Here is a 139,250-nt window from a genome sequence, read left to right on the forward strand (position 1 = left end):
GGGGAGCCTTGTCAGGAGCAGGTGCTGGAGCAGCGAGTGAGCTGGAGCCAGCAGTTGCCGGCCCACAGCTCCCAGGACGCTGTGCCGGCTGCGCCAGCTGGCAACAGCTCTTGCCTGGTGGCGGAGACGAGCCTCAAGACACCCAGGAGGTTCCTCCATCTCCAGGAAGCTGCTCCGAGACGGCCACCGACTACCAGGAAGGCCTTGCTGGTAGCAGGTGAGATCTGAGGAGCTCTTTGAGGCTCCCTTGGGGCTCTTGAGGGGCATCCGCAGGCCAGGCCAGGGCCCTTGAGAGCAGCCGAGTCCCTGGCTGTTTCCAGTGCTTCTGATGCCACAGCTTCAAAAAACCCCTCTCTGGTTTGCAGCTGCTCCTGACACCCCCCTGTGCGAGTCCTCGGGCTGTAGCCCCGGCAGTCCTCAAGAGCAGAGTCCAGCCCACGACGCCGGGGACAGCGACGGTGCCGCCCTGCCCCGCTGCCCTCCGGCTCCTGCAGCCGCCTCTGCGCGCTCCCCTGCCCCAGCTCTGGCGCTCGCCAGCCCGACGGCTGCAAGGCGGTGGCCGCTGCCCGGCGCGCAGCAGGAAGCAGGTCAGAGCAAGGTGGCCCGCGGTGGCTCGGCCCGCTTCACTCGCGGGCACTTGGCCGGGGGGGCCCTGGGCGCAAGGCTGATGGCTCGGTCTCGGTCGCAGGGCAAAAGAAGAAGCTGCAGGAGCTGTACCAGCTGGGCCCGCAGCTGGGCAGCGGTGGCTTCGGCACCGTTTTCTCGGGCATCCGCCTCTCGGACGGGAGCCCGGTAAGTGGCCGGGACGGCGGGGCGCGGGACGAGGGCCAGGGGCGGGGCAGGGCTTGAGCTCAGCCCCGTCTCTCGTGGGCTTGCAGGTGGCCATCAAACGCGTGGCCCGGGAGAGCGTGGTGCAGTGGTACGAGCTGGTGAGTGAGCGAGCGGGGCCACGGCGCCAGAGCGCCAGAGCGGGGCGTGGCGGGCAGGGATAAGGCCGGGCCCCGAGGGCGGGAGGCGGCGCAGGGCGGGGGGAGCGGGCGTGGGCTCAGCGTGCGAGCCGGAGCAGGGCGGGCCCGGGGATGCCAAACACCGGTGGTGGGGCCGGGCAGGGGGGCACCCCCCAAGCATCCCCTGGGCGGGAGGAAGCCCAAGCACCAGGGAGGCTGCCCAAGGGGGCACTGGGGCATCCCAGGCACGGGGCAGCACAGCAGCCCCAGGGCAGCATCAGGCCTGCTGGAGGCACTGTCTCCTCCCCACAGCCCGACGGCACCCGCGTTCCCATGGAGATTGTGCTCATGGAGAAGGTGGGCTCTGGCTGCCACAACATCATCCAGCTCCTCGACTGGTTTGAGCTGCCTGACAGCTTCCTGCTGGTCATGGAGCGTCCGGAGTCATCGCAGGATCTCCTGGACTTCCTGCTGGAGCAGGGCTTCCTGTGCGAGGAGATGGCGCGCTGGCTTTTCTGCCAGGTGCTGGAGGCCGTGCGGCACTGCACCGCCTGCGGCGTCCTGCACCGGGACATCAAGCCGGAGAACCTCCTCGTGGACCCGGAGAGTGGCGACCTGAAGCTCATCGACTTCGGTTGCGGCACCTTCCTCCAGGAGCAGGCCTTCACGCAATTTGCCGGTGAGCCCACAGGCCGGGCCCCGCTCCCAGTGCCAGGCACTGCACGGCCCCGTTCCCTCCTGGGCTGCGGGCTGCGGCATTCAGCCGGCTGCCGGCTGCCCTTTGGCACGGGCCAGATGCTGTGCCCCAGGAGCCGGCTGCCGGCCCTGCCCACAGAGGGGGGCTGCCAAAGCCAGGCCCCGGCCGCTCGGCTTGGCAGGCCCGCAAGGGCTTGGGCTGCTCCGCTGGCCTTGTCTGCCTTGCAGAACGGTTTCCTGGCTTTGGCCAATTGGCTGGGGGACGGCGGCTGGCCCCGGGGGGGAAGTTGTGGCCACTGGTGCAGCCCCTGCTTCTGCCAGGAGGCTGGCACCAGGCTCTGGAAGGCAGCAGCCTGCGCCTGGACAGCGCCGCCTGTGTCCCCTAGGAACACACCTGTACAGCCCACCCGAGTGGATCTGCCTTGGCTGCTACCACGGCCATTCGGCGACCATCTGGTCCCTGGGCGTGCTGCTGTACGTCATGGTCTGCGGGAACGAGCCCTTCCAGGACGACCATGGCATCGTGTCGGGGCAGCTCTTCTTCTGGCAGCAGGTCTCTCCAGGTTGGTGTCCGGCCTCAAGAAGGCAGGCTTTGGCAGATGGCACCGCGCAGCCCAGCGTGGCCCTCACGCAGCTCCGCGGGAGGTCGATCTGCCCTCAAGGGCTGGCCGCAGGCGGCGGCCCGTGACCACGGTGGGGTCGGTGTGGCCCGCTTGGCTGCAGGAGGTGGCGCGTGTCCTGCCGTGCCGCTGTCCCGCAAAGGGCAGAGTCAGCCGGGAGGCCGGCACAGCTCTGAGCACACGCAGCACGGCCCGGGCCCTGCGGGCGCCGGGAGCAGCTGGGCAGGAGCCTTCTGCAAGTGACCGGCGCTTTCTGGCTTCTCTCCCCAGAGTGCCAACATCTGATCCGCTGGTGTTTGTCCAAGCACCCCGCGGACAGGCCAGCGCTGGAGGAGATCTTGCGCCACCCTTGGCTGCGGGGCGGGCGTCTTTGATGCCTTGCCGGAGCCTCTGCAGCACCCGGTTGCCGAGTCCCACGCAGGAGTGAGGACTCGAGAAATAAAAGAACCACAAACCCATGCCGGGGTGTCAAGTCTGCTCCTGGTTAGCAACTTCAGCTAAAGAACCCTCTTGGGAAAAGGGGTGATCAGAGTGTTCCCTTCAGCCTTTGTCAAGCTTTTGATGCCTTTCCTCCAGGCATCATGGCACTTTTGTGTCTTCAAGCACAGGCTGTAGTCCAGGCAGGAGGGGCTGTAACAAGCCAAGAAATGCAACAGTGAAACAACAGCCGCCCTTTCAAACTGAGGCGGCCACTTGGCTTCACCTGAAGTGATACGTGGGCTCATGTGTGCATTCCAAGGGCCAGCGGGTGGCAGGGACAGAGATGCTGCTCCTCTCCAATGCTGGGAGAAGAATCAGAAATGGCAAAAGGTCATTTCAGGTTGAGCCCTGACAAAACTCTTCCTCTTTCTTCCCCTGAAATGGGAGGCAGGGCTGCGCCTTTGACCAGCTGGGTCTGCAGCCTCGTAAGCCATGGGCATGGAGCCCACAGGAAATGTTGAGATGCTGGAGTTGCTCCCATGGTGCTGGGCCCATTGCAGCCCTCAAAATACCTTTCTCTACCCTCAAAACAACTGGTAGAGATGGAAAGTGCAGTAACCAGTCTAGCCACAGGAAAGCACCCAGGTGCCTTCCCTGGCCCTGTGGGCAGGTGCCAGCTGCAAACCTGTGCCACCTTCTGTCTACTGCCCTGACCTACCACTACAGGCTTTGGGAAAAAAACATACTTCTTCAGAAATGAGGAAGGGGCAGTCAATAGCTAACTCATGGAAGCACGAGTTAACTATTGGGAGACAGCAAACGTTAGTTCAGACAGCAGACTGTAATTACAAAACCTAAGAAACCAAATTTGCCCTACTCTTGTCAAGATAGAGGGCACAAGGATCATCTCAGAGACCGCTGAAACATTCCTCAAAGGACTACGCATGCCCAGGGAGAAAGGTGAAAAAGTTCACTGAGAGGAAGACTACTGGCCTTCATCAGAAAAGACCCCCGAGGAAGAGGAGAGGCCTTCCTCAGCGCGGCCACCAGGACACACAGCGCATGCGTGGCCCATATGCTAATGACTTCTGAGAAATAATTTGTATAACCACACCTGTCCCAAGGAATGTGATGAATATTCCTAATTTAACCCATAATACTTGTGTTGTAGAGAGCACCAGGTGTGTGTTTGGAGGAGCGATCCCCACACACCCGGCGCGCCGAATAAAGCAAATACCCGCTTCTCTGACTCTGTCTCTGAAGTGTCTCCTGGCCCGGTTGCGGCATGATTCAATTCCAATTAAAAGAATCCTCTAAAAAAATGGGACATTTCAGTGCCCCACTTCAGTTTAAACACTTTAAACATGGCATGCCTGCATGTTTCTTCTTTTTTCTTTCCCCTGGATCCTGCATTAGCCTTAAAATCTGCCGGGTAGAGCCGGTAGGGCACTGCAGCAGTGTAGTGCTTCCAGTCCTTCCCATCTTTGCTGCAACAACCGTGCTCGTCCCGAATGCAGCGCTGGGTGAGCAGAGTGGTCATGTAAACGATGTAGAAGTAAGGCAGGATGTGCTCAAAGCCACAAGCCAGGCAATAGGCCAGCGAGCCCATCAGGTCTCCCGTGCAGTTGAAATGACGTGCCCAGCCCCAAAAGCCAGAGGTCATCAGCTTGCTGTAGTGCTTGGGCCCATCCACGGACACGTAGGAGCACTCGATGGACTCCGGCTTCTTCCCCCAGATCCTGCACTTGCCATTGGTACGACGGAAGAGGTCCTTCTGGTGGTTGGTCATTCTGAAGATGGAATAGCCCAGCAAGCCCAGCATCAAGACCCCTACGGCATGGGCTGTGCACAGCTGGACAGGCTGGTAAACCAAATACAGACCCTGGGGAGCACAAAAACAATCAGACATTTACTTCCAACAGAGGCTCAGCATGCCAGACCAATTCCTTGACTACAGTGGCCCACAACAGACCAGAAGAAAGAGTAGAAAAATCTACTGCAACAGTAAAACTGCAGAAAACTTTCAAAAAACTCTGCATCCAACAGTTTCCTTCTCTCTTTCTCTCTCCAAAATTGCACTTCTTCCTGAAACAAGAAGAGAGAAGTTGCAAGGATGCAAACCGGACAGAAGGAAAAAGCAAGGAACAAAACACAAACAAACCACCGCTAACCAAAAGACCCTCAACAAGCAGGAGTAAAAAAAAAAAGGAAACGGAAAGGATTTAGAAAAAAAGGAAACCAAAAGGATTCAGAAAAGTATACAGACACAACAGACAGTGACAGAAAGAGGCACAAAAGAAGGGCAGGAGAGGAAAAGATGTCCAATCTGGGCACGGACAGGAAGCCTTCCTACCCAGGAATTGTTACAAAGAATGTTGCAAGGATTTCTCAACAGTCAAACCGCCTAGAAACATTTAAGGTGCACATTAACCTGCTGAGAAGAATGTTTCTGCAAAGTTTCCTTCCTCTTAGCCCAAATCCACAGTGTCCACATTTTTACCTGCAAAGTAGAGAGGGAAGGCAACCAAACACAGTCTCCCCAGCCCAAATACCATCCCAAATGATCATGGCAGATAGCAATGGTTTTCAAGTACCAGGCTTCATTCCAAAAGAAGTCCAGAACAAAAATACCCTGCAACAGAATAATTTTACAGTAATAACAGAGCACTGTCACCAGTTACCCTGTCTAACAGCATCAGCCTAATGTCTGTGCTGCCTTGTGATGTGATCTCACAACTCATTGGTGTTTTTATGTTAGCACTTCAAAACCAGACGTTTCTGAACACAGTTAGGAAGAACTATCACATAAATACAAGCTATGTGGATACACAATATCTACCTACCTATCTATCTATCTACACAGATAAAGCAACAGTAGGATGACTAAGGCAAGTGTACAACTCAAGGACGAACGCTTGGGAAGTGAACTCACAGTTGATCAGCCCAATCTCTCTTCAGCTTAGAGTCACAGCGTTACAAAGAGGGCCGATAGAGCTCCTATTGAGCAGGCTTCCATTTCCACAGATCAGGCAATAAATCCAAAGAAGTCCCAGCACACCATCACTGAATGAGCTTGTTTCAGGCCAGGAAAAAACACTTCATTTTCATTTCCATAGAAGGACTTCTTTTCCTACTTTAATATTAGTTTACTTCCTAGCTGGTTTCCTAATTTCCTCCTTGGAATTTACCTGAAGGACATTGACAAGGATCATGGAGTTTGTCGCTTCGCCATACAGCTCCTCTTGTTTGGCAGCAAAGGAAAGGTTGATCAGAGTCCAGGCCACAATCCCAGGGCGCCCACTGAAGAAAGAGCTTGAAATCAAACCACTTCCCTATTCGAGGGTTAAATTCAATCCCCATCATGTAGTCGTAAAAGAAGTTTCCAGTGAATTTGCTGTAAAACATAAAAAAATTGGAAATGTACAGAGTTCTACACAAATACAGGTAATTACTGCTCTGACTACACAATTCAGATTAATTTGATGTAGTGATAATAAAAATCATCAAAGCATGTAACGCTGTGCAAGGTAACAGAAGCTGACCCAGCTGAAGTATTACATTAATAGACATAAGTTGTAGAGTTTCAGAAGTGCCCGAGTTTACTCTTGCTAACACTTCTGAACAGTCTCACTATTTCTAGGATGGGTGTATCTGTGACACTGAGGCTGCCAGTCCCATGGTGTGCAGCATGAAACACGGGGGATGGTGCTAGTGAAGCAAAGAACCACTGTCATACACTGGCTCAGCTCTCTCTGCCAGTGAAATATATTCTGTCATTCAATTGATAGACCCGGTTTTTATTTAACAGTTTTAATCTCGGATTACCTCGTCTTCTCTCATTACTAAAATTCACATACCACTCTTTGGCATTGGGAGGGAAAAAGTAGCCTTTAATCATTGCAAACGTGGACACTGCATATCCCAAGCTATTGGCACACCACAGGAGAGGAATCCACTTGTCAAAAATGATGGTAGGTGAGAAGAAGTGGAAGCAAGAAGCATTTGCAAACCAAAGCACATGGGTCATGATCCAGGCCTGAAGTCCATTGATTTTCATATTTATTCACGACACCTAAAAGATGAAGAAAAAAAATCGAGTGTTACTGACCCCGCATTACTGCAGCTTTTAATTCACATGGCTATGCACAGAATACACAGAAGCTCAATCAAGCGCTCATGAAACAACTTCTCTCTCCTCGTCCTCCCAATTCAATACCTTAAAGCACTTTTCTGAGTGTTCCATTAAACTCTGCTGTACCCATTAGGCTTTGTTAGGCTGAGTTTTTCTCCTCACAAAACTGAATTTAGGCTTTCCCCCAAAACTGACCAGAGTAACAAACCACTTCTCCTAACAGTTCACATCCCACATTTTGTTCAAGTCCCTTGGCTTCATGGAGCTTGAGCAGGTAAAACTATCTTGTCGAATACCAGCAATAGTCCTGGACAGCTACAGTCAACTGACAATTTCAAGTGCCAAAGTCATCAACCAGTACTTTTTCACTGCTGGTATGGTGCCTACCAGATCAACAGTTATACTAATTCTAAGAGATAGAAATGCTATCACTTCTTCTAAAAGATGACATCGATTGCTTTCTATTTTTGTTTGAACTGAACACGGGAGGAAGGTGAGAGCACTTCTGCCCACGTTTCCTCTGGCTACACATGGGCTATTAAACACTCTAGGTACAGAAATACTATCATTTCAGAAGATTGCACGGTGTCCGTGTATTCCAAGGAATACCTTACCAGCAGGGGTGACAGCACCTTCTTGTACACCTCCCACATATCCAGGGAGAACTTTATGGCAGAAGTCAGGGATGGACATGTACAAAACCACCTAGAAGAGAGAGGATGTATTCACAGTAAATACAGACGAGACAAAATCCCTCAAAACACTATTCCTTACATACACATACCAAATAGAATGTTTCTATTAAGTTTCTATTAAGTATTGGGTAAGCAAATATGGCAATATTTAGCTGTTGGGATTTTAGACTAGTAATACATCTAAGCTTTGAGACAGCTCAAAGATGTACTTCATGTAAGGCTGCCATCCTTTTTTGGTGGGGAGGCAGGACAGTTGGTAACTAGATTCAGGTCCTCGTCGTTTTATTTTTATCTATTTCTTGTGTATGAATTTAAAACCAACGGATACTGCTATAAAGTTGCTTTTTCTTCAAAACCTCATTAAGGCATATGTCACACAAGGAATATTTGCGTATATTCCCTACATGCTTCTTTTCCAAGTACATAAGCTTCCTTTGGATTCCAAAAAGCCCTGGAAAGTGGGAAACACCAAAGAGTAAATGCCAGTTCAACATTCCACTATCCTTTGTGCAAAAGGATTCATCCAACAGCCGTGTGAGAAACCAGACCCGGCATCCAGATCATAACTCAAGAATGTACCTGGAAAGTGACCCAAAGGGAATAGATGCCAGCAGCCCTATAGGTCAGTGTGGGAGTCCTGTTCCAGATGTCAGACAGATGTTTATTCCCTGTCAGCAAGTCCAGCAGTGGGTCAGTCAGAGAGCACTGGTACTGGTCACAGGACATGATGAAGTAATACACGATCGGCGGTGCAAACACGAGCAGGAAAAGGATGCTTGCCAAGGAAAACCAGTCCACCTCCCTGTAATCCAAAACAGAGCATTTTGTTTGCCCAGGTTTCAGAGAGATGAGTTACATCAAATAACTTTTTCAGTGGACCTTCTAGACTAACTGGATGAAAACTGAAAATGTCTTCAGGGCACAGACATGTCTGGTGGTCAAACAGCCATTAAAAAATCAGCACAGAACAGACTTTACCACAAACTCCTCTAAAACTACACTAGCTGATCAGAGCAAGAGATGAGAGAAAATCTCCCCTCCAAAAACCAGATTATTATTACAGACTTCACCTTTTTGATGGCAATCATGGCTCTAACTGGTAGAGTATTCGGTTGAAAGTGATAATGGAATCCCAAGAACATGATGCAAAGCTTGGAAACTTGCAAAAGACAGACCTTGGACAGCCATACATTGAACTTGCTGTGCCAGCCACTTTTGCTGTTCCCAGCTGCAGTCCAATGCCCTACTAATACCTACTCAGCTCTTGGAGAACTGGGAGATGCATCCTCAATCTTGCTACAGCGGGACTGATCAGCTGGGAATGCCACAGATGCTGGGATGCTTGTTTTCCAGATCTCATGAAATATTTCTTTCCTAGGAACTAGAAATGTTACCAATTTTTACTTCCCGGCCTTTCCTGGCCATCTGCATCCTCAGCCACAAGCAGGCTCTGCAGATCGACGTGGCTCTGGGGAAGCAGGGACTCCTGTCTGTGGGCAAAGAAAACAAAGACAACTTGTAAGAAGAGAACCTGGAGCTTCTAGTTAGAAGAGAAAGGACTGTTCAATCAAGGCAGGGGCGACGAAGGAAACTTTCTAAAATGGAACAAGCAGCAGAAGCACAGTAGTTTTGCAGAAGAAATTCTCCTTCCAGCACTTGGCTTAGGGAAAAAGCCTGATGTTGCTACGAGAGACACGAGTTCATGTCTAGTATTGGGTAGCAGACATCGGAGCATTTCGACTATTGGCTTTCCAGGCTCACGCTATTCGAACCTGAGAGTGAAACTCTTCTAAAAGCCAGAGGTGCTTGGAAGAAATGTTTCTGCTCACACCACGACTGGGGACCGTGCATCATTCATACCTTGCACCTGTCCAAAGGCCTTCCTCCGTCTGCGCTCCGGCAGCTCTCACCGAGGCTCTGGCAGGGACGGAGGCTCTTGCCAGAAGTATCGCAAGCGTGGAGATCTTCCTCATCCTGCTCCTCCACTGCTGACATCAGGGAATTCCCTGGAGCTGGGAACGTCTGCCTTTCCTGCTGGAGGATCTTGTTTGGCAGTTCTCTGACGTTCTTCACCTTTGGCAGTGCCGCAGCCATGGAGGTGTAGGACAGATGTTTCCCTCTCCCACTCCCCACTGCCACCAGCTCCCCCTGGGCAATGAGGGGGCTGCCGGCTGAGCGAGGGCAGCGCCAACGTGCAGCAGCTCAAGGATCCGCTCCCTGCGCGCTTCCCGGGATAGGGCTGCCCTGGGCCTTGGCATGGACAGAGGGTCCCCCTTCTCTGCTGGCCGTGACCCTCCTGCCCCAGCCTCGCTCAGGTCGATTCATGTGCCTCCCGTGAGGGACGCCCTCCACACAGATCCTGCTTCTGATTCCTTGGATCCACAGCACTGTTTCTCCTGGATTTTAGCCACGCCTTCCCCTCTGTAAAGCATAGGGATACATAGGAGGAGTGTGTTGGGCTCCCCTCCACCACTGTTAGTGGTTTCAGGCCCCCAGGAGCTCTTGTGTCTCCCTTTTTCCCAACGATATCCCCTCCGTCCCCTCCTTCCCGACGCTTCCCCTCAGCAGCACCGAGCCTTTTCCCGCCCTTTGCTCCCCTCAGCGCTGGCCCCGGCCCCGCTCAGACCACGGCCCCTCGCCGCCGCTGAGGCCCTGCCCACGCCCATCGTCCTGGCCACGCCCCCTCGGCTGGGAACGGCTCCCCGCCCTCCCCTCCCTAATTAGCGCCCTTCCTTCCTCCCTCCTTAATGCCTCACTAATTCGGCCCCCTGCGGCCAAGGGCAGGGCTTTCGAGGAGCTCTGTGCGGCAGCCTGGCTGCGTGCGGCAGGCCAGAGACGCCCAGTGTTGTCCCTCCGCTCAGGGCAGGGATCCGGGGCACCGCGGCCACCCGGGGAAGATGCTCCGTTGCCAGCCCACACCTCCACCAAAGGGAGAGGAGGAAAGCAGGCTGCCAGAGCCACAGAAGCCCTCAAGACTTCCCCAGCTGGCTCTTCTCCGCCCTGCCCCGCCCCGCCCCTTCCAGCTCCAAGGCCGTTTTTACAGGAGCTCCGAAAGAGGCAAAAAAAGACAAACGAGCTCCACAGCGAATTCCTGAAAGAAAAATCCAGCAATGGCCAGGAGGCTCCTGTGGCTCCTTCCTGAAAATCAGGGCTATGGGGAACAGGGTGCAGGGTGTCCCAGGACACAGAGCTGGACACTGATCCCTCCTGGATCTCCTTGGCACCCCTGTCCCAGGCAAGGATGGTCCTGAATATCCTCCTGGAGCTGTCCCAGGAAAGTCCCTGCTCCCTGGTGCGGGATGGGAGGGGTAGAGGTGGTCCTCTCACACTCATCCCACTCATTCTCCCCTGCACTGGCTTTGCCCCTGGGGTGTTGACCCCCCTTTTTAGGGTGTCCAGCCCTGTTCCCATGGGGAACCTTGGCAGCACCCATGGGCATAACCAACCTTTGTGGGAGGCTGGGAGCACTGGTGAGGGCGGGGGCTGTTCCTGGTGACCTGGAACTTGGCTCCTGCTGTGAGCCAGGGGCTTTCTGCCTGCTGGGCTGGGGGAACACCCTCACTGAGCTCTGGGACACCCCCAGCCCCACACCCACTCCTTGCCACAGCTCCTCCCAGACAGCATCCGCTACGCACACGTCCCCCGCTACCGTCCCTCGGCCAGGGGCCTTGTGGCTCATGCCAGACCCTTCTTCCTCCCCAGGGAGTCTCCTCCCAGGAAAGCGGGAAGCCCCCCGCAGCCCAGGACTCTCCAGCTCAGCCCCCCTGGAGCCAGGCCGCCCTCTGAGTCCCACGTGCCCTGAGCCAGGTGGGGACTGGCGGCCGTCTTGGCCACAGCGACCACAAATCAATCGAGTTTCAAACCTCTGACAAGAGGAAAAGGGCCAGCAAAACCTCAGCTCGGGCCATGAGGAGAGCAGACTTCAGACTGCTCAGGGAACTGCTAAGCAGGGTCTCCAGGGACAATGTTTTTGCAGGTGCTGGGGTCCATCCGTGCTGGTCAATTTTGAAACATCACCTCCTAAGGGCACAGCAGCAGGAGATTCCCAAATGTCGAAAGCCAAGCAGGCGAGGCAGAAGGCTTCTTCTCTGGCAAAGAGGATGGAAAAGGAAGCTGTGTGCCCAGTGGAAGCAAGGTCACAAGAAGAATACGGATGTCAGGAAAATTAGTCCTCAAACACCACAGCTGTACGTCCAAACAAGAGACAGAGCAGTCCTGTTACTTTGATCGAATAAAGGGAGAGGTCATGGGCATTTCCCACGGGATCTCTCAAGTTGATAGAGGACGCAGCTTCCTTTATCTCCTAATTTCCCAGCTGCATTTCCCTCTCTCTTTCCCCACTGGCTGAGCTACTTGAGAGGTACAGACTTCCCAAATGGCTTAATACAAACCCCCTTTCTAATGTCTACCCCCCTCCCCCCCCCCATTCTTTTGCTCCTGTCTCTGTTCTTTTTCTCTAAATCCAGGGATTAGCAGAGTCTTGAGTGAGTAACAGTCTGTGTCAATTAGTGGAATTCCTATGGAATTTAGGGTTCCTCCCTTTGCTGCTTCTTTCACCTATCAGTATCTGGCTTTATCTACCATCAGGCCCACAGATAGTTTGTAAAGACACCTCCTTCTCATTCCTTCCCCAGAGATGTTTCTCGCCACTGTACGGAGAACTTTGGTGCACTGAAAGCTCAGCTGGAGAGGAAGGTGGCCAGAAATGTGGGGCCCAATAAAAAGAGTGGTTTTAAATATATGCATGGAAAGAAACATTGTAGAAGTAACATTGTCCCCTTCCAGGATGTGGATGGTCACCTGACAAACAGGGCCAGGGACACAGCACAGGTGTTTAATGCATTCTTTGCCTCTGTCTTCAACACTCTTCCCTCCCTTCGCCGTGGAAAACGTGCACTGTACCAAGGGACACTGCAAAGTCCCTGAAGAGGGCAAGCCCTGCTCAGCAGAAAGCAAACCACCCCTGTTTGATCCACAGCATTCCCATGGTGCATCTGAACCCAGTGTGTGCCAGCAACTGGGAAAAAAGGAACCCTATGCCCGTCAAAACCAGAGCAGTGAGAGCACCATGAGCGCTCCTTGGGAAATCCTGACTTGTTTAGAACAGAGGCAACGCAGAAGTCGGTGAGCTGTTACAGAAAACTCTTCCTGCCCTCGACAGCCAGTTCAGGAGAGCTCCCCAGAGACACAGGAACTTCAACTCCCTTTGTCTCTGGAAGATCTTCGCAGGCACAGAGTAGTGGCTGTTGCCAGTTGGTACCGCTGCAGTGTCCTGGGAGCCATGGGCTTGACACTGGTGGCAGCAGCACTCTTCCTGATGTGCCACTTGCTGCAGGGAATGATTCACTGCAGCAGGCTGAGCTCCTGTTCTTGCTGCCAGGCTTTTTCTGGCCATGTGCATCCTTAGGCATGAGCTGGTTCTGCTGATCCCTGAGGTGGGCCCAGGACTATGACGGCACAAAGGGGCTGAGCGCTGGCGAGAGGCGGGGCTGGGATGTCACCCGGCTGTCCTGGCCCACAGCACTGTGACATCACCGCGCAGTCGCTATGTAACACGGGCCAGCACCTGCAGCTGCCAGTGCAGTCGCGATGGGACGTGCCGGAGCCATGTGTGACGGTGTTGTCCCAGTGATTGTGCTTGTCCTGCTGTTGGCCACTGTGGCTGTCTGGTGGGCCGTTGGCCACTGGCAACCACGGAGGCGGCAGACAAGGACAGCGAAGAGGCGCAAGCGCCCCGGGGTGCAGCCCAGAGGCTCACGGAGGAAGCGAGGAGCCTCTGCGGCTCCCAGGTCCTCCAGGCCTCGGGCCACCCCTCGCAAGCGGCCACGTGCTCCCGCGAGCCCCCTGGACAGCCCCTGCAGCTGCGGCCCCTGCGTGGCAGTGGCCCAGGAGCTGCAGGAACTGATGCTGCTGCTCTGGGCTCGCAATGGGACATGGGTGCCGCTCTACTCTGGGATGTGGCAGGCCTTGTGGAAAGAACTGGAGGAGCTGCTGAAGCGAGGCCACCTGCCCTGCTGTGGCTCGGCCAGCTCCTCCAGGAGCCTCCATCCCTTCAAGAGGCTGCTCCCAGCAAGATTCTCCATCCCTGGGAGAGCCTCAAGCCTTGCAAGGATGGCACACCATCAGAGAGCCGCCATCCAGGCAAGAAGCTCAGGCTGTCAGAGATCCTCCATCCCGCCAGGAGCGTCCGCTATCTCTGACAGCCTCCATCGCCCGCAGACGCTCCGTGAGACCTGCAGTCAGCCTGCAGAAAGTGCAGAGCCTGTGCACAGGTCTCCCAGCTCCCTTGGACTCATGGACTTCAACAACACGGGCACAACCCTGACAACTGACGTTGCCAGGGAAAGCCCAGAAGTCCAAGTGGGAGCCCAGCCCGATCCAGGGGAGCCTTGTCAGGAGCAGGTGCTGGAGCAGCGAGTGAGCTGGAGCCAGCAGTTGCCGGCCCACAGCTCCCAGGACGCTGTGCCGGCTGCGCCAGCTGGCAACAGCTCTTGCCTGGTGGCGGAGACGAGCCTCAAGACACCCAGGAGGTTCCTCCATCTCCAGGAAGCTGCTCCGAGACGGCCACCGACTACCAGGAAGGCCTTGCTGGTAGCAGGTGAGATCTGAGGAGCTCTCTGAGGCTCCCTTGGGGCTCTTGAGGGGCATCCGCAGGCCAGGCCAGGGCCCTTGAGAGCAGCCGAGTCCCTGGCTGTTTCCAGTGCTTCTGATGCCACAGCTTCAAAAAACCCCTCTCTGGTTTGCAGCTGCTCCTGACACCCCCCTGTGCGAGTCCTCGGGCTGTAGCCCCGGCAGTCCTCAAGAGCAGAGTCCAGCCCACGACGCCGGGGACAGCGACGGTGCCGCCCTGCCCCGCTGCCCTCCGGCTCCTGCAGCCGCCTCTGCGCGCTCCCCTGCCCCAGCTCTGGCGCTCGCCAGCCCGACGGCTGCAAGGCGGTGGCCGCTGCCCGGCGCGCAGCAGGAAGCAGGTCAGAGCAAGGTGGCCCGCGGTGGCTCGGCCCGCTTCACTCGCGGGCACTTGGCCGGGGGGGCCCTGGGCGCAAGGCTGATGGCTCGGTCTCGGTCGCAGGGCAAAAGAAGAAGCTGCAGGAGCTGTACCAGCTGGGCCCGCAGCTGGGCAGCGGTGGCTTCGGCACCGTTTTCTCGGGCATCCGCCTCTCGGACGGGAGCCCGGTAAGTGGCCGGGACGGCGGGGCGCGGGACGAGGGCCAGGGGCGGGGCAGGGCTTGAGCTCAGCCCCGTCTCTCGTGGGCTTGCAGGTGGCCATCAAACGCGTGGCCCGGGAGAGCGTGGTGCAGTGGTACGAGCTGGTGAGTGAGTGAGCGGGGCCACGGCGCCAGAGCGCCAGAGCGGGGCGTGGCGGGCAGGGATAAGGCCGGGCCCCGAGGGCGGGAGGCGGCGCAGGGCGGGGGGAGCGGGCGTGGGCTCAGCGTGCGAGCCGGAGCAGGGCGGGCCCGGGGATGCCAAACACCGGTGGTGGGGCCGGGCAGGGGGGCACCCCCCAAGCATCCCCTGGGCGGGAGGAAGCCCAAGCACCAGGGAGGCTGCCCAAGGGGGCACTGGGGCATCCCAGGCACGGGGCAGCACAGCAGCCCCAGGGCAGCATCAGGCCTGCTGGAGGCACTGTCTCCTCCCCACAGCCCGACGGCACCCGCGTTCCCATGGAGATTGTGCTCATGGAGAAGGTGGGCTCTGGCTGCCACAACATCATCCAGCTCCTCGACTGGTTTGAGCTGCCTGACAGCTTCCTGCTGGTCATGGAGCGTCCGGAGTCATCGCAGGATCTCCTGGACTTCCTGCTGGAGCAGGGCTTCCTGCGCGAGGAGATGGCGCGCTGGCTTTTCTGCCAGGTGCTGGAGGCCGTGCGGCACTGCACCGCCTGCGGCGTCCTGCACCGGGACATCAAGCCGGAGAACCTCCTCGTGGACCCGGAGAGTGGCGACCTGAAGCTCATCGACTTCGGTTGCGGCACCTTCCTCCAGGAGCAGGCCTTCACGCAATTTGCCGGTGAGCCCACAGGCCGGGCCCCGCTCCCAGTGCCAGGCACTGCACGGCCCCGTTCCCTCCTGGGCTGCGGGCTGCGGCATTCAGCCGGCTGCCGGCTGCCCTTTGGCACGGGCCAGATGCTGTGCCCCAGGAGCCGGCTGCCGGCCCTGCCCACAGAGGGGGGCTGCCAAAGCCAGGCCCCGGCCGCTCGGCTTGGCAGGCCCGCAAGGGCTTGGGCTGCTCCGCTGGCCTTGTCTGCCTTGCAGAACGGTTTCCTGGCTTTGGCCAATTGGCTGGGGGACGGCGGCTGGCCCCGGGGGGAAGTTGTGGCCACTGGTGCAGCCCCTGCTTCTGCCAGGAGGCTGGCACCAGGCTCTGGAAGGCAGCAGCCTGCGCCTGGACAGCGCCGCCTGTGTCCCCTAGGAACACACCTGTACAGCCCACCCGAGTGGATCTGCCTTGGCTGCTACCACGGCCATTCGGCGACCATCTGGTCCCTGGGCGTGCTGCTGTACGTCATGGTCTGCGGGAACGAGCCCTTCCAGGACGACCGTGGCATCGTGTCGGGGCAGCTCTTCTTCTGGCAGCAGGTCTCTCCAGGTTGGTGTCCGGCCTCAAGAAGGCAGGCTTTGGCAGATGGCACCGCGCAGCCCAGCGTGGCCCTCACGCAGCTCCGCGGGAGGTCGATCTGCCCTCAAGGGCTGGCCGCAGGCGGCGGCCCGTGACCACGGTGGGGTCGGTGTGGCCCGCTTGGCTGCAGGAGGTGGCGCGTGTCCTGCCGTGCCGCTGTCCCGCAAAGGGCAGAGTCAGCCGGGAGGCCGGCACAGCTCTGAGCACACGCAGCACGGCCCGGGCCCTGCGGGCGCCGGGAGCAGCTGGGCAGGAGCCTTCTGCAAGTGACCGGCGCTTTCTGGCTTCTCTCCCCAGAGTGCCAACATCTGATCCGCTGGTGTTTGTCCAAGCACCCCGCGGACAGGCCAGCGCTGGAGGAGATCTTGCGCCACCCTTGGCTGCGGGGCGGGCGTCTTTGATGCCTTGCCGGAGCCTCTGCAGCACCCGGTTGCCGAGTCCCACGCAGGAGTGAGGACTCGAGAAATAAAAGAACCACAAACCCATGCCGGGGTGTCAAGTCTGCTCCTGGTTAGCAACTTCAGCTAAAGAACCCTCTTGGGAAAAGGGGTGATCAGAGTGTTCCCTTCAGCCTTTGTCAAGCTTTTGATGCCTTTCCTCCAGGCATCATGGCACTTTTGTGTCTTCAAGCACAGGCTGTAGTCCAGGCAGGAGGGGCTGTAACAAGCCAAGAAATGCAACAGTGAAACAACAGCCGCCCTTTCAAACTGAGGCGGCCACTTGGCTTCACCTGAAGTGATACGTGGGCTCATGTGTGCATTCCAAGGGCCAGCGGGTGGCAGGGACAGAGATGCTGCTCCTCTCCAACGCTGGGAGAAGAATCAGAAATGGCAAAAGGTCATTTCAGGTTGAGCCCTGACAAAACTCTTCCTCTTTCTTCCCCTGAAATGGGAGGCAGGGCTGCGCCTTTGACCAGCTGGGTCTGCAGCCTCGTAAGCCATGGGCATGGAGCCCACAGGAAATGTTGAGATGCTGGAGTTGCTCCCATGGTGCTGGGCCCATTGCAGCCCTCAAAATACCTTTCTCTACCCTCAAAACAACTGGTAGAGATGGAAAGTGCAGTAACCAGTCTAGCCACAGGAAAGCACCCAGGTGCCTTCCCTGGCCCTGTGGGCAGGTGCCAGCTGCAAACCTGTGCCACCTTCTGTCTACTGCCCTGACCTACCACTACAGGCTTTGGGAAAAAAACATACTTCTTCAGAAATGAGGAAGGGGCAGTCAATAGCTAACTCATGGAAGCACGAGTTAACTATTGGGAGACAGCAAACGTTAGTTCAGACAGCAGACTGTAATTACAAAACCTAAGAAACCAAATTTGCCCTACTCTTGTCAAGATAGAGGGCACAAGGATCATCTCAGAGACCGCTGAAACATTCCTCAAAGGACTACGCATGCCCAGGGAGAAAGGTGAAAAAGTTCACTGAGAGGAAGACTACTGGCCTTCATCAGAAAAGACCCCCGAGGAAGAGGAGAGGCCTTCCTCAGCGCGGCCACCAGGACACACAGCGCATGCGTGGCCCATATGCTAATGACTTCCGAGAAATAATTTGTATAACCACACCTGTCCCAAGGAATGTGATGAATATTCCTAATTTAACCCATAATACTTGTGTTGTAGAGAGCACCAGGTGTGTGTTTGGAGGAGCGATCCCCACACACCCGGCGCGCCGAATAAAGCAAATACCCGCTTCTCTGACTCTGTCTCTGAAGTGTCTCCTGGCCCGGTTGCGGCATGATTCAATTCCAATTAAAAGAATCCTCTAAAAAAATGGGACATTTCAGTGCCCCACTTCAGTTTAAACACTTTAAACATGGCATGCCTGCATGTTTCTTCTTTTTTCTTTCCCCTGGATCCTGCATTAGCCTTAAAATCTGCCGGGTAGAGCCGGTAGGGCACTGCAGCAGTGTAGTGCTTCCAGTCCTTCCCATCTTTGCTGCAACAACCGTGCTCGTCCCGAATGCAGCGCTGGGTGAGCAGAGTGGTCATGTAAACGATGTAGAAGTAAGGCAGGATGTGCTCAAAGCCACAAGCCAGGCAATAGGCCAGCGAGCCCATCAGGTCTCCCGTGCAGTTGAAATGACGTGCCCAGCCCCAAAAGCCAGAGGTCATCAGCTTGCTGTAGTGCTTGGGCCCATCCACGGACACGTAGGAGCACTCGATGGACTCCGGCTTCTTCCCCCAGATCCTGCACTTGCCATTGGTACGACGGAAGAGGTCCTTCTGGTGGTTGGTCATTCTGAAGATGGAATAGCCCAGCAAGCCCAGCATCAAGACCCCTACGGCATGGGCTGTGCACAGCTGGACAGGCTGGTAAACCAAATACAGACCCTGGGGAGCACAAAAACAATCAGACATTTACTTCCAACAGAGGCTCAGCATGCCAGACCAATTCCTTGACTACAGTGGCCCACAACAGACCAGAAGAAAGAGTAGAAAAATCTACTGCAACAGTAAAACTGCAGAAAACTTTCAAAAAACTCTGCATCCAACAGTTTCCTTCTCTCTTTCTCTCTCCAAAATTGCACTTCTTCCTGAAACAAGAAGAGAGAAGTTGCAAGGATGCAAACCGGACAGAAGGAAAAAGCAAGGAACAAAACACAAACAAACCACCGCTAACCAAAAGACCCTCAACAAGCAGGAGTAAAAAAAAAAAGGAAACGGAAAGGATTTAGAAAAAAAGGAAACCAAAAGGATTCAGAAAAGTATACAGACACAACAGACAGTGACAGAAAGAGGCACAAAAGAAGGGCAGGAGAGGAAAAGATGTCCAATCTGGGCACGGACAGGAAGCCTTCCTACCCAGGAATTGTTACAAAGAATGTTGCAAGGATTTCTCAACAGTCAAACCGCCTAGAAACATTTAAGGTGCACATTAACCTGCTGAGAAGAATGTTTCTGCAAAGTTTCCTTCCTCTTAGCCCAAATCCACAGTGTCCACATTTTTACCTGCAAAGTAGAGAGGGAAGGCAACCAAACACAGTCTCCCCAGCCCAAATACCATCCCAAATGATCATGGCAGATAGCAATGGTTTTCAAGTACCAGGCTTCATTCCAAAAGAAGTCCAGAACAAAAATACCCTGCAACAGAATAATTTCACAGTAATAACAGAGCACTGTCACCAGTTACCCTGTTTAACAGCATCAGCCTAATGTCTGTGCTGCCTTGTGATGTGATCTCACAACTCATTGGTGTTTTTATGTTAGCACTTCAAAACCAGACGTTTCTGAACACAGTTAGGAAGAACTATCACATAAATACAAGCTATGTGGATACACAATATCTACCTACCTATCTATCTATCTACACAGATAAAGCAACAGTAGGATGACTAAGGCAAGTGTACAACTCAAGGACGAACGCTTGGGAAGTGAACTCACAGTTGATCAGCCCAATCTCTCTTCAGCTTAGAGTCACAGCGTTACAAAGAGGGCCGATAGAGCTCCTATTGAGCAGGCTTCCATTTCCACAGATCAGGCAATAAATCCAAAGAAGTCCCAGCACACCATCACTGAATGAGCTTGTTTCAGGCCAGGAAAAAACACTTCATTTTCATTTCCATAGAAGGACTTCTTTTCCTACTTTAATATTAGTTTACTTCCTAGCTGGTTTCCTAATTTCCTCCTTGGAATTTACCTGAAGGACATTGACAAGGATCATGGAGTTTGTCGCTTCGCCATACAGCTCCTCTTGTTTGGCAGCAAAGGAAAGGTTGATCAGAGTCCAGGCCACAATCCCAGGGCGCCCACTGAAGAAAGAGCTTGAAATCAAACCACTTCCCTATTCGAGGGTTAAATTCAATCCCCATCACGTAGTCGTAAAAGAAGTTTCCAGTGAATTTGCTGTAAAACATAAAAAAATTGGAAATGTACAGAGTTCTACACAAATACAGGTAATTACTGCTCTGACTACACAATTCAGATTAATTTGATGTAGTGATAATAAAAATCATCAAAGCATGTAACGCTGTGCAAGGTAACAGAAGCTGACCCAGCTGAAGTATTACATTAATAGACATAAGTTGTAGAGTTTCAGAAGTGCCCGAGTTTACTCTTGCTAACACTTCTGAACAGTCTCACTATTTCTAGGATGGGTGTATCTGTGACACTGAGGCTGCCAGTCCCATGGTGTGCAGCATGAAACACGGGGGATGGTGCTAGTGAAGCAAAGAACCACTGTCATACACTGGCTCAGCTCTCTCTGCCAGTGAAATATATTCTGTCATTCAATTGATAGACCCGGTTTTTATTTAACAGTTTTAATCTCGGATTACCTCGTCTTCTCTCATTACTAAAATTCACATACCACTCTTTGGCATTGGGAGGGAAAAAGTAGCCTTTAATCATTGCAAACGTGGACACTGCATATCCCAAGCTATTGGCACACCACAGGAGAGGAATCCACTTGTCAAAAATGATGGTAGGTGAGAAGAAGTGGAAGCAAGAAGCATTTGCAAACCAAAGCACATGGGTCATGATCCAGGCCTGAAGTCCATTGATTTTCATATTTATTCACGACACCTAAAAGATGAAGAAAAAAAATCGAGTGTTACTGACCCCGCATTACTGCAGCTTTTAATTCACATGGCTATGCACAGAATACACAGAAGCTCAATCAAGCGCTCATGAAACAACTTCTCTCTCCTCGTCCTCCCAATTCAATACCTTAAAGCACTTTTCTGAGTGTTCCATTAAACTCTGCTGTACCCATTAGGCTTTGTTAGGCTGAGTTTTTCTCCTCACAAAACTGAATTTAGGCTTTCCCCCAAAACTGACCAGAGTAACAAACCACTTCTCCTAACAGTTCACATCCCACATTTTGTTCAAGTCCCTTGGCTTCATGGAGCTTGAGCAGGTAAAACTATCTTGTCGAATACCAGCAATAGTCCTGGACAGCTACAGTCAACTGACAATTTCAAGTGCCAAAGTCATCAACCAGTACTTTTTCACTGCTGGTATGGTGCCTACCAGATCAACAGTTATACTAATTCTAAGAGATAGAAATGCTGTCACTTCTTCTAAAAGATGACATCGATTGCTTTCTATTTTTGTTTGAACTGAACACGGGAGGAAGGTGAGAGCACTTCTGCCTACGTTTCCTCTGGCTACACATGGGCTATTAAACACTCTAGGTACAGAAATACTATCATTTCAGAAGATTGCACGGTGTCCGTGTATTCCAAGGAATACCTTACCAGCAGGGGTGACAGCACCTTCTTGTACACCTCCCACATATCCAGGGAGAACTTTATGGCAGAAGTCAGGGATGGACATGTACAAAACCACCTAGAAGAGAGAGGATGTATTCACAGTAAATACAGACGAGACAAAATCCCTCAAAACACTATTCCTTACATACACATACCAAATAGAATGTTTCTATTAAGTTTCTATTAAGTATTGGGTAAGCAAATATGGCAATATTTAGCTGTTGGGATTTTAGACTAGTAATACATCTAAGCTTTGAGACAGCTCAAAGATGTACTTCATGTAAGGCTGCCATCCTTTTTTGGTGGGGAGGCAGGACAGTTGGTAACTAGATTCAGGTCCTCGTCGTTTTATTTTTATCTATTTCTTGTGTATGAATTTAAAACCAACAGATACTGCTATAAAGTTGCTTTTTCTTCAAAACCTCATTAAGGCATATGCCACACAAGGAATATTTGCGTATATTCCCTACATGCTTCTTTTCCAAGTACATAAGCTTCCTTTGGATTCCAAAAAGCCCTGGAAAGTGGGAAACACCAAAGAGTAAATGCCAGTTCAACATTCCACTATCCTTTGTGCAAAAGGATTCATCCAACAGCCGTGTGAGAAACCAGACCCGGCATCCAGATCATAACTCAAGAATGTACCTGGAAAGTGACCCAAAGGGAATAGATGCCAGCAGCCCTATAGGTCAGTGTGGGAGTCCTGTTCCAGATGTCAGACAGATGTTTATTCCCTGTCAGCAAGTCCAGCAGTGGGTCAGTCAGAGAGCACTGGTACTGGTCACAGGACATGATGAAGTAATACACGATCGGCGGTGCAAACACGAGCAGGAAAAGGATGCTTGCCAAGGAAAACCAGTCCACCTCCCTGTAATCCAAAACAGAGCATTTTGTTTGCCCAGGTTTCAGAGAGATGAGTTACATCAAATAACTTTTTCAGTGGACCTTCTAGACTAACTGGATGAAAACTGAAAATGTCTTCAGGGCACAGACATGTCTGGTGGTCAAACAGCCATTAAAAAATCAGCACAGAACAGACTTTACCACAAACTCCTCTAAAACTACACTAGCTGATCAGAGCAAGAGATGAGAGAAAATCTCCCCTCCAAAAACCAGATTATTATTACAGACTTCACCTTTTTGATGGCAATCATGGCTCTAACTGGTAGAGTATTCGGTTGAAAGTGATAATGGAATCCCAAGAACATGATGCAAAGCTTGGAAACTTGCAAAAGACAGACCTTGGACAGCCATACATTGAACTTGCTGTGCCAGCCACTTTTGCTGTTCCCAGCTGCAGTCCAATGCCCTACTAATACCTACTCAGCTCTTGGAGAACTGGGAGATGCATCCTCAATCTTGCTACAGCGGGACTGATCAGCTGGGAATGCCACAGATGCTGGGATGCTTGTTTTCCAGATCTCATGAAATATTTCTTTCCTAGGAACTAGAAATGTTACCAATTTTTACTTCCCGGCCTTTCCTGGCCATCTGCATCCTCAGCCACAAGCAGGCTCTGCAGATCGACGTGGCTCTGGGGAAGCAGGGACTCCTGTCTGTGGGCAAAGAAAACAAAGACAACTTGTAAGAAGAGAACCTGGAGCTTCTAGTTAGAAGAGAAAGGACTGTTCAATCAAGGCAGGGGCGACGAAGGAAACTTTCTAAAATGGAACAAGCAGCAGAAGCACAGTAGTTTTGCAGAAGAAATTCTCCTTCCAGCACTTGGCTTAGGGAAAAAGCCTGATGTTGCTACGAGAGACACGAGTTCATGTCTAGTATTGGGTAGCAGACATCGGAGCATTTCGACTATTGGCTTTCCAGGCTCACGCTATTCGAACCTGAGAGTGAAACTCTTCTAAAAGCCAGAGGTGCTTGGAAGAAATGTTTCTGCTCACACCACGACTGGGGACCGTGCATCATTCATACCTTGCACCTGTCCAAAGGCCTTCCTCCGTCTGCGCTCCGGCAGCTCTCACCGAGGCTCTGGCAGGGACGGAGGCTCTTGCCAGAAGTATCGCAAGCGTGGAGATCTTCCTCATCCTGCTCCTCCACTGCTGACATCAGGGAATTCCCTGGAGCTGGGAACGTCTGCCTTTCCTGCTGGAGGATCTTGTTTGGCAGTTCTCTGACGTTCTTCACCTTTGGCAGTGCCGCAGCCATGGAGGTGTAGGACAGATGTTTCCCTCTCCCACTCCCCACTGCCACCAGCTCCCCCTGGGCAATGAGGGGGCTGCCGGCTGAGCGAGGGCAGCGCCAACGTGCAGCAGCTCAAGGATCCGCTCCCTGCGCGCTTCCCGGGATAGGGCTGCCCTGGGCCTTGGCATGGACAGAGGGTCCCCCTTCTCTGCTGGCCGTGACCCTCCTGCCCCAGCCTCGCTCAGGTCGATTCATGTGCCTCCCGTGAGGGACGCCCTCCACACAGATCCTGCTTCTGATTCCTTGGATCCACAGCACTGTTTCTCCTGGATTTTAGCCACGCCTTCCCCTCTGTAAAGCATAGGGATACATAGGAGGAGTGTGTTGGGCTCCCCTCCACCACTGTTAGTGGTTTCAGGCCCCCAGGAGCTCTTGTGTCTCCCTTTTTCCCAACGATATCCCCTCCGTCCCCTCCTTCCCGACGCTTCCCCTCAGCAGCACCGAGCCTTTTCCCGCCCTTTGCTCCCCTCAGCGCTGGCCCCGGCCCCGCTCAGACCACGGCCCCTCGCCGCCGCTGAGGCCCTGCCCACGCCCATCGTCCTGGCCACGCCCCCTCGGCTGGGAACGGCTCCCCGCCCTCCCCTCCCTAATTAGCGCCCTTCCTTCCTCCCTCCTTAATGCCTCACTAATTCGGCCCCCTGCGGCCAAGGGCAGGGCTTTCGAGGAGCTCTGTGCGGCAGCCTGGCTGCGTGCGGCAGGCCAGAGACGCCCAGTGTTGTCCCTCCGCTCAGGGCAGGGATCCGGGGCACCGCGGCCACCCGGGGAAGATGCTCCGTTGCCAGCCCACACCTCCACCAAAGGGAGAGGAGGAAAGCAGGCTGCCAGAGCCACAGAAGCCCTCAAGACTTCCCCAGCTGGCTCTTCTCCGCCCTGCCCCGCCCCGCCCCGCCCCTTCCAGCTCCAAGGCCGTTTTTACAGGAGCTCCGAAAGAGGCAAAAAAAGACAAACGAGCTCCACAGCGAATTCCTGAAAGAAAAATCCAGCAATGGCCAGGAGGCTCCTGTGGCTCCTTCCTGAAAATCAGGGCTATGGGGAACAGGGTGCAGGGTGTCCCAGGACACAGAGCTGGACACTGATCCCTCCTGGATCTCCTTGGCACCCCTGTCCCAGGCAAGGATGGTCCTGAATATCCTCCTGGAGCTGTCCCAGGAAAGTCCCTGCTCCCTGGTGCGGGATGGGAGGGGTAGAGGTGGTCCTCTCACACTCATCCCACTCATTCTCCCCTGCACTGGCTTTGCCCCTGGGGTGTTGACCCCCCTTTTTAGGGTGTCCAGCCCTGTTCCCATGGGGAACCTTGGCAGCACCCATGGGCATAACCAACCTTTGTGGGAGGCTGGGAGCACTGGTGAGGGCGGGGGCTGTTCCTGGTGACCTGGAACTTGGCTCCTGCTGTGAGCCAGGGGCTTTCTGCCTGCTGGGCTGGGGGAACACCCTCACTGAGCTCTGGGACACCCCCAGCCCCACACCCACTCCTTGCCACAGCTCCTCCCAGACAGCATCCGCTACGCACACGTCCCCCGCTACCGTCCCTCGGCCAGGGGCCTTGTGGCTCATGCCAGACCCTTCTTCCTCCCCAGGGAGTCTCCTCCCAGGAAAGCGGGAAGCCCCCCGCAGCCCAGGACTCTCCAGCTCAGCCCCCCTGGAGCCAGGCCGCCCTCTGAGTCCCACGTGCCCTGAGCCAGGTGGGGACTGGCGGCCGTCTTGGCCACAGCGACCACAAATCAATCGAGTTTCAAACCTCTGACAAGAGGAAAAGGGCCAGCAAAACCTCAGCTCGGGCCATGAGGAGAGCAGACTTCAGACTGCTCAGGGAACTGCTAAGCAGGGTCTCCAGGGACAATGTTTTTGCAGGTGCTGGGGTCCATCCGTGCTGGTCAATTTTGAAACATCACCTCCTAAGGGCACAGCAGCAGGAGATTCCCAAATGTCGAAAGCCAAGCAGGCGAGGCAGAAGGCTTCTTCTCTGGCAAAGAGGATGGAAAAGGAAGCTGTGTGCCCAGTGGAAGCAAGGTCACAAGAAGAATACGGATGTCAGGAAAATTAGTCCTCAAACACCACAGCTGTACGTCCAAACAAGAGACAGAGCAGTCCTGTTACTTTGATCGAATAAAGGGAGAGGTCATGGGCATTTCCCACGGGATCTCTCAAGTTGATAGAGGACGCAGCTTCCTTTATCTCCTAATTTCCCAGCTGCATTTCCCTCTCTCTTTCCCCACTGGCTGAGCTACTTGAGAGGTACAGACTTCCCAAATGGCTTAATACAAACCCCCTTTCTAATGTCTACCCCCCTCCCCCCCCCCCATTCTTTTGCTCCTGTCTCTGTTCTTTTTCTCTAAATCCAGGGATTAGCAGAGTCTTGAGTGAGTAACAGTCTGTGTCAATTAGTGGAATTCCTATGGAATTTAGGGTTCCTCCCTTTGCTGCTTCTTTCACCTATCAGTATCTGGCTTTATCTACCATCAGGCCCACAGATAGTTTGTAAAGACACCTCCTTCTCATTCCTTCCCCAGAGATGTTTCTCGCCACTGTACGGAGAACTTTGGTGCACTGAAAGCTCAGCTGGAGAGGAAGGTGGCCAGAAATGTGGGGCCCAATAAAAAGAGTGGTTTTAAATATATGCATGGAAAGAAACATTGTAGAAGTAACATTGTCCCCTTCCAGGATGTGGATGGTCACCTGACAAACAGGGCCAGGGACACAGCACAGGTGTTTAATGCATTCTTTGCCTCTGTCTTCAACACTCCTCCCTCCCTTCGCCGTGGAAAACGTGCACTGTACCAAGGGACACTGCAAAGTCCCTGAAGAGGGCAAGCCCTGCTCAGCAGAAAGCAAACCACCCCTGTTTGATCCACAGCATTCCCATGGTGCATCTGAACCCAGTGTGTGCCAGCAACTGGGAAAAAAGGAACCCTATGCCCGTCAAAACCAGAGCAGTGAGAGCACCATGAGCGCTCCTTGGGAAATCCTGACTTGTTTAGAACAGAGGCAACGCAGAAGTCGGTGAGCTGTTACAGAAAACTCTTCCTGCCCTCGACAGCCAGTTCAGGAGAGCTCCCCAGAGACACAGGAACTTCAACTCCCTTTGTCTCTGGAAGATCTTCGCAGGCACAGAGTAGTGGCTGTTGCCAGTTGGTACCGCTGCAGTGTCCTGGGAGCCATGGGCTTGACACTGGTGGCAGCAGCACTCTTCCTGATGTGCCACTTGCTGCAGGGAATGATTCACTGCAGCAGGCTGAGCTCCTGTTCTTGCTGCCAGGCTTTTTCTGGCCATGTGCATCCTTAGGCATGAGCTGGTTCTGCTGATCCCTGAGGTGGGCCCAGGGCTATGACGGCACAAAGGGGCTGAGCGCTGGTGAGAGGCGGGGCTGGGATGTCACCCGGCTGTCCTGGCCCACAGCACTGTGACATCACCGCGCAGTCGCTATGTAACACGGGCCAGCACCTGCAGCTGCCAGTGCAGTCGCGATGGGACGTGCCGGAGCCATGTGTGACGGTGTTGTCCCAGTGATTGTGCTTGTCCTGCTGTTGGCCGCTGTGGCTGTCTGGTGGGCCGTTGGCCACTGGCAACCACGGAGGCGGCAGACAAGGACAGCGAAGAGGCGCAAGCGCCCCGGGGTGCAGCCCAGAGGCTCACGGAGGAAGCGAGGAGCCTCTGCGGCTCCCAGGTCCTCCAGGCCTCGGGCCACCCCTCGCAAGCGGCCACGTGCTCCCGCGAGCCCCCTGGACAGCCCCTGCAGCTGCGGCCCCTGCGTGGCAGTGGCCCAGGAGCTGCAGGAACTGATGCTGCTGCTCTGGGCTCGCAATGGGACATGGGTGCCGCTCTACTCTGGGATGTGGCAGGCCTTGTGGAAAGAACTGGAGGAGCTGCTGAAGCGAGGCCACCTGCCCTGCTGTGGCTCGGCCAGCTCCTCCAGGAGCCTCCATCCCTTCAAGAGGCTGCTCCCAGCAAGATTCTCCATCCCTGGGAGAGCCTCAAGCCTTGCAAGGATGGCACACCATCAGAGAGCCGCCATCCAGGCAAGAAGCTCAGGCTGTCAGAGATCCTCCATCCCGCCAGGAGCGTCCGCTATCTCTGACAGCCTCCATCGCCCGCAGACGCTCCGTGAGACCTGCAGTCAGCCTGCAGAAAGTGCAGAGCCTGTGCACAGGTCTCCCAGCTCCCTTGGACTCATGGACTTCAACAACACGGGCACAACCCTGACAACTGACGTTGCCAGGGAAAGCCCAGAAGTCCAAGTGGGAGCCCAGCCCGATCCAGGGGAGCCTTGTCAGGAGCAGGTGCTGGAGCAGCGAGTGAGCTGGAGCCAGCAGTTGCCGGCCCACAGCTCCCAGGACGCTGTGCCGGCTGCGCCAGCTGGCAACAGCTCTTGCCTGGTGGCGGAGACGAGCCTCAAGACACCCAGGAGGTTCCTCCATCTCCAGGAAGCTGCTCCGAGACGGCCACCGACTACCAGGAAGGCCTTGCTGGTAGCAGGTGAGATCTGAGGAGCTCTCTGAGGCTCCCTTGGGGCTCTTGAGGGGCATCCGCAGGCCAGGCCAGGGCCCTTGAGAGCAGCCGAGTCCCTGGCTGTTTCCAGTGCTTCTGATGCCACAGCTTCAAAAAACCCCTCTCTGGTTTGCAGCTGCTCCTGACACCCCCCTGTGCGAGTCCTCGGGCTGTAGCCCCGGCAGTCCTCAAGAGCAGAGTCCAGCCCACGACGCCGGGGACAGCGACGGTGCCGCCCTGCCCCGCTGCCCTCCGGCTCCTGCAGCCGCCTCTGCGCGCTCCCCTGCCCCAGCTCTGGCGCTCGCCAGCCCGACGGCTGCAAGGCGGTGGCCGCTGCCCGGCGCGCAGCAGGAAGCAGGTCAGAGCAAGGTGGCCCGCGGTGGCTCGGCCCGCTTCACTCGCGGGCACTTGGCCGGGGGGGCCCTGGGCGCAAGGCTGATGGCTCGGTCTCGGTCGCAGGGCAAAAGAAGAAGCTGCAGGAGCTGTACCAGCTGGGCCCGCAGCTGGGCAGCGGTGGCTTCGGCACCGTTTTCTCGGGCATCCGCCTCTCGGACGGGAGCCCGGTAAGTGGCCGGGACGGCGGGGCGCGGGACGAGGGCCAGGGGCGGGGCAGGGCTTGAGCTCAGCCCCGTCTCTCGTGGGCTTGCAGGTGGCCATCAAACGCGTGGCCCGGGAGAGCGTGGTGCAGTGGTACGAGCTGGTGAGTGAGCGAGCGGGGCCACGGCGCCAGAGCGGGGCGTGGCGGGCAGGGATAAGGCCGGGCCCCGAGGGCGGGAGGCGGCGCAGGGCGGGGGGAGCGGGCGTGGGCTCAGCGTGCGAGCCGGAGCAGGGCGGGCCCGGGGATGCCAAACACCGGTGGTGGGGCCGGGCAGGGGGGCACCCCCCAAGCATCCCCTGGGCGGGAGGAAGCCCAAGCACCAGGGAGGCTGCCCAAGGGGGCACTGGGGCATCCCAGGCACGGGGCAGCACAGCAGCCCCAGGGCAGCATCAGGCCTGCTGGAGGCACTGTCTCCTCCCCACAGCCCGACGGCACCCGCGTTCCCATGGAGATTGTGCTCATGGAGAAGGTGGGCTCTGGCTGCCACAACATCATCCAGCTCCTCGACTGGTTTGAGCTGCCTGACAGCTTCCTGCTGGTCATGGAGCGTCCGGAGTCATCGCAGGATCTCCTGGACTTCCTGCTGGAGCAGGGCTTCCTGTGCGAGGAGATGGCGCGCTGGCTTTTCTGCCAGGTGCTGGAGGCCGTGCGGCACTGCACCGCCTGCGGCGTCCTGCACCGGGACATCAAGCCGGAGAACCTCCTCGTGGACCCGGAGAGTGGCGACCTGAAGCTCATCGACTTCGGTTGCGGCACCTTCCTCCAGGAGCAGGCCTTCACGCAATTTGCCGGTGAGCCCACAGGCCGGGCCCCGCTCCCAGTGCCAGGCACTGCACGGCCCCGTTCCCTCCTGGGCTGCGGGCTGCGGCATTCAGCCGGCTGCCGGCTGCCCTTTGGCACGGGCCAGATGCTGTGCCCCAGGAGCCGGCTGCCGGCCCTGCCCACAGAGGGGGGCTGCCAAAGCCAGGCCCCGGCCGCTCGGCTTGGCAGGCCCGCAAGGGCTTGGGCTGCTCCGCTGGCCTTGTCTGCCTTGCAGAACGGTTTCCTGGCTTTGGCCAATTGGCTGGGGGACGGCGGCTGGCCCCGGGGGGGAAGTTGTGGCCACTGGTGCAGCCCCTGCTTCTGCCAGGAGGCTGGCACCAGGCTCTGGAAGGCAGCAGCCTGCGCCTGGACAGCGCCGCCTGTGTCCCCTAGGAACACACCTGTACAGCCCACCCGAGTGGATCTGCCTTGGCTGCTACCACGGCCATTCGGCGACCATCTGGTCCCTGGGCGTGCTGCTGTACGTCATGGTCTGCGGGAACGAGCCCTTCCAGGACGACCGTGGCATCGTGTCGGGGCAGCTCTTCTTCTGGCAGCAGGTCTCTCCAGGTTGGTGTCCGGCCTCAAGAAGGCAGGCTTTGGCAGATGGCACCGCGCAGCCCAGCGTGGCCCTCACGCAGCTCCGCGGGAGGTCGATCTGCCCTCAAGGGCTGGCCGCAGGCGGCGGCCCGTGACCACGGTGGGGTCGGTGTGGCCCGCTTGGCTGCAGGAGGTGGCGCGTGTCCTGCCGTGCCGCTGTCCCGCAAAGGGCAGAGTCAGCCGGGAGGCCGGCACAGCTCTGAGCACACGCAGCACGGCCCGGGCCCTGCGGGCGCCGGGAGCAGCTGGGCAGGAGCCTTCTGCAAGTGACCGGCGCTTTCTGGCTTCTCTCCCCAGAGTGCCAACATCTGATCCGCTGGTGTTTGTCCAAGCACCCCGCGGACAGGCCAGCGCTGGAGGAGATCTTGCGCCACCCTTGGCTGCGGGGCGGGCGTCTTTGATGCCTTGCCGGAGCCTCTGCAGCACCCGGTTGCCGAGTCCCACGCAGGAGTGAGGACTCGAGAAATAAAAGAACCACAAACCCATGCCGGGGTGTCAAGTCTGCTCCTGGTTAGCAACTTCAGCTAAAGAACCCTCTTGGGAAAAGGGGTGATCAGAGTGTTCCCTTCAGCCTTTGTCAAGCTTTTGATGCCTTTCCTCCAGGCATCATGGCACTTTTGTGTCTTCAAGCACAGGCTGTAGTCCAGGCAGGAGGGGCTGTAACAAGCCAAGAAATGCAACAGTGAAACAACAGCCGCCCTTTCAAACTGAGGCGGCCACTTGGCTTCACCTGAAGTGATACGTGGGCTCATGTGTGCATTCCAAGGGCCAGCGGGTGGCAGGGACAGAGATGCTGCTCCTCTCCAATGCTGGGAGAAGAATCAGAAATGGCAAAAGGTCATTTCAGGTTGAGCCCTGACAAAACTCTTCCTCTTTCTTCCCCTGAAATGGGAGGCAGGGCTGCGCCTTTGACCAGCTGGGTCTGCAGCCTCGTAAGCCATGGGCATGGAGCCCACAGGAAATGTTGAGATGCTGGAGTTGCTCCCATGGTGCTGGGCCCATTGCAGCCCTCAAAATACCTTTCTCTACCCTCAAAACAACTGGTAGAGATGGAAAGTGCAGTAACCAGTCTAGCCACAGGAAAGCACCCAGGTGCCTTCCCTGGCCCTGTGGGCAGGTGCCAGCTGCAAACCTGTGCCACCTTCTGTCTACTGCCCTGACCTACCACTACAGGCTTTGGGAAAAAAACATACTTCTTCAGAAATGAGGAAGGGGCAGTCAATAGCTAACTCATGGAAGCACGAGTTAACTATTGGGAGACAGCAAACGTTAGTTCAGACAGCAGACTGTAATTACAAAACCTAAGAAACCAAATTTGCCCTACTCTTGTCAAGATAGAGGGCACAAGGATCATCTCAGAGACCGCTGAAACATTCCTCAAAGGACTACGCATGCCCAGGGAGAAAGGTGAAAAAGTTCACTGAGAGGAAGACTACTGGCCTTCATCAGAAAAGACCCCCGAGGAAGAGGAGAGGCCTTCCTCAGCGCGGCCACCAGGACACACAGCGCATGCGTGGCCCATATGCTAATGACTTCTGAGAAATAATTTGTATAACCACACCTGTCCCAAGGAATGTGATGAATATTCCTAATTTAACCCATAATACTTGTGTTGTAGAGAGCACCAGGTGTGTGTTTGGAGGAGCGATCCCCACACACCCGGCGCGCCGAATAAAGCAAATACCCGCTTCTCTGACTCTGTCTCTGAAGTGTCTCCTGGCCCGGTTGCGGCATGATTCAATTCCAATTAAAAGAATCCTCTAAAAAAATGGGACATTTCAGTGCCCCACTTCAGTTTAAACACTTTAAACATGGCATGCCTGCATGTTTCTTCTTTTTTCTTTCCCCTGGATCCTGCATTAGCCTTAAAATCTGCCGGGTAGAGCCGGTAGGGCACTGCAGCAGTGTAGTGCTTCCAGTCCTTCCCATCTTTGCTGCAACAACCGTGCTCGTCCCGAATGCAGCGCTGGGTGAGCAGAGTGGTCATGTAAACGATGTAGAAGTAAGGCAGGATGTGCTCAAAGCCACAAGCCAGGCAATAGGCCAGCGAGCCCATCAGGTCTCCCGTGCAGTTGAAATGACGTGCCCAGCCCCAAAAGCCAGAGGTCATCAGCTTGCTGTAGTGCTTGGGCCCATCCACGGACACGTAGGAGCACTCGATGGACTCCGGCTTCTTCCCCCAGATCCTGCACTTGCCATTGGTACGACGGAAGAGGTCCTTCTGGTGGTTGGTCATTCTGAAGATGGAATAGCCCAGCAAGCCCAGCATCAAGACCCCTACGGCATGGGCTGTGCACAGCTGGACAGGCTGGTAAACCAAATACAGACCCTGGGGAGCACAAAAACAATCAGACATTTACTTCCAACAGAGGCTCAGCATGCCAGACCAATTCCTTGACTACAGTGGCCCACAACAGACCAGAAGAAAGAGTAGAAAAATCTACTGCAACAGTAAAACTGCAGAAAACTTTCAAAAAACTCTGCATCCAACAGTTTCCTTCTCTCTTTCTCTCTCCAAAATTGCACTTCTTCCTGAAACAAGAAGAGAGAAGTTGCAAGGATGCAAACCGGACAGAAGGAAAAAGCAAGGAACAAAACACAAACAAACCACCGCTAACCAAAAGACCCTCAACAAGCAGGAGTAAAAAAAAAAAGGAAACGGAAAGGATTTAGAAAAAAAGGAAACCAAAAGGATTCAGAAAAGTATACAGACACAACAGACAGTGACAGAAAGAGGCACAAAAGAAGGGCAGGAGAGGAAAAGATGTCCAATCTGGGCACGGACAGGAAGCCTTCCTACCCAGGAATTGTTACAAAGAATGTTGCAAGGATTTCTCAACAGTCAAACCGCCTAGAAACATTTAAGGTGCACATTAACCTGCTGAGAAGAATGTTTCTGCAAAGTTTCCTTCCTCTTAGCCCAAATCCACAGTGTCCACATTTTTACCTGCAAAGTAGAGAGGGAAGGCAACCAAACACAGTCTCCCCAGCCCAAATACCATCCCAAATGATCATGGCAGATAGCAATGGTTTTCAAGTACCAGGCTTCATTCCAAAAGAAGTCCAGAACAAAAATACCCTGCAACAGAATAATTTTACAGTAATAACAGAGCACTGTCACCAGTTACCCTGTCTAACAGCATCAGCCTAATGTCTGTGCTGCCTTGTGATGTGATCTCACAACTCATTGGTGTTTTTATGTTAGCACTTCAAAACCAGACGTTTCTGAACACAGTTAGGAAGAACTATCACATAAATACAAGCTATGTGGATACACAATATCTACCTACCTATCTATCTATCTACACAGATAAAGCAACAGTAGGATGACTAAGGCAAGTGTACAACTCAAGGACGAACGCTTGGGAAGTGAACTCACAGTTGATCAGCCCAATCTCTCTTCAGCTTAGAGTCACAGCGTTACAAAGAGGGCCGATAGAGCTCCTATTGAGCAGGCTTCCATTTCCACAGATCAGGCAATAAATCCAAAGAAGTCCCAGCACACCATCACTGAATGAGCTTGTTTCAGGCCAGGAAAAAACACTTCATTTTCATTTCCATAGAAGGACTTCTTTTCCTACTTTAATATTAGTTTACTTCCTAGCTGGTTTCCTAATTTCCTCCTTGGAATTTACCTGAAGGACATTGACAAGGATCATGGAGTTTGTCGCTTCGCCATACAGCTCCTCTTGTTTGGCAGCAAAGGAAAGGTTGATCAGAGTCCAGGCCACAATCCCAGGGCGCCCACTGAAGAAAGAGCTTGAAATCAAACCACTTCCCTATTCGAGGGTTAAATTCAATCCCCATCATGTAGTCGTAAAAGAAGTTTCCAGTGAATTTGCTGTAAAACATAAAAAAATTGGAAATGTACAGAGTTCTACACAAATACAGGTAATTACTGCTCTGACTACACAATTCAGATTAATTTGATGTAGTGATAATAAAAATCATCAAAACATGTAACGCTGTGCAAGGTAACAGAAGCTGACCCAGCTGAAGTATTACATTAATAGACATAAGTTGTAGAGTTTCAGAAGTGCCCGAGTTTACTCTTGCTAACACTTCTGAACAGTCTCACTATTTCTAGGATGGGTGTATCTGTGACACTGAGGCTGCCAGTCCCATGGTGTGCAGCATGAAACACGGGGGATGGTGCTAGTGAAGCAAAGAACCACTGTCATACACTGGCTCAGCTCTCTCTGCCAGTGAAATATATTCTGTCATTCAATTGATAGACCCGGTTTTTATTTAACAGTTTTAATCTCGGATTACCTCGTCTTCTCTCATTACTAAAATTCACATACCACTCTTTGGCATTGGGAGGGAAAAAGTAGCCTTTAATCATTGCAAACGTGGACACTGCATATCCCAAGCTATTGGCACACCACAGGAGAGGAATCCACTTGTCAAAAATGATGGTAGGTGAGAAGAAGTGGAAGCAAGAAGCATTTGCAAACCAAAGCACATGGGTCATGATCCAGGCCTGAAGTCCATTGATTTTCATATTTATTCACGACACCTAAAAGATGAAGAAAAAAAATCGAGTGTTACTGACCCCGCATTACTGCAGCTTTTAATTCACATGGCTATGCACAGAATACACAGAAGCTCAATCAAGCGCTCATGAAACAACTTCTCTCTCCTCGTCCTCCCAATTCAATACCTTAAAGCACTTTTCTGAGTGTTCCATTAAACTCTGCTGTACCCATTAGGCTTTGTTAGGCTGAGTTTTTCTCCTCACAAAACTGAATTTAGGCTTTCCCCCAAAACTGACCAGAGTAACAAACCACTTCTCCTAACAGTTCACATCCCACATTTTGTTCAAGTCCCTTGGCTTCATGGAGCTTGAGCAGGTAAAACTATCTTGTCGAATACCAGCAATAGTCCTGGACAGCTACAGTCAACTGACAATTTCAAGTGCCAAAGTCATCAACCAGTACTTTTTCACTGCTGGTATGGTGCCTACCAGATCAACAGTTATACTAATTCTAAGAGATAGAAATGCTATCACTTCTTCTAAAAGATGACATCGATTGCTTTCTATTTTTGTTTGAACTGAACACGGGAGGAAGGTGAGAGCACTTCTGCCCACGTTTCCTCTGGCTACACATGGGCTATTAAACACTCTAGGTACAGAAATACTATCATTTCAGAAGATTGCACGGTGTCCGTGTATTCCAAGGAATACCTTACCAGCAGGGGTGACAGCACCTTCTTGTACACCTCCCACATATCCAGGGAGAACTTTATGGCAGAAGTCAGGGATGGACATGTACAAAACCACCTAGAAGAGAGAGGATGTATTCACAGTAAATACAGACGAGACAAAATCCCTCAAAACACTATTCCTTACATACACATACCAAATAGAATGTTTCTATTAAGTTTCTATTAAGTATTGGGTAAGCAAATATGGCAATATTTAGCTGTTGGGATTTTAGACTAGTAATACATCTAAGCTTTGAGACAGCTCAAAGATGTACTTCATGTAAGGCTGCCATCCTTTTTTGGTGGGGAGGCAGGACAGTTGGTAACTAGATTCAGGTCCTCGTCGTTTTATTTTTATCTATTTCTTGTGTATGAATTTAAAACCAACGGATACTGCTATAAAGTTGCTTTTTCTTCAAAACCTCATTAAGGCATATGTCACACAAGGAATATTTGCGTATATTCCCTACATGCTTCTTTTCCAAGTACATAAGCTTCCTTTGGATTCCAAAAAGCCCTGGAAAGTGGGAAACACCAAAGAGTAAATGCCAGTTCAACATTCCACTATCCTTTGTGCAAAAGGATTCATCCAACAGCCGTGTGAGAAACCAGACCCGGCATCCAGATCATAACTCAAGAATGTACCTGGAAAGTGACCCAAAGGGAATAGATGCCAGCAGCCCTATAGGTCAGTGTGGGAGTCCTGTTCCAGATGTCAGACAGATGTTTATTCCCTGTCAGCAAGTCCAGCAGTGGGTCAGTCAGAGAGCACTGGTACTGGTCACAGGACATGATGAAGTAATACACGATCGGCGGTGCAAACACGAGCAGGAAAAGGATGCTTGCCAAGGAAAACCAGTCCACCTCCCTGTAATCCAAAACAGAGCATTTTGTTTGCCCAGGTTTCAGAGAGATGAGTTACATCAAATAACTTTTTCAGTGGACCTTCTAGACTAACTGGATGAAAACTGAAAATGTCTTCAGGGCACAGACATGTCTGGTGGTCAAACAGCCATTAAAAAATCAGCACAGAACAGACTTTACCACAAACTCCTCTAAAACTACACTAGCTGATCAGAGCAAGAGATGAGAGAAAATCTCCCCTCCAAAAACCAGATTATTATTACAGACTTCACCTTTTTGATGGCAATCATGGCTCTAACTGGTAGAGTATTCGGTTGAAAGTGATAATGGAATCCCAAGAACATGATGCAAAGCTTGGAAACTTGCAAAAGACAGACCTTGGACAGCCATACATTGAACTTGCTGTGCCAGCCACTTTTGCTGTTCCCAGCTGCAGTCCAATGCCCTACTAATACCTACTCAGCTCTTGGAGAACTGGGAGATGCATCCTCAATCTTGCTACAGCGGGACTGATCAGCTGGGAATGCCACAGATGCTGGGATGCTTGTTTTCCAGATCTCATGAAATATTTCTTTCCTAGGAACTAGAAATGTTACCAATTTTTACTTCCCGGCCTTTCCTGGCCATCTGCATCCTCAGCCACAAGCAGGCTCTGCAGATCGACGTGGCTCTGGGGAAGCAGGGACTCCTGTCTGTGGGCAAAGAAAACAAAGACAACTTGTAAGAAGAGAACCTGGAGCTTCTAGTTAGAAGAGAAAGGACTGTTCAATCAAGGCAGGGGCGACGAAGGAAACTTTCTAAAATGGAACAAGCAGCAGAAGCACAGTAGTTTTGCAGAAGAAATTCTCCTTCCAGCACTTGGCTTAGGGAAAAAGCCTGATGTTGCTACGAGAGACACGAGTTCATGTCTAGTATTGGGTAGCAGACATCGGAGCATTTCGACTATTGGCTTTCCAGGCTCACGCTATTCGAACCTGAGAGTGAAACTCTTCTAAAAGCCAGAGGTGCTTGGAAGAAATGTTTCTGCTCACACCACGACTGGGGACCGTGCATCATTCATACCTTGCACCTGTCCAAAGGCCTTCCTCCGTCTGCGCTCCGGCAGCTCTCACCGAGGCTCTGGCAGGGACGGAGGCTCTTGCCAGAAGTATCGCAAGCGTGGAGATCTTCCTCATCCTGCTCCTCCACTGCTGACATCAGGGAATTCCCTGGAGCTGGGAACGTCTGCCTTTCCTGCTGGAGGATCTTGTTTGGCAGTTCTCTGACGTTCTTCACCTTTGGCAGTGCCGCAGCCATGGAGGTGTAGGACAGATGTTTCCCTCTCCCACTCCCCACTGCCACCAGCTCCCCCTGGGCAATGAGGGGGCTGCCGGCTGAGCGAGGGCAGCGCCAACGTGCAGCAGCTCAAGGATCCGCTCCCTGCGCGCTTCCCGGGATAGGGCTGCCCTGGGCCTTGGCATGGACAGAGGGTCCCCCTTCTCTGCTGGCCGTGACCCTCCTGCCCCAGCCTCGCTCAGGTCGATTCATGTGCCTCCCGTGAGGGACGCCCTCCACACAGATCCTGCTTCTGATTCCTTGGATCCACAGCACTGTTTCTCCTGGATTTTAGCCACGCCTTCCCCTCTGTAAAGCATAGGGATACATAGGAGGAGTGTGTTGGGCTCCCCTCCACCACTGTTAGTGGTTTCAGGCCCCCAGGAGCTCTTGTGTCTCCCTTTTTCCCAACGATATCCCCTCCGTCCCCTCCTTCCCGACGCTTCCCCTCAGCAGCACCGAGCCTTTTCCCGCCCTTTGCTCCCCTCAGCGCTGGCCCCGGCCCCGCTCAGACCACGGCCCCTCGCCGCCGCTGAGGCCCTGCCCACGCCCATCGTCCTGGCCACGCCCCCTCGGCTGGGAACGGCTCCCCGCCCTCCCCTCCCTAATTAGCGCCCTTCCTTCCTCCCTCCTTAATGCCTCGCTAATTCGGCCCCCTGCGGCCAAGGGCAGGGCTTTCGAGGAGCTCTGTGCGGCAGCCTGGCTGCGTGCGGCAGGCCAGAGACGCCCAGTGTTGTCCCTCCGCTCAGGGCAGGGATCCGGGGCACCGCGGCCACCCGGGGAAGATGCTCCGTTGCCAGCCCACACCTCCACCAAAGGGAGAGGAGGAAAGCAGGCTGCCAGAGCCACAGAAGCCCTCAAGACTTCCCCAGCTGGCTCTTCTCCGCCCTGCCCCGCCCCGCCCCGCCCCGCCCCTTCCAGCTCCAAGGCCGTTTTTACAGGAGCTCCGAAAGAGGCAAAAAAAGACAAACGAGCTCCACAGCGAATTCCTGAAAGAAAAATCCAGCAATGGCCAGGAGGCTCCTGTGGCTCCTTCCTGAAAATCAGGGCTATGGGGAACAGGGTGCAGGGTGTCCCAGGACACAGAGCTGGACACTGATCCCTCCTGGATCTCCTTGGCACCCCTGTCCCAGGCAAGGATGGTCCTGAATATCCTCCTGGAGCTGTCCCAGGAAAGTCCCTGCTCCCTGGTGCGGGATGGGAGGGGTAGAGGTGGTCCTCTCACACTCATCCCACTCATTCTCCCCTGCACTGGCTTTGCCCCTGGGGTGTTGACCCCCCTTTTTAGGGTGTCCAGCCCTGTTCCCATGGGGAACCTTGGCAGCACCCATGGGCATAACCAACCTTTGTGGGAGGCTGGGAGCACTGGTGAGGGCGGGGGCTGTTCCTGGTGACCTGGAACTTGGCTCCTGCTGTGAGCCAGGGGCTTTCTGCCTGCTGGGCTGGGGGAACACCCTCACTGAGCTCTGGGACACCCCCAGCCCCACACCCACTCCTTGCCACAGCTCCTCCCAGACAGCATCCGCTACGCACACGTCCCCCGCTACCGTCCCTCGGCCAGGGGCCTTGTGGCTCATGCCAGACCCTTCTTCCTCCCCAGGGAGTCTCCTCCCAGGAAAGCGGGAAGCCCCCCGCAGCCCAGGACTCTCCAGCTCAGCCCCCCTGGAGCCAGGCCGCCCTCTGAGTCCCACGTGCCCTGAGCCAGGTGGGGACTGGCGGCCGTCTTGGCCACAGCGACCACAAATCAATCGAGTTTCAAACCTCTGACAAGAGGAAAAGGGCCAGCAAAACCTCAGCTCGGGCCATGAGGAGAGCAGACTTCAGACTGCTCAGGGAACTGCTAAGCAGGGTCTCCAGGGACAATGTTTTTGCAGGTGCTGGGGTCCATCCGTGCTGGTCAATTTTGAAACATCACCTCCTAAGGGCACAGCAGCAGGAGATTCCCAAATGTCGAAAGCCAAGCAGGCGAGGCAGAAGGCTTCTTCTCTGGCAAAGAGGATGGAAAAGGAAGCTGTGTGCCCAGTGGAAGCAAGGTCACAAGAAGAATACGGATGTCAGGAAAATTAGTCCTCAAACACCACAGCTGTACGTCCAAACAAGAGACAGAGCAGTCCTGTTACTTTGATCGAATAAAGGGAGAGGTCATGGGCATTTCCCACGGGATCTCTCAAGTTGATAGAGGACGCAGCTTCCTTTATCTCCTAATTTCCCAGCTGCATTTCCCTCTCTCTTTCCCCACTGGCTGAGCTACTTGAGAGGTACAGACTTCCCAAATGGCTTAATACAAACCCCCTTTCTAATGTCTACCCCCCTCCCCCCCCCCCCCATTCTTTTGCTCCTGTCTCTGTTCTTTTTCTCTAAATCCAGGGATTAGCAGAGTCTTGAGTGAGTAACAGTCTGTGTCAATTAGTGGAATTCCTATGGAATTTAGGGTTCCTCCCTTTGCTGCTTCTTTCACCTATCAGTATCTGGCTTTATCTACCATCAGGCCCACAGATAGTTTGTAAAGACACCTCCTTCTCATTCCTTCCCCAGAGATGTTTCTCGCCACTGTACGGAGAACTTTGGTGCACTGAAAGCTCAGCTGGAGAGGAAGGTGGCCAGAAATGTGGGGCCCAATAAAAAGAGTGGTTTTAAATATATGCATGGAAAGAAACATTGTAGAAGTAACATTGTCCCCTTCCAGGATGTGGATGGTCACCTGACAAACAGGGCCAGGGACACAGCACAGGTGTTTAATGCATTCTTTGCCTCTGTCTTCAACACTCTTCCCTCCCTTCGCCGTGGAAAACGTGCACTGTACCAAGGGACACTGCAAAGTCCCTGAAGAGGGCAAGCCCTGCTCAGCAGAAAGCAAACCACCCCTGTTTGATCCACAGCATTCCCATGGTGCATCTGAACCCAGTGTGTGCCAGCAACTGGGAAAAAAGGAACCCTATGCCCGTCAAAACCAGAGCAGTGAGAGCACCATGAGCGCTCCTTGGGAAATCCTGACTTGTTTAGAACAGAGGCAACGCAGAAGTCGGTGAGCTGTTACAGAAAACTCTTCCTGCCCTCGACAGCCAGTTCAGGAGAGCTCCCCAGAGACACAGGAACTTCAACTCCCTTTGTCTCTGGAAGATCTTCGCAGGCACAGAGTAGTGGCTGTTGCCAGTTGGTACCGCTGCAGTGTCCTGGGAGCCATGGGCTTGACACTGGTGGCAGCAGCACTCTTCCTGATGTGCCACTTGCTGCAGGGAATGATTCACTGCAGCAGGCTGAGCTCCTGTTCTTGCTGCCAGGCTTTTTCTGGCCATGTGCATCCTTAGGCATGAGCTGGTTCTGCTGATCCCTGAGGTGGGCCCAGGACTATGACGGCACAAAGGGGCTGAGCGCTGGTGAGAGGCGGGGCTGGGATGTCACCCGGCTGTCCTGGCCCACAGCACTGTGACATCACCGCGCAGTCGCTATGTAACACGGGCCAGCACCTGCAGCTGCCAGTGCAGTCGCGATGGGACGTGCCGGAGCCATGTGTGACGGTGTTGTCCCAGTGATTGTGCTTGTCCTGCTGTTGGCCGCTGTGGCTGTCTGGTGGGCCGTTGGCCACTGGCAACCACGGAGGCGGCAGACAAGGACAGCGAAGAGGCGCAAGCGCCCCGGGGTGCAGCCCAGAGGCTCACGGAGGAAGCGAGGAGCCTCTGCGGCTCCCAGGTCCTCCAGGCCTCGGGCCACCCCTCGCAAGCGGCCACGTGCTCCCGCGAGCCCCCTGGACAGCCCCTGCAGCTGCGGCCCCTGCGTGGCAGTGGCCCAGGAGCTGCAGGAACTGATGCTGCTGCTCTGGGCTCGCAATGGGACATGGGTGCCGCTCTACTCTGGGATGTGGCAGGCCTTGTGGAAAGAACTGGAGGAGCTGCTGAAGCGAGGCCACCTGCCCTGCTGTGGCTCGGCCAGCTCCTCCAGGAGCCTCCATCCCTTCAAGAGGCTGCTCCCAGCAAGATTCTCCATCCCTGGGAGAGCCTCAAGCCTTGCAAGGATGGCACACCATCAGAGAGCCGCCATCCAGGCAAGAAGCTCAGGCTGTCAGAGATCCTCCATCCCGCCAGGAGCGTCCGCTATCTCTGACAGCCTCCATCGCCCGCAGACGCTCCGTGAGACCTGCAGTCAGCCTGCAGAAAGTGCAGAGCCTGTGCACAGGTCTCCCAGCTCCCTTGGACTCATGGACTTCAACAACACGGGCACAACCCTGACAACTGACGTTGCCAGGGAAAGCCCAGAAGTCCAAGTGGGAGCCCAGCCCGATCCAGGGGAGCCTTGTCAGGAGCAGGTGCTGGAGCAGCGAGTGAGCTGGAGCCAGCAGTTGCCGGCCCACAGCTCCCAGGACGCTGTGCCGGCTGCGCCAGCTGGCAACAGCTCTTGCCTGGTGGCGGAGACGAGCCTCAAGACACCCAGGAGGTTCCTCCATCTCCAGGAAGCTGCTCCGAGACGGCCACCGACTACCAGGAAGGCCTTGCTGGTAGCAGGTGAGATCTGAGGAGCTCTCTGAGGCTCCCTTGGGGCTCTTGAGGGGCATCCGCAGGCCAGGCCAGGGCCCTTGAGAGCAGCCGAGTCCCTGGCTGTTTCCAGTGCTTCTGATGCCACAGCTTCAAAAAACCCCTCTCTGGTTTGCAGCTGCTCCTGACACCCCCCTGTGCGAGTCCTCGGGCTGTAGCCCCGGCAGTCCTCAAGAGCAGAGTCCAGCCCACGACGCCGGGGACAGCGACGGTGCCGCCCTGCCCCGCTGCCCTCCGGCTCCTGCAGCCGCCTCTGCGCGCTCCCCTGCCCCAGCTCTGGCGCTCGCCAGCCCGACGGCTGCAAGGCGGTGGCCGCTGCCCGGCGCGCAGCAGGAAGCAGGTCAGAGCAAGGTGGCCCGCGGTGGCTCGGCCCGCTTCACTCGCGGGCACTTGGCCGGGGGGGCCCTGGGCGCAAGGCTGATGGCTCGGTCTCGGTCGCAGGGCAAAAGAAGAAGCTGCAGGAGCTGTACCAGCTGGGCCCGCAGCTGGGCAGCGGTGGCTTCGGCACCGTTTTCTCGGGCATCCGCCTCTCGGACGGGAGCCCGGTAAGTGGCCGGGACGGCGGGGCGCGGGACGAGGGCCAGGGGCGGGGCAGGGCTTGAGCTCAGCCCCGTCTCTCGTGGGCTTGCAGGTGGCCATCAAACGCGTGGCCCGGGAGAGCGTGGTGCAGTGGTACGAGCTGGTGAGTGAGTGAGCGGGGCCACGGCGCCAGAGCGCCAGAGCGGGGCGTGGCGGGCAGGGATAAGGCCGGGCCCCGAGGGCGGGAGGCGGCGCAGGGCGGGGGGAGCGGGCGTGGGCTCAGCGTGCGAGCCGGAGCAGGGCGGGCCCGGGGATGCCAAACACCGGTGGTGGGGCCGGGCAGGGGGGCACCCCCCAAGCATCCCCTGGGCGGGAGGAAGCCCAAGCACCAGGGAGGCTGCCCAAGGGGGCACTGGGGCATCCCAGGCACGGGGCAGCACAGCAGCCCCAGGGCAGCATCAGGCCTGCTGGAGGCACTGTCTCCTCCCCACAGCCCGACGGCACCCGCGTTCCCATGGAGATTGTGCTCATGGAGAAGGTGGGCTCTGGCTGCCACAACATCATCCAGCTCCTCGACTGGTTTGAGCTGCCTGACAGCTTCCTGCTGGTCATGGAGCGTCCGGAGTCATCGCAGGATCTCCTGGACTTCCTGCTGGAGCAGGGCTTCCTGCGCGAGGAGATGGCGCGCTGGCTTTTCTGCCAGGTGCTGGAGGCCGTGCGGCACTGCACCGCCTGCGGCGTCCTGCACCGGGACATCAAGCCGGAGAACCTCCTCGTGGACCCGGAGAGTGGCGACCTGAAGCTCATCGACTTCGGTTGCGGCACCTTCCTCCAGGAGCAGGCCTTCACGCAATTTGCCGGTGAGCCCACAGGCCGGGCCCCGCTCCCAGTGCCAGGCACTGCACGGCCCCGTTCCCTCCTGGGCTGCGGGCTGCGGCATTCAGCCGGCTGCCGGCTGCCCTTTGGCACGGGCCAGATGCTGTGCCCCAGGAGCCGGCTGCCGGCCCTGCCCACAGAGGGGGGCTGCCAAAGCCAGGCCCCGGCCGCTCGGCTTGGCAGGCCCGCAAGGGCTTGGGCTGCTCCGCTGGCCTTGTCTGCCTTGCAGAACGGTTTCCTGGCTTTGGCCAATTGGCTGGGGGACGGCGGCTGGCCCCGGGGGGAAGTTGTGGCCACTGGTGCAGCCCCTGCTTCTGCCAGGAGGCTGGCACCAGGCTCTGGAAGGCAGCAGCCTGCGCCTGGACAGCGCCGCCTGTGTCCCCTAGGAACACACCTGTACAGCCCACCCGAGTGGATCTGCCTTGGCTGCTACCACGGCCATTCGGCGACCATCTGGTCCCTGGGCGTGCTGCTGTACGTCATGGTCTGCGGGAACGAGCCCTTCCAGGACGACCGTGGCATCGTGTCGGGGCAGCTCTTCTTCTGGCAGCAGGTCTCTCCAGGTTGGTGTCCGGCCTCAAGAAGGCAGGCTTTGGCAGATGGCACCGCGCAGCCCAGCGTGGCCCTCACGCAGCTCCGCGGGAGGTCGATCTGCCCTCAAGGGCTGGCCGCAGGCGGCGGCCCGTGACCACGGTGGGGTCGGTGTGGCCCGCTTGGCTGCAGGAGGTGGCGCGTGTCCTGCCGTGCCGCTGTCCCGCAAAGGGCAGAGTCAGCCGGGAGGCCGGCACAGCTCTGAGCACACGCAGCACGGCCCGGGCCCTGCGGGCGCCGGGAGCAGCTGGGCAGGAGCCTTCTGCAAGTGACCGGCGCTTTCTGGCTTCTCTCCCCAGAGTGCCAACATCTGATCCGCTGGTGTTTGTCCAAGCACCCCGCGGACAGGCCAGCGCTGGAGGAGATCTTGCGCCACCCTTGGCTGCGGGGCGGGCGTCTTTGATGCCTTGCCGGAGCCTCTGCAGCACCCGGTTGCCGAGTCCCACGCAGGAGTGAGGACTCGAGAAATAAAAGAACCACAAACCCATGCCGGGGTGTCAAGTCTGCTCCTGGTTAGCAACTTCAGCTAAAGAACCCTCTTGGGAAAAGGGGTGATCAGAGTGTTCCCTTCAGCCTTTGTCAAGCTTTTGATGCCTTTCCTCCAGGCATCATGGCACTTTTGTGTCTTCAAGCACAGGCTGTAGTCCAGGCAGGAGGGGCTGTAACAAGCCAAGAAATGCAACAGTGAAACAACAGCCGCCCTTTCAAACTGAGGCGGCCACTTGGCTTCACCTGAAGTGATACGTGGGCTCATGTGTGCATTCCAAGGGCCAGCGGGTGGCAGGGACAGAGATGCTGCTCCTCTCCAATGCTGGGAGAAGAATCAGAAATGGCAAAAGGTCATTTCAGGTTGAGCCCTGACAAAACTCTTCCTCTTTCTTCCCCTGAAATGGGAGGCAGGGCTGCGCCTTTGACCAGCTGGGTCTGCAGCCTCGTAAGCCATGGGCATGGAGCCCACAGGAAATGTTGAGATGCTGGAGTTGCTCCCATGGTGCTGGGCCCATTGCAGCCCTCAAAATACCTTTCTCTACCCTCAAAACAACTGGTAGAGATGGAAAGTGCAGTAACCAGTCTAGCCACAGGAAAGCACCCAGGTGCCTTCCCTGGCCCTGTGGGCAGGTGCCAGCTGCAAACCTGTGCCACCTTCTGTCTACTGCCCTGACCTACCACTACAGGCTTTGGGAAAAAAACATACTTCTTCAGAAATGAGGAAGGGGCAGTCAATAGCTAACTCATGGAAGCACGAGTTAACTATTGGGAGACAGCAAACGTTAGTTCAGACAGCAGACTGTAATTACAAAACCTAAGAAACCAAATTTGCCCTACTCTTGTCAAGATAGAGGGCACAAGGATCATCTCAGAGACCGCTGAAACATTCCTCAAAGGACTACGCATGCCCAGGGAGAAAGGTGAAAAAGTTCACTGAGAGGAAGACTACTGGCCTTCATCAGAAAAGACCCCCGAGGAAGAGGAGAGGCCTTCCTCAGCGCGGCCACCAGGACACACAGCGCATGCGTGGCCCATATGCTAATGACTTCCGAGAAATAATTTGTATAACCACACCTGTCCCAAGGAATGTGATGAATATTCCTAATTTAACCCATAATACTTGTGTTGTAGAGAGCACCAGGTGTGTGTTTGGAGGAGCGATCCCCACACACCCGGCGCGCCGAATAAAGCAAATACCCGCTTCTCTGACTCTGTCTCTGAAGTGTCTCCTGGCCCGGTTGCGGCATGATTCAATTCCAATTAAAAGAATCCTCTAAAAAAATGGGACATTTCAGTGCCCCACTTCAGTTTAAACACTTTAAACATGGCATGCCTGCATGTTTCTTCTTTTTTCTTTCCCCTGGATCCTGCATTAGCCTTAAAATCTGCCGGGTAGAGCCGGTAGGGCACTGCAGCAGTGTAGTGCTTCCAGTCCTTCCCATCTTTGCTGCAACAACCGTGCTCGTCCCGAATGCAGCGCTGGGTGAGCAGAGTGGTCATGTAAACGATGTAGAAGTAAGGCAGGATGTGCTCAAAGCCACAAGCCAGGCAATAGGCCAGCGAGCCCATCAGGTCTCCCGTGCAGTTGAAATGACGTGCCCAGCCCCAAAAGCCAGAGGTCATCAGCTTGCTGTAGTGCTTGGGCCCATCCACGGACACGTAGGAGCACTCGATGGACTCCGGCTTCTTCCCCCAGATCCTGCACTTGCCATTGGTACGACGGAAGAGGTCCTTCTGGTGGTTGGTCATTCTGAAGATGGAATAGCCCAGCAAGCCCAGCATCAAGACCCCTACGGCATGGGCTGTGCACAGCTGGACAGGCTGGTAAACCAAATACAGACCCTGGGGAGCACAAAAACAATCAGACATTTACTTCCAACAGAGGCTCAGCATGCCAGACCAATTCCTTGACTACAGTGGCCCACAACAGACCAGAAGAAAGAGTAGAAAAATCTACTGCAACAGTAAAACTGCAGAAAACTTTCAAAAAACTCTGCATCCAACAGTTTCCTTCTCTCTTTCTCTCTCCAAAATTGCACTTCTTCCTGAAACAAGAAGAGAGAAGTTGCAAGGATGCAAACCGGACAGAAGGAAAAAGCAAGGAACAAAACACAAACAAACCACCGCTAACCAAAAGACCCTCAACAAGCAGGAGTAAAAAAAAAAAGGAAACGGAAAGGATTTAGAAAAAAAGGAAACCAAAAGGATTCAGAAAAGTATACAGACACAACAGACAGTGACAGAAAGAGGCACAAAAGAAGGGCAGGAGAGGAAAAGATGTCCAATCTGGGCACGGACAGGAAGCCTTCCTACCCAGGAATTGTTACAAAGAATGTTGCAAGGATTTCTCAACAGTCAAACCGCCTAGAAACATTTAAGGTGCACATTAACCTGCTGAGAAGAATGTTTCTGCAAAGTTTCCTTCCTCTTAGCCCAAATCCACAGTGTCCACATTTTTACCTGCAAAGTAGAGAGGGAAGGCAACCAAACACAGTCTCCCCAGCCCAAATACCATCCCAAATGATCATGGCAGATAGCAATGGTTTTCAAGTACCAGGCTTCATTCCAAAAGAAGTCCAGAACAAAAATACCCTGCAACAGAATAATTTCACAGTAATAACAGAGCACTGTCACCAGTTACCCTGTTTAACAGCATCAGCCTAATGTCTGTGCTGCCTTGTGATGTGATCTCACAACTCATTGGTGTTTTTATGTTAGCACTTCAAAACCAGACGTTTCTGAACACAGTTAGGAAGAACTATCACATAAATACAAGCTATGTGGATACACAATATCTACCTACCTATCTATCTATCTACACAGATAAAGCAACAGTAGGATGACTAAGGCAAGTGTACAACTCAAGGACGAACGCTTGGGAAGTGAACTCACAGTTGATCAGCCCAATCTCTCTTCAGCTTAGAGTCACAGCGTTACAAAGAGGGCCGATAGAGCTCCTATTGAGCAGGCTTCCATTTCCACAGATCAGGCAATAAATCCAAAGAAGTCCCAGCACACCATCACTGAATGAGCTTGTTTCAGGCCAGGAAAAAACACTTCATTTTCATTTCCATAGAAGGACTTCTTTTCCTACTTTAATATTAGTTTACTTCCTAGCTGGTTTCCTAATTTCCTCCTTGGAATTTACCTGAAGGACATTGACAAGGATCATGGAGTTTGTCGCTTCGCCATACAGCTCCTCTTGTTTGGCAGCAAAGGAAAGGTTGATCAGAGTCCAGGCCACAATCCCAGGGCGCCCACTGAAGAAAGAGCTTGAAATCAAACCACTTCCCTATTCGAGGGTTAAATTCAATCCCCATCACGTAGTCGTAAAAGAAGTTTCCAGTGAATTTGCTGTAAAACATAAAAAAATTGGAAATGTACAGAGTTCTACACAAATACAGGTAATTACTGCTCTGACTACACAATTCAGATTAATTTGATGTAGTGATAATAAAAATCATCAAAGCATGTAACGCTGTGCAAGGTAACAGAAGCTGACCCAGCTGAAGTATTACATTAATAGACATAAGTTGTAGAGTTTCAGAAGTGCCCGAGTTTACTCTTGCTAACACTTCTGAACAGTCTCACTATTTCTAGGATGGGTGTATCTGTGACACTGAGGCTGCCAGTCCCATGGTGTGCAGCATGAAACACGGGGGATGGTGCTAGTGAAGCAAAGAACCACTGTCATACACTGGCTCAGCTCTCTCTGCCAGTGAAATATATTCTGTCATTCAATTGATAGACCCGGTTTTTATTTAACAGTTTTAATCTCGGATTACCTCGTCTTCTCTCATTACTAAAATTCACATACCACTCTTTGGCATTGGGAGGGAAAAAGTAGCCTTTAATCATTGCAAACGTGGACACTGCATATCCCAAGCTATTGGCACACCACAGGAGAGGAATCCACTTGTCAAAAATGATGGTAGGTGAGAAGAAGTGGAAGCAAGAAGCATTTGCAAACCAAAGCACATGGGTCATGATCCAGGCCTGAAGTCCATTGATTTTCATATTTATTCACGACACCTAAAAGATGAAGAAAAAAAATCGAGTGTTACTGACCCCGCATTACTGCAGCTTTTAATTCACATGGCTATGCACAGAATACACAGAAGCTCAATCAAGCGCTCATGAAACAACTTCTCTCTCCTCGTCCTCCCAATTCAATACCTTAAAGCACTTTTCTGAGTGTTCCATTAAACTCTGCTGTACCCATTAGGCTTTGTTAGGCTGAGTTTTTCTCCTCACAAAACTGAATTTAGGCTTTCCCCCAAAACTGACCAGAGTAACAAACCACTTCTCCTAACAGTTCACATCCCACATTTTGTTCAAGTCCCTTGGCTTCATGGAGCTTGAGCAGGTAAAACTATCTTGTCGAATACCAGCAATAGTCCTGGACAGCTACAGTCAACTGACAATTTCAAGTGCCAAAGTCATCAACCAGTACTTTTTCACTGCTGGTATGGTGCCTACCAGATCAACAGTTATACTAATTCTAAGAGATAGAAATGCTATCACTTCTTCTAAAAGATGACATCGATTGCTTTCTATTTTTGTTTGAACTGAACACGGGAGGAAGGTGAGAGCACTTCTGCCCACGTTTCCTCTGGCTACACATGGGCTATTAAACACTCTAGGTACAGAAATACTATCATTTCAGAAGATTGCACGGTGTCCGTGTATTCCAAGGAATACCTTACCAGCAGGGGTGACAGCACCTTCTTGTACACCTCCCACATATCCAGGGAGAACTTTATGGCAGAAGTCAGGGATGGACATGTACAAAACCACCTAGAAGAGAGAGGATGTATTCACAGTAAATACAGACGAGACAAAATCCCTCAAAACACTATTCCTTACATACACATACCAAATAGAATGTTTCTATTAAGTTTCTATTAAGTATTGGGTAAGCAAATATGGCAATATTTAGCTGTTGGGATTTTAGACTAGTAATACATCTAAGCTTTGAGACAGCTCAAAGATGTACTTCATGTAAGGCTGCCATCCTTTTTTGGTGGGGAGGCAGGACAGTTGGTAACTAGATTCAGGTCCTCGTCGTTTTATTTTTATCTATTTCTTGTGTATGAATTTAAAACCAACGGATACTGCTATAAAGTTGCTTTTTCTTCAAAACCTCATTAAGGCATATGTCACACAAGGAATATTTGCGTATATTCCCTACATGCTTCTTTTCCAAGTACATAAGCTTCCTTTGGATTCCAAAAAGCCCTGGAAAGTGGGAAACACCAAAGAGTAAATGCCAGTTCAACATTCCACTATCCTTTGTGCAAAAGGATTCATCCAACAGCCGTGTGAGAAACCAGACCCGGCATCCAGATCATAACTCAAGAATGTACCTGGAAAGTGACCCAAAGGGAATAGATGCCAGCAGCCCTATAGGTCAGTGTGGGAGTCCTGTTCCAGATGTCAGACAGATGTTTATTCCCTGTCAGCAAGTCCAGCAGTGGGTCAGTCAGAGAGCACTGGTACTGGTCACAGGACATGATGAAGTAATACACGATCGGCGGTGCAAACACGAGCAGGAAAAGGATGCTTGCCAAGGAAAACCAGTCCACCTCCCTGTAATCCAAAACAGAGCATTTTGTTTGCCCAGGTTTCAGAGAGATGAGTTACATCAAATAACTTTTTCAGTGGACCTTCTAGACTAACTGGATGAAAACTGAAAATGTCTTCAGGGCACAGACATGTCTGGTGGTCAAACAGCCATTAAAAAATCAGCACAGAACAGACTTTACCACAAACTCCTCTAAAACTACACTAGCTGATCAGAGCAAGAGATGAGAGAAAATCTCCCCTCCAAAAACCAGATTATTATTACAGACTTCACCTTTTTGATGGCAATCATGGCTCTAACTGGTAGAGTATTCGGTTGAAAGTGATAATGGAATCCCAAGAACATGATGCAAAGCTTGGAAACTTGCAAAAGACAGACCTTGGACAGCCATACATTGAACTTGCTGTGCCAGCCACTTTTGCTGTTCCCAGCTGCAGTCCAATGCCCTACTAATACCTACTCAGCTCTTGGAGAACTGGGAGATGCATCCTCAATCTTGCTACAGCGGGACTGATCAGCTGGGAATGCCACAGATGCTGGGATGCTTGTTTTCCAGATCTCATGAAATATTTCTTTCCTAGGAACTAGAAATGTTACCAATTTTTACTTCCCGGCCTTTCCTGGCCATCTGCATCCTCAGCCACAAGCAGGCTCTGCAGATCGACGTGGCTCTGGGGAAGCAGGGACTCCTGTCTGTGGGCAAAGAAAACAAAGACAACTTGTAAGAAGAGAACCTGGAGCTTCTAGTTAGAAGAGAAAGGACTGTTCAATCAAGGCAGGGGCGACGAAGGAAACTTTCTAAAATGGAACAAGCAGCAGAAGCACAGTAGTTTTGCAGAAGAAATTCTCCTTCCAGCACTTGGCTTAGGGAAAAAGCCTGATGTTGCTACGAGAGACACGAGTTCATGTCTAGTATTGGGTAGCAGACATCGGAGCATTTCGACTATTGGCTTTCCAGGCTCACGCTATTCGAACCTGAGAGTGAAACTCTTCTAAAAGCCAGAGGTGCTTGGAAGAAATGTTTCTGCTCACACCACGACTGGGGACCGTGCATCATTCATACCTTGCACCTGTCCAAAGGCCTTCCTCCGTCTGCACTCCGGCAGCTCTCACCGAGGCTCTGGCAGGGACGGAGGCTCTTGCCAGAAGTATCGCAAGCGTGGAGATCTTCCTCATCCTGCTCCTCCACTGCTGACATCAGGGAATTCCCTGGAGCTGGGAACGTCTGCCTTTCCTGCTGGAGGATCTTGTTTGGCAGTTCTCTGACGTTCTTCACCTTTGGCAGTGCCGCAGCCATGGAGGTGTAGGACAGATGTTTCCCTCTCCCACTCCCCACTGCCACCAGCTCCCCCTGGGCAATGAGGGGGCTGCCGGCTGAGCGAGGGCAGCGCCAACGTGCAGCAGCTCAAGGATCCGCTCCCTGCGCGCTTCCCGGGATAGGGCTGCCCTGGGCCTTGGCATGGACAGAGGGTCCCCCTTCTCTGCTGGCCGTGACCCTCCTGCCCCAGCCTCGCTCAGGTCGATTCATGTGCCTCCCGTGAGGGACGCCCTCCACACAGATCCTGCTTCTGATTCCTTGGATCCACAGCACTGTTTCTCCTGGATTTTAGCCACGCCTTCCCCTCTGTAAAGCATAGGGATACATAGGAGGAGTGTGTTGGGCTCCCCTCCACCACTGTTAGTGGTTTCAGGCCCCCAGGAGCTCTTGTGTCTCCCTTTTTCCCAACGATATCCCCTCCGTCCCCTCCTTCCCGACGCTTCCCCTCAGCAGCACCGAGCCTTTTCCCGCCCTTTGCTCCCCTCAGCGCTGGCCCCGGCCCCGCTCAGACCACGGCCCCTCGCCGCCGCTGAGGCCCTGCCCACGCCCATCGTCCTGGCCACGCCCCCTCGGCTGGGAACGGCTCCCCGCCCTCCCCTCCCTAATTAGCGCCCTTCCTTCCTCCCTCCTTAATGCCTCACTAATTCGGCCCCCTGCGGCCAAGGGCAGGGCTTTGGAGGAGCTCTGTGCGGCAGCCTGGCTGCGTGCGGCAGGCCAGAGACGCCCAGTGTTGTCCCTCCGCTCAGGGCAGGGATCCGGGGCACCGCGGCCACCCGGGGAAGATGCTCCGTTGCCAGCCCACACCTCCACCAAAGGGAGAGGAGGAAAGCAGGCTGCCAGAGCCACAGAAGCCCTCTTCCCCAGCTGGCTCTTCTCCGCCCTGCCCCGCCCCGCCCCGCCCCGCCCCTTCCAGCTCCAAGGCCGTTTTTACAGGAGCTCCGAAAGAGGCAAAAAAAGACAAACGAGCTCCACAGCGAATTCCTGAAAGAAAAATCCAGCAATGGCCAGGAGGCTCCTGTGGCTCCTTCCTGAAAATCAGGGCTATGGGGAACAGGGTGCAGGGTGTCCCAGGACACAGAGCTGGACACTGATCCCTCCTGGATCTCCTTGGCACCCCTGTCCCAGGCAAGGATGGTCCTGAATATCCTCCTGGAGCTGTCCCAGGAAAGTCCCTGCTCCCTGGTGCGGGATGGGAGGGGTAGAGGTGGTCCTCTCACACTCATCCCACTCATTCTCCCCTGCACTGGCTTTGCCCCTGGGGTGTTGACCCCCCTTTTTAGGGTGTCCAGCCCTGTTCCCATGGGGAACCTTGGCAGCACCCATGGGCATAACCAACCTTTGTGGGAGGCTGGGAGCACTGGTGAGGGCGGGGGCTGTTCCTGGTGACCTGGAACTTGGCTCCTGCTGTGAGCCAGGGGCTTTCTGCCTGCTGGGCTGGGGGAACACCCTCACTGAGCTCTGGGACACCCCCAGCCCCACACCCACTCCTTGCCACAGCTCCTCCCAGACAGCATCCGCTACGCACACGTCCCCCGCTACCGTCCCTCGGCCAGGGGCCTTGTGGCTCATGCCAGACCCTTCTTCCTCCCCAGGGAGTCTCCTCCCAGGAAAGCGGGAAGCCCCCCGCAGCCCAGGACTCTCCAGCTCAGCCCCCCTGGAGCCAGGCCGCCCTCTGAGTCCCACGTGCCCTGAGCCAGGTGGGGACTGGCGGCCGTCTTGGCCACAGCGACCACAAATCAATCGAGTTTCAAACCTCTGACAAGAGGAAAAGGGCCAGCAAAACCTCAGCTCGGGCCATGAGGAGAGCAGACTTCAGACTGCTCAGGGAACTGCTAAGCAGGGTCTCCAGGGACAATGTTTTTGCAGGTGCTGGGGTCCATCCGTGCTGGTCAATTTTGAAACATCACCTCCTAAGGGCACAGCAGCAGGAGATTCCCAAATGTCGAAAGCCAAGCAGGCGAGGCAGAAGGCTTCTTCTCTGGCAAAGAGGATGGAAAAGGAAGCTGTGTGCCCAGTGGAAGCAAGGTCACAAGAAGAATACGGATGTCAGGAAAATTAGTCCTCAAACACCACAGCTGTACGTCCAAACAAGAGACAGAGCAGTCCTGTTACTTTGATCGAATAAAGGGAGAGGTCATGGGCATTTCCCACGGGATCTCTCAAGTTGATAGAGGACGCAGCTTCCTTTATCTCCTAATTTCCCAGCTGCATTTCCCTCTCTCTTTCCCCACTGGCTGAGCTACTTGAGAGGTACAGACTTCCCAAATGGCTTAATACAAACCCCCTTTCTAATGTCTACCCCCCTCCCCCCCCCCATTCTTTTGCTCCTGTCTCTGTTCTTTTTCTCTAAATCCAGGGATTAGCAGAGTCTTGAGTGAGTAACAGTCTGTGTCAATTAGTGGAATTCCTATGGAATTTAGGGTTCCTCCCTTTGCTGCTTCTTTCACCTATCAGTATCTGGCTTTATCTACCATCAGGCCCACAGATAGTTTGTAAAGACACCTCCTTCTCATTCCTTCCCCAGAGATGTTTCTCGCCACTGTACAGAGAACTTTGGTGCACTGAAAGCTCAGCTGGAGAGGAAGGTGGCCAGAAATGTGGGGCCCAATAAAAAGAGTGGTTTTAAATATATGCATGGAAAGAAACATTGTAGAAGTAACATTGTCCCCTTCCAGGATGTGGATGGTCACCTGACAAACAGGGCCAGGGACACAGCACAGGTGTTTAATGCATTCTTTGCCTCTGTCTTCAACACTCTTCCCTCCCTTCGCCGTGGAAAACGTGCACTGTACCAAGGGACACTGCAAAGTCCCTGAAGAGGGCAAGCCCTGCTCAGCAGAAAGCAAACCACCCCTGTTTGATCCACAGCATTCCCATGGTGCATCTGAACCCAGTGTGTGCCAGCAACTGGGAAAAAAGGAACCCTATGCCCGTCAAAACCAGAGCAGTGAGAGCACCATGAGCGCTCCTTGGGAAATCCTGACTTGTTTAGAACAGAGGCAACGCAGAAGTCGGTGAGCTGTTACAGAAAACTCTTCCTGCCCTCGACAGCCAGTTCAGGAGAGCTCCCCAGAGACACAGGAACTTCAACTCCCTTTGTCTCTGGAAGATCTTCGCAGGCACAGAGTAGTGGCTGTTGCCAGTTGGTACCGCTGCAGTGTCCTGGGAGCCATGGGCTTGACACTGGTGGCAGCAGCACTCTTCCTGATGTGCCACTTGCTGCAGGGAATGATTCACTGCAGCAGGCTGAGCTCCTGTTCTTGCTGCCAGGCTTTTTCTGGCCATGTGCATCCTTAGGCATGAGCTGGTTCTGCTGATCCCTGAGGTGGGCCCAGGGCTATGACGGCACAAAGGGGCTGAGCGCTGGTGAGAGGCGGGGCTGGGATGTCACCCGGCTGTCCTGGCCCACAGCACTGTGACATCACCGCGCAGCCGCTATGTAACACGGGCCAGCACCTGCAGCTGCCAGTGCAGTCGCGATGGGACGTGCCGGAGCCATGTGTGACGGTGTTGTCCCAGTGATTGTGCTTGTCCTGCTGTTGGCCGCTGTGGCTGTCTGGTGGGCCGTTGGCCACTGGCAACCACGGAGGCGGCAGACAAGGACAGCGAAGAGGCGCAAGCGCCCCGGGGTGCAGCCCAGAGGCTCACGGAGGAAGCGAGGAGCCTCTGCGGCTCCCAGGTCCTCCAGGCCTCGGGCCACCCCTCGCAAGCGGCCACGTGCTCCCGCGAGCCCCCTGGACAGCCCCTGCAGCTGCGGCCCCTGCGTGGCAGTGGCCCAGGAGCTGCAGGAACTGATGCTGCTGCTCTGGGCTCGCAATGGGACATGGGTGCCGCTCTACTCTGGGATGTGGCAGGCCTTGTGGAAAGAACTGGAGGAGCTGCTGAAGCGAGGCCACCTGCCCTGCTGTGGCTCGGCCAGCTCCTCCAGGAGCCTCCATCCCTTCAAGAGGCTGCTCCCAGCAAGATTCTCCATCCCTGGGAGAGCCTCAAGCCTTGCAAGGATGGCACACCATCAGAGAGCCGCCATCCAGGCAAGAAGCTCAGGCTGTCAGAGATCCTCCATCCCGCCAGGAGCGTCCGCTATCTCTGACAGCCTCCATCGCCCGCAGACGCTCCGTGAGACCTGCAGTCAGCCTGCAGAAAGTGCAGAGCCTGTGCACAGGTCTCCCAGCTCCCTTGGACTCATGGACTTCAACAACACGGGCACAACCCTGACAACTGACGTTGCCAGGGAAAGCCCAGAAGTCCAAGTGGGAGCCCAGCCCGATCCAGGGGAGCCTTGTCAGGAGCAGGTGCTGGAGCAGCGAGTGAGCTGGAGCCAGCAGTTGCCGGCCCACAGCTCCCAGGACGCTGTGCCGGCTGCGCCAGCTGGCAACAGCTCTTGCCTGGTGGCGGAGACGAGCCTCAAGACACCCAGGAGGTTCCTCCATCTCCAGGAAGCTGCTCCGAGACGGCCACCGACTACCAGGAAGGCCTTGCTGGTAGCAGGTGAGATCTGAGGAGCTCTCTGAGGCTCCCTTGGGGCTCTTGAGGGGCATCCGCAGGCCAGGCCAGGGCCCTTGAGAGCAGCCGAGTCCCTGGCTGTTTCCAGTGCTTCTGATGCCACAGCTTCAAAAAACCCCTCTCTGGTTTGCAGCTGCTCCTGACACCCCCCTGTGCGAGTCCTCGGGCTGTAGCCCCGGCAGTCCTCAAGAGCAGAGTCCAGCCCACGACGCCGGGGACAGCGACGGTGCCGCCCTGCCCCGCTGCCCTCCGGCTCCTGCAGCCGCCTCTGCGCGCTCCCCTGCCCCAGCTCTGGCGCTCGCCAGCCCGACGGCTGCAAGGCGGTGGCCGCTGCCCGGCGCGCAGCAGGAAGCAGGTCAGAGCAAGGTGGCCCGCGGTGGTTCGGCCCGCTTCACTCGCGGGCACTTGGCCGGGGGGGCCCTGGGCGCAAGGCTGATGGCTCGGTCTCGGTCGCAGGGCAAAAGAAGAAGCTGCAGGAGCTGTACCAGCTGGGCCCGCAGCTGGGCAGCGGTGGCTTCGGCACCGTTTTCTCGGGCATCCGCCTCTCGGACGGGAGCCCGGTAAGTGGCCGGGACGGCGGGGCGCGGGACGAGGGCCAGGGGCGGGGCAGGGCTTGAGCTCAGCCCCGTCTCTCGTGGGCTTGCAGGTGGCCATCAAACGCGTGGCCCGGGAGAGCGTGGTGCAGTGGTACGAGCTGGTGAGTGAGCGAGCGGGGCCACGGCGCCAGAGCGCCAGAGCGGGGCGTGGCGGGCAGGGATAAGGCCGGGCCCCGAGGGCGGGAGGCGGCGCAGGGCGGGGGGAGCGGGCGTGGGCTCAGCGTGCGAGCCGGAGCAGGGCGGGCCCGGGGATGCCAAACACCGGTGGTGGGGCCGGGCAGGGGGGCACCCCCCAAGCATCCCCTGGGCGGGAGGAAGCCCAAGCACCAGGGAGGCTGCCCAAGGGGGCACTGGGGCATCCCAGGCACGGGGCAGCACAGCAGCCCCAGGGCAGCATCAGGCCTGCTGGAGGCACTGTCTCCTCCCCACAGCCCGACGGCACCCGCGTTCCCATGGAGATTGTGCTCATGGAGAAGGTGGGCTCTGGCTGCCACAACATCATCCAGCTCCTCGACTGGTTTGAGCTGCCTGACAGCTTCCTGCTGGTCATGGAGCGTCCGGAGTCATCGCAGGATCTCCTGGACTTCCTGCTGGAGCAGGGCTTCCTGCGCGAGGAGATGGCGCGCTGGCTTTTCTGCCAGGTGCTGGAGGCCGTGCGGCACTGCACCGCCTGCGGCGTCCTGCACCGGGACATCAAGCCGGAGAACCTCCTCGTGGACCCGGAGAGTGGCGACCTGAAGCTCATCGACTTCGGTTGCGGCACCTTCCTCCAGGAGCAGGCCTTCACGCAATTTGCCGGTGAGCCCACAGGCCGGGCCCCGCTCCCAGTGCCAGGCACTGCACGGCCCCGTTCCCTCCTGGGCTGCGGGCTGCGGCATTCAGCCGGCTGCCGGCTGCCCTTTGGCACGGGCCAGATGCTGTGCCCCAGGAGCCGGCTGCCGGCCCTGCCCACAGAGGGGGGCTGCCAAAGCCAGGCCCCGGCCGCTCGGCTTGGCAGGCCCGCAAGGGCTTGGGCTGCTCCGCTGGCCTTGTCTGCCTTGCAGAACGGTTTCCTGGCTTTGGCCAATTGGCTGGGGGACGGCGGCTGGCCCCGGGGGGAAGTTGTGGCCACTGGTGCAGCCCCTGCTTCTGCCAGGAGGCTGGCACCAGGCTCTGGAAGGCAGCAGCCTGCGCCTGGACAGCGCCGCCTGTGTCCCCTAGGAACACACCTGTACAGCCCACCCGAGTGGATCTGCCTTGGCTGCTACCACGGCCATTCGGCGACCATCTGGTCCCTGGGCGTGCTGCTGTACGTCATGGTCTGCGGGAACGAGCCCTTCCAGGACGACCGTGGCATCGTGTCGGGGCAGCTCTTCTTCTGGCAGCAGGTCTCTCCAGGTTGGTGTCCGGCCTCAAGAAGGCAGGCTTTGGCAGATGGCACCGCGCAGCCCAGCGTGGCCCTCACGCAGCTCCGCGGGAGGTCGATCTGCCCTCAAGGGCTGGCCGCAGGCGGCGGCCCGTGACCACGGTGGGGTCGGTGTGGCCCGCTTGGCTGCAGGAGGTGGCGCGTGTCCTGCCGTGCCGCTGTCCCGCAAAGGGCAGAGTCAGCCGGGAGGCCGGCACAGCTCTGAGCACACGCAGCACGGCCCGGGCCCTGCGGGCGCCGGGAGCAGCTGGGCAGGAGCCTTCTGCAAGTGACCGGCGCTTTCTGGCTTCTCTCCCCAGAGTGCCAACATCTGATCCGCTGGTGTTTGTCCAAGCACCCCGCGGACAGGCCAGCGCTGGAGGAGATCTTGCGCCACCCTTGGCTGCGGGGCGGGCGTCTTTGATGCCTTGCCGGAGCCTCTGCAGCACCCGGTTGCCGAGTCCCACGCAGGAGTGAGGACTCGAGAAATAAAAGAACCACAAACCCATGCCGGGGTGTCAAGTCTGCTCCTGGTTAGCAACTTCAGCTAAAGAACCCTCTTGGGAAAAGGGGTGATCAGAGTGTTCCCTTCAGCCTTTGTCAAGCTTTTGATGCCTTTCCTCCAGGCATCATGGCACTTTTGTGTCTTCAAGCACAGGCTGTAGTCCAGGCAGGAGGGGCTGTAACAAGCCAAGAAATGCAACAGTGAAACAACAGCCGCCCTTTCAAACTGAGGCGGCCACTTGGCTTCACCTGAAGTGATACGTGGGCTCATGTGTGCATTCCAAGGGCCAGCGGGTGGCAGGGACAGAGATGCTGCTCCTCTCCAATGCTGGGAGAAGAATCAGAAATGGCAAAAGGTCATTTCAGGTTGAGCCCTGACAAAACTCTTCCTCTTTCTTCCCCTGAAATGGGAGGCAGGGCTGCGCCTTTGACCAGCTGGGTCTGCAGCCTCGTAAGCCATGGGCATGGAGCCCACAGGAAATGTTGAGATGCTGGAGTTGCTCCCATGGTGCTGGGCCCATTGCAGCCCTCAAAATACCTTTCTCTACCCTCAAAACAACTGGTAGAGATGGAAAGTGCAGTAACCAGTCTAGCCACAGGAAAGCACCCAGGTGCCTTCCCTGGCCCTGTGGGCAGGTGCCAGCTGCAAACCTGTGCCACCTTCTGTCTACTGCCCTGACCTACCACTACAGGCTTTGGGAAAAAAACATACTTCTTCAGAAATGAGGAAGGGGCAGTCAATAGCTAACTCATGGAAGCACGAGTTAACTATTGGGAGACAGCAAACGTTAGTTCAGACAGCAGACTGTAATTACAAAACCTAAGAAACCAAATTTGCCCTACTCTTGTCAAGATAGAGGGCACAAGGATCATCTCAGAGACCGCTGAAACATTCCTCAAAGGACTACGCATGCCCAGGGAGAAAGGTGAAAAAGTTCACTGAGAGGAAGACTACTGGCCTTCATCAGAAAAGACCCCCGAGGAAGAGGAGAGGCCTTCCTCAGCGCGGCCACCAGGACACACAGCGCATGCGTGGCCCATATGCTAATGACTTCCGAGAAATAATTTGTATAACCACACCTGTCCCAAGGAATGTGATGAATATTCCTAATTTAACCCATAATACTTGTGTTGTAGAGAGCACCAGGTGTGTGTTTGGAGGAGCGATCCCCACACACCCGGCGCGCCGAATAAAGCAAATACCCGCTTCTCTGACTCTGTCTCTGAAGTGTCTCCTGGCCCGGTTGCGGCATGATTCAATTCCAATTAAAAGAATCCTCTAAAAAAATGGGACATTTCAGTGCCCCACTTCAGTTTAAACACTTTAAACATGGCATGCCTGCATGTTTCTTCTTTTTTCTTTCCCCTGGATCCTGCATTAGCCTTAAAATCTGCCGGGTAGAGCCGGTAGGGCACTGCAGCAGTGTAGTGCTTCCAGTCCTTCCCATCTTTGCTGCAACAACCGTGCTCGTCCCGAATGCAGCGCTGGGTGAGCAGAGTGGTCATGTAAACGATGTAGAAGTAAGGCAGGATGTGCTCAAAGCCACAAGCCAGGCAATAGGCCAGCGAGCCCATCAGGTCTCCCGTGCAGTTGAAATGACGTGCCCAGCCCCAAAAGCCAGAGGTCATCAGCTTGCTGTAGTGCTTGGGCCCATCCACGGACACGTAGGAGCACTCGATGGACTCCGGCTTCTTCCCCCAGATCCTGCACTTGCCATTGGTACGACGGAAGAGGTCCTTCTGGTGGTTGGTCATTCTGAAGATGGAATAGCCCAGCAAGCCCAGCATCAAGACCCCTACGGCATGGGCTGTGCACAGCTGGACAGGCTGGTAAACCAAATACAGACCCTGGGGAGCACAAAAACAATCAGACATTTACTTCCAACAGAGGCTCAGCATGCCAGACCAATTCCTTGACTACAGTGGCCCACAACAGACCAGAAGAAAGAGTAGAAAAATCTACTGCAACAGTAAAACTGCAGAAAACTTTCAAAAAACTCTGCATCCAACAGTTTCCTTCTCTCTTTCTCTCTCCAAAATTGCACTTCTTCCTGAAACAAGAAGAGAGAAGTTGCAAGGATGCAAACCGGACAGAAGGAAAAAGCAAGGAACAAAACACAAACAAACCACTGCTAACCAAAAGACCCTCAACAAGCAGGAGTAAAAAAAAAAAGGAAACGGAAAGGATTTAGAAAAAAAGGAAACCAAAAGGATTCAGAAAAGTATACAGACACAACAGACAGTGACAGAAAGAGGCACAAAAGAAGGGCAGGAGAGGAAAAGATGTCCAATCTGGGCACGGACAGGAAGCCTTCCTACCCAGGAATTGTTACAAAGAATGTTGCAAGGATTTCTCAACAGTCAAACCGCCTAGAAACATTTAAGGTGCACATTAACCTGCTGAGAAGAATGTTTCTGCAAAGTTTCCTTCCTCTTAGCCCAAATCCACAGTGTCCACATTTTTACCTGCAAAGTAGAGAGGGAAGGCAACCAAACACAGTCTCCCCAGCCCAAATACCATCCCAAATGATCATGGCAGATAGCAATGGTTTTCAAGTACCAGGCTTCATTCCAAAAGAAGTCCAGAACAAAAATACCCTGCAACAGAATAATTTCACAGTAATAACAGAGCACTGTCACCAGTTACCCTGTCTAACAGCATCAGCCTAATGTCTGTGCTGCCTTGTGATGTGATCTCACAACTCATTGGTGTTTTTATGTTAGCACTTCAAAACCAGACGTTTCTGAACACAGTTAGGAAGAACTATCACATAAATACAAGCTATGTGGATACACAATATCTACCTACCTATCTATCTATCTACACAGATAAAGCAACAGTAGGATGACTAAGGCAAGTGTACAACTCAAGGACGAACGCTTGGGAAGTGAACTCACAGTTGATCAGCCCAATCTCTCTTCAGCTTAGAGTCACAGCGTTACAAAGAGGGCCGATAGAGCTCCTATTGAGCAGGCTTCCATTTCCACAGATCAGGCAATAAATCCAAAGAAGTCCCAGCACACCATCACTGAATGAGCTTGTTTCAGGCCAGGAAAAAACACTTCATTTTCATTTCCATAGAAGGACTTCTTTTCCTACTTTAATATTAGTTTACTTCCTAGCTGGTTTCCTAATTTCCTCCTTGGAATTTACCTGAAGGACATTGACAAGGATCATGGAGTTTGTCGCTTCGCCATACAGCTCCTCTTGTTTGGCAGCAAAGGAAAGGTTGATCAGAGTCCAGGCCACAATCCCAGGGCGCCCACTGAAGAAAGAGCTTGAAATCAAACCACTTCCCTATTCGAGGGTTAAATTCAATCCCCATCATGTAGTCGTAAAAGAAGTTTCCAGTGAATTTGCTGTAAAACATAAAAAAATTGGAAATGTACAGAGTTCTACACAAATACAGGTAATTACTGCTCTGACTACACAATTCAGATTAATTTGATGTAGTGATAATAAAAATCATCAAAGCATGTAACGCTGTGCAAGGTAACAGAAGCTGACCCAGCTGAAGTATTACATTAATAGACATAAGTTGTAGAGTTTCAGAAGTGCCCGAGTTTACTCTTGCTAACACTTCTGAACAGTCTCACTATTTCTAGGATGGGTGTATCTGTGACACTGAGGCTGCCAGTCCCATGGTGTGCAGCATGAAACACGGGGGATGGTGCTAGTGAAGCAAAGAACCACTGTCATACACTGGCTCAGCTCTCTCTGCCAGTGAAATATATTCTGTCATTCAATTGATAGACCCGGTTTTTATTTAACAGTTTTAATCTCGGATTACCTCGTCTTCTCTCATTACTAAAATTCACATACCACTCTTTGGCATTGGGAGGGAAAAAGTAGCCTTTAATCATTGCAAACGTGGACACTGCATATCCCAAGCTATTGGCACACCACAGGAGAGGAATCCACTTGTCAAAAATGATGGTAGGTGAGAAGAAGTGGAAGCAAGAAGCATTTGCAAACCAAAGCACATGGGTCATGATCCAGGCCTGAAGTCCATTGATTTTCATATTTATTCACGACACCTAAAAGATGAAGAAAAAAAATCGAGTGTTACTGACCCCGCATTACTGCAGCTTTTAATTCACATGGCTATGCACAGAATACACAGAAGCTCAATCAAGCGCTCATGAAACAACTTCTCTCTCCTCGTCCTCCCAATTCAATACCTTAAAGCACTTTTCTGAGTGTTCCATTAAACTCTGCTGTACCCATTAGGCTTTGTTAGGCTGAGTTTTTCTCCTCACAAAACTGAATTTAGGCTTTCCCCCAAAACTGACCAGAGTAACAAACCACTTCTCCTAACAGTTCACATCCCACATTTTGTTCAAGTCCCTTGGCTTCATGGAGCTTGAGCAGGTAAAACTATCTTGTCGAATACCAGCAATAGTCCTGGACAGCTACAGTCAACTGACAATTTCAAGTGCCAAAGTCATCAACCAGTACTTTTTCACTGCTGGTATGGTGCCTACCAGATCAACAGTTATACTAATTCTAAGAGATAGAAATGCTATCACTTCTTCTAAAAGATGACATCGATTGCTTTCTATTTTTGTTTGAACTGAACACGGGAGGAAGGTGAGAGCACTTCTGCCCACGTTTCCTCTGGCTACACATGGGCTATTAAACACTCTAGGTACAGAAATACTATCATTTCAGAAGATTGCACGGTGTCCGTGTATTCCAAGGAATACCTTACCAGCAGGGGTGACAGCACCTTCTTGTACACCTCCCACATATCCAGGGAGAACTTTATGGCAGAAGTCAGGGATGGACATGTACAAAACCACCTAGAAGAGAGAGGATGTATTCACAGTAAATACAGACGAGACAAAATCCCTCAAAACACTATTCCTTACATACACATACCAAATAGAATGTTTCTATTAAGTTTCTATTAAGTATTGGGTAAGCAAATATGGCAATATTTAGCTGTTGGGATTTTAGACTAGTAATACATCTAAGCTTTGAGACAGCTCAAAGATGTACTTCATGTAAGGCTGCCATCCTTTTTTGGTGGGGAGGCAGGACAGTTGGTAACTAGATTCAGGTCCTCGTCGTTTTATTTTTATCTATTTCTTGTGTATGAATTTAAAACCAACGGATACTGCTATAAAGTTGCTTTTTCTTCAAAACCTCATTAAGGCATATGTCACACAAGGAATATTTGCGTATATTCCCTACATGCTTCTTTTCCAAGTACATAAGCTTCCTTTGGATTCCAAAAAGCCCTGGAAAGTGGGAAACACCAAAGAGTAAATGCCAGTTCAACATTCCACTATCCTTTGTGCAAAAGGATTCATCCAACAGCCGTGTGAGAAACCAGACCCGGCATCCAGATCATAACTCAAGAATGTACCTGGAAAGTGACCCAAAGGGAATAGATGCCAGCAGCCCTATAGGTCAGTGTGGGAGTCCTGTTCCAGATGTCAGACAGATGTTTATTCCCTGTCAGCAAGTCCAGCAGTGGGTCAGTCAGAGAGCACTGGTACTGGTCACAGGACATGATGAAGTAATACACGATCGGCGGTGCAAACACGAGCAGGAAAAGGATGCTTGCCAAGGAAAACCAGTCCACCTCCCTGTAATCCAAAACAGAGCATTTTGTTTGCCCAGGTTTCAGAGAGATGAGTTACATCAAATAACTTTTTCAGTGGACCTTCTAGACTAACTGGATGAAAACTGAAAATGTCTTCAGGGCACAGACATGTCTGGTGGTCAAACAGCCATTAAAAAATCAGCACAGAACAGACTTTACCACAAACTCCTCTAAAACTACACTAGCTGATCAGAGCAAGAGATGAGAGAAAATCTCCCCTCCAAAAACCAGATTATTATTACAGACTTCACCTTTTTGATGGCAATCATGGCTCTAACTGGTAGAGTATTCGGTTGAAAGTGATAATGGAATCCCAAGAACATGATGCAAAGCTTGGAAACTTGCAAAAGACAGACCTTGGACAGCCATACATTGAACTTGCTGTGCCAGCCACTTTTGCTGTTCCCAGCTGCAGTCCAATGCCCTACTAATACCTACTCAGCTCTTGGAGAACTGGGAGATGCATCCTCAATCTTGCTACAGCGGGACTGATCAGCTGGGAATGCCACAGATGCTGGGATGCTTGTTTTCCAGATCTCATGAAATATTTCTTTCCTAGGAACTAGAAATGTTACCAATTTTTACTTCCCGGCCTTTCCTGGCCATCTGCATCCTCAGCCACAAGCAGGCTCTGCAGATCGACGTGGCTCTGGGGAAGCAGGGACTCCTGTCTGTGGGCAAAGAAAACAAAGACAACTTGTAAGAAGAGAACCTGGAGCTTCTAGTTAGAAGAGAAAGGACTGTTCAATCAAGGCAGGGGCGACGAAGGAAACTTTCTAAAATGGAACAAGCAGCAGAAGCACAGTAGTTTTGCAGAAGAAATTCTCCTTCCAGCACTTGGCTTAGGGAAAAAGCCTGATGTTGCTACGAGAGACACGAGTTCATGTCTAGTATTGGGTAGCAGACATCGGAGCATTTCGACTATTGGCTTTCCAGGCTCACGCTATTCGAACCTGAGAGTGAAACTCTTCTAAAAGCCAGAGGTGCTTGGAAGAAATGTTTCTGCTCACACCACGACTGGGGACCGTGCATCATTCATACCTTGCACCTGTCCAAAGGCCTTCCTCCGTCTGCGCTCCGGCAGCTCTCACCGAGGCTCTGGCAGGGACGGAGGCTCTTGCCAGAAGTATCGCAAGCGTGGAGATCTTCCTCATCCTGCTCCTCCACTGCTGACATCAGGGAATTCCCTGGAGCTGGGAACGTCTGCCTTTCCTGCTGGAGGATCTTGTTTGGCAGTTCTCTGACGTTCTTCACCTTTGGCAGTGCCGCAGCCATGGAGGTGTAGGACAGATGTTTCCCTCTCCCACTCCCCACTGCCACCAGCTCCCCCTGGGCAATGAGGGGGCTGCCGGCTGAGCGAGGGCAGCGCCAACGTGCAGCAGCTCAAGGATCCGCTCCCTGCGCGCTTCCCGGGATAGGGCTGCCCTGGGCCTTGGCATGGACAGAGGGTCCCCCTTCTCTGCTGGCCGTGACCCTCCTGCCCCAGCCTCGCTCAGGTCGATTCATGTGCCTCCCGTGAGGGACGCCCTCCACACAGATCCTGCTTCTGATTCCTTGGATCCACAGCACTGTTTCTCCTGGATTTTAGCCACGCCTTCCCCTCTGTAAAGCATAGGGATACATAGGAGGAGTGTGTTGGGCTCCCCTCCACCACTGTTAGTGGTTTCAGGCCCCCAGGAGCTCTTGTGTCTCCCTTTTTCCCAACGATATCCCCTCCGTCCCCTCCTTCCCGACGCTTCCCCTCAGCAGCACCGAGCCTTTTCCCGCCCTTTGCTCCCCTCAGCGCTGGCCCCGGCCCCGCTCAGACCACGGCCCCTCGCCGCCGCTGAGGCCCTGCCCACGCCCATCGTCCTGGCCACGCCCCCTCGGCTGGGAACGGCTCCCCGCCCTCCCCTCCCTAATTAGCGCCCTTCCTTCCTCCCTCCTTAATGCCTCACTAATTCGGCCCCCTGCGGCCAAGGGCAGGGCTTTGGAGGAGCTCTGTGCGGCAGCCTGGCTGCGTGCGGCAGGCCAGAGACGCCCAGTGTTGTCCCTCCGCTCAGGGCAGGGATCCGGGGCACCGCGGCCACCCGGGGAAGATGCTCCGTTGCCAGCCCACACCTCCACCAAAGGGAGAGGAGGAAAGCAGGCTGCCAGAGCCACAGAAGCCCTCAAGACTTCCCCAGCTGGCTCTTCTCCGCCCTGCCCCGCCCCGCCCCGCCCCTTCCAAGGCCGTTTTTACAGGAGCTCCGAAAGAGGCAAAAAAAGACAAACGAGCTCCACAGCGAATTCCTGAAAGAAAAATCCAGCAATGGCCAGGAGGCTCCTGTGGCTCCTTCCTGAAAATCAGGGCTATGGGGAACAGGGTGCAGAGTGTCCCAGGACACAGAGCTGGACACTGATCCCTCCTGGATCTCCTTGGCACCCCTGTCCCAGGCAAGGATGGTCCTGAATATCCTCCTGGAGCTGTCCCAGGAAAGTCCCTGCTCCCTGGTGCGGGATGGGAGGGGTAGAGGTGGTCCTCTCACACTCATCCCACTCATTCTCCCCTGCACTGGCTTTGCCCCTGGGGTGTTGACCCCCCTTTTTAGGGTGTCCAGCCCTGTTCCCATGGGGAACCTTGGCAGCACCCATGGGCATAACCAACCTTTGTGGGAGGCTGGGAGCACTGGTGAGGGCGGGGGCTGTTCCTGGTGACCTGGAACTTGGCTCCTGCTGTGAGCCAGGGGCTTTCTGCCTGCTGGGCTGGGGGAACACCCTCACTGAGCTCTGGGACACCCCCAGCCCCACACCCACTCCTTGCCACAGCTCCTCCCAGACAGCATCCGCTACGCACACGTCCCCCGCTACCGTCCCTCGGCCAGGGGCCTTGTGGCTCATGCCAGACCCTTCTTCCTCCCCAGGGAGTCTCCTCCCAGGAAAGCGGGAAGCCCCCCGCAGCCCAGGACTCTCCAGCTCAGCCCCCCTGGAGCCAGGCCGCCCTCTGAGTCCCACGTGCCCTGAGCCAGGTGGGGACTGGCGGCCGTCTTGGCCACAGCGACCACAAATCAATCGAGTTTCAAACCTCTGACAAGAGGAAAAGGGCCAGCAAAACCTCAGCTCGGGCCATGAGGAGAGCAGACTTCAGACTGCTCAGGGAACTGCTAAGCAGGGTCTCCAGGGACAATGTTTTTGCAGGTGCTGGGGTCCATCCGTGCTGGTCAATTTTGAAACATCACCTCCTAAGGGCACAGCAGCAGGAGATTCCCAAATGTCGAAAGCCAAGCAGGCGAGGCAGAAGGCTTCTTCTCTGGCAAAGAGGATGGAAAAGGAAGCTGTGTGCCCAGTGGAAGCAAGGTCACAAGAAGAATACGGATGTCAGGAAAATTAGTCCTCAAACACCACAGCTGTACGTCCAAACAAGAGACAGAGCAGTCCTGTTACTTTGATCGAATAAAGGGAGAGGTCATGGGCATTTCCCACGGGATCTCTCAAGTTGATAGAGGACGCAGCTTCCTTTATCTCCTAATTTCCCAGCTGCATTTCCCTCTCTCTTTCCCCACTGGCTGAGCTACTTGAGAGGTACAGACTTCCCAAATGGCTTAATACAAACCCCCTTTCTAATGTCTACCCCCCTCCCCCCCCCCATTCTTTTGCTCCTGTCTCTGTTCTTTTTCTCTAAATCCAGGGATTAGCAGAGTCTTGAGTGAGTAACAGTCTGTGTCAATTAGTGGAATTCCTATGGAATTTAGGGTTCCTCCCTTTGCTGCTTCTTTCACCTATCAGTATCTGGCTTTATCTACCATCAGGCCCACAGATAGTTTGTAAAGACACCTCCTTCTCATTCCTTCCCCAGAGATGTTTCTCGCCACTGTACGGAGAACTTTGGTGCACTGAAAGCTCAGCTGGAGAGGAAGGTGGCCAGAAATGTGGGGCCCAATAAAAAGAGTGGTTTTAAATATATGCATGGAAAGAAACATTGTAGAAGTAACATTGTCCCCTTCCAGGATGTGGATGGTCACCTGACAAACAGGGCCAGGGACACAGCACAGGTGTTTAATGCATTCTTTGCCTCTGTCTTCAACACTCTTCCCTCCCTTCGCCGTGGAAAACGTGCACTGTACCAAGGGACACTGCAAAGTCCCTGAAGAGGGCAAGCCCTGCTCAGCAGAAAGCAAACCACCCCTGTTTGATCCACAGCATTCCCATGGTGCATCTGAACCCAGTGTGTGCCAGCAACTGGGAAAAAAGGAACCCTATGCCCGTCAAAACCAGAGCAGTGAGAGCACCATGAGCGCTCCTTGGGAAATCCTGACTTGTTTAGAACAGAGGCAACGCAGAAGTCAGTGAGCTGTTACAGAAAACTCTTCCTGCCCTCGACAGCCAGTTCAGGAGAGCTCCCCAGAGACACAGGAACTTCAACTCCCTTTGTCTCTGGAAGATCTTCGCAGGCACAGAGTAGTGGCTGTTGCCAGTTGGTACCGCTGCAGTGTCCTGGGAGCCATGGGCTTGACACTGGTGGCAGCAGCACTCTTCCTGATGTGCCACTTGTTGCAGGGAATGATTCACTGCAGCAGGCTGAGCTCCTGTTCTTGCTGCCAGGCTTTTTCTGGCCATGTGCATCCTTAGGCATGAGCTGGTTCTGCTGATCCCTGAGGTGGGCCCAGGGCTATGACGGCACAAAGGGGCTGAGCGCTGGTGAGAGGCGGGGCTGGGATGTCACCCGGCTGTCCTGGCCCACAGCACTGTGACATCACCGCGCAGCCGCTATGTAACACGGGCCAGCACCTGCAGCTGCCAGTGCAGTCGCGATGGGACGTGCCGGAGCCATGTGTGACGGTGTTGTCCCAGTGATTGTGCTTGTCCTGCTGTTGGCCGCTGTGGCTGTCTGGTGGGCCGTTGGCCACTGGCAACCACGGAGGCGGCAGACAAGGACAGCGAAGAGGCGCAAGCGCCCCGGGGTGCAGCCCAGAGGCTCACGGAGGAAGCGAGGAGCCTCTGCGGCTCCCAGGTCCTCCAGGCCTCGGGCCACCCCTCGCAAGCGGCCACGTGCTCCCGCGAGCCCCCTGGACAGCCCCTGCAGCTGCGGCCCCTGCGTGGCAGTGGCCCAGGAGCTGCAGGAACTGATGCTGCTGCTCTGGGCTCGCAATGGGACATGGGTGCCGCTCTACTCTGGGATGTGGCAGGCCTTGTGGAAAGAACTGGAGGAGCTGCTGAAGCGAGGCCACCTGCCCTGCTGTGGCTCGGCCAGCTCCTCCAGGAGCCTCCATCCCTTCAAGAGGCTGCTCCCAGCAAGATTCTCCATCCCTGGGAGAGCCTCAAGCCTTGCAAGGATGGCACACCATCAGAGAGCCGCCATCCAGGCAAGAAGCTCAGGCTGTCAGAGATCCTCCATCCCGCCAGGAGCGTCCGCTATCTCTGACAGCCTCCATCGCCCGCAGACGCTCCGTGAGACCTGCAGTCAGCCTGCAGAAAGTGCAGAGCCTGTGCACAGGTCTCCCAGCTCCCTTGGACTCATGGACTTCAACAACACGGGCACAACCCTGACAACTGACGTTGCCAGGGAAAGCCCAGAAGTCCAAGTGGGAGCCCAGCCCGATCCAGGGGAGCCTTGTCAGGAGCAGGTGCTGGAGCAGCGAGTGAGCTGGAGCCAGCAGTTGCCGGCCCACAGCTCCCAGGACGCTGTGCCGGCTGCGCCAGCTGGCAACAGCTCTTGCCTGGTGGCGGAGACGAGCCTCAAGACACCCAGGAGGTTCCTCCATCTCCAGGAAGCTGCTCCGAGACGGCCACCGACTACCAGGAAGGCCTTGCTGGTAGCAGGTGAGATCTGAGGAGCTCTTTGAGGCTCCCTTGGGGCTCTTGAGGGGCATCCGCAGGCCAGGCCAGGGCCCTTGAGAGCAGCCGAGTCCCTGGCTGTTTCCAGTGCTTCTGATGCCACAGCTTCAAAAAACCCCTCTCTGGTTTGCAGCTGCTCCTGACACCCCCCTGTGCGAGTCCTCGGGCTGTAGCCCCGGCAGTCCTCAAGAGCAGAGTCCAGCCCACGACGCCGGGGACAGCGACGGTGCCGCCCTGCCCCGCTGCCCTCCGGCTCCTGCAGCCGCCTCTGCGCGCTCCCCTGCCCCAGCTCTGGCGCTCGCCAGCCCGACGGCTGCAAGGCGGTGGCCGCTGCCCGGCGCGCAGCAGGAAGCAGGTCAGAGCAAGGTGGCCCGCGGTGGTTCGGCCCGCTTCACTCGCGGGCACTTGGCCGGGGGGGCCCTGGGCGCAAGGCTGATGGCTCGGTCTCGGTCGCAGGGCAAAAGAAGAAGCTGCAGGAGCTGTACCAGCTGGGCCCGCAGCTGGGCAGCGGTGGCTTCGGCACCGTTTTCTCGGGCATCCGCCTCTCGGACGGGAGCCCGGTAAGTGGCCGGGACGGCGGGGCGCGGGACGAGGGCCAGGGGCGGGGCAGGGCTTGAGCTCAGCCCCGTCTCTCGTGGGCTTGCAGGTGGCCATCAAACGCGTGGCCCGGGAGAGCGTGGTGCAGTGGTACGAGCTGGTGAGTGAGCGAGCGGGGCCACGGCGCCAGAGCGCCAGAGCGGGGCGTGGCGGGCAGGGATAAGGCCGGGCCCCGAGGGCGGGAGGCGGCGCAGGGCGGGGGGAGCGGGCGTGGGCTCAGCGTGCGAGCCGGAGCAGGGCGGGCCCGGGGATGCCAAACACCGGTGGTGGGGCCGGGCAGGGGGGCACCCCCCAAGCATCCCCTGGGCGGGAGGAAGCCCAAGCACCAGGGAGGCTGCCCAAGGGGGCACTGGGGCATCCCAGGCACGGGGCAGCACAGCAGCCCCAGGGCAGCATCAGGCCTGCTGGAGGCACTGTCTCCTCCCCACAGCCCGACGGCACCCGCGTTCCCATGGAGATTGTGCTCATGGAGAAGGTGGGCTCTGGCTGCCACAACATCATCCAGCTCCTCGACTGGTTTGAGCTGCCTGACAGCTTCCTGCTGGTCATGGAGCGTCCGGAGTCATCGCAGGATCTCCTGGACTTCCTGCTGGAGCAGGGCTTCCTGCGCGAGGAGATGGCGCGCTGGCTTTTCTGCCAGGTGCTGGAGGCCGTGCGGCACTGCACCGCCTGCGGCGTCCTGCACCGGGACATCAAGCCGGAGAACCTCCTCGTGGACCCGGAGAGTGGCGACCTGAAGCTCATCGACTTCGGTTGCGGCACCTTCCTCCAGGAGCAGGCCTTCACGCAATTTGCCGGTGAGCCCACAGGCCGGGCCCCGCTCCCAGTGCCAGGCACTGCACGGCCCCGTTCCCTCCTGGGCTGCGGGCTGCGGCATTCAGCCGGCTGCCGGCTGCCCTTTGGCACGGGCCAGATGCTGTGCCCCAGGAGCCGGCTGCCGGCCCTGCCCACAGAGGGGGGCTGCCAAAGCCAGGCCCCGGCCGCTCGGCTTGGCAGGCCCGCAAGGGCTTGGGCTGCTCCGCTGGCCTTGTCTGCCTTGCAGAACGGTTTCCTGGCTTTGGCCAATTGGCTGGGGGACGGCGGCTGGCCCCGGGGGGGAAGTTGTGGCCACTGGTGCAGCCCCTGCTTCTGCCAGGAGGCTGGCACCAGGCTCTGGAAGGCAGCAGCCTGCGCCTGGACAGCGCCGCCTGTGTCCCCTAGGAACACACCTGTACAGCCCACCCGAGTGGATCTGCCTTGGCTGCTACCACGGCCATTCGGCGACCATCTGGTCCCTGGGCGTGCTGCTGTACGTCATGGTCTGCGGGAACGAGCCCTTCCAGGACGACCGTGGCATCGTGTCGGGGCAGCTCTTCTTCTGGCAGCAGGTCTCTCCAGGTTGGTGTCCGGCCTCAAGAAGGCAGGCTTTGGCAGATGGCACCGCGCAGCCCAGCGTGGCCCTCACGCAGCTCCGCGGGAGGTCGATCTGCCCTCAAGGGCTGGCCGCAGGCGGCGGCCCGTGACCACGGTGGGGTCGGTGTGGCCCGCTTGGCTGCAGGAGGTGGCGCGTGTCCTGCCGTGCCGCTGTCCCGCAAAGGGCAGAGTCAGCCGGGAGGCCGGCACAGCTCTGAGCACACGCAGCACGGCCCGGGCCCTGCGGGCGCCGGGAGCAGCTGGGCAGGAGCCTTCTGCAAGTGACCGGCGCTTTCTGGCTTCTCTCCCCAGAGTGCCAACATCTGATCCGCTGGTGTTTGTCCAAGCACCCCGCGGACAGGCCAGCGCTGGAGGAGATCTTGCGCCACCCTTGGCTGCGGGGCGGGCGTCTTTGATGCCTTGCCGGAGCCTCTGCAGCACCCGGTTGCCGAGTCCCACGCAGGAGTGAGGACTCGAGAAATAAAAGAACCACAAACCCATGCCGGGGTGTCAAGTCTGCTCCTGGTTAGCAACTTCAGCTAAAGAACCCTCTTGGGAAAAGGGGTGATCAGAGTGTTCCCTTCAGCCTTTGTCAAGCTTTTGATGCCTTTCCTCCAGGCATCATGGCACTTTTGTGTCTTCAAGCACAGGCTGTAGTCCAGGCAGGAGGGGCTGTAACAAGCCAAGAAATGCAACAGTGAAACAACAGCCGCCCTTTCAAACTGAGGCGGCCACTTGGCTTCACCTGAAGTGATACGTGGGCTCATGTGTGCATTCCAAGGGCCAGCGGGTGGCAGGGACAGAGATGCTGCTCCTCTCCAACGCTGGGAGAAGAATCAGAAATGGCAAAAGGTCATTTCAGGTTGAGCCCTGACAAAACTCTTCCTCTTTCTTCCCCTGAAATGGGAGGCAGGGCTGCGCCTTTGACCAGCTGGGTCTGCAGCCTCGTAAGCCATGGGCATGGAGCCCACAGGAAATGTTGAGATGCTGGAGTTGCTCCCATGGTGCTGGGCCCATTGCAGCCCTCAAAATACCTTTCTCTACCCTCAAAACAACTGGTAGAGATGGAAAGTGCAGTAACCAGTCTAGCCACAGGAAAGCACCCAGGTGCCTTCCCTGGCCCTGTGGGCAGGTGCCAGCTGCAAACCTGTGCCACCTTCTGTCTACTGCCCTGACCTACCACTACAGGCTTTGGGAAAAAAACATACTTCTTCAGAAATGAGGAAGGGGCAGTCAATAGCTAACTCATGGAAGCACGAGTTAACTATTGGGAGACAGCAAACGTTAGTTCAGACAGCAGACTGTAATTACAAAACCTAAGAAACCAAATTTGCCCTACTCTTGTCAAGATAGAGGGCACAAGGATCATCTCAGAGACCACTGAAACATTCCTCAAAGGACTACGCATGCCCAGGGAGAAAGGTGAAAAAGTTCACTGAGAGGAAGACTACTGGCCTTCATCAGAAAAGACCCCCGAGGAAGAGGAGAGGCCTTCCTCAGCGCGGCCACCAGGACACACAGCGCATGCGTGGCCCATATGCTAATGACTTCCGAGAAATAATTTGTATAACCACACCTGTCCCAAGGAATGTGATGAATATTCCTAATTTAACCCATAATACTTGTGTTGTAGAGAGCACCAGGTGTGTGTTTGGAGGAGCGATCCCCACACACCCGGCGCGCCGAATAAAGCAAATACCCGCTTCTCTGACTCTGTCTCTGAAGTGTCTCCTGGCCCGGTTGCGGCATGATTCAATTCCAATTAAAAGAATCCTCTAAAAAAATGGGACATTTCAGTGCCCCACTTCAGTTTAAACACTTTAAACATGGCATGCCTGCATGTTTCTTCTTTTTTCTTTCCCCTGGATCCTGCATTAGCCTTAAAATCTGCCGGGTAGAGCCGGTAGGGCACTGCAGCAGTGTAGTGCTTCCAGTCCTTCCCATCTTTGCTGCAACAACCGTGCTCGTCCCGAATGCAGCGCTGGGTGAGCAGAGTGGTCATGTAAACGATGTAGAAGTAAGGCAGGATGTGCTCAAAGCCACAAGCCAGGCAATAGGCCAGCGAGCCCATCAGGTCTCCCGTGCAGTTGAAATGACGTGCCCAGCCCCAAAAGCCAGAGGTCATCAGCTTGCTGTAGTGCTTGGGCCCATCCACGGACACGTAGGAGCACTCGATGGACTCCGGCTTCTTCCCCCAGATCCTGCACTTGCCATTGGTACGACGGAAGAGGTCCTTCTGGTGGTTGGTCATTCTGAAGATGGAATAGCCCAGCAAGCCCAGCATCAAGACCCCTACGGCATGGGCTGTGCACAGCTGGACAGGCTGGTAAACCAAATACAGACCCTGGGGAGCACAAAAACAATCAGACATTTACTTCCAACAGAGGCTCAGCATGCCAGACCAATTCCTTGACTACAGTGGCCCACAACAGACCAGAAGAAAGAGTAGAAAAATCTACTGCAACAGTAAAACTGCAGAAAACTTTCAAAAAACTCTGCATCCAACAGTTTCCTTCTCTCTTTCTCTCTCCAAAATTGCACTTCTTCCTGAAACAAGAAGAGAGAAGTTGCAAGGATGCAAACCGGACAGAAGGAAAAAGCAAGGAACAAAACACAAACAAACCACCGCTAACCAAAAGACCCTCAACAAGCAGGAGTAAAAAAAAAAAAGGAAACGGAAAGGATTTAGAAAAAAAGGAAACCAAAAGGATTCAGAAAAGTATACAGACACAACAGACAGTGACAGAAAGAGGCACAAAAGAAGGGCAGGAGAGGAAAAGATGTCCAATCTGGGCACGGACAGGAAGCCTTCCTACCCAGGAATTGTTACAAAGAATGTTGCAAGGATTTCTCAACAGTCAAACCGCCTAGAAACATTTAAGGTGCACATTAACCTGCTGAGAAGAATGTTTCTGCAAAGTTTCCTTCCTCTTAGCCCAAATCCACAGTGTCCACATTTTTACCTGCAAAGTAGAGAGGGAAGGCAACCAAACACAGTCTCCCCAGCCCAAATACCATCCCAAATGATCATGGCAGATAGCAATGGTTTTCAAGTACCAGGCTTCATTCCAAAAGAAGTCCAGAACAAAAATACCCTGCAACAGAATAATTTCACAGTAATAACAGAGCACTGTCACCAGTTACCCTGTCTAACAGCATCAGCCTAATGTCTGTGCTGCCTTGTGATGTGATCTCACAACTCATTGGTGTTTTTATGTTAGCACTTCAAAACCAGACGTTTCTGAACACAGTTAGGAAGAACTATCACATAAATACAAGCTATGTGGATACACAATATCTACCTACCTATCTATCTATCTACACAGATAAAGCAACAGTAGGATGACTAAGGCAAGTGTACAACTCAAGGACGAACGCTTGGGAAGTGAACTCACAGTTGATCAGCCCAATCTCTCTTCAGCTTAGAGTCACAGCGTTACAAAGAGGGCCGATAGAGCTCCTATTGAGCAGGCTTCCATTTCCACAGATCAGGCAATAAATCCAAAGAAGTCCCAGCACACCATCACTGAATGAGCTTGTTTCAGGCCAGGAAAAAACACTTCATTTTCATTTCCATAGAAGGACTTCTTTTCCTACTTTAATATTAGTTTACTTCCTAGCTGGTTTCCTAATTTCCTCCTTGGAATTTACCTGAAGGACATTGACAAGGATCATGGAGTTTGTCGCTTCGCCATACAGCTCCTCTTGTTTGGCAGCAAAGGAAAGGTTGATCAGAGTCCAGGCCACAATCCCAGGGCGCCCACTGAAGAAAGAGCTTGAAATCAAACCACTTCCCTATTCGAGGGTTAAATTCAATCCCCATCATGTAGTCGTAAAAGAAGTTTCCAGTGAATTTGCTGTAAAACATAAAAAAATTGGAAATGTACAGAGTTCTACACAAATACAGGTAATTACTGCTCTGACTACACAATTCAGATTAATTTGATGTAGTGATAATAAAAATCATCAAAGCATGTAACGCTGTGCAAGGTAACAGAAGCTGACCCAGCTGAAGTATTACATTAATAGACATAAGTTGTAGAGTTTCAGAAGTGCCCGAGTTTACTCTTGCTAACACTTCTGAACAGTCTCACTATTTCTAGGATGGGTGTATCTGTGACACTGAGGCTGCCAGTCCCATGGTGTGCAGCATGAAACACGGGGGATGGTGCTAGTGAAGCAAAGAACCACTGTCATACACTGGCTCAGCTCTCTCTGCCAGTGAAATATATTCTGTCATTCAATTGATAGACCCGGTTTTTATTTAACAGTTTTAATCTCGGATTACCTCGTCTTCTCTCATTACTAAAATTCACATACCACTCTTTGGCATTGGGAGGGAAAAAGTAGCCTTTAATCATTGCAAACGTGGACACTGCATATCCCAAGCTATTGGCACACCACAGGAGAGGAATCCACTTGTCAAAAATGATGGTAGGTGAGAAGAAGTGGAAGCAAGAAGCATTTGCAAACCAAAGCACATGGGTCATGATCCAGGCCTGAAGTCCATTGATTTTCATATTTATTCACGACACCTAAAAGATGAAGAAAAAAAATCGAGTGTTACTGACCCCGCATTACTGCAGCTTTTAATTCACATGGCTATGCACAGAATACACAGAAGCTCAATCAAGCGCTCATGAAACAACTTCTCTCTCCTCGTCCTCCCAATTCAATACCTTAAAGCACTTTTCTGAGTGTTCCATTAAACTCTGCTGTACCCATTAGGCTTTGTTAGGCTGAGTTTTTCTCCTCACAAAACTGAATTTAGGCTTTCCCCCAAAACTGACCAGAGTAACAAACCACTTCTCCTAACAGTTCACATCCCACATTTTGTTCAAGTCCCTTGGCTTCATGGAGCTTGAGCAGGTAAAACTATCTTGTCGAATACCAGCAATAGTCCTGGACAGCTACAGTCAACTGACAATTTCAAGTGCCAAAGTCATCAACCAGTACTTTTTCACTGCTGGTATGGTGCCTACCAGATCAACAGTTATACTAATTCTAAGAGATAGAAATGCTATCACTTCTTCTAAAAGATGACATCGATTGCTTTCTATTTTTGTTTGAACTGAACACGGGAGGAAGGTGAGAGCACTTCTGCCCACGTTTCCTCTGGCTACACATGGGCTATTAAACACTCTAGGTACAGAAATACTATCATTTCAGAAGATTGCACGGTGTCCGTGTATTCCAAGGAATACCTTACCAGCAGGGGTGACAGCACCTTCTTGTACACCTCCCACATATCCAGGGAGAACTTTATGGCAGAAGTCAGGGATGGACATGTACAAAACCACCTAGAAGAGAGAGGATGTATTCACAGTAAATACAGACGAGACAAAATCCCTCAAAACACTATTCCTTACATACACATACCAAATAGAATGTTTCTATTAAGTTTCTATTAAGTATTGGGTAAGCAAATATGGCAATATTTAGCTGTTGGGATTTTAGACTAGTAATACATCTAAGCTTTGAGACAGCTCAAAGATGTACTTCATGTAAGGCTGCCATCCTTTTTTGGTGGGGAGGCAGGACAGTTGGTAACTAGATTCAGGTCCTCGTCGTTTTATTTTTATCTATTTCTTGTGTATGAATTTAAAACCAACGGATACTGCTATAAAGTTGCTTTTTCTTCAAAACCTCATTAAGGCATATGTCACACAAGGAATATTTGCGTATATTCCCTACATGCTTCTTTTCCAAGTACATAAGCTTCCTTTGGATTCCAAAAAGCCCTGGAAAGTGGGAAACACCAAAGAGTAAATGCCAGTTCAACATTCCACTATCCTTTGTGCAAAAGGATTCATCCAACAGCCGTGTGAGAAACCAGACCCGGCATCCAGATCATAACTCAAGAATGTACCTGGAAAGTGAGCCAAAGGGAATAGATGCCAGCAGCCCTATAGGTCAGTGTGGGAGTCCTGTTCCAGATGTCAGACAGATGTTTATTCCCTGTCAGCAAGTCCAGCAGTGGGTCAGTCAGAGAGCACTGGTACTGGTCACAGGACATGATGAAGTAATACACGATCGGCGGTGCAAACACGAGCAGGAAAAGGATGCTTGCCAAGGAAAACCAGTCCACCTCCCTGTAATCCAAAACAGAGCATTTTGTTTGCCCAGGTTTCAGAGAGATGAGTTACATCAAATAACTTTTTCAGTGGACCTTCTAGACTAACTGGATGAAAACTGAAAATGTCTTCAGGGCACAGACATGTCTGGTGGTCAAACAGCCATTAAAAAATCAGCACAGAACAGACTTTACCACAAACTCCTCTAAAACTACACTAGCTGATCAGAGCAAGAGATGAGAGAAAATCTCCCCTCCAAAAACCAGATTATTATTACAGACTTCACCTTTTTGATGGCAATCATGGCTCTAACTGGTAGAGTATTCGGTTGAAAGTGATAATGGAATCCCAAGAACATGATGCAAAGCTTGGAAACTTGCAAAAGACAGACCTTGGACAGCCATACATTGAACTTGCTGTGCCAGCCACTTTTGCTGTTCCCAGCTGCAGTCCAATGCCCTACTAATACCTACTCAGCTCTTGGAGAACTGGGAGATGCATCCTCAATCTTGCTACAGCGGGACTGATCAGCTGGGAATGCCACAGATGCTGGGATGCTTGTTTTCCAGATCTCATGAAATATTTCTTTCCTAGGAACTAGAAATGTTACCAATTTTTACTTCCCGGCCTTTCCTGGCCATCTGCATCCTCAGCCACAAGCAGGCTCTGCAGATCGACGTGGCTCTGGGGAAGCAGGGACTCCTGTCTGTGGGCAAAGAAAACAAAGACAACTTGTAAGAAGAGAACCTGGAGCTTCTAGTTAGAAGAGAAAGGACTGTTCAATCAAGGCAGGGGCGACGAAGGAAACTTTCTAAAATGGAACAAGCAGCAGAAGCACAGTAGTTTTGCAGAAGAAATTCTCCTTCCAGCACTTGGCTTAGGGAAAAAGCCTGATGTTGCTACGAGAGACACGAGTTCATGTCTAGTATTGGGTAGCAGACATCGGAGCATTTCGACTATTGGCTTTCCAGGCTCACGCTATTCGAACCTGAGAGTGAAACTCTTCTAAAAGCCAGAGGTGCTTGGAAGAAATGTTTCTGCTCACACCACGACTGGGGACCGTGCATCATTCATACCTTGCACCTGTCCAAAGGCCTTCCTCCGTCTGCGCTCCGGCAGCTCTCACCGAGGCTCTGGCAGGGACGGAGGCTCTTGCCAGAAGTATCGCAAGCGTGGAGATCTTCCTCATCCTGCTCCTCCACTGCTGACATCAGGGAATTCCCTGGAGCTGGGAACGTCTGCCTTTCCTGCTGGAGGATCTTGTTTGGCAGTTCTCTGACGTTCTTCACCTTTGGCAGTGCCGCAGCCATGGAGGTGTAGGACAGATGTTTCCCTCTCCCACTCCCCACTGCCACCAGCTCCCCCTGGGCAATGAGGGGGCTGCCGGCTGAGCGAGGGCAGCGCCAACGTGCAGCAGCTCAAGGATCCGCTCCCTGCGCGCTTCCCGGGATAGGGCTGCCCTGGGCCTTGGCATGGACAGAGGGTCCCCCTTCTCTGCTGGCCGTGACCCTCCTGCCCCAGCCTCGCTCAGGTCGATTCATGTGCCTCCCGTGAGGGACGCCCTCCACACAGATCCTGCTTCTGATTCCTTGGATCCACAGCACTGTTTCTCCTGGATTTTAGCCACGCCTTCCCCTCTGTAAAGCATAGGGATACATAGGAGGAGTGTGTTGGGCTCCCCTCCACCACTGTTAGTGGTTTCAGGCCCCCAGGAGCTCTTGTGTCTCCCTTTTTCCCAACGATATCCCCTCCGTCCCCTCCTTCCCGACGCTTCCCCTCAGCAGCACCGAGCCTTTTCCCGCCCTTTGCTCCCCTCAGCGCTGGCCCCGGCCCCGCTCAGACCACGGCCCCTCGCCGCCGCTGAGGCCCTGCCCACGCCCATCGTCCTGGCCACGCCCCCTCGGCTGGGAACGGCTCCCCGCCCTCCCCTCCCTAATTAGCGCCCTTCCTTCCTCCCTCCTTAATGCCTCGCTAATTCGGCCCCCTGCGGCCAAGGGCAGGGCTTTCGAGGAGCTCTGTGCGGCAGCCTGGCTGCGTGCGGCAGGCCAGAGACGCCCAGTGTTGTCCCTCCGCTCAGGGCAGGGATCCGGGGCACCGCGGCCACCCGGGGAAGATGCTCCGTTGCCAGCCCACACCTCCACCAAAGGGAGAGGAGGAAAGCAGGCTGCCAGAGCCACAGAAGCCCTCAAGACTTCCCCAGCTGGCTCTTCTCCGCCCAATTCCCGCCCAATTCCCAATTTCCTCCCTCTGTGGGAACCTATTCAAGAATCAGGCAAGAGGAAATTTGGAGGTCACTAAAGTAATTAAGGTTGTTAAAGTTCAGAAAGGCAAAAAAGGTGCAAGTGAGGGAGATGAGCTTACTTCATCTGTCTGGGACCACCGACCCAATTCGAGAGCAGCGACTCAATTCAGAGCACGCAGTGCGCATGCTTAATGCCATTAAAGCTCATTTCCATACGAAGCGGAGAATGGGAGGGGTCACTGTTAGAAATATGTATTTGTAGTTTGGATATTCATCACTTTTGTGGCTAAATGAACTCTGTAACCGTTCATACCTGGGCAGTGCGCATTAGGAAGCTGTTCCACGCCGCTGTCCGGCGCCAATCAAACATTCACTTTCTAACTCTAACCTGTTAGAGAGCTTTTGTCTGTCTCAGCTGGATATCGATATGAGATCGATATTCACATCTTGGTAAATCAAGGGGCTGCACGGACACTGGGGCCGGTGTGCGAAGGCGTTTGGGGCTGCACGGACGTTCTTTAGCAGCAATGTTTGTGTTTATTCTCTCTCTCTTTACTCTCTCTGTCTTTACTCTCTTTCTCTTTACTCTCACTCTATTCTCTTTCTTCTTATCGTCTCTCTCTTTTCCCCCCTCTTTATTCCCTCTCTCTTCACTCTCTCTATTCTCTCTCTGAAGAAAATGAATACAAAAGCTGAATTTTTTAGCAGTATGTAGAACAAAGGCAAATCACAGCGCTGGGGCGCTTGGCAATATTGCCAGAGGCGCCCTCCATTCATTTCACTGTGGACTTAAGGACTCTCTTAAACTGTTCCATATTCATGAAGCCCAGAAAGTCATTTACACTTCACTCAACTTTCCCCCTCTCCGGTCTCTGCCCCTTCCCCCAGCACGCCGCCGCCTCGGTGCTCGGATCTTGAAGAAGAGACACAAAGTCCCAACAGAACAAGCTCTGCTGTTGTTTTCTTTTTTTTTTTTTTCAGTTATTTTATGCTATTTTATTTTATAATCTATTTTACTTTTCGTTTGTCTTCTTTTTTTTCTTTTTGCCTTTTTATTTTTTCTTCCATTTCATCGGCTTTTTCGCTATTTTCGCCTACCGCAGCCTTTGTTCCCCTGCCGGAGGTTTGCGGTGAGGCGCTGTCCCAGCGGCTCTCCCCGGAAACCAACGAAATCAATTGAAATAATGATGAATTGTTGAACTCTTCCCGCTGCTGTTTCCAGAAGGCCCCGGGAGGAGCCGGGGGCGGGAGGGGGGTCCCGGTGCCGGGGGCAGTCCCCGCTCGCCGGGCGGATCCCGGTGGCGCAGCTTGGGAGCCGCGGAAGTGCCCGAGGGAGCGCGGGGGCGGGGGAAGAGGGGGTGCGAGGGGGTATCGGTGCGGGATAAGGGGGCTCGGGGGGGTCTCAGCGCCGGGGATGGAGGTGCCGGGCGGTCCCCGTGCACGGGAGTGGGGGTTCAGACCTGGATATGGGGGTGCAAGGAGGTCCCAGTGCCGGGAATGGGGCTCAGGTGGTCCCTCTGCCGGGAACGGGTGGGGACGGGGGAGTCCCCGGCCCAGAGATAGAGTTTCAGGGGGGTCCCGGGGCCCAGAAACGGTGGCTCAGGGGGTTTTCCTGGGACGGGGAATGTGGGTTCAGGGAAGTCCCCTTGCCGGGAATGGGGCTTCAGGGACGTCCTCGTGCCAGCTAAGGGGAACAGGGGGTCCCGGTGCTGGGCAGGGGGATGCAGGGGGTCACAGTACCCAGGAATGGTGGTCCAGGGGGTTTCGGGGAGGCCCCGGGGCCAGACAAGGGGGAACAGGGGGGTCCCGGTGCTGGGGAAGGGGATGCAGGGGGGTCACAGTATCCGGGAATGGCGGTGCAGGGTGCTCTAGTACCCGGAAATGGGAGCTCAGGGGGTTCCCGTGCCCGGGAGTTGCGGTTCGGGGGTTCCCGTGCCGGGGGTCCCACTCGCCCCTCGCCCCCCCAGGAGCGCCCCCGGCCCCAGCGCTGGAGCCATCGCGCTGCTCCGCTGGGCCCCGCCCCCAGCCCGGCCCCGCCCCCAGAGCCGCCTCCGGCCCCGCCATTGGCGCCGCTCTTTCCTGCCCGCCAATGGCAGCTCGGGCTGCTCGTGACGTCACCGGGCGCCGGGCAGATCCCGGCGGCGCAGGGCGGGAGACGGAGAAGCCAAAGGGACCGAGGGAGCGCGGGGGGAGGGGACGGGGCAATTCCAGGGAATTCCCCTGGGTCCCCTCCTGCCATCCCCCGGACCCTCCTCGGCCGCGCCCTGCGGGACCCCCGGGCCGGGCTGGGCTGAGCTCCCGGGCCCCGCGGCCAAACTCTGCCTGGAACCCGCTGGGTTCGGCCCGAAGCGGGGCAAGCAGCGGGACCCGCGGATCCATTTTGTCCTGCGGCTGCGGGGCCCCAGCCCCGGCGGAGCAGGACTGGGCGCTGTGACCCCGATCCCTGACTCCCCATCTCCTTCTCTCTCTCTCTCTCCTCTCTTCTCCCTTTCCTTTGGGTGATCATAAATCCCGGAGCGGCTGCAGAGCCCCGTGCCCAGCTCGGGTTTCCCAGGAAAGGGAGGCCTGGGGCTGAGGTGCCCCGGGATGGCCGGGAATGGGGTCTGGGGGTCCCCGGGGTCAGGAAAACAGGGGATGCAGCGGCTGGGATAGGAGGATACCCGGGACAGGGGGTGCAGGGGGTGTTGGTGCAGGATGAGGGGTGCAGGGGATTCCCAGTGCCCAGGAATGGGGATTCAAGGGGGTCTCAAGGTAAAGGAAAAGGGGGGCTCCCTAAAGCCCCCTCCCGCAGGGGCACGAACTGGGTCAGGAGCTCTAGGAGAGTGAAAAGGGGGCGACCACGGTATAGGAGCAATTCTGGGAGGGGCTCAAGCGCTCCTGGCGGGACACGACCCCCGGGGATCCCCCCTCACCTCCTCCCGCAGGTGGAGGCCGAGCCCCAGCCCAGGAGGACGAAGCCCAACACGAAGCCCCCGGCCCCCGTCAGCATCTTGGGGGGCGTCCGGCGGCAGCTCCGGGGGCGGGAGGGGCAGGATCCGGGAAACGGCGGCGGCTGCCGGGAAGGGACCGGGACGGACTGGGACAGGCTGGGATGGACTGGGACAGACTGGGACACCGGGATACACCAGGACCAGAACCAGGACCGGAACCCACTGGGACCAGAACTGGGTAACAGAGGTCATACTGCGAGCAACAGGGACCACTCTGAGGGAGACTGGGAGAAACTGGGAGCGTGCTGAGTGCAGCTGGCAGCAGCTGGGAGTGGCTGGGAGCGTGCGGGAACAAACTGGGCGAACATGGAACACCCGGGGGACGCGGAACAGCCGAGGGACACGGGATGTCCACGGACCGTGGAAGGTCCAAGGAACGCTGAGCGTCACTGCCGCGGCTGGAAAAGCTTGAATGGAGTTTTTATGCCGTGACGTTCCCGGGAGCAGCGGCAGCTCCGCGCCCCCAGCCCGGGGGTGGGAGCAGGGGAGCCGCGGGCAGCACCTTCGGGGCACAGCCGGGGGCTGGGGGGCTCCTCCCCGCCGTTCATTTCCTCTCCCCTCCATTCACATTTTCTCCCCAGAACTGAAGTGTTTCTCGCCCCTATTAAACTGTTCTCCCCAATTAAGCCCTGAGGCCCCTCCGATTGAGACCTTCTGGAAAGAGCAGCGGGAAGACTTCAAAAATCCATCATTATTTCGTTGGTTTCAGAGGGAGAACCGGTAGGACAGCATCGCACCACAAACCTCCGGGAAGGAAACAAAGGCTGTGGGGGGGAAATAGAGAAAAAACCCGATATAATAGAAGAAGAAAAAAAAAAGGAAAAAAAAAAGAAACTAAGAATAAAAGAAAAAGAATGAGTATGATAGATTATAAAATAAAATGGCATAAAATAAATATGAAAGAAGAAAATAACGGCAGAGCTCATTCCGTTGCGACTTCGGGTCTCTTCTCCGAGCTCCGAGCTGGGTCTGAGCCAGGAGCCGGTGGGCTGGGAGAGACATCGCTGCTGAGGGGCTGAATATTTCCGAAACTAAAGGATCAAGGGACAGCTTGAGGTTCCAGCAGACCCCGCGCACACGTTCGATTCCCTCATTTCAAGCTGAAAGCTCAGCTCCACTTGTGACTCTGCTTTGTGGCGATGAATGGAAACATTCCCCGCAATTCCCGTCCAAAGAGCCCGGCAAGGTTCGCGTCGGGAGAGCTCCCTCGGGGCAGCCCCGGCTCCTGCCCTGCTTGAGTCCCTCTCGAGCCCGCTGTGGTTTCCAGCTGCTTCGCTCCGGCTGCCCCAAATGCCCGTGAATTGCACGGAACTGGAACAGATCCGAGTCCTCGTGGCTCGGGCTAAGGGCAGGGAGAGGTCACTGAGGGATCGCCATCGCGGCCACAAGAGCCCCGACGTGGGGAATGAACTGGATTTGGGACGGAGCGGATCAGAACAGGAGAGTGAGGAGGAAAATAAACCCTGGTACAGAACTGTCCCCCGACCTCTTTCTCCTTGCCGGAGTTCACTTTATGCCCGGCTCCTCCCTGCTGTGCCCAGCGGGGCAGGGAGAAGGGATGGGAGTCGCGCTCAGTTCGTGCCGCTGCTTCCCCTCGGGGACGGGAATCCTTCCCTGCTCCGGCGCGGGGTCCCTCCCATGGGGTCAGTCCCTGCCCTGGCCAGCGGGGGGTCCCTCCCATGGGGTCTGTCCCTGCCCTGGCCAGCGGGGGTCCCTCCCATGGGGTCAGTCCCTGCCCTGGCCAGCGGGGGGTCCCTCCCATGGGGTCAGTCCCTGCCCTGGCCAGCGGGGGGTCCCTCCCCACCCGTGCGGTCACTCCCCGGCCCGGCCCTGAGGCGCGGGGCAGTCGCGGGGCAGCCGCGCTCCGGCCCCGTCAGCGGCAGCGCCGCTTCGTGCCGGGCAGGAGCGGCAGAAGGAGCCGGGCGGCGGCGGGGGCTGAATCCCGGCAGCAGCGAGGAGGAAGAAGAGGAAGAAGAGGAAGAAGAGGAAGAAGAGGAAGAGGAAGAAGAGGAAGAAGAGGAAGAAGAGGAAGAAGAGGAAGAAGAGGAAGAAGAGGAAGAAGAGGAAGAAGAGGAAGGGGCCGGGGCCGCCTGCGGTGTCCGATCCCCGGCAGCAGCGGGGAGGCCTCGGGCAGCGGCGGCGGGCGGGGCCCTTTGGAGCCGCCCCGAGGGCTCGGTGCCGCCCCGGGCCCCTGAAGGAGCCGCTCGGCGGGACGGGCGAGCTGGGAACGAGAGAAAACGCCGAGAAAAGAAGAAAATCCGATCAAAGAGCCGCACCGAGGGGCGTCTCCGCCGGCCCGTGGCACTGAAGGAGCTGCACCGAGAGACCGGCGAGGAGCCCGGCGGTGAAAGAGCCGCAGCGGAGGGCGGGGGATGGGAGGTGCGAATGGAGTAAAATATAGAGATTCGAAGGAAAAAGTATAAAAGAGCCGCACCGGGAGAGGCCGCTGCGCAGCGACTAAGAAAGTAGCACCGGGGGGTTCCGGGGCTTGTTCCCCTCAGCTCCGCTCAGCCCTCGGGCACCGCGCTGGGGCCCCGCGCACTTTTCCAGCCCGGCCGCCCCCACGGGCCGGGCCCCGCGGCTCCCGCTGCCGCCGCCTCGGCCCCGCCGAGCCCAGAAACCCCGGAAAATCGCTCCCATGCACTAAAGAACCTTTCCGTGCGCAGCCAGGGGCGCAGAGGGGGGATCCTTATGAAGTCCCCTCCCCTCAGTCCCTCCTGGCACGGCCGGGCATTAGCGCAGCTCCCGGGGCTGTGTCCCGGCACCGGCTGCTGCCACAGGGCACGGGGCTGCCGCGCTCGGGCATTAAACGCGACAGATTTGGGGAGCAGGGACAGCCACAGAAAGCCTCGGGGAGCCCTCGGGAGCCTGGAGCTGCACGAGGGCCACAAAGGATGCCCTGGACACAGCGATGGCCCCAGCAGCGGCTCTGCCCCCCAGCACGGGGCTGTGTCCCAGACCCCCCGCTCCAGCCCGAGGTTTGGGGGCGGCAGCGGAGCTGCTGGACGGAGGACGGCTGGAGGAGCAGGAGCGGGAGGAAGAGGAGGGATAAAGGGGGAGGGGCGGGAGGAAGAGGCGGGCCAGAGGGGGCAGGAAGAGGAGCCTCCATGTGCATCCATCGCTCTCTGTGTCCGCAGCTCTCGGCCTCGGGAACACCGCTCCCCCCATCCCGCAGGTGACCGGGGAGGGGCAGCTCGCCCCAAATATCTTGGGCGGTGCCTGGGGTTGTTTTGGGAGAGGGGATTTTTGGAGCTTGGAGGACTCCAGCACCGAGCCCCAAATATCTTTGTTGGTTCCTGGGGAAGGGGGTTTGGTGGGGCGGGGGAGGGCAGGCGGATGTTTGGGTCTTGCAGGGCTCCGAATGTGAGTCGCAAATGCCCCTTGGGGGATATTGGGGAGCCCCCGGCACGCGGGGTTTTGGGGGTCCCGGTGGCGGCTGCCGGGAGAAATGGGATGGGGCGGGATGGGGCCCGGGAAGGGTGGGATGTGGATTGGGGTGTGGGATGAAGTGTGGCGGAGGGGGATGGGCGGGATGGGGCCTGGGATGAGGCAGGCGAAGGTTGGGGATGATGAGGCCGGGGGGACCCCAGTCCTGAGGGGCCTGCGGGGTATCCGCCAGCTCCGAGGGAGTTTTGGGGCACCCCTAATCCTGAGGGGGCGGTGCTGGCAGCGGGGGACACGTGGCTCCGGCACCTCTGGCCCCAGCTGAGCCCCCCCCGCCCCCAGCGCCCCCCGGAGCGGAATTTGGGGAGGGGGAGGTGGGGGCGGCCAGGCCGGGCCCCCCCGCGCTGTGCCGGCGGGGGCCGAGTGCGGGCGGGAGCCCCGCGGGGCCCGGCCCTGCCCGGGCACGGCTGATGCCGCCCGCCCGCGCTCCGCACTGGTCCGGACTGGTGCTCCCAGTGCCGTGCGGGGCGGGGCCGCTCTGGGGACCCCCCAGGGCACAGCGCGGCTGCTTTGGGGCTGTCGGCAGCGCCCGGCGCTGGGCATGGGGCGTGTGGGGGCAGCTGGGGCCGCACTGGTGGCACTGGTGGTGCTGGGAGCCCCCCCGGGCGCGGGGTGAGCGGTGAGAAGGGGGGCGGGTCTGGGACCCCAAATGGAGCGAAATGGGGAATGGAACCCCCAAAGGGAGCAGGAGGGGCCTGGAACCCCCAAAACCAAGGCCGGGGGAGGGGAGGTGGGGATTGGGGATGGGGAAGGTGCAGAAGGAGGAGGGGAAGAGGGGGCTGGGACCCCCAAGCAAAGCGGGATGGGGATGGGACACTTAAATTGAGCTGGAATGGGGCTGTGGATTGGGGGAACGCTGAGAAAGGGGAGGAGAGGGGAGGGTGTTCTGGTTTGGCCAAATTTAGAAATATATCCTCTGAGAGAAGGCACAACCACCCCTCCCCCTCCAGGTTCGGGGAAAAAATAAATTTTCCTTGAAGGAAAGTGAAGGAGATAAAACTATTTATTTACCAAACACACGGGAAAGAAAAATAATGCTAAATTGTAAAATCTGTTGCTGTGGAGGAAAAAACCTGGGAAAGCGTTAGAGTCCTCCCTTTGGTCTCCTCGGAGCTGGGGCTTGGCCCAGGGCCAGGCCCTCTGTGCCCGGTGGAAAGTCCTCCCGATGTGCTCTGATGTTAAAGCAATCAAGCAGTCCTGTAGAAAAGGGGATTTTCCAGGGGAGGAAAAATTCAGCTCTCAGTTTCTCTCCGGAGAAAAAGCAGCTGAACAACTGGCCAAAAAAGAAACTGTTCTGGGCGCAGCCGGCCGGGTGCTTCCCCCCTCCCCTGCCGCAGCTGGGAAACCAATTGCTATCTGTGTGTGACCTTGAACAAGCTGCAAACTGCTTTGAAAAAGTTTTGCTCAGTTTTTTCCTTCCCCCTCTCAGGCTCAGTTTAGAGGCATAGAAAGGCACAGGAATTAATTTCTGGGCATAGGCAGCGATATGGGATACACATCATAAGGTCGCCCCAAGACAGAGGGAAAGGTGGGCTTGGGACAGAAGAAGAGCGGTTCCATGGGGGTGCAGCCCTGTCCCCCAGCACCTGAGCCCTGGAGCGATTCCCTGGGGCTCTGGGGAAGGGAGGGATCCGCACTGGGGGGGTCCCCAACCCCCCCGTCCATCCCTGGGGCTGATCGGGGGCTCCCCCCACACAGCAGCCGGTGCTGCGGCAGCCGTGGGGCAGAGGGGGTGGGAAAGGGGGGGCAGGGTGGGAGTGGAGGAGGAGTGGGAGGAAGAGGAGAGAGAGAGGAGGAGGAGGAGCTGGAGAACCACGAGGTTCCACCGCCCGCCCACTGTGTCCGCAGCACCCCCAGCCCCGGTAGCATCTTCCCCCCCATCCTGCAGGTGAGCGGGGAGGGGGAGCTCACCCCAAATCTATCGGGGGGTCACCAGGAGGGTTTTTTTTGGAGGGGTGTTTGGAGCTTGCAGATTCTGGAATCGAGCCCCAGATGTCCTTGCATGTCCCTGGGAGGGATTTTTGGGCCAGAGGGGATATGTGGATCTTGCAGGACTCCAAAGCTGAGCCATAATTGCCCCTTGGGGGTCTTGGGGGGTCCATGTGAGGATCGCCTGGTCCTGGCGGGGTTGGACATTGGGTTTGGGGATCCCCAGGAGAGCTGGGGGCTGGAACACGGGACGCCTGGTGTGGGGAGAGCAGAGAGGGACGATACCAGAGCTGGGGGACCCCCAAGAGCCTGGAGGGGTGGGGGGGCCTGGAGATGAGACAGGGCTGGGACCCCTCAGCCCTGAAAGGGGCGGTGAGGAGAGGGGGGAGCCCCAAGTGCCTGGAGTGGAGGGAGGCTGAAGAGGGGACCCTGGGACCTCTGGGAGCCAAAGCAGAATCAGGAAAAAAGGGACCTGTGGGACCCCCAAAGCCCCCCAGCATCCCTAAGCAGGACCCCGGAGAGGGGGATCCCCAGGACCCCCGGGACCCCCAGCAGCCCTGACAAGGGGGACCCCCAGAACCCCAAAGTGAGGAGACTGGAAAGGGGGAACTCCTGGAGGCTGTTTTGGAGTCATTCTTGATTTTTTGTTGGTTTTATGGACACCAGGTACCCGGTGACTTCTAGAGGTGGACTTGGGCAGGAGGAAGCCCCAACCCAACACACTCATCCCTTGTTTCTCCCCAAACCAGGATTTCCCATTCCCAACCCTTGGCTGGATGGAGGAGGAGGCTGTGAGGAAGAGGAAGATGCCCCGGGAGCCCCAGGCAGGTGAGGAGGAAGTCAGTGCCCCTTTCCCCCTCTCTCCTGCTCCATCTCCCAGCCCAGCATCGCCCCCGGCTGCAGGACAACCCCGCTGCCGACGCCGTCCTGCCGGGGACGGACTGGGGGGATCTCCTTCCCCTTCCCTGTGGCACGGAGGCAAATCCCATCCTCTCCTTGTCCTTCCTCCCCCAGACAAGGAGCTGAGGACGGAGCCCAGGGAGGACAAATCCCCGCGGCAGAACCTGGTGGAAGAGGCCGTTTTGAGCGGCTCCACGGCGCAGGAATCCAACGGGGAGGAAAAGCCCCAGAGATCCCGCAGGAGGAGGGGCTGCAAACGCAGCCCAGGGTGCTCTGAGGAGGAAAGACCCACCCTGTGCCGGGAAGGCGGCCGGAGATGCAGCCAGAGGTCAGAGCTGGTGGTTCATGAGCAGCTTCACGATGGGGAGAAGCCCCACAAGTGTGGGGAATGTGGGAAGAGCTTCAGGTGGAGCTCCAACCTGATCCGCCACCAGATGATCCACACCGGGGAGAAGCCCTACGAGTGTGGGGAATGTGGGAAGAGCTTCAGCCAGAGCTCCAACCTGATCAACCACCAGAGGATGCACACCGGGGAGAGGCCCTATGAGTGTGGGGAATGTGGGAACAGCTTCAGGTACAGCTCTGACCTGAACCGCCACCGGCGCATCCACACTGGGGAGAGGCCCTACGAGTGTCCCCAGTGTGGGAAGAGGTTTCAGACCAGCTCCACTCTCCTCCGGCACCAGCGGATTCACACGGATGAGAGGCCCTTCCGCTGCCCCGAATGCAGGAAGGGCTTCAACCAAAACTCAACCCTCGTCATGCACCGGCGCATCCACACCGGGGAGAGGCCCTATGAGTGTCCCCAGTGTGGGAAGAGCTTCTCAGAGAGGTCCTCCTTGATCGTCCACTGGCGCATCCACACTGGGGAGAGGCCCTACGAGTGTCCCCAGTGTGGGAAGAGCTTCTCCAGGAGCTCTCACTTGACCCGATACCAACGGAGGCACCGCTAAGGGAAGCCCTGCGAGTGCCCCGACTGCGGGAAGAGCTTTGTCCTCTGCTCCAGCTCCATCTCCCATCAGAGGAGCCACGTTTGGCAGAGCCCTGGTGACCCACATTCCCTGTGATCTGTGTTGGGAAGAGCCCTGGCTGGTGCTCTCCACGTTCTCCTGGATCCCTGGTCGCACCTGGGTGAACGCAGGGGCAGGAACATCCATCGGGACTCAGATCAACATTGGAAATTCATTGGGAAGAGCTGATTTTTTACCTTTACACTCTAAAATTTTCATCTGCTCTGTCCAATTGTTTTTTCTGGTGGTATCAAGCAACCCTGGATGATCTTGGAGATCTTCTGCAGCCTAAGTAATTTCTGTGTTAATCCCACTGAAACAACCAAAATTGAGGTAGAAATAAAGAAATTAAACAAAGAGATCTAAAGCGGCACCATTTTACCGGAATTTGGGGTTCAGAGGAATATTTGGGAGGATCTGAGTGTTGTGGGGCTGTGAAGCCAGGCAGATTGGGGCCACAATCTTGTACTTGTGTTGTCAGAACGTGTCCACCTGAGCCCACCTATTCTACAGGAATTCCGGTTGTCTGTCCCAGTCCCTGCTCTGGGTCTCTCCCTTTGGGGTGTGACCTCCAAAGTGCCCAAATCGCTGCTGAAGTGCCTGAGCTGCTCAGGGCTGTGGATGTTCCTGTCCCCCAGCCTGTCCTGGTCGATGCCATGGGGGGTGGGGAGGGGGTCTGGGGGCTCCTTGGGGGACTGGGAGGGGCTTTTGTGGCTCTTGAGGGCATTTGTAGTGCTTGGAGGGGCCTTTTAGGGTGGTCTCAGAGAGTTTTGGTGATCTTGGCTGGGCTGTGTGGCTTGGAGAGAATTTTGTGGTTCTTGGGGTCATTTATGATGCAGGGAGTGGTTGGGGGAGTCCTGGCCAGGAGCTGTGGGGTGGTTTGAGGGGTCTGGGAGTGGCTGTAGGGCTGGGAGGGGGTTTTAGGGCGTCTCCCCCAGACCCCAAAGCTGCCACCAGACCCCACCCCCAAGATGGTGCTGGGGGTCAGGGGCTCCATGTTGGGGTTCATCCTCCTGGCACTGCAGGAGAAGGTGAGGGGGGGTCCCCAGGGGCCGTGTGTGTCCCCCCAGAGCGTGTGTGACCCCCCCCATCCCGCTGTCACCCCCATTTCCCTGCCCACAGGGCTCCTGAGCCAGCCCCTGCTGCCCCGGGCGGGAATTTGGGGAGGGGGCAGAGGGGGTGCGCAGCCCCCGCCGGGGGATGACCCCGGCCCAGCGCCCTTCGTTCAGCACCGAGCTGGGCTTGGGGCCGCAGGAGGAAGAGGCCGATGGGAAGCAGATCCTGCAGGGGGGACAGGGCTTGGGCTCAGGGCAAGGTCCTGCCCTGCACACCTGGCTCAGGTGTGAGCCTGCCCCGGGAAGGGAGCGGGACATTCCCATCCCCACGCATCAGGGCTGGGAGCAGCGCTGGGAGCACGGACATGGAAATCCTGGGAGCCACTGGGACCGCACTGGGGGGTGAATGATCCCCCCCAGCACCTTTCCAGGCCGCCCTGCGACCTGAGAAATGCTCGCTGGGCCTCGGCCTTGGCCAAGAGCCCCCGGGCTCAGCTGCTCTGAGCTCAGGCGCTGCCGGCTCCCGCAGCCCGCCCAGGGCCGCCCTGCCCGTGCCGGGGCTGTGCTGGAATTCTCTGCTGCTGCTGGGCCACTCGGGGGGTCTGGCCCCGCAGGAAAGGTGACCCTGAGCCAGGAGCTTTCCTTGGCCGCAGCAAAGCCTCGGCACGGAAAGACCTTCCCAGCGCTGTGCGGAGGTTCCTGCCCGAGGAGGAGGCGCGGGGGCTGTTCGGCCAGGTGCTGGAGGCCGTGCGGCACTGCACCAGCTGCGGGGTCCTGCACCGGGACATCAAGCCCGAGAACATCCTGCTCGACCTGGCCACCGGGCAGCTGAAACTGATCGACTTTGGCTGCGGCGCCTTCCTCCAGGACACAGCCTACACTCAGTTTGCAGGTGAGCCCTCCCAGGGGATGCTCCTGGGCATCTCATGGCCCAGCCTGGGTGTGGCACCGGGGCTTCCCCTCATTGTTGCCAGGATGGGATTAATTCTTGAGCCAAGTTGCTTTTGGGTGGGGCTGGGAGGGGGCAGTTCCCGGCGCTGCCGGCAGCCTTCAGCACCCACTCTGCCCTGGGCTGGGGCTGGAGCGGGGGCAGCCAGCCCAACAAAATCCCCTGTGGGGGTAGCAGAGAGGGGGGTCAGACCCCGTGCACCGGCCGGTTTGGTGTGCAGGCGAGGAAGGGCCTGGACTGCTCCGCTGCCCTGGTTTGCCTTGGCTTATTGATGTATTTTGGGGCACTGCAGGCAGGGAGGAGAGTGGGTTTTCCCCACCACTGGGTGGGTTTTTCATTTGCATGTCATGGTTGGGCCTCCCCAGGGCTTCCGCTGCCCTTTCCCAACACCAGTGGCCTCTTTTCCAACACCAGTTTGTACACAAGTCACAGGTGCAGGCGAGAGGGCAGCGGGTCACCCCGTGTGCCACTGGTGCAGCCCCTGCGTGCCCAGGGATGCTGGGGCGAGGCTCTGGGAGCAGCAGCATCCCCCGATGGACTCGGTCTGTGTTCCACAGGAACCCTGTTGTACAGCCCACCCGAGTGGATCCACCACCAACGCTACCACGGCGAGGCAGCGACGATCTGGTCCCTGGGCATCCTGCTGTACCAGCTGGTGGTGGGGAAGCACCCGTTCAAGAGGGGCCAGGAGATCATCTGGGGGCGGATCCTGTTCCCACGACGGCTCTCTCCAGGTGGATCCCTCATCTCTGTGGCACGGGGGGAATAGCAGTGCTGGGAGCCAGCAGCGGGCTCAGGAGCATCCCGCTCTGGCAGCTCTGAGCAGGTGGCACATGTCCTGCTCTCCTGCTGCCCTCCAAAGCCCAGAATCCATGGGCAAGTTTAGGCCCAGCTCTGGGCACAGCCAGCATGGCCTGGGCACGGGAACGGGGGGCAAAGCGGGCGGGATCCTTCTACAGCTGACTGGTGGTTTCTGCTTTCTGTGCCCAGAGTGCCAGGATATTCTTAAGAGGTGCTTGTCCATGCAGCCCTTGGACAGGCCGTCCTTGGAAGAGCTCTTCAGTGCCCCTTGGCTGCAGGGTGTTCATGTGCCCTAGAGGATGGCAGAGAGCCACGGGCACAGTGTGATCCAGGGGCCTGGCAGGTAACAGCCCCACACATCTCTTGGCAATCAGTGGCAAAGCAAAGCAGACGATTTTGTCCTGCCTGTAGCCCTGAGCAGGGAGCATCAGAAGGGAACACGCAGCTCTTGGGCTGCAGCTGAGCTGGAGGCCTGCTCTGGCAAGCACTGGTGGCCACCATCCCCCCTGGTTTTGCTGGTCTGGTTCACTGATGGCTGGGGCCCTGGGCAGAACCCTGAGAGCCTGGTGTGGCCCCAGGGAAGTAGAAGGAGCCCCTGGAGAAGCTGTAGCAGGTGGGGCTGCTGCTGCTGGAGCCACCAAGGACGAGCTCAAGGCCGACAACCTCTTCCTGGAGCTGGCCAGCGGCAGCTGAAGATGATGGCCTTTGATTCTGGCACCTTCTCCAAAGACACGCTCCACGGCCAGTGTGCAGGTGAGTCCAGAGCCAGGGGGATGCTGCCAGAGCTGGGCATGGCACGGCCTGGCCGGGCACCAAAGGTTCCCCCTTTGCTGGGGCGGCTGCAGGGAATTCTTCAGTGGCTGCCAAGCTGCTTTTGGGCTCTGGGCAGCTGCTGAGGAGGTGGCTGTGCCACGGCTGGCTGCAGGCTGGGCACATGTCCTGCCCTCCTGCTCTGCTCCCAAAGGCAGCAGTGCTGGGCAGCTTTGGGCCCAGCTCTGAGCACGGCCAGCACGGCCTGGGCACTGCGGGCGGCTGGGACAAGGGGACAGGAGGCTTCAGCTGACGGGCGGGTTCTGGTTTCTCTCCTTGCAGCCGGGCTCTGCCGATGCTGAGGCTGCTCCGGGCTCTGCCAGGGCTCTGCTGGGGCTCAGCCCCGGGCACGGCTGGGCCCGCTCTCCCCTCACAGGGCTCTGACAGCTTTGCATCAGACGAGCCCCTTGCGAGCACAGCGACGGAGCTTTCTGCTTTTGCAGGTGAGTGAGACTCTGGTGCAGGCCAAGAGATTGCAGTCAGGGACACACATCCCACTGGCAAGAACCCAAACTCCACAGTCCCAGCTGAACGCCTGGATCTGCACAGGGTGTTCTGTCTGTCCCACTCTTCCTTCCTTTTGGGCTGGAATTGTGCCATTGCACTTTCTTCCTCCTCTGGAAGTGCCACGAGTGGGCCCAACGTGGCGAGTGGGCCGTGTTCCTGAGGCAGTGCAGCCTGGAGCTGATGGATGAAGAATTGCCCTTCTCCAGTGCCAAACCAGAGCAAAAAGCCCTAAGTGGGGCTTGGTGTCTTTAAGAACCCCTGACAATTTCCAAGGGAATGTGCAGCTCATTGGCAGGGTGAGAAGGAAGGGCATCTTGTCAGTGAGTTGGGGTGGGACAGAGTTTAGATTGCCAGTCCTGCTCGGAGCTGGCAGGGCACAATCAATTTCCTATTGCTTCAACCACAATTTAAAATAACAATGTTGGAAACAAAGCCCAAAATCTTGAAAAAAGGACTGCTGAGGTCAGTAAGATGGATCAATGCCATCAGCATATTTACAAATACCTGAGTTGTCTTTTGAAAATATCAGTTACCTCTTAATCCAGAGTTACAAAAGACTTTTCACTCCACATTTGGGTTTTGGTTTTATGTTTCATAATATTTTCTGGGTTTTTTCTTTTGTTTTTTCTATTAATTAAACAGAAAACATGTCCTAAATGATGGAGCAGCACTGCTGAACACGGGGACACGCAGAGGGACCAGAAGCAGCTGCCTTTGTCCCCCTGCAGCTCCAAGGCCCAATCTCAGAGCAGACAGGGCTGGCAGAGACTGGCAGGCTCCCTGTTTGCTGTGCTGCCCCACTTGTGAGCGGCCCAGCTTTGCGTGAGGCACAGGGAGAACAAGGGGCAGCTCCCTGCCAGCCCCGCAGCCCAGGCACCCTTCGGGCCCCGGGGCTTGGGGCACTGTCAGCACCCGCTGCTCCAGCGCCCGCTCCTGCTGGCACTGACAGCAACACCCAAACTGTGGCTGATCCCGAGGGAGCAGCAGCAGGGCCTGGATCTGATCCCTGACTCTGGGGCAGGGCTGGACAAATGACCCCCACAGCAGCAGCAGCAGCAGCAGCAAATGGAGCTGACTTTCAGCACAGCCCCTGCCGCTGTTCCCTCCCGTTGGCAGCGGTGCCACAGCAGCCTGGGGCACCTGGGAGCCCTCAGTGCCAGCAGGGACTGGAGATGGCAGCCCTGGGCTCCTGCAGGGTGTGCAAGGAGCAGAGGTGGGCACTCCCTGTCCATGTGGAGCTTGCAGGTGGCAAAGGCTGCTGTGAGCAGGCAGCTCCAAGGGCAGAGAAAGGAGGGTCTCGAGCACTGGATCTGTGCCAGTGCCACAGCCCTGGGCAGCAGCCACCGAGCCCCGGGGCCACAGAGGGCACAGCAAGAGGGACAAAAGCAGTCAAGGGCAGAGACTGGGCAGGGCGAGAGCTGGGAGCAGGAACAGCTGCTTCATTGCACTCTTGGAGAAAGCTCTTGGCTGTTTCAAAGCGCTGAAAGGCGTCAAGGGCACAGAGGAAGCCACAGCAAACAATGCTCCTGTTTTCACAGCCTCCCCTCTCCGTGTGCCAGAAGGAATGGGATGAACTGTATTCTTCTCTCCGAGGCGTCTCGTTCAGCATGAGCAGCTCAGCACCAGGAGCTGAAGGAGCTGAAGCCTTAGGCCACAAGAGCTGAGCAAGAGGAGAATTTTGGGCAAAGTAATGCTGCTAACATGGACCTGGCTGAATGCAGCAGACAGAATCCTGGAATTACAGACTCCTTTCTGTTAGAAAAGACCTCTGAGCTCATCAAGTCCAACCATTAACCCAGCACAATCAAGCCCAGCACTAAACCACGTCCCTGAAGTGCCAAGGCCTGGACAAGTGGCCTGACTGAGGCCTGAACAACAGGCCCTGAGCCAAAGGGGACCTCTGGATGAACCTTCCAACCAAAGGTTATCTTTGTATCTGCTCATTACCGAAATTTGCATGATCATTAGCGCTGTGATTGATGTATCCTCTCATTAGTGAAACATGGATTGACCTTTCTGTGTTTAGACGCCAGACAAGGCCATGAAATCCAACATCTGGCCTTGTTTGGGGCTGTATGGTCAAAGTCAGCTCCCTTGGCTCCTCCTTGAGCCCTGGCCAGGCTTAGGAGGAAGCCAAGAGGAGGATGAAAGCAGATGTTCCCGCACTGGAAGTGCTGTCAGTTTGTTTCTCCAGCACTGTCAAAGCTGGGCCCTCTCGCAGCGGGGTTGGAGCCTCAGCTGTGGCTGGAGGCAGCTGCAGGAATTCCCAGTGTCCGGGAGTGGCTCTGCAGTCCTTGGCTGGGACAGCTTCCCGCAGCTGATGGGTGGCTCTGGGTGATGGTAAAGTCTGAGGGTCCCTGGGGCTGGATCTTGGTTAATCACTGCAGGCAATCTTTGGCACTGATGATTGGGGGCATTGCTGAGCTGCTCCTGCTGTGATTCTTTGCTGCTTTGAGCTGTAGCAAATGACACAGTTCCTTCAGTTGGTGTCTGTGTCTTTGGTGCTGGCCCTGCCCACTGGTACAACAAAATTGGTGTAGTCTGGCCGGATCACAGCAAAATGTCACTTTTTAAATGTAAATGTAAGGAATCAGTCCTGTCTGAAATCCTGGATGGGAAGAGCTTCCCTGGCGTTCCCTGGCTCTGGAGTGGGCTGAGGTCGGAGCACCGTGCGAGCAGTGGGGCAGTCGGTTAAAAGGAGCTGAAGCGCTGGATGTCTTACAATGCATCCCAAAATTGGATATGGAAAAAGGAAAAGAGCTTGTGGGTTTGGGAAGAGGAGGATGGATTTTGTTAACAGCGTATTGGAAACAGCACCAACAGAAGGAACAATTGTTGTTGAAACGCTCCCACATGGAGCAATAGAAGAAGTTTTTAATCTTGAGCTTGAATTTCTTTGTGCAAGTGAACTAGTAATAATATCCTAGTTTATATATCTATAAAATGATATTTATATTGTATAGATAATAAATAATAATGTGAAATAGTGCTGACAATATGAATTTTTTAGCCATGGCTGCTCAGGGATGTAACACTAAATATCCTCCAGAAAATGATTGGCCAGGACCCAAAGGTCACTGGTAAACTTTGTGAGATTGCACACAATGAATAAAGGAGGAAGGGATGGAATTGGCTGTTTTTATAGGGTTTGCTGATACTGTGATCTGGAATGCTTTGTCTGTTCCTGTGAAAAAGACAGTGATGAAGACTGCTGGGTTTTTCATATCCCAGCCTATCCACAAGCTGCAGGATTGGTTGAGCAGATGAAGGGGTTGTTAAAAGAGCAGCTGAAAAAATGAGGAAATGGGAACCCGTCCCGATGGAGAACCCATCTCCCAGATGTGCTCCATACCCTTAACAATGGCCCCGCTGGGGAAATGGAAACCCCTGGGTGTGCCCGGCTGCACCCAGTCTGCAAATCCACCCATGGACAGGGAGACTTGGACTTCCTGGGAAATCCTTCTGGGTGCGATGGGCCCAGACAGGGCCACCCCAGAGGCTGCAGGGCTGGGCCTTCCTGCATCAGGATTAATTGGGATAAATCAGAAGCAAGTGAGAGTTATCAATGCAGGAATAGGAATTCAGATTCCTCCGGGACACTTTGGTTTGATAACTGCTCGCTGGAGCTTGGCTTTGCAAAGTGTTCATGTCCTGGGAGGAGGAATTGATGCAGATTATCAAGGAGAGATCAAAGTAATTCTGTTAAACGATAATGAACAAGATTGGATTATTTAACTCCATGGCAGGCCAGCACAATTCTTGATATTGCAGTTTTATAAACAATTGTGAAAAAAGGAGATCCACCTCAAATGACCACTGTTGGTGGAGATAAAGGGGTTGGATCCAGCAGTCCTAATAATGGAGCCAGAGTGTGGGTCCAGAGGCCCAATGGCCCTCCCCAGGCAGCTGAAGGAACAGCTCCGGGGAAAGACAGCACTGTTTGACTCCTGGAACCTGGGCAGAATGATGGGAATGTGTCCCTGCAGCCAAGTGTTCTGTGTGAGAACAAGGAGATGTTACAGGATATTGTTTTACAGATCTGGCCAGACCCAATCTCCCTGTTTGCCCCAATGGCCCCTCTGGAAAATGCTCTGATCCACGGGGCTCCATGTGAAGGCTGATGTGACACTGAGTGACTTCCACATGGATTCCAGCCAGGAGCCTGGGTGCCCCTCAGGGACTGGGACCCGGCACCTCTCCAGCCAAAGGGGAAAGGACCCACCAAGCCTTGTTACCCCTGACACCGCAGTAAAGCTGAACAGCAAAGGACCTTGGGGGCATTATTCTGGAATTAAAAAGGTGCCAGCTCCGTGGACAATGGAATTATTGTTCCTAACCCGAATGAGACTGAGGAAAAAGAGTGATTCCTCCCTTTAGGGTGCTTCAGCAACAACTGCAAGGAAGAGCTTCATGTTAAGAGAACATTTTCCACCCAAAGAGTGCCTTGGATTTCAGAAAGCCAAAGATTCTGGTTCACCCTGTGCCCCACATGCGCTGCCTCGTCCTGTGGAGTTCACATTAACGAGCTGAATCGATTATTAGAAGAAGCAGCAAATGATACTGTTAAAATATCCAACAGCACATCCTGTGAGCTCCAACAAACACGAACGGGGGCTCTGCAGACCCGCATGGCCTTGGATTATCTGCCTGCTGGCCAAGGAGGAGCCTGGGCTATTCTAGGACAGGAATGCTGCACTGTTATCAGTGATGGGTTTGAAGTCCAACAGTCAGGAATCACCTTGATGGAAAGAGCAGTAGAAGAGTGGCAGAAAGAAGCAAATTCTCCTTGCTGGGATTGGCTTTGGGGCTGCCAAACTGGAGGCTGCTGCCAAATGCATTTGTGGCAGTCACTGTCATCACTGCAGTGTGAGCACTTGGTGTGTTATGATTCCATGTCAGAGCTGTTGTGACACTTTGTGCTGGGAAATGGAGCACTGAGACTTGTCTAAAAAGAGACACAGTCTCTAGAAAAAGGGGGATTTGATAAATAACAGAGAATAGCAACTAATGAGGCTTGTTTTAAAAGGAATGTGAATTATAGCTGTGAGTGATTGTCATACATGAAATCCCTATTTGTGCTTGGTCTTTGCATATTAAGTGCTTTAATTAATTAATTTTGAGTTAAATATTTTTAAATTGAATGTTAAAATTAACCCATCAGCCCAGGTACAAAAATCAAGTTCTATTATCAGTGTTTTCAATTGTTCAAAGTAGTTTATTAAGAGAGAGTTGCACCCTTCCCAGTAAAAATTCCCCAGTTAAAATTCCCAACTTAATGCTCCCTTCTCAAACTTCAAACCACTTGTACACCATAAGAGTTATCTTTCCTGTGTTTACTGTATACTTTTACAAGTGCTTTAAGATGTGTTGGATGTATTTTTTGGTGTTTTTACTTGTACTTTGGTTCCAAGGCAAATTTCCAAAAAACCTCAGTTCTTAACAGCCAGCCCAGCCCCGTAGCCATTATTTTGCAGGCAAGCTCCATGGCAACCTGAATTTTAATGACCCTTATCTCAACTAGTACCACCCCTCTGACAAGGATGAGCCATTGGTGGACAGAGATAATCTGTCAAAGGGAAAACACCAATCACCTTAAACCGAAGGGGCGGGCTGTGGGCAGGCTGTGGGCGGACTGGGGCAGAGCAAAGGCACTATAAAATAACGGGCCAGACAGAGACACGCCCCTTTTCTCTCCAGCCTTGCTGAGGTGGAGGTCAGTGCTGGGAAAGCCTACTCCTATTAAGCAGCCTTAAGAAATTTTTTTTTTTTTTTTTTGGCTTTTGGACCAGCCAAAAGCCAGCCTAGCACTGTGAGTCCTTTTTCTCTACCTGAGGTCCAGTGCTGTTTCAGCCAGAAGATCTAAAATCCCTGCGCTCCTGGGGCATAGCATCTATCAAGCCATAGGATCCCAAATTTTTATATTTTGCTAATTTTTGTAATTTTTCAATTTTTCCATTTTTCATAAATTATTTTAATTTTTAACTAAGAGTTGTCTCATTTCTCACAGTGATGACCTTGAGCAGCACTTAATTGGAGAACAAGAGGTGATGCCTTTATGCCTAATACCTAAATCTAAGACTCCATTATTAGAAGAATTGTTATGAAGGTTGCAGTTCATGTCTAGGTCAAAGCACTGATTGAAATTGCAAGGCCTGAACACCAGGCCCTGAGTAAGGCCTGAACAAGAGGCCCTGGGCCAAAGCTGACCTCCTGATCAACCTTCCAACCAAATGTTATATTTGTATCCCACTCATTAACAAAGTACTATTAACAATATGTTCTATGTACCTGTGCATTGGTGAAACACAGATTTACCTTTCTGTATTTAGAAACCGGACAAGGCCACATCTGGCCTTGTTTGGGGCTGTATGGTCAAAGTCAGCTCCCTTGGCTCCTCCTTGAGCCCTGGCCAGGCTTAGGAGGAAGCCAAGAGGAGGATGAAAGCAGCTGTTCCCGCACTGGAAGTGCTGTCAGTTTGTTTCTCCAGCACTGTCAAAGCTGGGCCCTCTCGCAGCGGGGTTGGAGCCTCAGCTGTGGCTGGAGGCAGCTGCAGGAATTCCCAGTGTCCGGGAGTGGCTCTGCAGTCCTTGGCTGGGACAGCTTCCCGCAGCTGATGGGTGGCTCTGGGTGATGGTAAAGTCTGAGGGTCCCTGGGGCTGGATCTTGGTTAATCACTGCAGGCAATCTTTGGCACTGATGGTTGGGGGCATTGCTGAGCTGCTCCTGCTGTGATTCTTTGCTAATGATTATGTGCTTTGCTGAGCTTATGCTTTTGTGACTTTTTGCAGCTTTGCATTCTATAAATTGCACAATCCCTTCAGTTGGTGTCTGTGTCTTTGGTGCTGACCCTGCCCACTGGCAAAACAGGGCCCCATCCTGCCTGAGTGTTACCTGGGAAGACAAAAACCCTGACTCCAAATGTCCCCCCTTCCTCCTTGTTTCCCCACTTTATACATTGGCCATGATGTCCTGTGGTCTGGGATATGCCTGGGGTCAGTTGGGGTCACCTGTCCTGGCTGTGACCCCTGCCGAGCTCCCCCACACCCCCAGCCCCTCCCCAGTGTGGCCGGACGAGGGGCAGGAAAGGCCTTGGCTCTGTGCAAGCTCAGCAAGAACAAAACCATCTCTGTGTGCGCAACGCTGTGCTCAGCACAGAGCCAAACACAGCCCCAGAGAAAGGCCTGGCAAGGAAATTCCCTCTGCCCCAGCCCACAGCAGCACCCCATGGCCACCCACCATCACCACGGCTCCACGGGTTCCTTTCCATGGCCCCGGCCCTGGCCACGGGACCTTGGGCTGGTGGCCACAGCAGCCGACTGTGGCCCAGGGCTCCGTGCCCGTGTCCATGGCAGCAGTGGCCGGCCACGGGCCCTGAGTGCAGGTGAGCGTGCCAATCCCCATGGCAGCGGGGCCAAGCGTTGGTGTCCGTGGCACCAAAGTGAGGAACGGGTCCCTGTGGCCGCTGCCGTGGCACCTGAGGGCATCAGCGAGTGTCAGTGCAATTGTAGCTGGCACCAGCCCCGGCACCGCTCTGTCCTGAGGGCTGCCATGGCAGCCGAGGGCAGCCACAGGTCTGCGGGCAAGTGGCCACGGACCCTGAGTGCAGCAATGGCTCCTGGGGGGGTTTCCAAGGGAACTGGAACTGATGAGGGGTGCCATGGCATCCAACCCCTGGGATGTCACACAGCCACCCTGGGATGTCACACAGCCACCCTGGGATGTCACAACCACTCAGTGATATCATAGTCTGCTATAGGATGTCAGACCTCTGTCCTGTGGTATCAAAACCATATCTGTGATGTCACAGCTCACTCTGTGATGTCACATAGCAACCCTGTGATGTCATAGCTGCTCTGTGACATCACACCACCCATCTGTGTTGTCACAGTCCTCTCTGTGATACCACACAGCTGCTCTGTGATGTCACAGCTGACTCCATGATGTCACACAGCCACCCTGTGATATCACAACCCACTCTGTGATGTCACACAAGTGCCCAGTGATGTCACAGCTCTATCTGTGATGTCACAACACTGCTCTGTGCTGTCACACCAGCACCCTGTGATGTCACAGCCTGCTCTGTGATGTCACCATTGCTCTGTGATGTCATAGTCGGCTTGATGATGTCTGACCTCTGCCCTGTAAGGTCAGAGCCAAAGCTGTGATGTCACAGCACCACGGAGTGATGTCACAGAACTGCTCCATGATGTCACAGAAGACTCTGTGATGTCACACAGCCACCCTGTGATGTCACAACCCACTCTGTGATGTCACAGCCTCTTCTGGGATGGCCCAGCCCTCTCTGTGATGTCACACCAATACCCTGTGATCTCACAGCCCACTCTGTGATGTCACACAGCCCCTTTCTGACATCACAGCTGCTCTGTGGCTCTGTGACACAGGCACAGAGGTGTTACCAAAACTTCAGTGAAACAAAACCTCCTCAGCACCAGCGCAGCACGAAGCAGCAGCATTCTTTATTGGGCTGGATGCACGAGGGGAGAGCCCCTCCCAAAGTCGTGTGTGCCGAGTTCAGGAATGTTCCTGTTTGCAGACTGTGTTTCACAGACACATTCCCAGATTGTCCCACAAGAAACACACACACGAGAATCATTGCCCCAAAATCACTGCATATTTCCCCCACCCCTTTGCACATCCCTTCTTCTGCCCTGGGGCTCTCTTTGGGGGTCCCTGGTGGTCGGTGACCCCAAAGCCAGCCCTGACTGCCCGGTGAACTGGTGAAAGTTGGCGCACCTGGGCTGGTTGCTGCCCACAGAATCAGCCTTGTGCGGTTCCATGGCCAGTGGCTTTTGGAGAAGAAGCATTGTATGAACCCACCAGGTGCAAACGGTTTTTCATCTGGCAAATTTCCCCCTCTTGGAGGGTTGTGAAGCTTCTCTTCCCTTCAAGCCTTCAGAAGCCTCACTCTGCTCCTTTACTCACATCCCACGAGTTCCTCAGCTGCTTTCACAACCATGTTCTTTACACAGCTCAAAGCAAGTGTCAGAAGCACAAGTATTGCTGTGATCCCAGTTAGACTTTGCAAAAGTGAGGCCAACCATCAGTCAGGGGAAATCCAAGTCCTTTAAATATTTTATCCAAACAGTTACTGTCTAACCCTCCCCTTAATTCCCTGCTGGATGCACCAACCGATTTTATCCTCTCTACCTGATCATCCAATCCAGCATCACATTTGGAATGTGCACACAACAAGTGCTGCTGTTCCAGTTCAAGAATCCACACACTCCCTGTCCATGTAGCAGCAATAGGGCTAAAGCCAATCTGCTCTGTAAGGTCATTTTAGCTGTGGCTGGCAATTGTTCCTTTATTTCAGCAAACCCCAAAGGATCTGCATTCACTGAAGTTTCCATCTGCAGAGCCCAATGGTGTGTGGCTGGTCTGTTCCTAAAGGCAGATCTTTGCGGAGCAGAGATGGATTCTAAAATCCATCCCGCTGTAGTTCCCGCACTGGGATGTTTCCAAGTTCCATCCCCTTTAACCTTTCCCCACAGTCGGGTTCCCGGTAGTGACTCCTTGCACGAGGGACGGAACGTTAATACCCCCAGTGTCCATGGTGCTCCTGATTCTCCCAGGGCCAAACGTCTGCTCCAAATTCCATCACTTCCCACTCATCCTGGGGCTCCTAAGGATCTGACCGTGCCCTGCTGACACTCTGTGCCTCTCCAAGGCTCGTTGTTTGTCGGCTGAGCCCCGGTGCCACTGAGAAAGGCAGAATCATATCTACAAACACAACCCAGCCTCAGAGCCTGGGCCACAGCCAGGAGCTGCTGCACCTGAGGATTCCAAACAGCTCAAATGTCTGTCCCAGGGCAATCCCACTTTTCCTTTGTCCTGGGATCCTTTGGCCTTGACCTTGTTCAATCAGGATATTTTATACCCACCTGTAAGGGGTCCTGTGGGAGGCCTGGGCTCCCTTCCCAGCCCAGACACCCCAGAACGGGCTGGAAACATTCCCACTGTCCTGTCTGAGGGCGATTCCATACTTCTGGAATTTGACAGCTCCAGGGGGTATCAGTGCAATCTGTCAGCTGATCAATATTTCCTGAGGTAATTTCCAGATCTGCTTTGGAAATGTTACAATTCTCAGCACTATTGTTCTGATGTGCCCATGGTAAGGAATATTCTCCTTCCATCCCTGTCCAGGTGCCCTGGGTGCTATTTCCTTCCCACACGTGTTCCCAGATTTTTGTCAAATTGCTGACTGAAGCTCCCCACGGAACTGGATTTTCTGCAGAGGTTGGTGTTGGCAAACAAGCTGTTACAGGGGTCACATTCTGTCATCTGCCAACACCTTGCACTGACTTTGAAAACCGCATTTCCCTTCCCAGAAGTCAGGAACATTGTTTCTATTATTATTATAAATACACAATTATTGATCATCTTCATCCAGATCCAATCAATAGTATCCCCTTAGAAAATCCTATTCAATACCTAAAACAATAGGATTTATGTAAAACCCCAAACTCCACGGTGTCAGACAGTCTTGTTTCTGCTGTGTTTAATGTGTGCTCACTGGTTTTACCCGCATGTGATGAACACCGAGTTTGATTCCTTCTACCTTGAGTGCAGGGTAGGTTACCAGGAGGACTTGAGATGGTCCCTTCCACTGCGGCTGGATTGTTCCAAAATTCCAGGTGCTGATGCACACCGGATCTCCTGGTTGGAAAGGATGTACAGGTGAGTCCAGCCCCAATGATCTGTTGAGAACCATGCACCTGTTAAGGCTTACAAGAGTTAGTCCCAGTGCTATTAAATATTCATTTCAGCAAAGCTTCTGAGCCTTCCCTTGTCTTGTTGGTGCCACACGGGAAAGCTTCTGGCCATCCAGAAAAAGGATCCACCAATACCAAAATGTGCCAGTCCCCCTTCTGCCTGGGCAGTTCTGCAAAATCAGTTGGCCAAAATCACCTGGTGATTCCCATTTAACCAGCCCTGGAGGCAGTCTTCTTCCTTCAAAACCAATCCCATCTTTCTCAACAACTGATCTATTATTTTTTGCCATTTTTGTGCTTACTGGATGCCTTTGTAAACTGGCCACCATATTCTCCATTTCCTCATGTGTTTCCTGATGTTTGAGTTCCGTTTTACATTAATTGTGGAGCTACAATTACCTGCCCACACGGGGTTACCAATCACCTGCTGGGATTTTCCGTAGCTGCTGCTGCTGGGGCTGACTGCCTGTCCTGATCACTGGAATCTGGTTTCTGTTGCAGAACATTCCAGTTTGCCAGGTATTAGTACAAGGAGAGCTTTTTCAGCACCCTCTTGAGCTGTTTGGTCAGCCAATGGATTCCCTGGATTACCTGGGGAGTCTCCAAACCCATGGGCTTTACAAGGGCATCAGGGCCACTTCTTTTGGCTTTGGCACACTCTGCAGTAGGTGACTGATTTCTTTTTGTACTCACTGGAGACCTCTGTGCCCTTTCCTTCCATGTGGCTCCCTGGGCGTGCATTATTCCAAACCCAGATTTCAAATCCGTCCATATGTTCACCCTTTGTCCTTCAGTGATTCCTAGGAAAGGTCATTCATTCTGCTTTTTGTGCTGCTGTGTTCAAAGCTAAAGCCTGGGCTTCTATGACCTGGGTTGAGGTTCCCACTGCACACCCAGCTGCCCGTTTCCCATCCGTACCACGCTGCTCCCACCAGGGTGCAGGTCCAGTGCTGGCTCCTGCATGGGATTGCTGTGGAGGTCCCAGAGTCTGCCAGAACACACTTGTTCCATGGATCCCAGGCAGTCATGGCACAAAGACTGCAACCCTTCTCTTAGAAGGGACTCGAACACTTCCCTGTTCCAGCCTTGGGTACCTTGAACCAAACCCTGCAAAGCTTTTGCTGCACCTTACAGGCAGGTCAACAGTTTACACCAGGAAGAGGAAAAGGGAAAGAGGAAAGGGAAAGGGAAAGGGAAAGGGAAAGGGAAAGGGAAAGGGAAAGGGAAAGGGAAAGGGGAAGGGGAAGGGGAAGGGGAAGGGGAAGGAGAAGGAGAAGGAGAAGGAGAAAAGGAGAAGGAGAAGGAGAAGGAGAAGGAGAAGGAGAAGGAGAAGGAGAAGGAGAAGGAGAAGGAGAAGGAGAAGGAGAAGGAGAAGGAGAAGGAGAAGGAGAAGGAGAAGGAGAAGGAGAAGGAGAAGGAGAAGGAGAAGGAGAAGGAGAAGGAGAAGGAGAAGGGAAAAGCGAAAGGGAAAGCGAAAGGGAAAGGGAAAGGAAAAGGAAAAGGAAAAGGAAAAGGAAAAGGAAAAGGAAAAGGAAAAGGTGCCTTTATCTGACCAGGGGTCTTTCTCTGATTTCCTTTGGAGCAGGGATCAAAGGCTCTCCCCAGAATCCTTCAGTGCTGCCTGCAGGTGCTGCCATCCCTCAGATCTGTTGAAATTCAAGAGGATGAGGCCACGGGGTGTCCCAATGGTGCCTTGGTTCCATGGGTCCCGCAGTGTAACCATGGTGTCCTTGGTTCTGCAGTGTCACAATGGACCCTTCATTCCATGAGGCCCCACAGTGTGGCAATGGTCCCTTGAGTCCATGAGGCCCCACAAGGTCACAATGGTCCCTTGGTTCCATGGCCCCGCACTCTCACAATGCTCTCCTTGGCTGCACAAGGTCCTGGAGTGGCACAAGGGTCTCCTTGGTGCAGAGACCAGGGCAGAAGGGTTCCACAAGGCCCCAGAGTGTCACAAGGATCTCTTTGGATCTGCAGTGGCAGAACTGACCCTGGGTTACACGAGATCCTCCTGTGTCCCAAGGGCTCCTTGGTTCCACAGGGCCTGATTCTCTGACACTTCAGAGATGGTGTTGGACAGTTTCTATTTTCCTGCAGTTTGGTGGCGAAAGGAGCACGCTGGGCAGAGCACGGAGATGCTGCTGCTGTCTGCTCAGGGGAAAGGGCCCAACAAGGCTGAGGGGCTGGGAGGCTGCTGGAAGGGCCGTGCCCCACATGGTGCAGCTTTCCTGGGAGGCAGGGAACAGCAGGAGAGACACGCAGTGCCCCACAGAGCAGCTGGGCAGGGGGACACTGGGCATGAGGAGGAGGAAATGTCCCTCCCAGGGCAGCGCTGGGGCAGGAGAAGCACCCAGAGGGAGGATGAGCTCAGGGCATGTGTGTGTGCCCAAGGCACAGAGGGTGAGGCTGGGCACAGCTCAGGCCAGGGCTGGCAGTGGCAGGGCAGAGCTGGCGGGGCAGCGAGATGGGAGTGTGCAGCCTGCAGGGACGCAGCAGCAGCGGTGGGACAGCGCAGGACAAGCTGTGCTGGACATGGCCAAGGGCCCTGGCAGGGCTGGCAGTGCCCAGGAGAAGCCAAGTCTTGGTGCCCTGGGGCACAGCAGCGTCTGTGCCACCAAGGGCTGGGAGGAGACACCTTGTCCTGAGGCCCTGGGGCCTCCTGGCACAGCCCCAGCAAGGCTGGGCACTGTCAGCCCCTTGTCCTGCCCTCAGCATCCCCCCACATCCCAGTGGCCTCAGGGATCTGCTGGAAGGAGTCCCTGGGGAGCCTTGGTCAGGAATGGCCCTGGGGGCTCCTGAATGCTCCCAGGGACTGCAGGGTTTTCAAAGGACTTTGGCTTTGGCTTTTGCCCGGGAGTCTCTGAGAGCTTTGTGCAATCCTGGCCCCCAATTATCTGCTCTAATGAGTCCCTGGAGATTCTTTGTCAGTAACAACACTCAGTGGGGCTCATTAATGCTTTGAGATACTCCAGGGTAATTAAAGTACCTCTTTTTGACACTGACTCTCTGAGAGGTTTGTGCAGTCATGGTCCCCAATTCTCTGCTTTAATCAGTCCCTTGAGAGCCTTGGTCATTAACAAGAGTTCATTAATGCTTCAAGGTACTTCTGGTTTTTCTAAGGTACTTTCCTTTTCCACACTTGAGTCTCTGAGAGCTTTGTGCAGCCATGGTCTCCAGTCCTCTGCTTTAATCAGTCCCTTGAGAGCTTTGCACTGACACACATGTATTGGCAGCCACTGAAGAATTGGCTGCAGCCGCCCCAGCAAAGGGGGAACCTTTGGTGCCCGGCCAGGCCGTGCCATGCCCAGCTCTGGCAGCATCCCCCTGGCTCTGGACTCACCTGCACACTGGCCGTGGAGCGTGTCTTTGGAGAAGGTGCCAGAATCAAAGGCCATCATCTTCAGCTGCCGCTGGCCAGCTCCAGGAAGAGGTTGTCGGCCTTGAGCTCGTCCTTGGTGTCTCCAGCAGCAGCAGCCCCACCTGCTACAGCTTCTCCAGGGGCTCCTTCTCCTTCCCTGGGGCCACACCAGGCTCTCAGGGTTCTGCCCAGGGCCCAGCCATCAGTGAACCAGACCAGCAAAACCAGGGGGGATGGTGGCCACCAGTGCTTGCCAGAGCAGGCCTCCAGCTCAGCTGCAGCCCAAGAGCTGCGTGTTCCCTTCTGATGCTCCCTGCTCAGAGCTCCAGGCAGGACAAAATCGTCTGCTTTGCTTTGCCACTGATTGCCAAGAGATGTGTGGGGCTGTTACCTGCCAGGCCCCTGGATCACACTGTGCCCGTGGGTCCCTGCCATCCTCTAGGGCACATGAACACCCTGCAGCCAAGGGGCACTGAAGAGCTCTTCCAAGGACGGCCTGTCCAAGGGCTGCATGGACAAGCACCTCTTAAGAATATCCTGGCACTCTGGGCACAGAAACCAGAAACCACCAGTCAGCTGCAGAAGGATCCCGCCCGCTTTGCCCCCCGTTCCCGTGCCCAGGCCATGCTGGCTGTGCCCAGAGCTGGGCCTAAACTTGCCCATGGATTCTGTGCTTTGGAGGGCAGCAGGAGAGCAGGACATGTGCCACCTGCTCAGAGCTGCCAGTGCGGGATGCTCCTGAGCCCGCTGCTGGCTCCCAGCACTGCTATTCCCCCCGTGCCACAGAGATGAGGGATCCACACAAAAGGAACCAGACCAGGAGCCCACACTTTCAGTGCCTGCCAGAAATGGGTCTCATTTGGCTCTGCATTCCTTTCCTAGTAGGTCTTATCTATTAAAAACAAGAGAAGAAAGAAAAGAACCAGAAAAATTATGAGAGATGAAAACAAAACCCAAATGTGGAGTGAAAAGTCTTCTGCACCTTTGGATTCAGAGGGAATTGATATTTTTGAAAAGAGAACTCAGTTATTTACCTTTTTTTTTTTCATTCAGAACTTACACTGTTTTCCTTCCTTCCTTCCTTCCTTCCTTCCTTCCTTCCTTCCTTCCTTCCTTCCTTCCTTCCTTCCTTCCTTCCTTCCTTCCTTCCTTCCTTCCTTCCTTCCTTCCTTCCTTCCTTCCTTCCTTCCTTCCTTCCTTCCTTCCTTCCTTCCTTCCTTCCGAATTCCTTCCTTCCGAATTCCTTCCTTCCTTTATTCCTTCCTTCCGAATTCCTTCCTTCCGAATTCCTTCCTTCCTTCCTTCCAAATTCCTTCCTTCCTTCCTTCCTTCCTTCCTTCCTTCCTTCCTTCCTTCCTTCCTTCCTTCCTTCCTTCCTTCCTTCCTTCCTTCCTTCCTTCCTTCCTTCCTTCCTTCCTTCCTTCCGAATTCCTTCCTTCCGAATTCCTTCCTTCCTTCCTTCCGAATTCCTTCCAAATTCCTTCCAAATTCCTTCCTTCCGAATTCCTTCCGAATTCCTTCCGAATTCCTTCTGAATTACTTCCTTCCAAATTCCTTCCTTCCTGCCTTCCAAATTCCTTCCTTCCTTCCTTCCTTCCTTCCTTCCTTCCTTCCTTCCTTCCTTCCTTCCTTCCTTCCTTCCTTCCTTCCTTCCTTCCTTCCTTCCGAATTCCTTCCGAATTCCTTCCTTCCTTCCTTCCGAATTCCTTCCTACCGAATTCCTTCCTTCCTTCTGAATTCCTTCCTTCCAAATTCCTTCCTTCCTTCCTTCCTTCCTTCCTTCCTTCCTTCCTTCCTTCCTTCCTTCCTTCCTTCCTTCCTTCCTTCCTTCCTTCCGAATTCCTTCCTACCGAATTCCTTCCTTCCTTCCGAATTCCTTCCTTCCAAATTCCTTCCTTCCTTCCTACCGAATTCCTTCCAAATTCCTTCCTTCCTTCCTTCCTTCCTTCCTTCCTTCCTTCCTTCCTTCCTTCCTTCCTTCCTTCCTTCCTTCCTTCCTTCCTTCCTTCCTTCCTTCCGAATTCCTTCCGAATTCCTTCCTTCCTTCCGAATTCCTTCCGAATTCCTTCCGAATTCCTTCCTTCCGAATTCCTTCCTTCCTTCCGAATTCCTTCCTTCCGAATTCCTTCTTTCCGAATTTTTTCCGAATTCCTTCCTTCCTTCCTTCCTTCCTTCCTTCCTTCCTTCCTTCCTTCCTTCCTTCCTTCCTTCCTTCCTTCCTTCCTTCCTTCCTTCCGAATTCCTTCCGAATTCCTTCCGAATTCCTTCCGAATTCCTTCCTTCCTTCCTTCCGAATTCCTTCCTTCCTTCCGAATTCCTTCCGAATTCCTTCTGAATTTCTTTCCTTCCGAATTCCTTCCTTCCGAATTCCTTCCTTCCTTCCTTCCGAATTCCTTCCTTCCTTCCGAATTCCTTCCTTCCGAATTCCTTCTGAATTCCTTCCTTCCTTCCGAATTCCTTCCGAATTCCTTCCTTCCTTCTGAATTCCTTCCTTCATTCCTCCCCTCCCTTCCTGCCCCCCTCCCTCCCTCCCTCCCTTTCCTTACTTTCCTTCCTTCCTTCCCTCCCTCACAAGCTGCTTCTCACCCCATGGAAGGGGTGCAAATCACTAGGATCCCCTCCCAATATGGGTCTTCTCACCCTCCCAAAATGTGGGGACTTCACCTCAGCCCCCCAGATTTCAGGGGCTTTACGGCACCTTCCCCAAATTCACTGCAACCTCCCAGAAACGACGTAGAGGCTCCAAAATTGTCAAAAAACACCAGGAGCCTCCCCAAAAGCAGCTCCTGCTTTCCCTCCCTGGAGGGCCCCACTCCGAGTGCCCAAACCATCCCATCCCATCCCATCCCATCCCATCCCATCCCATCCCATCCCATCCCATCCCATCCCATCCCATCCCATCCCATCCCATCCCATCCCATCCCACCCCTCCTGGACACCAATTCCCCTTCTGTGCTTCCTGACTCCCCACAGCCGGGCCTTGGGGCTGACGGATCAAGCCATTTGGGGCTGCCATCGACACATTGGGGCTGGCATTGAGTTTATTGGAGGCACCCGCTCAATCCCTCCATCCCAAATGGCACCTTGGAACCTCTCCTCAGCCCTTGCTGTGCCCATGGGCTCACCTCAAGTCCCAAAATGACAGCCAGGGCCCCACAGCCCATTCAGAACCTCTCAACATTGCCAGAAACAGCAGCATCCTTCCCAAAATGGGCTCCCCGGCTCCCTGACAATAGGTCCCCCTTCCAAGTACCAGAGCCCCCCTCTCAGAACCCCTCCGAAGCACTGGGGGGACCCCAAAACTGCCTCAGGAACGGGACATACCCTGAAATCCCTTCAGGAATGTGGGATACTCCAGAACCCACTGAGGAACGGGGTCCCCCCGGCCTCATCATGCGCAGCCTTCAGCTGGCTCAGCCAGAGCCCATCCCGCCCTCAGCAGCCCCAGCCCAGCCCAGCCCTCCTGGGCAGGAAGCCCCAATGGCCGAGCCGGCCTGGGACACTTGCAGGGATGCGGGGGCAGCCGCAGCTTCTGGGGCCAGCCTGTGCCAGGCCCTGAGCGCCCTGCCAGGGAACCATTGCTGCCCCACATCCCATCTCAGCCTGCCCTCGGGCAGCGGGAAGCCGTTCCCTGGGGCCCGGCCCCGCAGGCCCTTGGCAAGAGTCTCTCTCCCCCAGCAATTGCTGCTCCTCCCTGCTGCGGGGCCCGAGCTGCAAGTTGATTTTCTGCCGCTGGCCCCGGCCCAGCCCCGAGCCAGGGCCAGCACCTTGCCCTGGAGCTCTGCGGGCGCTGCGTTTGTGCGGCCGCAGCGCAGCGGCCGCAGCTCGGAGCTGCCCTTTGTGTCCCCGCCGGCAGCTGGCAGAGCTGGCGGGGCCGGGCCAGGGCCGGGCCAGCCCCGGCCTTCCCGGCTCTGCGACACAGCGGCGGCAGCCCCAGCCTTCCAGCCCTGCACACGCTCCCACACAAGCGTCCAGAGCCGCGGCCACGCAACGCAACTGACCGGCCGCTGACCCCCCAGCCTGGCCTGATGGCCATTCCTCTGCCCACACCTCGGCCAAGCTCCCCTTGGCCACCTCCTGAGCCACAGTGCCACAGACAAGTGCCACATACAGCTACAGAGCTCTGCCCGGAGCTGGCAGGGAACGTTCATTCAACAGAAAAACCACCAAGAAAAAGAGAACTGCCCCCAGCAGAGCTGTTCCCTCCTGCAGTAGTTACACCTGCACACCCACAGCGCCTGAGACTGCAAGCAATGAGCATTCCCTGGGCACATGTGCAGCCCAAGCAGCTCGAGGACAGCCTTGCAGCACGACTGCTCTCAGCTGAGCCAAAAAGGCCCCTCTGGCAGCTGCAGGGCCATTGCAAAGGGCAAGGGCCAGAGCCGGGGGAGGAAAGGGCTCTGAATTCCCCTGCCCTGGCACCTCAACCCGGTTCCCAGGCTGCTTCCCACACAGGATTCCTCTGGAGGGCTGCGGAAAGCTGAGAGGCAGCTCTGGCTTCTCCACTTTTCCTGTGCTAAAGCTGCCTGGCAGAAGAAATGGAGGGACAGCTCTGGTGGCACAATCCCTCCCGGCCCAGGGCACAGCGCTGGGAAGGTCTTTCCGTGCCGAGGCTTTGCTGCGGCCAAGGAAAGCTCCTGGCTCAGGGTCACCTTTCCTGCGGGGCCAGACCCCCCGAGTGGCCCAGCAGCAGCAGAGAATTCCAGCACAGCCCCGGCACGGGCAGGGCGGCCCTGGGCGGGCTGCGGGAGCCGGCAGCGCCTGAGCTCAGAGCAGCTGAGCCCGGGGGCTCTTGGCCAAGGCCGAGGCCCAGCGAGCATTTCTCAGGTCACAGGGCGGCCTGGAAAGGTGCTGGGGGGGATCATTCACCCCCCAGTGCGGTCCCAGTGGCTCCCAGGATTTCCATGTCCGTGCTCCCAGCGCTGCTCCCAGCCCTGATGCGTGGGGATGGGAATGTCCCGCTCCCTTCCCGGGGCAGGCTCACACCTGAGCCAGGTGTGCAGGGCAGGACCTTGCCCTGAGCCCAAGCCCTGTCCCCCCTGCAGGATCTGCTTCCCATCGGCCTCTTCCTCCTGCGGCCCCAAGCCCAGCTCGGTGCTGAACGAAGGGCGCTGGGCCGGGGTCATCCCCCGGCGGGGGCTGCGCACCCCCTCTGCCCCCTCCCCAAATTCCCTCCCGGGGCAGCAGGGGCTGGCTCAGGAGCCCTGTGGGCAGGGAAAAGGGGGTGACACTGGGATGGGGGGGTCACACACGCTCTGGGGGGACACACACGGCCCCTGGGGACCCCCCTCACCTTCTCCTGCAGTGCCAGGAAGATGAACCCCAACATGGAACCCCCGACCCCCAGCAGCATCTTGGGGTGTGGGGTCTGGTGGCAGTTTTGGAGTCTGGGGGAGAGGCCCTAAAACCCCCTCCCAGCCCCACAGCCACTCCCAGACCCCTCAAACCACCCCACAGCTCCTGGCCAGGACTCCCCCAACCACTCCCTGCATCATAAATGACCCCAAGAACCACAAAATTCTCTCCAAGACACACGGCCCAGCCAAGATCACCAAAACTCTCTGAGACCACCCTAAAAGGCCCCTCCAAGAACCACAAATGCCCTCAAGAGCCACAAAAGCCCCTCCCAGTCCCTTAAGGAGCCCCCCAGACCCCCTCCCAGCCCCCATGGCACCGACCAGGACAGGCTGGGGGACAGGAACATCCACAGCCCTGAGCAGCTCAGGCACTTCAGCAGCGATTTGGGCACTTTGGAGGTCACACCCCAAAGGGAGAGACCCAGAGCAGGGACTGGGACAGACAACCAGAATTCCTGTAGAATAGGTGGGCTCAGGTGGACACGTTCTGACAACACAAGATTGTGGCCCCAGTCTGCCTGGCTTCACAGCCCCACAACACTCAGATCCTCCCGAATATTCCCCTGAACCCCAAATTCAACCCCAAATTCCGGTAAAATGGTGCCGCTTTAGATCTCTTTGTTTAATTTCTTTATTTCTACCCCAATTTTGGTTGTTTCAGTGGGATTAACACAGAAATTACTTAGGCTGCAGAAGATCTCCAAGGTCATCCAGGGTTGCTTGATACCACCAGAAAAAACAATTGGACAGAGCAGATGAAAATTTTAGGGTGTAAAGTTAAAAAATCAGCTCTTCCCAATGAATTTCCAATGTTGATCTGAGTCCCGATGGATGTTCCTGCCCCTGCGTTCACCCAGGTGCCTACAGGGATCCACGAGAACGTGGAGAGCACCAGCCAGGGGTCTTCCCAACACGGATCACAGGGAATGTGGGTCACCAGGGCTCTGCCAAACGTGGCTCCTCTGATGGGAGATGGAGCTGGAGCAGAGGACAAAGCTCTTCCTGCAGTTGGGGCACTCGCAGGGCTTCCCTTAGCGGTGCCTCCGTTGGTGTCTGGTCAAGTGAGAGCTCCTGGAGAAGCTCTTCCCACACTGGGGACACTCGTAGGGTCTCTCCCCAGTGTGGATGCGCCGGTGGGTGACGAGGTCAGAGTTGTACCTGAAGCCCTTCCTGCAGTCGGGGCAGCGGAAGGGCCTCTCATCCCTGTGAATCCGCTGGTGCCGGAGGAGACTGGAGCTGGTCTGAAACCTCTTCCCACACTCGGGACACTCATAGGGCCTCTCCCCAGTGTGGATGCACTGGTGGATGATGAAGGAGGAGCTCTTTGAGAAGCTCTTCCCACACTGGGGACACTCATAGGGCCTCTCCCCGGTGTGGATGCGCCGGTGGGTGATGAGGTGGGAGTTTTGTTTGAAGCCCTTCCTGCAGTCGGGGCAGCGGAAGGGCCTCTCATCCGTGTGAATCCGCTGGTGCAGGAGGAGATTGGAGCTGGTCTGAAACCTCTTCTCACACTCAGGACACTCATAGGGCCTCTCCCCAGTGTGGATGCACTGGTGGCGGATCAGGCTGGAGCTCTGGCTGAAGCTCTTCCCACATTCCCCACACTCATAGGGCCTCTCCCTGATGTGGATCCTCTGGTGATTGATCAGGCTGGAGCTGTACCTGAAGCTCTTCCCACATTCCCCACACTTGTGGGGCTTCTCCCCATCGTGAAGCTGCTCATGAACCACCAGCTCTGACCTCTGGCTGGATCTCCGGCCGCCTTCCCGGCACAGGGTGGGTCTTTCCTCCTCAGAGCACCCTGGGCTGCGTTTGCAGCCCCTCCTCCTGCGGGATCTCCGGGGCTTTTCCTCCCCGTTGGATTCCTGCGCCGTGGAGCCGCTCAAAACGGCCTCTTCCACCAGGTTCTGCCGCGGGGATTTGTCCTCCCTGGGCTCCGTGCTCAGCTCCTTGTCTGCGGGAGGAAGGACAAGGAGAGGATGGGATTTGCCTCCGTGCCACAGGGAAGGGGAAGGAGATCCCCCCAGTCCGTCCCCGGCAGGACGGCGTCGGCAGCGGGGTTGTCCTGCAGCCGGGGGCGATGCTGGGCTGGGAGATGGAGCAGGAGAGAGGGGGAAGGGGGCACTGACTTCCTCCTCACCTGCCTGGGGGTCCCAGGGCATCTTCCTCTTCCTCACAGCCTCCTCCTGCATCTGGCCAAGGGTTGGGAATGGGAAATCCTCATTCTGGGAGAAACAAGAGATGAGTGTGTTGGGTTGGGGCTTCCTCCTGCCCAAGTCCATCTCTGGAACTCACCGGTGTCCACAAAAACTAACAAAAAATTGGCAGTGAGTCCTAAAAACGGCTCCAGGAGTTCCCCCTTTCCAGTCTCCTCACTTTGGGGTTCTGGGGGTCCCCCTTGTCAGGGCTGCTGGGGGTCCCGTGGGTCCTGGGGATCCCCCTCTCCGGGGTCCTGCTTAGGGATGCTGGGGGGTCTTGGGGGTCTCACAGGTCCCTTTTTTCCTGATTCTGCTTTGGCTCCCAGAGGTCCCAAGGTCTCCCTCTTCAGCCTCCCTCCACTCCAGGCACTTGGGGCTCCCTCCCCCCTCACTGCCCCTTTTAGGGCTGAGAGATCCCAACCCCACCTCATCTCCAGGCCCCCCCACCTTTCCAGGCTCTTGGGGGTCCCCCAGCTCTGGTATCGTCCCTCTCTGCTCTCCCCACTCCAGGCGTCCCGTGTTCCAGCCCCCAGCTCTCCTGGGGATCCCCAAAGCCAATGTCCAACCCCACCAGGACCAGGCAATCCTCACATGGACCCCCCAAGACCCCCAAGGGGCAATTATGGCTCAGCTTTGGAGTCCTGCAAGATACACATATCCCCTCTGGCCCAAAAAATCCCTCCCAGGGACATGCAAGGACATCTGGGGCTCGATTCCAGAATCTGCAAGCTCCAAACACCCCTCCAAAAAAACCCCTCCTGGTGACCCCCCGATAGATTTGGGGTGAGCTCCCCCTCCCCGCTCACCTGCAGGATGGGGGGGAAGATGCTACCGGGGCTGGGGGTGCTGCGGACACAGTGGGCAGGCAGTGGAACCTCGTGGTTCTCCAGCTCCTCCTCCTCCTCTCTCCCTCCTCTTCCTCCCGCTCCTCCTCCACTCCCACCCTGACCCCCCTTTCCCACCCCCTCTGCCCCACGGCTGCCGCAGCACCGGCTGCTGTGTGGGGGGAGCCCCCGATCAGCCCCAGGGATGGACAGGGGGGTTGGGGACCCCCCCAGTGCGGATCCCTCCCTTCCCCAGAGCCCCAGGGAATCGCTCCAGGACTCAGGTGCTTGGGGACAGGGCTGCACCCCCATGGAACCGCTCTTCTTCTGTCCCAAGCCCACCTTTCCCTCCCCTCTCCTCCCCTTTCTCAGCGTTCCCCCAATCCACAGCCCCATTCCAGCTCAATTTGGGTGTCCCATCCCCCTCCCGCTTTGCTTGGGGGTCCCAGCCCCCTCTTCCCCCCCCCCCCCTTCTGCACATTCCCCATCCCTAATCCCCACCTCCCCTCCCCCGGCCTTGGTTTTGGGGGTTCCAGGCCCCTCCTGCTCCCTTTGGGGGTTCCATTCCCCATTTCGCTCCATTTGGGGTCCCAGACCCGCCCCCCTTCTCACCGCTCACCCCGCGCCCGGGGGGGCTCCCAGCACCACCAGTGCCACCAGTGCGGCCCCAGCTGCCCCCACACGCCCCATGCCCAGCGCCGGGCGCTGCCGACAGCCCCAAAGCAGCCGCGCTGTGCCCTGGGGGGTCCCCAGAGCGGCCCCGCCCCGCACGGCACTGGGAGCACCAGTCCGGACCAGTGCGGAGCGCGGGCGGGCGGCATCAGCCGTGCCCGGGCAGGGCCGGGCCCCGCGGGGCTCCCGCCCGCACTCGGCCCCCGCCGGCACAGCGCGGGGGGGCCCGGCTGGCCGCCCCCACCTCCCCCTCCCCAAATTCCGCTCCGGGGGGCGCTGGGGGCGGGGGGGGCTCAGCTGGGGCCAGAGGTGCCGGAGCCACGTGTCCCCCGCTGCCAGCACCGCCCCCTCAGGATTAGGGGTGCCCCAAAACTCCCTCGGAGCTGGCGGATACCCCGCAGGCCCCTCAGGACTGGGGTCCCCCCGGCCTCATCATCCCCAACCTTCGCCTGCCTCATCCCAGGCCCCATCCCGCCCATCCCCCTCCGCCACACTTCATCCCACACCCCAATCCACATCCCACCCTTCCCGGGCCCCATCCCGCCCCATCCCATTTCTCCCGGCAGCCGCCACCGGGACCACAAAACCCCGCGTGCCGGGGGCTCCCCAATATCCCCCAAGGGGCATTTGCGACTCACATTCGGAGCCCTGCAAGATCCAAACATCCGCCTCCCCCCCTGCCCCACCAAACCCCCCTTCCCCAGGAACCAACAAAGATATTTGGGGCTCGGTGCTGGAATCCTCCAAGCTCCAAAAATCCCCTCTCCCAAAACAACCCCAGGCACCGCCCAAGATATTTGGGGCGAGCTGCCCCTCCCCGGTCACCTGCGGGATGGGGGGAGCGGTGTTCCCGAGGCCGAGAGATGCGGACACAGAGAGCGATGGATGCACATGGAGGCTCTTCTTCCTGCGCCCTCTGGCCCGCCTCTTCCTCCCGCCCTTCCCCTTTATCCCTCCTCTTCCTCCCGCTCCTGCTCCTCCAGCCGTCCTCCGTCCAGCAGCTCCGCTGCCGCCCCCAAACCTCGGGCTGGAGCGGGGGGTCTGGGACACAGCCCCGTGCTGGGGGGCAGAGCCGCTGCTGGGGCCATCGCTGTGTCCAGGGCATCCTTTGTGCCCCTCGGGCAGCTCCAGGCTCCCGAGGGCTCCCCGAGGCTTTCTCTGGCTGTCCCTGCTCCCCAAATCTGTCGCGTTTAATGCCCGAGCGCGGCAGCCCCGTGCCCTGTGGCAGCAGCCGGTGCCGGGACACAGCCCCAGGAGCTGCGCTAATGCCCGGCCGTGCCAGGAGGGACTGAGGGGAGAGGACTTCATAAGGATCCCCCCTCTGCGCCCCTGGCTGCGCACGGAAAGGTTCCTTAGTGCATGGGAGCGATTTTCCGGGGTTTCTGGGCTCGGCGGGGCCGAGGCGGCGGCAGCGGGAGCCGCGGGGCCCGGCCCGTGGGGGCGGCCGGGCTGGAAAAGTGCGCGGGGCCCCAGCGCGGTGCCCGAGGGCTGAGCGGAGCTGACGGGAACAAGCCCCGGAACCCCCCGGTGCCCGAGGGCTGAGCGGAGCTGACGGGAACAAGCCCCGGAACCCCCCGGTGCCCGAGGGCTGAGCGGAGCTGAGGGGAACAAGCCCCGGAACCCCCCGGTGCTACTTTCTTAGTCGCTGCGCAGCGGCCTCTCCCGGTGCGGCTCTTTTATACTTTTTCCTTCGAATCTCTATATATTACTCCATTCGCACCTCCCATCCCCCGCCCTCCGCTGCGGCTCTTTCACCGCCGGGCTCCTCGCTGGTCTCTCGGTGCAGCTCCTTCAGTGCCACGGGCCGGCGGAGACGCCCCTCGGTGCGGCTCTTTGATCGGATTTTCTTCTTTTCTCGGCGTTTTCTCTCGTTCCCAGCTCGCCCGTCCCGCCGAGCGGCTCCTTCAGGGGCCCGGGGCGGCACCGAGCCCTCGGGGCGGCTCCAAAGGGCCCCGCCCGCCGCCGCTGCCCGAGGCCTCCCCGCTGCTGCCGGGGATCGGACACCGCAGGCGGCCCCGGCCCCATCCTCTTCTTCCTCTTCTTCCTCTTCTTCCTCTTCTTCCTCTTCTTCCTCTTCTTCCTCTTCTTCCTCTTCTTCCTCCTCGCTGCTGCCGGGATTCAGCCCCCGCCGCCGCCCGGCTCCTTCTGCCGCTCCTGCCCGGCACGAAGCGGCGCTGCCGCTGACGGGGCCGGAGCGCGGCTGCCCCGCGGCTGCCCCGCGCCTCAGGGCCGGGCCGGGGAGTGACCGCACGGCTGGGAAGGGACCCCCCGCTGGCCAGGGCAGGGACTGACCCCATGGGAGGGACCCCCCGCTGGCCAGGGCAGGGACTGACCCCATGGGAGGGACCCCCGCTGGCCAGGGCAGGGACAGACCCCATGGGAGGGACCCCCCGCTGGCCAGGGCAGGGACTGACCCCATGGGAGGGACCCCCCGCTGGCCAGGGCAGGGACTGACCCCATAGGAGGGACCCCGCGCCGGAGCAGGGAAGGATTCCTGTCCCCGAGGGGGAAGCAGCGGCACGAACTGAGCGCGACTCCCATCCCTTCTCCCTGCCCCGCTGGGCACAGCAGGGAGGAGCCGGGCATAAAGTGAACTCCGGCAAGGAGAAAGAGGTCGGGGGAAAGTTCTGTACCAGGGTTTATTTTCCTCCTCACTCTCCTGTTCTGATCCGCTCCGTCCCAAATCCAGTTCATTCCCCACGTCGGGGCTCTTGTGGCCGCGATGGCGATCCCTCAGTGACCTCTCCCTGCCCTTAGCCCGAGCCACGAGGACTCGGATCTGTTCCAGTTCCGTGCAATTCACGGGCATTTGGGGCAGCCGGAGCGAAGCAGCTGGAAACCACAGCGGGCTCGAGAGGGACTCAAGCAGGGCAGGAGCCGGGGCTGCCCCGAGGGAGCTCTCCCGACGCGAACCTTGCCGGGCTCTTTGGACGGGAATTGCGGGGAATGTTTCCATTCATCGCCACAAAGCAGAGTCACAAGTGGAGCTGAGCTTTCAGCTTGAAATGAGGGAATCGAACGTGTGCGCGGGGTCTGCTGGAACCTCAAGCTGTCCCTTGATCCTTTAGTTTCGGAAATATTCAGCCCCTCAGCAGCGATGTCTCTCCCAGCCCACCGGCTCCTGGCTCAGACCCAGCTCGGAGCTCGGAGAAGAGACCCGAAGTCGCAACGGAATGAGCTCTGCCGTTATTTTCTTCTTTCATATTTATTTTATGCCATTTTATTTTATAATCTATCATACTCATTCTTTTTCTTTTATTCTTAGTTTCTTTTTTTTTTCCTTTTTTTTTTCTTCTTCTATTATATCGGGTTTTTTCTCTATTTCCCCCCCACAGCCTTTGTTTCCTTCCCGGAGGTTTGTGGTGCGATGCTGTCCTACCGGTTCTCCCTCTGAAACCAACGAAATAATGATGGATTTTTGAAGTCTTCCCGCTGCTCTTTCCAGAAGGTCTCAATCGGAGGGGCCTCAGGGCTTAATTGGGGAGAACAGTTTAATCGGGGCGAGAAACACTTCAATTCTGGGGAGAAAATGTGAATGGAGGGGAGAGGAAATGAACGGCGGGGAGGAGCCCCCCAGCCCCCGGCTGTGCCCCGAAGGTGCTGCCCGCGGCTCCCCTGCTCCCACCCCCGGGCTGGGGGCGCGGAGCTGCCGCTGCTCCCGGGAACGTCACGGCATAAAAACTCCATTCAAGCTTTTCCAGCCGCGGCAGTGACGCTCAGCGTTCCTTGGACCTTCCACGGTCCGTGGACATCCCGTGTCCCTCGGCTGTTCCGCGTCCCCCGGGTGTTCCATGTTCGCCCAGTTTGTTCCCGCACGCTCCCAGCCACTCCCAGCTGCTGCCAGCTGCACTCAGCACGCTCCCAGTTTCTCCCAGTCTCCCTCAGAGTGGTCCCTGTTGCTCGCAGTGTGACCTCTGTTACCCAGTTCTGGTCCCAGTGGGTTCCGGTCCTGGTTCTGGTCCTGGTGTATCCCGGTGTCCCAGTCTGTCCCAGTCCATCCCAGCCTGTCCCAGTCCGTCCCGGTCCCTTCCCGGCAGCCGCCGCCGTTTCCCGGATCCTGCCCCTCCCGCCCCGGAGCTGCCGCCGGACGCCCCCCAAGATGCTGACGGGGGCCGGGGGCTTCGTGTTGGGCTTCGTCCTCCTGGGCTGGGGCTCGGCCTCCACCTGCGGGAGGAGGTGAGGGGGGATCCCCGGGGGTCGTGTCCCGCCAGGAGCGCTTGAGCCCCTCCCAGAATTGCTCCTATACCGTGGTCGCCCCCTTTTCACTCTCCTAGAGCTCCTGACCCAGTTCGTGCCCCTGCGGGAGGGGGCTTTAGGGAGCCCCCCTTTTCCTTTACCTTGAGACCCCCTTGAATCCCCATTCCTGGGCACTGGGAATCCCCTGCACCCCTCATCCTGCACCAACACCCCCTGCACCCCCTGTCCCGGGTATCCTCCTATCCCAGCCGCTGCACCCCTGTTTTCCTGACCCCGGGGACCCCCAGACCCCATTCCCGGCCATCCCGGGGCACCTCAGCCCCAGGCCTCCCTTTCCTGGGAAACCCGAGCTGGGCACGGGGCTCTGCAGCCGCTCCGGGATTTATGATCACCCAAAGGAAAGGGAGAAGAGAGGAGAGAGAGAGAGACAAGGAGATGGGGAGTCAGGGATCGGGGTCACAGCGCCCAGTCCTGCTCCGCCGGGGCTGGGGCCCCGCAGCCGCAGGACAAAATGGATCCGCGGGTCCCGCTGCTTGCCCCGCTTCGGGCCGAACCCAGCGGGTTCCAGGCAGAGTTTGGCCGCGGGGCCCGGGAGCTCAGCCCGGCCCGGCCCGGGGGTCCCGCAGGGCGCGGCCGAGGAGGGTCCGGGGGATGGCAGGAGGGGATCCAGGGGAATTCCCTGGAATTGCCCCGTCCCCTCCCCCCGCGCTCCCTCGGTCCCTTTGGCTTCTCCGTCTCCCGCCCTGCGCCGCCGGGATCTGCCCGGCGCCCGGTGACGTCACGAGCAGCCCGAGCTGCCATTGGCGGGCAGGAAAGAGCGGCGCCAATGGCGGGGCCGGAGGCGGCTCTGGGGGCGGGGCCGGGCTGGGGGCGGGGCCCAGCGGAGCAGCGCGATGGCTCCAGCGCTGGGGCCGGGGGCGCTCCTGGGGGGGCGAGGGGCGAGTGGGACCCCCGGCACGGGAACCCCCGAACCGCAACTCCCGGGCACGGGAACCCCCTGAGCTCCCATTTCCGGGTACTAGAGCACCCTGCACCGCCATTCCCGGATACTGTGACCCCCCTGCATCCCCTTCCCCAGCACCGGGACCCCCCTGTTCCCCCTTGTCTGGCCCCGGGGCCTCCCCGAAACCCCCTGGACCACCATTCCTGGGTACTGTGACCCCCTGCATCCCCCTGCCCAGCACCGGGACCCCCTGTTCCCCTTAGCTGGCACGAGGACGTCCCTGAAGCCCCATTCCCGGCAAGGGGACTTCCCTGAACCCACATTCCCCGTCCCAGGAAAACCCCCTGAGCCACCGTTTCTGGGCCCCGGGACCCCCCTGAAACTCTATCTCTGGGCCGGGGACTCCCCCGTCCCCACCCGTTCCCGGCAGAGGGACCACCTGAGCCCCATTCCCGGCACTGGGACCTCCTTGCACCCCCATATCCAGGTCTGAACCCCCACTCCCGTGCACGGGGACCGCCCGGCACCTCCATCCCCGGCGCTGAGACCCCCCCGAGCCCCCTTATCCCGCACCGATAATCCCTCGCACCCCCTCTTCCCCCGCCCCCGCGCTCCCTCGGGCACTTCCGCGGCTCCCAAGCTGCGCCACCGGGATCCGCCCGGCGAGCGGGGACTGCCCCCGGCACCGGGACCCCCCTCCCGCCCCCGGCTCCTCCCGGGGCCTTCTGGAAACAGCAGCGGGAAGAGTTCAACAATTCATCATTATTTCAATTGATTTCGTTGGTTTCCGGGGAGAGCCGCTGGGACAGCGCCTCACCGCAAACCTCCGGCAGGGGAACAAAGGCTGCGGTAGATGAAAATAGCGAAAAAGCCGATGAAATGGAAGAAAAAATAAAAAGGCAAAAAGAAAAAAAAGAAGACAAACGAAAAGTAAAATAGATTATAAAATAAAATAGCATAAAATAACTGAAAAAAAAAAAAAAAAGAAAACAACAGCAGAGCTTGTTCTGTTGGGACTTTGTGTCTCTTCTTCAAGATCCGAGCACCGAGGCGGCGGCGTGCTGGGGGAAGGGGCAGAGACCGGAGAGGGGGAAAGTTGAGTGAAGTGTAAATGACTTTCTGGGCTTCATGAATATGGAACAGTTTAAGAGAGTCCTTAAGTCCACAGTGAAATGAATGGAGGGCGCCTCTGGCAATATTGCCAAGCCCCCAGCGCTGTGATTTGCCTTTGTTCTACATACTGCTAAAAAATTCAGCTTTTGTATTCATTTTCTTCAGAGAGAGAATAGAGAGAGTGAAGAGAGAGGGAATAAAGAGGGGGGAAAAGAGAGAGACGATAAGAAGAAAGAGAATAGAGTGAGAGTAAAGAGAAAGAGAGTAAAGACAGAGAGAGTAAAGAGAGAGAGAATAAACACAAACATTGCTGCTAAAGAACGTCCGTGCAGCCCCAAACGCCTTCGCACACCGGCCCCAGTGTCCGTGCAGCCCCTTGATTTACCAAGATGTGAATATCGATCTCATATCGATATCCAGCTGAGACAGACAAAAGCTCTCTAACAGGTTAGAGTTAGAAAGTGAATGTTTGATTGGCGCCGGACAGCGGCGTGGAACAGCTTCCTAATGCGCAGTGCCCAGGTATGAACGGTTACAGAGTTCATTTAGCCACAAAAGTGATGAGTATCCAAACTACAAATACATATTTCTAACAGTGACCCCTCCCATTCTCCGCTTCGTATGGAAATGAGCTTTAATGGCATTAAGCATGCGCAGTGCGTGCTCTGAATTGAGTCGCTGCTCTCGAATTGGGGCGGTGGTCCCAGACAGATGAAGTAAGCTCATCTCCCTCACTTGCACCTTTTTTGCCTTTCTGAACTTTAACAACCTTAATTACTTTAGTGACCTCCAAATTTCCTCTTGCCTGATTCTTGAATAGGTTCCCACAGAGGGAGGAAATTGGGAATTGTCCTTATTCCCTACACCAACTGATCAATATTTCTGTTCCTCGTTCTAAGCACAGCTAAACAAACATACAAATGACAGAGCATCAATTATTCCGTAATCAATTACTAACATCTTAAAAACCATTTCAAATCTAGCTAACTATTTTAATTAACTCTAGTCCAGCTCAAATTCTTTCTTATTCTAACTCATTTCAACACAGCTAGCCTATAACTCAAATCTTTCTGTTTCTTTTAAATCCATGTTTCAGGATGTCACCATGGCCACGGGGCTGCTCCAGGGCAGAAATCCCCTGCGGAGATACCGGGACCGACTGTGGGAGATGGGACACCAAACACACCGGCTTTAGTCTCTTTGGGATGGAGAAGTGAGTTTTTCAGTCTGTTTGGGATAGAAAACTACTTCTGATTGCATCAGCCTGTTATACATGGGGCTTAAAAAGCATAACAAATACTAAAAAGGAATAATGATAAATAGCTGTGGTTCAAAAGGCATAAAGGAATTAGGAGGAACATATCTACTAACAGAAGATTTAATAAAAAAACTATACTAGAAAAAAATCTTCTGCAGTGCTGTCAGTGGGTGTTCTTGTTTTTTTTAAAAATTTTCTATTTCTTGTTTCCTCTGATCTGCTTTGTTTTGCAAGCATTGAAGCTAAAATGAGCAACATCAGGACCAAATGAACAGTTGGGTGCAAAGCCTCAGAATGAATGTGGAACTAATGGAGGATTCACGTGCTTTAGACACGTGTGTGCACAGGTGCAGAAAAGCATCGCTCCTTTTGGAGGCTGCATTACAGCACACGGGTGGTAAAATCAGATTGACTCCTGTTTTCACAGGCTTCCCGGGCAGCACTTACCAAGGATCTCCCCAAGCCCAGTGAGTGATCGAGGACAGATGAAGCGGCGAGCTTGGCCTGCCTGGCCGCTGTTAGCCAGCCGCGCTGCGAGCAGAAAGGCCGGGGCGGCGGCGGCGGCTTCTCCTTCTCAGCGCCCGCATGAAGAGAGGCGCTGAACGGCGGCTGCGACCGCCCGCGCAGGGGCAGCGGGGCCACGGGGCCGGCAGGGCAAACACGGCAAACGATTGCCCGGGGCAGCACCGGGACCAAATCAACTTCTCCATGCTGCGAAACCCTGCAGAAATCCTGCAACTGGTGGCATTTGTTGGCAATGGCACTTAGGAACAGCAGTTAACCCTGTACCAGCTATTACATTGTACAGGAGGTTATGATCCAGATTATACAGGTATCTTATAACTCAAGCTATATTAGCATCTTGGAACTTTGACCCCAGTTATAATGTTAACTAGTTAATACCTGCATAGAAAGGTTATTCTTAACATGTTTACACTTCATTTACGAGCAGCAGTTCTTTCCTCCTAGTTGCAGAAAGAGGAGGAAGTGAGGACATGCAGAGAAAGACAACTTGGCAGCACCAAGGTCAGTGGAAAGAAAGAGGGGCAGGAGATGCTCCCAGTGTTGGTGTCGGGATTTTCTCTGCAAGCCGTGGTGAGGACTGGGATAAAACAAGCTGTCTCCCTGGGATCCATGAAGTCCATGGGGGGATGCAGAGATCCACTCCCAGCCCGTGGGAAAAGGTGCTCACAGCGGAGCGGCTGGGTGCTACAAAAGCTGTAATCCAGGGGGAGACCTGAACAGGGAGAGAGGGCTCCTGCTTCCAGAGACAGAGAAAGAGGGCCCTTGCTTCCAAACTGAAGCAGCTGATCCTTAAAAGACTACACCCCATGGACTAATGACCACACCTGCAGTTTTGGGAAGGCTGTTTTGCCCGTGGGAGGGACTCAGGTTACAGCAGGCTGGGCGGGACTGATACTCGTGAACTTAGAAACACGCTGGAGAAGTGCACAGAGAACTGTCTCCCGTGGGAAGGAGCCCATGGCACACCAGAAGAAAGAGACTCCCCTCCCTGAGGGACCTGAAGAGAGATCTCGAGTGATGAACTGGCTTGAACACTCCCAGGCCCTGTCTCTGTGCGCTGTCGGAGGGAAAGAGGGAGGGGATGGAGGGGAAAAAAGGTGTTTGAAAGGCTTCTTTTCTTCCTCATTATCCTACTCTGTTAATAATAAATTTACTTTATACCTTTAAGTTCGAGTCTGGTTTGAAGTTAGAATGTTTTATCCCAATCCTTATCTCAACTCATGAGCCCTTCGTGACGATTTTTGTGTGTAGCTGGTATTTGAAACAGTGTCAAACGATGACAGTGGCCCTTGTGTTCTATGTGGTCCCTCTCTGTCACAAGTGACCCTTGGTTCCATGAGATTACATTGTCCCACACTGGTCCCCAGGTTGCCCTGAGGCTGCGCTGTGTCCCAATGGACACTGGATTCCACAGGAGCTGCCAATGGCCCAGTAGCACCTGCATCCTCTGAGGCCCCGCCTTGTCAAAGTAGAGCCTTGGATCCATGAGATTCCATGTTGTCACAATGGCCTGCTGAGTTCCATGGGGCTGTGCTGTGTCACAGTGGACACTGAGATCCACGTGCCCTGGCAATGTCCAAGTGGCACCTGGCTTCCACGAGGCCCCGCTGTGTTTGGAGGTGACACTTTGTTCCCCAAGATTCCATTGTGTCACAGTGGTGTCCTGGGTGCCACGAGGCCCCGCTGTAAAACAGTGCACACTTGGTTCCATGAGTTTCCATTCCATCAGAATGCTCTCTTGGATTCCATGAGGCCCTGCTGTGTCCCTCGGGAGCCTTTGTTCCATATTTTCCCACTGTGTCACAATGGTCTCCAGTGCTCTATGAGGCCACACCATGGGACAGTGGACATTTGCTTCCATGAGATTCCACGGTGTCACAATGGTCTCCTGGGTGCCATGAGGCCCCTCTTTGTAACAGCTGAGACTTGGTTCCCCAAGATTCCCTGGCGTCACTGTGCTCTCCTGGGATCCATCAGGCTGTGCTGTGTCACAGTGGACACTCGCTTCCTCGAAGGCTGCAGATGTCCAGTGGCACTGGGTTTCCTTCCATGAGGCCGCGCTTTGTCCCAATGGGGCCTTGGTCCCATGAGAATCCATTGTGACCCTGTGCTCCCCTAGGTCCCACGAGGCCTTGCTCTGCCACAATGGCACCTTGTTTCTACTCGGGCTGGCAATGTTTTTGTGGCCCTTGTGTTCCATGGGGCCCCTCTCTGTCACAAGTGACCCTTGGTTCCATGAGATTCCATTGCCCCACACTGGTCCCCAGGTTGCCCTGAGGCTGCGCTGTGTCCCAATGGACACTGGATTCCACAGGAGCTGGCAGTGTCCCAGTGTCACCGGTGTCCCATGAGGCCCCACTTGGTCAAAGTGGAGCCGTGGTTCCATGAGATTCTATGTTGGCACAGGGGCCTGCTGAGTTCCATGAGGCTGCGCCGTGTCCCAATGGACAATCTCGCTGTCCCTGGCTCTGCCCTGCCACTGCCAGCCCTGCCCTGACCTCTGCCCAGCCTCACCCTCTGTGCCTTGGGCACACACACATGCCCTGAGCTCATCCTCCCTCTGGGTGCTTCTCCTGCCCCAGCGCTGCCCTGGGAGGGTTCATTCCTCACAGGAGCTGCTGTGTTTGTACTGGTGCATTTTATAGCTCTGCTTCTGCCTCTCTGTCACTTGTGTCGACACTGAGCTCTGCAGGGAGAAGATTCATGGAATCGTGGAATGACAGAGGTGGGAAGAGCCCCCTGAGCCCCCTTGGCCGGGCTGTGGCTGGGCTGGAGTTGCCTTTGCCCAGAGCAGCCCCTGGGCTGCTGTGCTTGGCACTCGTGGCTGCAGCGGGGTTGGTCCCAGCCCAAGGCTTTGGCTGTCCCTGAGCAGGGCTGGCCCCGCATGAGGCGTCTCTGCAGCCCCCCCAAACCATGGGCTGGGGGTGGGCAAGTGTTCCCGAGGGCACAGGGAGGGGACAGCTGGGCTGGACTGACTCAAGGGATCTCCCATTCCATGGGACGTCATGGTCAGCAATGAACTGGGGAAAGGAAGGGGAGGGGGGTGGCGGGGAGGGCTGGGGGTGTTTTTTGTGAAGACATTTGTCCTACAAAGCATGGAGTACATGTGCTCGGTCCTTTCCTGCCAGGAGGTGGCTGCACATTGTTTGCGGATGGGAAGTAGAGAATTGATCTCATTTGTTATTTCTTTGCTTCCAAATGTGGCCTTTACCTTTTGAGGCCCTTGCTGAGGAGGTGCAGAAGCCCAGAAGATCAGGACTGGTTTGTGTGTCCCAAACACCGAACACAGGATGGCTGCGGGACCAACCAAGGAGTGTTGGGAAGCACAGCCAAGGATTCCTGGCAATACCACGCTGTGAGGGAGAATAGGCTGTGGCTGGAGAAGGGGCCATGCAGATAAAGGCAGCACTTTTCCAGGACAAACATCCTTGCTCTGGCTCCTGGGCATAAGCACAGCATGGCACAAGAGCAGGATTGAGGTGGAGAAGTGGGCATGGACTGGGGGGGATTGAGACCACCAAAGACCCCGAAGCCTCCGAGCCATTTCCAGAGAGGTTTAGCAGAAGGAACTGCACGTGATAACTGATTTACACAGAAAGTGAGACACTTATCTCCAGGGCAGGGAAAACTGATCAGTGAAAAGGTCCTCCCACAGAGCCCAGACACACGGGTGCCCAGCCCCCTGGACATCCCATTGGCTGAGCAGTGCTGGAACCAGGACTGGGGATCTCCTCTCTCTGTTTTCTTTCTCTCTGCCCCTCTTTGGTTCACCTCTCTGTCTCTCTGTGTCTCTGTCTCTGTCTCTCTGTGTCTCTGTCTCTCTTCCCTTTCACCTTCCCTCTTGTGCCTTTGTACAAAACCCACTGCCATGGCCTTACATAGCTCAGGCACTGACAGACCAATTTCTATGCCAGATGTGGAATGAATTAATAAAACTCCCTAGGCTTTTCTGGACTCTCTGAGTGCTTTCATTTCATTCAGCCATGAGCATCTACAAAACTTGGGTGTTTCCTTCCCCTTCAGTCTGGGTCATCACAGAGAGAGGGAGAGAGAGGCTTGCTGGGCCCCTGATGGCCGGACACATTTAACCCACCAGTGTCCTTTTGCTCAGCTTTTCTCTAGCAGGCAGCGTTAACCAGATGAGGCTGCTCAAGGGCTCCCAGCAATTTTGATGTCTTAGATTTTAACTTTTATATTTTTCAAATCCTGCACTGCCTAGTGTGTAACTCAGAAGTTTCTTGTGGCCTGTCAGCTGCTGTTCTCTCATGCTGGTTAGACATAACAAGCCTCCCCAAGCTTGCTCTCCAAGGACACCCAGATTGTCCTAGGCCCAAAATGTGTAAACTAACATCTTAAGAAGGGGGGTAAACTTGGGGAAATTACATCATTAGCTGAAGTTTTAATTGGAGAATCAACCCTGATATGCAAATGAACCAAACTTATAGAAGTGTGAAGAACTTGTGACTCGGGGTCCATCCTGGGTGTTGCCTTTTTGACTGCCCAAGGTGTACCTTGAAGGCCCTTCAAATAAATACTTACCTTTATTCCCTTATTCTTGTCTAGTCTCTGTTTTCAGCTGGCATCAGTTTGGCATTGCTCACAGAGGACTTGGAAGTGCATTTTTTCTGTGGTATAGAGGGAATATATGAATGTTCCACAGCAGCCAAGGGCAGGCCACTGAGGGATGGCACCAGGGAGTGGCTGCCAAGAGGACTCTGTACCACGGGTGACACTTGACCCTCATTGTCCAGCCAAATTCCCACCCACCCCATGTTCCACCGCTTCAGCCCAGCTCTCACCAACCTGGCTCTGAGGAGAGCCCAGCAGACCCCGTCACAGGCCCTGCTGAAGTCTGGGCACACAACATCCCCTTCTTTTCCCTCCTCCAGGGGCTCTGCAATCCCTGCCTTGTCCTGCCAGTGCCTGGAATGGCTGCGGGAGGATTTGCCACATCCCCTTCCCTGCTGAGCCTGACCAGTCTGGGGCTCTCCCAGTCCCCTCCCTGCCCTGTTTGCAGACTGGTTCCGTGTCTGCCCTTCCCGAGTGCCCAGGACCCTCTGCGATGGCTCCGGCCTTTCCAAGGGCTTTGAGAGAGGTCCCACAGTGACACTGCCCAGCCTTCCCAACGTCCCTGACACCAAAGGCCTTTTCCACGTCCCTCATTTCCAGGTCAGTGCCCAGAACACAGCACAGCCCTGTCCAGGTCCTGGGGGTGATTCCAAAGGCAGGCAGCTCAGATTTCTCCCCACAGACCCACCACTCCAGTGTCTCTCTGTGCAGCCCATGGCTGTCCTGAGCATTTCCCTGGAGCCTCCCTGCCCTGGACATTTCTGCCCATCAGGCTGAGGCCAAGAGGGTTGAGCAGGTGCACGAGGATGATGGAGGAAAGGGCTGGGTCAAAGTGTCTCAGGAGGCTGTGCTGGGCAAGGCTGAGGATGCTGCAGGAAACAGTGGCACTGGTGAGGTGAGAGGAGCAGGGGAGAGACCTTGTGCCTGCCCAGGCTGGGCAGGAGCTGCCCCAGGATGGAGCTCTGAAGCACACACAGGATGCACCTGTGAACACGGGAGGGGAAGACTGGATCTAAAAATCAGGCTGGGAAAGCAGAGAGCAGGAGTGTCATGGTGTCAGTGCAGGGGAGCTGCAGCACTGAGGACTGAGCACAGAAGAACTGCTGCAGTGTGTTGGGGCTACCAAAAGTGTCAGAAGTGTCAGAACAAGAAGGAACTGCTGCCTGTAGGTGACAGAACTGCCCCGAGCCATGGTGCAGTGTTTGCTGGAGACAGCCCTTCCAGCCCAGGAGTGTTGCAGAGAGCAGGGCTGGTCACCAGCAGGAAACACTCTACGTGCCACAGGTGCAGGAAACGGGGGTGGGTCATGAGAGAGAGGAGGAAGAGATTTTTCTGAAGGTAGAGGACATTCCCCAATAGGGAAGACTCCCTTGATGTTGTCTGATTGTGCCAGTCCCCTTTTATCCACATTTGTCTTTTCACTTTACCTTCTTTAACTTCTGCGCGTCCCCGTCTCCTGCTTGGGCACCTGTGACCGAGCACTTGTTTCTCTGCTCGGTGCTCATGGAACCCGTGAAGGCAGCTCAGAGGGGTGACCCCTGGAGGTGTTTGTGCCTCTGGCCGCATTCCACTGCCCAGCTGTGCCCTGTGCTATGGGAAAGGCAGAAATGCCGTGTGCTGGAGGGCAGTACTGCCCCTGCCTGCAGAGCCCTTGGAGCCTGCACAGGGAGATGCTCCACACCTGGGCTGCTTGCCCCTGGAGAAGAACTTACGCCTGACTGCGCTGCTCTACAAGGGTTCTTTCCCCTCCACCTCTGCACAGAAGTCCTTGTGCCGGCAGTCAGGGGTCTGAAGAAGCATCTTGGAAAAACAGATCAGGGCAAGGTACTTTATTGTATTTAATGCACAGAAAACAAGCCTTTTGAAAGACTTTGGGTTACAGGAGAAAGGTAAATATTGATGAAAATTGCTATGAGTAAGGATAGTCATTTGTGGAAAATATTACAATAGTGCAAAAATAATAAAAAACCGCACCCATAAAAAAAAAAAAAAGAAAAGAAGAGAAAAAAAGGCTGAGGTTGTAATGGGTTACATTCTGGAGACTCTGGAGCAGAAAAGAGTCAGTTTAGGGTTTCTGCAAACCAGCAATCACTTTCTTCAGAGAGTTTCTGAGCTCCTGGTTCCTCAGGCTGTAGATGAGGGGGTTCAGGGCTGGAGGCACCACCGAGTACAGAACTGACACTGCCACATCCAGGGATGGGGACGAGATGGACGGGGGCTTCAGGTAGGCAAACATAACAGTGCTGAGGAACAGAGAGACCACAGCCAGGTGAGGGAGGCACGTGGAAAAGGCTTTGTGCCGGCCCTGCTCAGAGGGGATCCTCAGCACGGCCCTGAAGATCTGCACATAGGAGAAAACAGTGAACACAAAACAGCCAAAGAGCAAACAGGCACTGACAGCGATGAGCCCAAGTTCCCTGAGGTATGATTTGGAGCAGGAGAGCTTGAGGATGTGTGGGATTTCACAGAAGAACTGGCCCAGGGCATTGCCCTGGCACAGGGGCAGGGAAAATGTATTGGCCGTGTGCATGAGAGCGTAGAGAAAGGCACTGGCCCAGGCAGCTGCTGCCATGTGGGCACAAGCTCTGCTGCCCAGGAGGGTCCCGTAGTGCAGGGGTTTGCAGATGGACACGCAGCGGTCATAGCACATGATGGTGAGGATGAAATACTCTGCTGAGAGGAAGAACAGAAAGAAAAACACCTGAGCAGCACATGCTGAGTAGGAGATGTGCCTGGTGCCCCAGAGGGAATTGTGCATGGCCTTGGGGACAGTGGTGCAGATGGAGCCCAGGTCGCTGAGGGCCAGGCTGAGCAGGAAGAAGAACATGGGGCTGTGCAGGTGCTGGCCGCAGGCTACGGCGCTGATGATGAGGCCGTTGGCCAGGAGGGCAGCCAGGGAGATGCCCAGGAAGAGGCAGAAGTGCAGGAGCTGCAGCTGCCGCGTGTCTGCCAATGCCAGCAGGAGGAAGGGGCTGATGGAGCTGCTGTTGGACATTTGGAGCCTCTGGCCATGGAGTGCTGTTGAAGGACAAGACAGTGAGGAGTCAGGGGAGACTTTGCTGAGCAATGCCCAAGCCCTTTCTCCCGGCCCTGCCCCCCACTTTTCCTTTTCTCAGAGCCATGCCTGGAGCTCTGCTGGGATCTGGCCCCGTTGCTGTGACGAGCAGGGGCTGTGCCCATGGACAGCGAGGAGTCAGCTCTGCTCTGCTGCAGTGGGGACATGGGAATGGGGACAGGGGCTGGTCCTGGGGCTGGACTCCATCAGCCCAAACTGCTCCTGAGGCAGAGGAGCTGGGCAGCATCTCCTGTGCCAGGGCTAAGGAACGGTGACGGCCAAAGGCACTTTGAGAGGGTTTCCTGCTGCACCCAGGGAGAGCAGAGAGAGCTGTGCAAGGCAAGAGCATTGGCTGTAACTCAGGGAAGGGTGAGGGGAGCTGCTCTGTCACTCCATCTGTCCCCAGCTGCCCTTGCTGAGATGGAGGGCAGTCACTGTGTTCCCCTGAAAATCAGCCTGGCACAGCTGAGAGCAGAGGGAGCAGAGAGCAGAGCAAAGTGGCTCAGCCTTTCTCAGAGTCTCAGCCCCACTGCTGGCCAAGGACACTCGCGGCCCCAGTGTCCCCTGGAAGGCAGCTGAAGCTGGGATGGCATCCCGAGGGCACAGCCAGGCTCCTGTCCATGGCACTGCTGGAGGAGAGCCGGCTCATTGCCAGCCTCCCAGCCCGGCCTGCCCAGAGCTCCCGGGGCAGAGGGAGCTGGGACACCCCATTGCTGTGCTCAGCCTGCACAGGAGGAGCCCCAGGGCTGGGCCTGAGCCTGCAGCTGGAAGTGCCATTCCCAGAGAGCCCCTCAGCAGCGCCAGGAGCAGCTGAGCAGGGCAAGGAGAGAGAGCCGGGCCCTGAGGAAAAGCCTTTCCCTGCCCAGCGCTGCCCAGCCCCTCCCGGGCAGCACCAGGGCAGGACAGTCGCCCTCAGGCCCCGGGCAGCAGGAACGGGCCCGTGGCCGCAGAGATGCCCTTCATCTCTGCTGCTGCTCTGCCGGCCCAGGAGGGCACCGAGGGCCCCGAGCCCCCGGGCTGAGGGCCCCGAGCCCCCGGGCTGAGGGCTGTGCTGGCTGCGAGGGGACACCGGAGCTGCGCTGCTCAGGGCGGTGTCTGCACTGCAGGGCAGCGCCGGCAGCTGCCACAGCTCCCCTCAGCAGGGCTGCCCTCAGCGCTGCCTCCCTCCCTCCCTGCCCACGGCTCTGCTGCTGGAGCTGGCCCAGCCGGGAGCTGCTCCTGCGGCCCGGGCTCCGTCCCTGCCGCTGCTGCCGGAGCCCAGCCCAGCCCCTGGGCCAGCCCTGCCCGGCAGCCGCTTGGGGCTGCGGCGATTAAAGAACAGCTCCCCCGGGCCTGGGCACCATGGAAAGGTGATGCTGGCTGGAGCTGGGGGCTGGCGAGGTGCAGGCACTTGCTGAGGCTCCCAGGAATCCTCAGTGTGATGGTTTAAGAGCCTCAGCCCCTGCTCTGCCTGCACAGCTGAGTTTCCATTCCCACCAAGCTGAGCCAGAGAAAAGTGGGAGCACAGATTGAGGAAAGCAGAAACTCAAGCAGGAATCTCCTGCCCTGAATGTGCTCATGAAAATCCCCTCAGAAATGACCTGGGCATGAGCTGGAGCTCTGAGCAGCCCTGGCCCCCACAGCAGCCTCTCCACAGCAGCAGGACCTGCCCTGCAGGAGTCACTCCTTGCAGCCACAGCTCCTCCCCACCGCCCATGGGGAGCTCCCAGGCAGGCTGAGAGCTGCCCCTGGCAGGTGGCAGATGCCCTGGCCTGGCAAAGAGCCCTCAGGGCTGCAGGAGCTGCTCTGCAGGACAGCCCTGGGCACCCCTGGCTGCTGCCCACCTTCAGAGCCTGCAGCCGGCCCTGGCAGCAGGAGCCGTCCTGCCCTGTCCCTCTGACGGTGCCCAGGGCAGCCCCGCTCTGCAGCACATCCTCCCCCAAGGCAGGAACGGCAGCAGAGCCATCCTCACAGCCATGGCAGCCGTGCCATGGGCCAGCTCTAGAGGATCCCTGCAGCCAGAGACTCACTGTGTCCCATGCTGTGAAGGTTTCTCCAGGAATGAGTTCAGAGCTGTCCTTCCAGCTGCTTTAGCCAGCTCTCTGCTCACTCCTCCCAGGTACCTGCAGGCAGTGCCCTCAGCCCTGCTGGGCTGGCAGAGGAGCTGCTCCTCAGCAGAGCTGCCTCTTTGAAGCTCTCCTTGGTTGCCAAGAGCTTGAGAGTTCCCTCTGTGCCAGGAGCCCGGCCCAGCTCAGCAGCACAGCAGCAGCACAAGGACTTTAATGACCCTCTCGGGGCTTTGGTGTTGTTCACATCAGACTCAGTCCCTCAGAGTGTCTTCAAAAAACTTCTCAAGAACTCAAAGATTCAAAGTCCAAAGTTTCTTTAACTTTTAATGGGTCCCAGTGAGGGACACGACTCACGTGAAAGTGTGCCCAGGTTCCAGTGAGAGCAGAACTCTGGAGGCAGCGATGGCAGGTGGGGACAAGCAAGGGAAAGGTGTCTCTGGTGCTGAGCAAAGCTGGCTGTGTTCCATGAGTGCAAAGGGCCAAGGCCTGAGCCCCAGCCCCTGGCAAGGCAGATCCTGTCCCTCCCTCAGTGCTCAGGGCTCTTGCCGGGGCACTGGGATGTGGGGATGGGCAGTGCCCAGGGCAGCACCATGGGGCAGCCCCTGCCAGGCTGCTGGGCAGGGACAAGGAGGCACTGAGGCCCCAGGGCTGCAGGGGTCACTTGTCCCCTCCTGGCCTCAGGGCCAGGGCCAGCAGCCGTGGCCAAAGGGCTGCACAAGTTGGCTCTGTCAGGGCCTTGCAGCTGCTGCCCATCCCTCTGCCCTCTGCAGCCCAGGCTGTGCCACGCTGTCCCTGCCCTGCGCCTCTGTCCCTGCAGGCTGTCCTCATCCCCCCGGCTGCCCCACCTGGCTGGCCCCTTCCTTTGCTGGCAGCTCTGCGTCCTGCCTGCCTCTGCCCGGGCACACAAAGCCTTGGGCTGCTCCAGACTCCTTCTGGGGGACGTGTTGCACCCCAGCCCTGCCTGGGAGGGAAATTCCTTTCTCCTGGTGTCCACTCTGGGCCTCCCCAGCTGCCCTTCACATTCATTTTCTCTTTCTCTGCCTGTTCTCTACAATGCCAGAAGGATCCACCATCTCTAAAACCTCCCTTCAGTCCCTCCCAGGGCTCTCCTCTGCTCTCCTCAGTCTCCACTCCACGGAGCACAGAGCTCCTTTGTCCCTATACAGTGGTCAGGTGCTCGAGGCCAAGAGCACCCGGACAAGAGGGACGGTTCTTTTCCCCAGGAAGGAAACCACAGAAGCCCAGTATTGAAAGATGAAAGGCGGCCACCAGAGGCCAAGGCCAGCCAGACCTGTTTGTCTTGGCAGCTTTTGTCTGGCAGCAATCCTGGGATAGATGGAATTTTGGAGGCCAAATTCCAATTTTGGCCATGGGCAGCAGGAGGAGAAGGATGGTTCTCTTCCACTGGAAGAAAAGCACAGCGCCAGCGTTTCAAAGGCAGCTGAGAGCTGGCCCTCAGGAAGCCAAGGGAAGCTGGACTTGTCAGTCCTGGCAGATTTTGCCTGGGAGCTGTACTTGGATATACGGAATTTTGGAGGTGTATTCTCAATTTTGGCCATGGACACCTGGACTTGAAAGATGTTTTTTCCCAAGGGAAGAACAGCACAGCCCCGCAGTGTTTCAAAGGCAGATGAGAGGTGGCTCCCAAGAGGCCAAGGCCAGCGAGACCCATCTGTCCTGGCAAGTTTCATATGGGAACAATCCTTACATAATCAAATTTGGATGTAGAATCCCAGTTTTGGCCGTGGGCCCCTGGAGGAGAAGGACAGTTCTGTTCCATAGGAAGGAAAGCACGGAGCCCCAGCGCTCCAGGGCAGTGAGAAGCAGCTCTCGCCATGCCAAGGTCAGCCGGAGCTGCCAGGCGGCCCCAGGAGCCCAAGGCAGCCAGAGCTGTTCCACGTTCCCTTGGTTCCGTGGGCCCTGCAGGGTCACAAAGGCCCCTCGGTTCTTTGGGGCCAGCAGTGCCACAGTGGCCCCTTGGCTCCATGGAACGCCACAGGGTCACAATGGTTCCCTTGGTGCCACCAGCCCTGCAGGGTCACAACGGCCCCTGGGTTCCACGAGGCCACGCAGGGTCACAGTGGTCTCCAGAGGAAGGGCAGCACCAAGCCCCAAGGGTTTCAGGGGCAGATGAGACACAGACACCAGAGGCCAAGGCCAGCCACATCTGTCTGTCCTGGCAGGTTTGTCTGGGAGCAGCCCTTGGATATTGGGAATCTGGGAGGTGGAATCCCAATTTTGACCTTGGGCGCCTGGACAGGAAGGACGGTTCTTTTCCATTGTAGGGAAAGGGTGGAGCCCCAATGTTTTGAAGGCAGATGAGAGGTGGCCCCCAGGAGGCCAAGGCCAGCCAGACCTGTTTGTCTTGGCAACTTTTGTCTGGGAGCAATCCTTGGATAGAATTTGGGAGGCCAAATCCCAACTTCAGCCATGGGAGCCTGAAGAAGAAGGACGGTTCTTTTCCATAGGAGGGAAAGCACGGAGCCCCAGTGTTTCAGAGGGAGATGAGCAGGAGCCACTGGAGGCCAGGGCCAGCCAGAACCATCTGTCCTGGCAGCTCTTCCCTGGGAGCAATCCTTGGATAGACAGAATTTGGGAGGTGGAATCCCAGTTTTGGCCATTTGTGCCTGGAAGAGAAGGACGGTTCTTTGCCATAGGAAGGAAATCACAGAGCCCCAGTGTTTGGAAGGCTGATGAGAGGCGACCGCCAGAGGCCAAGGCCGGCCAGAGCCGTCTGTCCTGGCACCTTTCGACACAGAGCAATCCTTTGATAGATGGAATTTTGGAGGCAGAATCTCAATTTTGGCCATGGGCCCCTGGGGGAGAAGGACAGTTCTGTTCCATAGGAAGGAAAGCACAGAGCCCCAGTGCTCCAGGGGCAGATGAGAATCAGCCATGGACATGCCAAGGTCAGCCGGAGCTGTCAGGTGGCCCCAGGAGCCCAAGGCAGCCAGAGCTGTTCCATGTTCCCTTGGTTCCCTCAGTGTCACAAAGGTGTCCTTGGTTCCATTGGGCCCCTCAGTGTCACAAAGGCGTCCTTGGTTCCATGGGCCCCTCAGTGTCACAAAGGTGTCCTTGGTTCCATGGGGCCCTGCAGTGTCAGAAAGGTGTCCTTGGTTCCATGGGCCCAGCAGTGTCACAATGGACTCTGTGATTCCATGAGGACCTGCAGGAGCACCATAGTCTCCTTGACTCCACGGGGCCTCTCAGAATCACACCGGCCCCTTGGTCCATGGGGCCCAGCAGTGCCCTGATGATCCCCTCGGATCCAATCCCACAATTACAGGGCTCCCAAGCAAAAACACAGGAAAAGGAGGAACAGTTCTTTACTCTAAGAAGTAAACAAGGCTGAGGGAGGAGAATGAATCCACCAGAAAGCCATGCCCAGAGCTGTCCTGAAAATCAGCCCTGGCTGGGGTCGGGCTGGGGGAGGCCCTAGCCCCCAGACCCCTTTGCTGAGGCCAGGTTTGCACCCCCATCCCCCAACCAAGGGGGCAGGAGGAGTTTTGGGGGTGGGGGGTAACCCCTGCTCAGGGGGAGTGAACACCACCCCCCTTACCCAGACTGGCTCAGGTGTGAAACCCCCAGCCCGGGAAGGCCACACACACAGGGGACAGTGTCACACTCGCCCCTCCCCAGGGGAGGTCTCTGTCCCTGCCACTCCCTTGCTCTCCCCTTTTCTCTCTCACAGGCTGGGGGGCTTTGCCAAATGGGAGAATCATTTTTCTCTTCCTCTCTGCCACCTTTGTGACAGCTACACAGAGTTTTCCTTCCTTTCAATCATCTGTACTGGGCCGAATTGTCACTTTTCTTTTACAGGAACCTGCAGCAGCTGAGCTGGAGCTGTGTGGGAACCGCTGGAACTTTGAATTGCCACCAGAACTGCTTGTGCTGTCGGTTCATTCATGGTTGGGGTTTGTTTGTGTTTTCACCACAAGGGACTTGTGGGAAGACCAAACATTGCTCAAAGCATTTTATGGAGACTTAAGTTTGATTTCTGC

The 139,250-nt window shown here is 55.7% G+C and overlaps 5 protein-coding genes across 5 annotated transcripts; 3 read left to right on the forward strand and 2 right to left on the reverse strand.

The window, feature by feature from the left end:
- Positions 1-42,394: 42,394 nt before the first annotated feature.
- On the forward strand, positions 42,395-86,173 carry LOC138102322 (uncharacterized; the record flags this gene model as incomplete). The annotated part of the gene is made up of 15 exons (XM_069000014.1): positions 42,395-42,475; positions 42,562-42,612; positions 42,943-43,309; positions 43,712-43,878; positions 56,290-56,370; positions 56,457-56,507; positions 56,838-57,204; positions 57,607-57,773; positions 70,179-70,259; positions 70,346-70,396; positions 70,727-71,093; positions 71,497-71,663; positions 82,929-83,172; positions 84,262-84,460; positions 86,170-86,173. Coding segments are annotated over 15 exons (2,445 nt in total), but the record flags the coding sequence as incomplete, so codon positions are not given.
- Positions 86,174-89,656: 3,483 nt separating this feature from the next.
- Positions 89,657-90,334, forward strand: LOC138102352 (zinc finger protein interacting with ribonucleoprotein K-like). Its single transcript, XM_069000039.1, has one exon. The coding sequence runs from the start codon at positions 89,702-89,704 to the stop codon at positions 90,218-90,220; it is 519 nt and encodes a 172-aa protein (XP_068856140.1). The 5' UTR covers positions 89,657-89,701; the 3' UTR covers positions 90,221-90,334.
- Positions 90,335-90,928: 594 nt separating this feature from the next.
- On the forward strand, positions 90,929-93,351 carry LOC138102323 (serine/threonine-protein kinase pim-3-like; the record flags this gene model as incomplete). Its single annotated transcript, XM_069000015.1, has 4 exons — positions 90,929-90,951; positions 91,986-92,224; positions 92,839-93,015; positions 93,272-93,351. Coding segments are annotated over exons 1-4 (519 nt in total), but the record flags the coding sequence as incomplete, so codon positions are not given.
- A 21,415-nt stretch (positions 93,352-114,766) lies between these two features.
- Positions 114,767-118,441, reverse strand: LOC138102351 (zinc finger and SCAN domain-containing protein 2-like). Its single transcript, XM_069000038.1, has 4 exons — positions 118,367-118,441; positions 115,988-116,072; positions 115,210-115,801; positions 114,767-115,125 (listed from the first exon to the last, which is right to left on the reverse strand). The coding sequence occupies exons 2-4, from the start codon at positions 116,037-116,039 to the stop codon at positions 114,879-114,881; spliced, it is 891 nt and encodes a 296-aa protein (XP_068856139.1). The 5' UTR covers positions 116,040-116,072; positions 118,367-118,441; the 3' UTR covers positions 114,767-114,878.
- A 13,637-nt stretch (positions 118,442-132,078) lies between these two features.
- Positions 132,079-135,293, reverse strand: LOC138102350 (olfactory receptor 14J1-like). The gene is made up of 2 exons (XM_069000037.1): positions 135,211-135,293; positions 132,079-133,164 (listed from the first exon to the last, which is right to left on the reverse strand). Exons 1-2 carry the CDS (start codon positions 135,218-135,220, stop codon positions 132,212-132,214), a joined length of 963 nt encoding a protein of 320 aa, XP_068856138.1. The 5' UTR covers positions 135,221-135,293; the 3' UTR covers positions 132,079-132,211.
- Positions 135,294-139,250: the final 3,957 nt, after the last annotated feature.

This window comes from Aphelocoma coerulescens, unplaced genomic scaffold, assembly GCF_041296385.1.
Source record: "Aphelocoma coerulescens isolate FSJ_1873_10779 unplaced genomic scaffold, UR_Acoe_1.0 HiC_scaffold_70, whole genome shotgun sequence".
NCBI lineage: Eukaryota > Metazoa > Chordata > Aves > Passeriformes > Corvidae > Aphelocoma > Aphelocoma coerulescens.

Coding starts and splice junctions, on each gene's coding strand:
- LOC138102351 (XM_069000038.1), bottom strand. CDS start 116,039: ATGCAGGAGGAGGCTGTGAGGAAGAGGAAGATGCCCTGGGACCCCCAG. Junction 115,802..115,987: donor GCCCTGGGACCCCCAGGCAG/GTGAGGAGGAAG, acceptor TTCCTCCCGCAG/ACAAGGAGCTGAGCACGGAG. Junction 115,126..115,209: donor CGCATCCACACCGGGGAGAG/GCCCTATGAGTG, acceptor CACTGGGGAGAG/GCCCTATGAGTGTCCCGAGT.
- LOC138102352 (XM_069000039.1), top strand. CDS start 89,702: ATGATCCACACCGGGGAGAAGCCCTACGAGTGTGGGGAATGTGGGAAG.